The 121,896-nt window shown below is 61.4% G+C and overlaps 2 protein-coding genes across 4 annotated transcripts in view; both read right to left on the bottom strand.

The window, feature by feature from the left end:
- Window positions 1-7,425: 7,425 nt before the first annotated feature.
- On the bottom strand, window positions 7,426-56,217 carry NCS1 (neuronal calcium sensor 1). 3 transcript variants are annotated; one of them, XM_070058088.1, is made up of 8 exons: window positions 56,051-56,217; window positions 33,002-33,026; window positions 21,454-21,592; window positions 20,196-20,274; window positions 19,419-19,507; window positions 19,058-19,135; window positions 15,430-15,547; window positions 7,426-10,317 (listed from the first exon to the last, which is right to left on the bottom strand). In XM_070058088.1, exons 1-7 carry the CDS (start codon window positions 56,112-56,114, stop codon window positions 15,449-15,451), a joined length of 573 nt encoding a protein of 190 aa, XP_069914189.1. In that variant the 5' UTR covers window positions 56,115-56,217; the 3' UTR covers window positions 7,426-10,317; window positions 15,430-15,448. The 3 variants fall into 3 exon arrangements, with proteins under 3 accessions (XP_069914189.1, XP_069914187.1, XP_069914190.1); XM_070058086.1 differs by lacking the exon at window positions 56,051-56,217 and adding an exon at window positions 33,286-34,382; XM_070058089.1 differs by lacking the exon at window positions 56,051-56,217 and adding an exon at window positions 33,131-33,185.
- A 21,078-nt stretch (window positions 56,218-77,295) lies between these two features.
- The window catches only part of GPR107 (G protein-coupled receptor 107), a 65,594-nt gene continuing 20,993 nt past the window's right edge, over window positions 77,296-121,896 (bottom strand). The window contains exons 5-18 of the mRNA XM_070058072.1: window positions 119,449-119,588; window positions 117,045-117,082; window positions 115,967-116,023; window positions 112,498-112,608; window positions 110,821-110,954; window positions 106,479-106,554; window positions 104,759-104,832; window positions 103,465-103,582; window positions 100,401-100,531; window positions 98,527-98,570; window positions 82,392-82,441; window positions 80,957-81,040; window positions 79,872-79,993; window positions 77,296-77,625 (exon numbers count right to left, since the gene is read on the bottom strand). Of these exons, the coding sequence (XP_069914173.1) occupies window positions 77,529-77,625; window positions 79,872-79,993; window positions 80,957-81,040; window positions 82,392-82,441; window positions 98,527-98,570; window positions 100,401-100,531; window positions 103,465-103,582; window positions 104,759-104,832; window positions 106,479-106,554; window positions 110,821-110,954; window positions 112,498-112,608; window positions 115,967-116,023; window positions 117,045-117,082; window positions 119,449-119,588 (1,276 nt within the window). The 3' untranslated portion in view covers window positions 77,296-77,528. The remainder of the gene's footprint in view (window positions 77,626-79,871; window positions 79,994-80,956; window positions 81,041-82,391; window positions 82,442-98,526; window positions 98,571-100,400; window positions 100,532-103,464; window positions 103,583-104,758; window positions 104,833-106,478; window positions 106,555-110,820; window positions 110,955-112,497; window positions 112,609-115,966; window positions 116,024-117,044; window positions 117,083-119,448; window positions 119,589-121,896) is intronic.

Here is a 121,896-nt window from a genome sequence, read left to right as displayed (position 1 = left end):
TCCAGTTCGAGTCCTGGCTGCTGTACTTCTGACCCAGCTCTCTGCTGTGGCCTGGGAAAGCAGTGGAAGATGGCCCAGGCCCTTGGGCCGCTGCACCCACCTAAGAGACCTGGAAGAAGCTCCTGGCTCCTGGCTTCGGATTGGCCCAGCTCCGGCCATTGCAGCCATTTGGGAAGCAAACCAGCGGGTGGAAGACCTCTCTCTCTCTCTCTTTCTCTCTCTCTCTCTCTCTCTCTCTCTCTGCCTCTCCTATCTCTGTGTAACTATGACTTTCAAATAAATAAATAAATCTTTACAAGAAAAAGCAAGCAGTGTAATCAACTGTGAAAACCACAGGACTGGATCAATGGATTCAGAGAAAGCATTTGGCAAAGTTCAGCATCCACTCGCGAGACAGCTCTCAGCAGATAAGAGTGGACGGGAATCGAGAAGCCACGGCTGAGGCTGGGAGCGAGGCCGGGCTGTCCACTCTCACCACTGCTGTCTGATATCACACAGGAACCCCCAGTCTGTACCGCAGGGCAAGGGAAAACAAAAGGCTTGAAGACTGGAACAGAGAAGCAACGGCACTGCTCTTCAGATGGCAGGACTGTCGGCGTAGAAAATTCCAGTGACTACCCAGAAGTAGACTCAGCCAGGTGACAAGATCAAGGTCACCACAGAAAAGTCAATCTTCTTTCTTTCTTTCTTTCCTTTTTTTTTTTTTTTTTTTTTTTTTTTTTTTTTTTTTTTTTTTTTGACAGGCAGAGTGGACAGTGAGAGAGAGAGAGACAGAGAGAAAGGTCTTCCTTTGCCGTTGGTTCACCCTCCAGTGGCCGCCATGGCTGGTGTGCTGCGGTCGGCGCACTGCGCTGATCCGATGGCAGGAGCCAGGTGCTTCTCCTGGTCTCCCATGGGGTGCAGGGCCCAAGCACTTGGGCCATCCTCCACTGCACTCCCGGGCCACAGCAGAGAGCTGGCCTGGAAGAGGGGCAACCGGGACAGAATCCGGCACCCCGACCAGGACTAGAACCCAGTATGCCGGCGCCACAAGGCGGAGGATTAGCCTATTAAGCCAAGTGCCGGCCATCCAATCTTATTTCTATGTGTTACTAACGGGCAACTGCCAGCCAAAATCCCATAGCACTGTCCCATCGACCACAGCTTTGCCGAAACCTGTGTGGGATCCGTGTGCTGAGCACCCCGAAACGCCGAGGAAGGAGCAGAAAAAGAAAGACGGGGCTGGTGCTGTGGCGTAGTGGGTAAAGCCGCCGCCTGCAGCGCCAGCATCTCATATGGACACCAGTTCTAGTCCCGGCTGCTCCACTTCTGATCCAGCTCTCTGCTGTGGCCTGGGAAAGCAGTGGAAGATGACGCTGTCCATCACTGCCCGGAACTGGACATGCCATTCAACTATTGAATGCACACACTGTGGCCCAGCCACACTGCTCAGCAAGACACAGCGAGGAACTGTGGGTGGGGGCAGCCCCCCCCCCCCCGCGGGCTGCGTGACTCCCGGGAGCTCGTGCCCTGTGTTTTCATGGACGTAGCATTCTCCCAAAGACAGAACTACAGGCAGAGGACACGTCTGCGCTGGGCAGAGGCTGGAAGCAAGGCAAGGGTGCTCACTCCCCCAGATGCCTGCCGCAGCCCGTGCTGGGCCTGATGGGAGCCAGGAACCAGAGCTCCATCCGGGTGCCTGCATGGCTGGCAGGAGCCCAAGTACTCGAGCCATCACCTGCTGCCTCCAGGGTGCACACGAGCAGGGGGCTGGGTCGGAAGCAGAGAGCTTGGTGCAGCCGTTAGGACACCGCCAGGGATGCCCACATTCCGTCTGGGAGAGCCTGGATTCGTGTTCCGCCTGCCAATGCCAGCCATCACCTGCTGCGCCCCCTCCCCCCACCAAGAGCTGCATGAGCGGGAAGCTGGAAGCAGGGGTCGGGCGCAGGACCAAACCCAGGCACCCAGGTAGGCGATGTGGGCATCTTCATTGGTGCCTCAAGGCCACCCCTCGGTGAGTTTTCCCGTTGTCTGCACACACCGGAGCGGGGACCAGACGCCTCTGGGGGCCACCCGCTGGCGCCTCCCCTGCTGGGTTTGAGCCTGGGCTGCTGGCCGTGGCCCTGATGGGATTCCTGTGGGGACAGTGGTCTGGAAGGGACTGAGGGCTCCCACTTCCTTGTGCTGCCTGGGTCCGCGTGGCTCCTCAAGGCGGAGTCGGGGTGGAGAGGCCAGGGCAGGGTCAGCTCTGAGGACGGACCGCCCACACTCCCCGCCCCGCACCTGAGCGCGGCTCCGTCGCTGCCCTGGGCCCCGCATGACCTTCTGCACCTGGAGGATTTTAGGCGCTTGGGCTACTCCTGGGTGGGGGCCGGGGGCCGGGAGTCACAGGACAGAGGCCCTGTTGGCCCTGGGGCGCCTCCCTCAGGTCTTGACTGGTCCACAGGGGCTCCCGATTTCTGGTGTCTTCCCTCCCCAGAACTGTGGACTGGAGCCAGGATCTGGGTGGCCCAGGTTACGGAATCAAAGCTGAGCCATCCCTGAGGGGCCAAGTGGGACCTGCAGAGGAGGGGACTGGGTAAGGACAGCGGCACCTGTGGCTTCCCTGGTGCTGGCCTTCAGCCCTCGCGTTTCCCTGAGAGACAGCTGCGACTCCTGTCCCCACTTCACAGAGGGGGACACCGAGGCCCAGGGGTTCCTGTGCAATGCTACTCCCCACCTCACAGCCGGCACGGGGCACTTGGGGAGAGGAGAAACCCCCTGCCTCCCAGTACTGACTCCGCAGCCGACAGCACAGCAAGGTGGTGGCCCAAGAAGGCTGGAGACCAGCCGAGAAGGCGGAGAGAGTGGAGAGAAGGCCCTCCACGCCCCCCGAGACTGCTGGGGTCCTGAATCCACACGGCGGCTGAGGCTGAGGGCACCCACGCCAGCCCCGCTCAGCCTGCAGAAGCTGATGTTGCCTCGTGGGAGGGCTCAGCCCTGGGGCCCAGTGGAAAATTCCAGACTCTTTTTTTTTTTTTTTTTTTTTTTTGACAGGCAGAGTGGACAGTGAGAGAGACAGAGAGAAAGGTCTTCCTTTTGCCGTTGGTTCACCCTCCAATGGCCACCGCGGCTGGCGCGCTGCGGCCGGCGCACCGCGCTGATCTGAAGGCAGGAGCCAGGTGCTTCTCCTGGTCTCCCATGGGGTGCAGGGCCCAAGCACCTGGGCCATCCTCCACTGCACTCCTGGGCCACAGCAGAGAGCTGGCCTGGACGAGGGGCAACCGGGACAGAATCCGGCGCCCCGACCGGGACTAGAACCCGGTGTGCCGGCGCCGCAGGCGGAGGATTAGCCTAGTGAGCCGCGGCGCCAGCCAATTCCAGACTCTTGAAAGCACTGGTTCTTGGCCAGCCCAGGGAGAGGATGTCAGGTGGAAGGCGAGGAACCCCAGGGCCAGTCGGGCGGCCGCATGGGCGAGACCTCGGGGGACCCTGTTCTCAGCTGGAGGTGGGGGTAGTGACAGGAGCTCCCTGACTGGGTGTCGGAGGCCAGCGCGCAGGTGCAGGGCTGCAGAGCCACCACGAGGCGGAGTGAGGAGGCAGCCGTGGGTGCCATAGTCACTGCCGTGGGTGCCATAGTCACCGCCATGGGCGCCCATAGTCACCACCGTGGGTGCCATAGTGACCGCTGTGGGCACCCATAGTCACAGCCGTGGGTGCCATAGTCACCACCGTGGGTGCCCATAGTCACCGCCATGGGCGCCCATAGTCACAGCCGTGGGTGCCCATAGTCACCGCCATGGGCGCCCATAGTCACAGCCGTGGGTGCCCATAGTCACCACCGTGGGTGCCATAGTGACCACTGTGGGCGCCCATAATCACCGCCGTGGGTGCCATAGTCACCGCCGTGGGTGCCATAGTGACTGCTGTGGGCGCCCATAGTCACCACCGTGGCTGTGGGTGCGCCAAGGGCTCAGCCTCATGGGCAGCTCCAGGTGTGCCCAGGAGTGGCCCTGGGACGTTGCCAGACCTGCCACCTGCATCCCTGCGCCCGCATGTCCCCTGGCCCCCTGTGGCCCACACACAACAGCTGCAGAACTGGGAACAGGGCCCAAGGACTCAGATGCAAGCAGGTTGGGAGTGGAGCCTCCTCCCTGGGCACAGGCCCTGTCCCTGCCTCCCCACCCATGGCCCCTGCAGATCTCACCCCCCCCCCCCCAACTGGGAAACCAGGGCCACCGGCTGGGCTGGGCTTAGAAAAAGAAGACTTACAAGAGCTGCCTCCCCCAGCTCCCTGCCTCGGACCCAAGATCGTTCGATCCGCGGGAAGCCCCTTGTCCAGTGCAAACCTGCACCTGCCACTTCGCGGGGCCGCAGCAGCCCCGCTGTGGAAGGTGGGGCGGTGATACCCGCACTGACCTCAAGGGGGCGCCGCTGTACGGCGTGAATGTGAGCGCAGGTGCGCGTAGCTCGGCGCAGGCGTCCGGTCCAGCGCGCGGCTCTTACTATCCGCACGCTCCGCGCTGTCGTTGCTTTGCGAGTGCTTACCCGAAGGGGTCGCGGAGGCGAGCCCACCTTCGGGGCTGTGCGTTCAGCGTGCGGTCTTGTCTGGGTGTGGAGTGGATTCCGCCCTAGGGAGGATCCGGCGGTTCCCTGCCCCAGCGGCACCTGCTGTTAACTCCGTTTGCGTCCCTGCACCTCTGCACCTGCTGTTCCCTGCCGGGATGCAGGAACCTCTCCTGCTCACTCATCTAGGTCCTGCCGTCCATCAAGGGCAACTCAAGGGCAGGAAGACACCTCCCCCCCAGAGCCGCAGGTGTCGGGGGGGGGCGGGCAGAGATCAGCTCCTTTCCCGTTGCACCTTCATCTCCAGCTGCCCCCCGGGGGGGTAGCCAGGGACGCGCAGCACACGGGTCAGCTCTGCAGCCCAGGGAGCCTGGAGGAGAAGCGGTTCTGCCCCCGCACCTGCTGGGCAGGAGTGGACAGCAGCAGGTGGACACCACCGGGAGCTGTCACTGTGTGGTGTACCGAGGGGCGGGGCAGGCTGCAGGGGCCACCCAGGGAGGTGGCAGGCAGGGGTGGCACCACAGGGCAGGGGTCTGCACGGCTCTCCTCACCCCCTCAGCTCCACCGCGTGCCTGGTGGTGCCCTGAGCCGGGGCCTGTGGGATCCCATTTAGTGAGATGTTTTCTCTCTTTTCAGTTGATGTAAAAGACAGAGACAGAGAGAGAGGAGGAGAGGGAGCTTCCATCTCGGATCACCCCCCCCCCCCATGCACACGACAGCCAGGGCTGGGCCAGGACACAGCCAGGAGCCTGGAACCGGCCGGCTCTCCCACTGAGTGACGGGGCGCAGGGACTGGGCCGTCATCCGCTGCCTTCCAGGCTGCCCTCAACAGGAAGCTGGGACGGGGAGAGAGCTGTGGCTCAGGCACAAAGCAAGCTGAGTGGCGGGTGGCGCGGGGAAGACAAAGGGCCGTCTGGAGGGCTTCCTGGGAGCCCCAAGACTGAGCCACAGGGCGGGGCCCCAGCATCCTTGGGCAGGCTCCGCCCCTGCCCCCGGATGGGCCCCGCCCCCCGCCCCTCGGACGGGCAGCTACGGGGTAAGACTGTTCTCCCGTTGGTGGATAGTCAGATGTGTGGCAGAATTTGAATCCAAGACCTGGTGTTGTGGTAGCAGTCGGTGAGGTGGCCAGGTGGCGGGGGAGGAGCAGAGGTGGTGGCTCAGCGAAGGCAGGCCACATGGCCTGCTCAACCTGCACCAGCCTTGGCCAAGAGGAATGCGTTTCTCTTCTTCCTGCACTTTTATTTATAGATTTGAGAGACGGGGCGGGTGAGGGGGCGCCCCCATCCGCTGGTTCACCCCCCCCCCCAGCCTGCAGCGACCAGGGCTGGGCCAGGCCAAGCAAAGCAGAGGCTGGGGACTCCACCTGGTCTCCCACGTGGGTGCCAGGGACCCAAGCACTTGGGCCATGACTGCTGCCTCCCAGGGTGCACACCAGCAGGAAGCTGGCAGCCGGAGCCAGGAATGAAACCCAGGCGGTGACAGTGGCCGTGGGCCCTTACCCACCAGGCTAACCCCCCGCCCCCAGCAGCGGGCTTCTGAGCTGCAGCTAAGCCCTGCATCCAACGCTGCCCTCCCCCGCGCTCTGAATCTGTGTTTGCTCCACGCGCTCTGCGAGCCGCGACCTCCTTCTCTCTCGTCCCCCCTCCTGCGATGTGGCAGGGCCACACTCCCTGGGCCAACGCTTGGTTATTTCAGCAGAGCTGGGGAGGAGGCCCCACGAGACCCCCAGGGTCCAGGCCAAGAGGAACCCCTATGAAGGGCAGCGACTGCCGTATGTCGGGCGCCCCCCTGAGAGCCCCCACGGTGGGTCGCCTCCCCCAGCACCTCCCCTCCCCAGGCCTTCAGCACCAGTGAGTCACAGGTGCGAACAGTCATAGTCACATCCCCACATCCCGCTGGGTGAGTAATGAGCCTGAATCCCAGGGACAGAGCAGGGGCCGCCCCGCCCGCCAGGCTGGCCGGACCCCCGCAGAGCAAGGGTCCCACCAGAGGGTCTCAAAGTGCAGCCCCCAGACCCACGGCATCAGCCAGGCCAGGCACCTGTCAGAAAGGTAGGCACCGCGGCCCCAGCCTCCATCACCCAACCGAGGGCTGGGGCCGGCCTCCTGGGCCGCAGCAGGTCCCCAAGGAATTGGGGTGTGGCCTCGGCTTCGAGAGCCACGCCCAGGCCAATGTTCCCACCCATTTTTAAGCAACGGAAGCCCTTTCCAGACCCCCCACCTGTGAACCCTGCAGGAAAGCAGGTGCCTCACCCCAGGCTGCAGCCCTGATGGACCACCCCCCCCCCGGGCCCCCACAGGCACGGGCACTCTGGCGGGGACCGGCAGACAGTGCCCAAGGCGAGAGGTGGCGTGAGGGGAGCAAGGGTACAACGGCACGGAAGAGAGGAGAGACAGACAAAGCACAGGCCACACGGGGAGCTGAGGACAAGTCCAGGAAGCTGTTTAATTGGCGTGACACGGACGACATACAGCAGGGGACCGGAGGGGCCTGGGCCTGGGCCTGACCCAGCCCACAACGCCAGGGACACAGACAGGACGGCACCCCATAGAGACTGCGGGGGGCACCGCCAGGGTAAGCAGGTGGGGAGACAGACAGCCAGAGCTGGAGCCGGTGCCTTCCACTGCGTGTTTGCAAAGAGCCCGAGTGCCTTCCCGAAGCTGACACCTCCAGGAGCTGGCATCCCCACGAGGGGCTTTGGTTACAACGCCCACACTCTCGGGGAGGGAGGGGGCGTGGACAGCCCGAGGACACTGGCCCCAGAGACTGGGTGGCAGGGGTGGCCTCCCTGGAGAAGAGGCCCAGGCTGCAGGGGGAGTGTGGGCAGGGGGCCTGTGTATCCCCCATCCTGGGCAGCAGACAGAGCCTGAGCCTAGAGGCAAGACAAGATGGGACCAGCTGTTTATTCAACAAAAGCATTTTATTCATTCAAAAATTAACCATCGGGTTTATTCCGCAGATATTTAAAAAAAAAAAAAACGGAGTGGGAGGGGCAAGACGTCCCATCACAGTGCCCTTAGATAATTAACTCCTACCCCCAGGAAAGCCTAGCAGAGGTGGGGGACACTGCCCATAACACGGGGCCCCTCCACACCTCCCCAACTCTAGCTTCCCTCTTAGCTGGGGCCCCGAACACTTCCAAATGCAAACCACTAGAGGGCGCCCCACACTTCCTTGGCTCCCTTAAAAACTTGAAACCACCTTGGGAACAGGGCGGCTTTCCCTTGGCGGGAGCAGGACTTTCTCTAGAGAGGCTGCTGGGTCCAGGAGGGATCCCAGGCCCCCCCCCAGAGAAGAGACAAAGCCCCCCAATGCCCAGTGCACCTGCCTAGACGTCGGCTGGCCGAGGGGAGGCGATGTCAGTGCAGAGGACCCCACATCCTTGCCTAGGTGTCACACGCCGCCACCCTCTCCCAGGTCACCCTCAACAGAGTGGGAGGAAGTGGGCAGGCCATGGCAGACTGGTCCAGGAGAGAGGTTTTGCAGAGGGCGCAGGGCCTGGCCTCGGGCTGGGGCGGTCTCGGAGGAGCCAGGCAGAGGATCTGAGGCTGTGGCCACAGCCGAAGACCTGGTGCGAGGGCACAGAAATGGGTCTCTCCCAGGCAACCTCAAGTGAATGTGGTAGCCAGGGTGTAGCCAGGAACACTGGGCCGCAGGCCCCAAGGGTACACTGCTAAGGCCGGGAGCCACATCCACGGCCCCAAACCGAGCAAAGGGAGGGAGGCTGGGACGAAGGCCTGGGCCACAGGAGAGATCCGTGGGCCTGACCCGGGTCAGTCCTCCACCACCAGTCGCCCCCAACACCTCCAAGACGCAATGCCTAACAGCACCGTCCCCATCTGACCACGAAGCCCAGCAGAGGCCACAGAGAAGTAATTTGACCTGGGAAAGCCCCCCACCCCCACCACCCTCGGTCCCCAGGTCCACGCCCCGCCCTAATGTCCCTGGTTGGAGCTGGCCTAGGAACAGGTGAGGCATCCTGGCTGGGGGGGAGGGGAGGGTTTGCTGCTGCCCTCCCGACAGGGGTCTCGGCAAAGGGTCGGCCCATGCAGGAGGGGGCGTTGCTGGGGCTGGCCGAGCAGCTCAGAGAACAGGGACCAGCCACGCCAGCCCCAGCCGGCACAACTGTCCCGGTGGAGGACCACCTCCGGTGAGGGGCTCATGAGCGGGGGAGACCCAGCCTCCGAGCGGGCAGAGTAGAGACCAAGGCTGTTCCCAGGACCAGCTTTCTCCTCTCGGGGACGGGGGCAGGCGGTGACTTTGCAAAGGGGACGCAAGAACAGGAGACCCAGGCCAGCCCCCGACAGGCAACGGGGCTACTCCAGGGCGCCCCTCCCCATCCCCCGCAGGCTTTCCCTTGGCCGGGATGAGACCCGGGCTCAAAGGGAACTCGGGGGCCGGGGAATCCGCAGGGAGGGATAAGGTGTGGCACTGGACACAGCTGGCACCTGGGACAGACCCCGCACACCAGCAAGCCTCGGCTGCTGTGTCTGGGGACCTGTGCCGAGGAGCGAACCGGGCCGGGCTGCGGACCCAGCCTCAGGCCGCAGCAGCAACCCAGCCGCAGGCAGGAGCCTCAGAACAACGCAGCACCGGCACAGGAGGTCCCGGTCACCCAGGCCTGGCCTCGCGGCTCTGCAGATGGGGGCAGCTCAGACCCCGGCCTCAAGCCTGCAGCAGCTCTGGGGTCGCCTTGTGTCAGCGGCAGGCGGAGCCGGCGGAGCCAGGAGCCTCCTGCGGGGGTGCAGGGGCCAGGGCCCAGAAGGGCAGGGGGCGGCTGGAACCTTCTTCCCTCCTCTTATGCCAGCATTTGAGCTGAGAAGGGAGCAGTGCCGGCTGCCGGATGGGCTCGGTCTCGTGGGAAAAATGCAGACGGGGGCCAGGAGAGCAGAGAGGGAGAGAACGCAGGCGCTGAGTGCAAGCCCACCCTGCCCCCGCCCCTGCTCTGGGGAAGCAAAGGTGATTTTTCGGGTGGGGGGGGGGGTCGCAGGCGGAGGGAGGGGTTCAGACGGAGACCCCCGGGCGGCAGCAAGGAGCGTCTGCCGTTCCCCACTCTAAACATCAAGTGCGGAATCCGGGGGAGAAAGAAAAAGTTTTTTGGCTTCTCAGCCGCTGCAGGCCGCCACGGCCCCCAGCGAGCAGGGCAGGTGGGGAGGGCGGGCACATGTCAGCGGGGGCCCCGTGGCCCTGGGGCCCTGGACACGCGAGGCAGCAGCAACGGTTACCAACCAATAAATAAAAAGTCTGCATTGTATACGTCGATATAAAATCCTCAGGCGGCCCACAACCAGCTGTGGCGGCAGGTTCTCGTCCGCGCGGTGAGCCGTGCTGGCCGCCCACGAGGACGGGAGGACTAATGACATCCCTGGGGCCCCCGGGCCAGGAGGCGGAGGTGGAGTCGGGGTGGGGGCTCCCCAGGCCTCCTCCCCAGCTGTCGGCCGGCGTCTTCTCCCACTGAAGGGGGTGGTATCCCCCTTAAAACGTCTATTTGGAATGAACAAGGAGAGCACGTGCACACAGGAGAGCGGGAGGAGCCGGAGCCGGGGCCGTGGTGGTGAGAGAGAGCTGGGGCGGCTTCGATGCGTGCTGTCGTCTTCCGGACAAGCAGAGGTTGTTGGCGATGGATCCGAGCCGGTGGCTTCAGGCTGCGGGTGGGTGCGGGGTGCGAGGAGGGCAGCCGGGGCCTCCCGCGTCCAGGACAGCTGGCTGTGTGCAGAGGCCGAGGGAGGCGGGGAGGCTCGGGGGTGTGGGGGCAGAGGCGGCCTCAGGGCACAGAGGAGGCTCCCCAGACATCTGCAAGACACAAGGGGGCGCGGGGTCAGAGCTGGCCCACCCCTGGGCACTGTGATTTCTCCTAGAGAAACCCACAAGGGGCCGGAGTCCCCTGTGGGCGCCGGTTCGAGTCCCGGCTGCTTCACTTCCAATGCAGCTTCCTGCTAGTGCACCTGGGAGGGTAGCAGAGGATGGCACAAGTATTGGGGCCACTGCTACCCATGCTGGAGATCAGAACGGCGCTCTCGGCTCCCGGCTTTGGCCTGACCCGGCTGTTCTGGGGGGGATGGAAGAGCTCTCTGCTTTTCAAAGAAATAAAAATAATTAAATAAACATAAAAAAAAAAAAGGACAGAGACAGCCCAAATGTCCCTCGCAGACAAATGGCTAAGCAGAAGGCAGTAGACCAACACATCCGCGAACACCCCGTTACGAAGAGGAAGGAGGCAGGGACGCCTGCTGGCCACCAACGCAGACAGAAAACACGGCACAGGGGCCGGGGGCTCAGGAGCAGCGAGGGGGAAATGGGAGAGTGAAACGCAGTGACAGATCTCCCGTCCCCAGATGGCCGCAACGGCAGGAGCCAGGAGCTCCTTCCAGGTCTCTCAAGTACTTGAGCCATCATCAGCCTCCTCCCAGGTGCATTAGCAGGAGCGGATGGGAAGCCGAGCGGGGGCTCGAACCAGGCACTCGGATACGGGATGAGGGCTTCACCCTGGGCACAACGCCCGCCTGGGTAGGTTTGTTCTAAAGCACTCTGGGTACACGCCGAGCTTCCCCCACGGCCTCCCCACCTGCTCCCTGTCACGGACCCAGAGGGAGACAGACGGGCAGAAGTCGCAGACACAGAGATCCAGGGGCCTGACCCTGGACAGTCCTCCGCCACCAGCTGTCCCCAACACCTCCAAGATGCAATGCCCAACAGCACCGTCCCCATGTGACCACCTGTGCCGGCAGCTGATCCCAGAGCTGCTGAGTTTGTAAGAGACTTGAAGACATCAGCCGGGCAACCAGCTTCCTCTCCCAGGAAGCAAGGGGCCGGAGGGTAGCGCCCCTGGAAGGAGCAGGAAGCAGGAGAACCCTGCAGAACAATGGCTGGGTGGCCACTACGGTCCCGGTGTAAAGGGAGGGAACCGAGAGGCTCATGGGAAAGAGGGAACAGGTGCTGGTGGGGTGGGGGCAGAGTGCCCCCAGGGAGCACCTGAACCCCTCAGCGAGGACAGTCAGGTCCACTCAGGCCCACGCCAGCACCGGGAGCCCTGGCCATCCCTCCACGTGTCCCGCGAACCTTCGTGATGTGCCCTGCTCCTCCTGCGACAGCTAAAGTGCGTCTCGGCCCTTGCCGTGCGGGGAGCTTATCTGAAGCTCACATGAAAGAATGTTCCAGAGCCTTGTGTCTGCCGGGAGCAGGCGGACGGGAGAAGAACTTCCTGGGCACTGCCCACAGTGTGGTGACTGGGGCTACAGCCAGGCACTGACTAGTTCAAACCAGCTCGCAGAGAGGTTTCGGAATGCTTGGTGACAGAGGCCAGCTGCCCTAACCTGATCGCTGAACACCGCTCGCAAGCATCGAGATGGCACACCGCACCCCACGGCTGTGCGGACATGAGGCTCACCAGACACGCTTAAGTCCACAAACTCATGCTATTTGAAAAAAAATAAACCTTGCTGGGGCTGCTGTGTGGCACAGCGCGGTGCCTGCGACCCGTGTCGCAGTGCCTGCCTCGAGCCCTGGCTCTGCTTCTGACCCAGCTTCCTGCTGACGCCCAGCCTGGAGGGCAGCAGGTGGTGGCTCAAGCCCTGGGGTGCTGCTGTCCACGTGGGAGACCCGGATGGAGCTCCAGGCTCCCGGCTTTGTCCCGGCCCAGCCCATCTGGGGAACAGACAACTGGATGAACGTTCTCTCTCTCTGTCATTCTGCCTTTCAAATAAATAAATTAAAAGAAAACCCAGCCTTGGAATAAGCAGTCGACGGGAGTCCCCCCTGCACCAGCTCAGACGCCAGGGAGGGAGAGACGTCATCAGCACAGTGTCACTGCCGCACGCCCTCCCGAGTGACAGGAGCTAAGCGGTGACCACCGACGGCACAAGCCAGGGCCTCCCGGTGGCTGTGCAGAGCAGAACACCCTCGTGAGCTGTCCTCCCCAGCATGGGCCGAACTGAATCCCAAATGCAGATCCAAGGTCACGGCCCGGAAGAGGGGGAGAGGAGGCGCGTGCTGACCACGATGCAGGGAGTCCTCGGCCGGCTTGCCGGCTGCCACGGTGAGCACTGCAGAGCATGCTTCTCAATGAGCAGCCAGAGCAGGCAGGGAAGGGGACACGCACAGGTCAAACCAGGGCCGAGGGGCCGGCCCCCCGCACGCACGTGCACCTGCTGCAGGCTCTGATCCCGGCAGGCAGTCAGGGGAAAACGGTGAGCTCACAGGAAGCCAGGACGGCAGCTTCAGGCTGCAGGGGACGAGGGGTCACCGAATCCTTGGCTCCATAGATTTTTAGAAGAATATCTTTCCAAAAGAAATCGTAGAGGGGCCGGTGCTGTGGCATAGCAGATAAAGCTGCCACCTGCAGTGCTGGCATCCCACATGGGCGCCGGCTGGAGTCCCGGCTGCTCCACTTCTGATCCAGCTCTCTGCTCTGACCTGGAAAAGTAGCGGAAGATGGCCCACGTCCTTGGGCCCCTGCACCCGCATGGGAGACCCAGAGGAAGCTCCTGGCTCCTGGCTTCAAACTGGTGTAGCTCTGGCTGTTGAGGCCATCTGAGGAGTTAACCAGTGGATGGAAGACCTCTCTCTCTCTCTCTCTCTCTCTCTCTCTCTCTCTCCCTCTGCTTCTCTGTAATTCTGACTTTCAAGTAAACAAAGAAATCTTTTTTTTTTTTTTGACAGGCAGAGTGGACAGTGAGAGAGAGAAAGACAGAGAGAAAGGTCTTCCTTCTGTTGGTTCACCCCCCAAATGGCAGCCACGGCCAGTGCTGCACCGATCCGATGGCAGGAGCCAGGTGCTTCTCCTGGTCTCCCATGGGATGCAGGGCCCAAGCACCTGGGCCATCCTCCACTGCACTCCCGGGCCACAGCAGAGAGCTGGCCTGGAAGAGGGGCAACTGGGACAGAATCTGGCGCCCCGACCGGGACTAGAACCCGGTGTGCTGGCGCCGCAGGGGGAGGATTAGCCTATTGAGCCGCGGTACTGGCCAACAAATAAAATCTTAGAAAGAAAGAAAGAAAGAAGTCCTAGAATACTGACGTGTGAGAGGACAGGCTGTCTGGAATTTGCTTCCAGATAACCCGGCGTGAGGGTGTGCGGGAGGGCAGAGATGGCGCAGAGCCACACTCTACCACGGCACACGAATGTGCCCACAGCAGAAACAAGACTCTAGCCCCGCCCCCAGGATGCCCAGCCACAGGATTGGCTAAATTATAATGGAATACTATGTAGCCATCAACAGTGATTGTGTCAGGCAGATGCCAGCCCGGGGCCAGCGGGGGCACGGGGACGCGCTGAGGTGGCCCAACCGCAGGAGCGAGCCAGGAAGCGGATCAGCCCCGGCGGAACCGCCCGGTAAAGCAGGGCCCCAGCCGGCGTCGGCGCTCGCCCCACCTGGTCAGGACTGAGGGGTCTGGCGGGCCGGGGGAGGGTTCCAGGCAGCCTGGGAGGGCGGTCACCCTCCCCACAGCTGGACTCGAGGCAGCCACCCAGCCAAGCCGTGCCCACACCCCTGACGTCTGTTCTACCAGCCGCCGCGTGGGGGTGACACCGTGCACCCGACACGTAAGTATGCAGCAAGGACCAGGGCGACGGATCCCTCGTGGGCTCGGGCTGCGAGGATGGACCGGTGAGCGCTCTGGGAAACAGGCGGAGCCCCTGGCTGGGGCGCGCTCACTGCCTGCGGCCAGCAACCAGAGGAGCACAGCCCGGGCGTGGGCCCTGCCAATCCCCCCAGCCCACCCCGCGGGACACAGAGAGGGGGCAGGAGAGTGAGGACGGAATCCAGGCCTCCACCAGCAACACCGGCAGTGCACACAGCCCGCTGTGACTGCACACGACCCACTGCAACTCTGCACGGGGGCCCGCTGTCACTCAGCCTGGGCCCCAGTGTCACTCAGCCCTGTGCCCACTGTCACTCAGCCCTGTACCCACTGTCACTCAGCCCTGCACCTGCTGTCACTCAGCCCTGCGCCCACTGTCACCCAGCCTGGGCCCCGCTGTCACTCAGCCCTGCGCCCGCTGTCAGCCCTGTACCCACTGTCACTCAGCCCTGCACCTGCTGTCACTCAGCCCTGTGCCCGCTGTCACTCAGCCTGGGCCCCGCTGTCACTCAGCCCTGTACCTACTGTCATTCAGCCTGGGCCCCACGGTCACTCAGCCCTGCGCCTGCTGTCACTCAGCCCTGCGCCCGCTGTCACTCAGCCCTGTACCCGCTGTCACTCAGCCTGGGCCCCGCTGTCACTCAGCCCTGTACCTACTGTCACTCAGCCTGGGCCCCACGGTCACTCAGCCCTGCGCCTGCTGTCACTCAGCCCTGCACCCCACTGTTACTCTGCACTTAGAGTCATGGCAGAGACCAAGCCCCTGGGAGCTGTGGGGCGACACAGCTCTTCCTGTGGCTGCTCAGAGAGCCGGTGGGAGACTCTGGCCCCGGCCGAGGCTGGAATTCCGCGTGTCTCCAGCCCCAGGAGACCGGCAGTCAGGCTGAGTCTGGTCTGCAGAAAGCACAGACACAGCTGCTCTGCACCCACGGGGGAGACCAGGTCCCCAGGCGGAACCCAGGTGCCTCCCTGCCAGTTCTTGGTGACTTGTGACTGGGGTCCCCCACCACCACCCCCCGCCCCGGGGCCCCCATTCACCACCACCCCCACCCCAGGGCCCCCCACTCACCGCCATCCCCGCCCCGGGGCCCCCACTCACCGCCACCCCCGCCCCGGGGCCCCCACTCACCACCACCCCCCACCCACCGCCACCCCCGCCCCGGGGCCCCCACTCACCGCCACCCCCGCCCCGGGGCCCCCACTCACCACCATCCCCGCCCCGGGGCCCCCACTCACCGCCACCCCCGCCCCAGGGCCCCCACTCACCGCCACCCCCGCCCCGGGGCCCCCACTCACCACCACCCCCGCCCCGGGGCCCCCACTCACCGCAGCTCCGGGCCCTGGACTATACCAGCCCATCATAGAGGGACAGTGCCTGCACGATGGAGGGGTCCGCCTTGGACCCTTCCTGGAACTCCTGCAGCGTCAGCTTCCCGTCGGCGTTCTGGGAAGAGAGAGGCAGCTGAAGGCGGAGCCCCCCTAACCCCCCAGGAGAGGGGCCCAGGGCTGCACCCAGGAGAACGCCCCCGAGCCAGGCCATGAGGTTCAGAAGCACTCAGAGCGTGGGTGCGCAGGGCCCGCGTCCCGATCACTGGGTCCAGTCCCTCACCTGAGGCCTGGGAGCCACTGCGCGGCTTCCTCCAGCACCCAGGAGAGCTCCCCCAGCTGGCCGGAGCTGCCCGGGAGTCCAGGCTCAGCTCCACGGCTGCAGCTGAGGTCCCCAAGCAGCAGGGAGTCCCCAGGGCTGACGGCCTCCTGCATGCCTCTGGGGTCACTCGAGAAGGGACTGAAACCACCCCTGGGGGCCGGCGCTGTGGCGCAGCGGATTAGCCCGCTACCTGAGACGCCGGCACCCCCTGTTGTAGCACAGGTTCGCGCCCCGGCTGCTCCACTTCCGATCCGGCTCCCTGCTAACAGCCTGGGAAACAGCAGAGGATGGCCCGAGTGCTTGGGCCCCTGCACCCACGTCGGAGACCCGGATGGAGCTCCTGACTCCTGACCTCAGACCGGCCCCACCACGGCCATTGCAGCCATTTGGGAAGTGAATCAGCAGATGGAAGACCTCTGTCTCCCTCTCTCTACAACTCTGCCATTCAAAACAAATAAATTAATCTTTTTTAAAAAAGATTTTATTTACTTATTTGAGAGGCAGAGTTACAGACAGTGAGAGGGAGAGACGGAGAGAAATCTTCTGTCCGCTGGTTCACTCCCCAGATGGCCACAATGGCCGGAGCTGCACCAATCTGAAGTTAAGAGCCAGGAGCCTCCTCCAGGTCCCTGACACGGGTGCAGGGGCCCAGCACCGGGCGTCTTCCACTGTTCTCCCAGGCCACACAGAGAGCAGAGCAGCCAGGACTAGAACCAGTGCCCACATGAGACGCTGGCGCCACAGGCAATTAAACTACTGTGCCACAGCACCAGCCCCAAGTGGATTAACCTTTAAGAAGAAAAGAAGGAATGGAAGACCCCGCCCCTGGAGCTGCTTGTCCTGGACTCCCGGAGGCAGCGGAGGGGCCGGCGCTGTGGCGTAGCAGGTAAAGCCGCCGCCTGCAGTGCCGGCTCCCCACATGGGCGTCTGTTCGAGTCCCGGCTGCTCCAGTTCCCATCCAGCTCTCTGCTGTGGCCTGGGAAAGCAGAGGAAGATGGCCCAAGTGCTTGGGACCCTGCACCTGCATGGGAGATGGAGCTCCTGGCTCCTGGCTCTGGCCCAGCTCTGGCTGTTGCGGCCATTTGGGGAGTGAACCAGCAGATGGAAGACCTCTCGCTCTCTCTCTCTCTCTGCCTCTCTGTGACTGTTTTTCAAACAAATAAATAAATCTTAAAAAATAAAATAAAGGCACAGGGTGTTGAGTGGGGAGGGGGAACTGCAGCCAGAGGGTGTCTCCCAGGGAGACTGCGGGACCACAAGGAAAAGGCCCGGGACCCCAGCTGCACTCAGGCACCTGGGGAGGGCGCGCAGTGAGGACGGCTCTGACAGGCACAGTCCGGCTGCCCTCAGATGGTGGGGGAGGAGCTTGCCCCAGGCAGTCTCAGTGAGGAAACTGAGGCACGGTCGCCTCGCAGGACGCCAGACGGAGACCGGGGAAGTCAGAGGCCAGGGTTGGGGTCTGCTCTGCTTCCTAAAATTATGGCAGGACACACTGGGGGCTCGAGGGAGGTGTGGCCTCGGGCACAGGGAGGCGCTGCTCCCTGCTCCACACCCAGCTGGTGAATCTCCCGGTCAGGCTCGGCTGAGGCCAGCACGCCTTCTGAGGGTCCTCCCGACACGCCCTGATCTCCGGCGGGCGGGCCTCAGGCCAGCACCTGCAGCTGGCGAGAAGCAAGGACTCGCCCCGGGCCACAGACACTTGTCTGCTTTTAAGGGTTTCCTGCCTTCATGGCCTCAATGTTGCATTTTGTTTCAAAGATCCATCTGTTTATCTATTTGAGAGGCAGAACCGCAGAGAGGGGAGAGAGACAGAGGGACCTTCCACCTGCTGGTCCACTCCCCAAATGGCCGCAACAGCCAGAGCTGGGTCAGGCCAAAGCCAGGAGCCAGGAGCTTCCTCTGGGTCTGCCATGCGGGTGCAGGGGCCCAAGCACCTGGGCCACCCTCTGCTGCTTTCCCAGGCGCCTTAGCAGGGAGCTGGATGGGAAGTGGAGCAGCTGATTCTCGCCCCGGGATGCGGGTGTCACAGGCGATGTGGGTGTCACAGGTGGAGGCCTCACCTGCCATGCCACAGTGCTGGCCCCTCAATTTGCATTTAAAACAAAGGAATTTTTGCTTTTGAAAAAGGTTTGACTTGAAGAAGGGTTCGGGCCAGTGCTCACTAGGCTAATCCTCTGCCTTGTGGTGCTGGCACACCGGGTTCTAGTCCCGGTTGCCCCTCTTCCAGGCCAGCTCTCTGCTGTGGCCAGGGAGTGCAGTGGAGGATGGCCCAAGTGCTTGGGCCCTGCACCCCATGGGAGACCAGGAGAAGCACCTGGCTCCTGCCTTCGGATAGGTGTGGTGCACCGGCCGCGGTGGCCATTGGAGGATGAACCAACGGCAAAGGAAGACCTTTCTCTCTGTCTCTCTCTCTCACTGTCTACTCTGCCTGACCAAAAAAAAAAAAAAAAAAAAAAAAGAGGGTTCGGGCAAGCATTTGATGCCACTTGGGGCGCCCACATCTCCCAGCTCGAGTCCCTGCTCCTTTGCTTTGGGTCCAGCTTCCTATCGACGTGCACCGGGCGGGGGCAGCAGTGATGGACCCCCGCCCCCCACGTGGGAGACCCAGACTCAGTCCTGCGCCCTGGCTGGGGGCCCTGGGCACCTGGGGCGTGAACCAGCAGACGGGAGATCTCTCCCGTGATCTCTCCCGTGCTTAAATAAAACGTGAAGGAAGCAGGGCTCATTAGCCTGGGGCCTGGGGGCCAAGCTGAGCAGTGGGCGAAGCCGGAAGGGAGGAAACTCAGTCCTTTTCGCCAGCCCCTCAGCGACGAGCCAGGGCCAGCCCAGCTAGACCAGCGACACCTGTGACTGTGCACGGCGGGGGCCCCGGCGCCCCCAGCACGGCCAACCACGTGGCTCGGGGATCGGGCTGGTGGAGCCCACCGCCCCCTCCTCGTACTACTGAACGTGTGTCCACAGAAGCCCACGGGGCACTCATCACGGGCCCTTTGTTGGACAGGCTCTGTAGCTACGGCCCAAAAAATGAGCTTTCTTTTTTGGACTCCGTGGACTTTATTTAATGCACTTGAAGCCGTTATTCCCTGAAGTCCAGACTCGCCCAGAATTCCAAAGGGATCCAGGTCGATGAAGGAAAACCCCTGGGACAAACGTGAAACTCCAGCAGTCTCGTGCGGAGAGCTGTCGACGTGCGGCGGTGACTCCAGGCCTGGGCCCGCTGTGAGCCAGTGCCCCCCGCCCAGGGCCAGCAGCAGCCCAGGGCCAGGGTTGCCGCCCCAGTGGAGGGCCAGCCCCGCGCCCGCTCACCTTGTCCATCATGGCGAAGATCCGGTCCACCCTCTTCTCCGGGGTGTTCTCCTCCTCGGGGAGTTCCACGGTGTTCCCCTGCCAGGGACAGACCAGGCGGGGCTGGGCCCTGGCCCGGGGGCTTCAGGTGCTCAGCCAGAAACACGTGCCCTGGAGCAGGGCTGGCTCCAGACGAGGCCGCCTCTCCCTCCCACCCCCCATCTCCGCCATCCTGCTCGTCGACATCCGCCCAGCCCCGCCCGCCTGTCTAGGGCAGCTGGCGATGGCCAGTGGCCCCCACCTGGCCCACCCTTGGCCAAGGCAGGAGAGGGCTGCGCAGGGCCCCCCGACCCCGACCCCCTCCTGGCCCTCTCGGCCTCACCACCATCTGGTAAATGGCGTCCACGATATCCAGCATCTCGTTCCTGGTGATGTAGCCGTCGTTGTCCAGGTCGTACAGCTTGAAGGCCCCTGGAAGTGACGGGTAGAGGCTGGGCCACACCCCCTGCCCTCCGCACCCCCACTGGAAGCCGGGGTCAATGGCCCCGTTACCCCCCAGGCCAGCAGCACAGGCGGGGACACACAGGCCACAGTCACGACGGGCGCTGGCTCTGCCGGGCAGGGGCCTCGGACCCAGTCCAGAGCCAAAGCCTCTGCTCCTCTGGTCCCCTCCCTCCCCTCCCACAAGGGTTCCAGGTCTCCCTAGGGAAATAACACCTCCAGAGGGGGCTGCTACACAAAGTCCTCCTTAATCTCCAAAAGAAAGATCTGCAGGGTCTCTCTCACTGCCCACGGAGGGAGCTCTGCTGTCCCTCCAGGCCCTCAGGCCCCAGGGCCCAGCACCTGCCCCACCTCCAACCCCACCCTGCCCCCAACTCTCCCCGTCTCAGCTCAGCCCCGAACTCCACCAAGGGTGGCTCCGGGACCTGTCTACTCCTTCCCCGCCGTGATCGTGTGTTGAGTGACTTAGCAAATAAGTGAGTGGGTGAAATCAGCCATCCAAACGGTAGCAGGGGAACGGGGTCTTCAGGCCCACCCGCCCAGAGCAGCAGTCCCTGGCCATCTGTGGTCACTGCCACGGTGTCTGGCGCCCCCGCCTGGTGAGCGCAGAGAACTGCACCCCACCGGCCGGGGCTGGGAGGGAGGGCACAGGACTTACAACGCAGCTTCTCATCCAGGGTCCCCCTCGAGGTCACGGACAGCGCCTGGATGAACTCAGAGAATTCAATCCGCCCATCCTGATGGGAGAGAAAGGAGACCGTGCTGGGCACTGGGCCACCTGGTCAGGCTGCACCTTGGAGGCAGGGAACAGGGGACAGCAGCAGGAAAGACACCCATGACTGATGGACAGCGGGGACCAGAGAGAGGGGAGGAGAGGAAGGGGAGGCAGAGGGGGGTGGGGAGCGGGGACGGAGGAAGGGGTGAGGCTGAGCCCCTTGGGTCAGGAGGCGGAGCCAGAAGCCCCACCCTCGCTCATCAGGAGCCAGCCACAAACACTGGGCCTGGGCCCAGACACCTCAGCCCCACCCAGGGGCCCTGGGAGAATCAGCAGGTCCATCCATGAGTGACACAGAGCTGGGAAACCTGTCACAGGGGGATGTGCAGGGCTGCAGCCCCCCGGCAGTGGCCAGGCCAGCAATGAGAAGGCCGTGGCCAGGACAGGACACACGTGGCAGTGAGCAGCGGCTTTGGAAACGCGAGTGGCAGACATTAGAGATCCCACAGGGTCGGAGTCTTGGTGTCAGTTTTCCCATCTGCAGAGTGGGGGCATTAAAGGTCAGACGCCCACAGGCTGCTGTGAGGGCTCCCTGGGGAAGGCCCCGGGGACCGCGCGTCCTGCGTCCATCAGTCACGATGACCAAGCCCACATTACCCCTGGAGGCATCCGCCTTTCGTGCTTGGAAAAGTCGGGGTGCACACGCCTGCACACGTGTGCAGGCGTGTACCGTGAACAAGGGGTTTCAAAACTTCCCGGGAAAACCGAATTGAAAGATAAGCTTGTTTGGATGCAAAACAACTTTGAAACCCACACACAGCTTCCCATAGCACACATGTTCCACGGACGGTTTGCAGAGCCCTTGTGGACCTGCGTGTGGTGTGCCCATACCTGTGTGTGTGTGCAGGGTGTGCAGTGTGTGCGTAAGTGTGTGTGTGCATATACAAGCCTCCGTAGACCTCGTCTCCTGTGCATTGAGCACATATATGTAGGGTTGCACACATCTGTGTGTGCATCTGCACTGCACATGCGCACGCATCTGTGAGCGGCTGGGGTCTGTGTGCACGGGAGTGCGCACACGCGTGTGTGTTCCCTCTCCGGAAGGGAACATTGGCATGGGAGAGTGGGTGTGGCGACCCCGCGGCTGCCCCCAGGGGGGAGGCGGCTCCCCTGGCCACGGCCCCGCCCACCCGCAGCTCACCTTATTTTCATCAAAGACGTTGAAAACAAACGTGGCAAACTTGGTGGGGTCCCCGAAGGGGAAGAACTGCTTGTAGATTTTCTGGAAGCCGGCGGCATCCAGCTGCCCGCTGGGGCAGTCCTTGATGAAGCCCTTGTACCTGCAGGAAGCAGACCAGGTGAGACGGGGAGCAGGTGCCGAGCTCACCCACCTGCCAGCAGCTCCCAGCTCCCCGGGGACCGGGGGCACAGACCAGGCCTGGGGTCACTCCACCTCCACCTCTCACCGTGGACAAGTGACTTCCCTCCCGACCAGACCTGGGCTCTCTCCACCTCCACCTCTGACCTTGGACAAGTGACTTCCCTCCCGACCAGGCCTGGGGTCACTCCCACCTCCACCTCTCACCGTGGACAAGTGACTTCCCCACTGACCAGGCCTGGGCTCTCTCCCACCTCCACCTCTGACTGTGGACAAGTGACCTCCCCACTGACCAGGCCTGGGGTCACTCCCACCTCCACCTCTGACCTTGGACAAGTGACATCCCCTCCCAACCAGGCCTGGGGTCTCTCCCACCTCCACCTCTGACCGTGGACAAGTGACTTCCCCACTGACCAGGCCTGGGGTCACTCCCACCTCCACCTCTCACCGTGGACAAGTGACTTCCCCACTGACCGGGCCTGGGGTCACTCCCACCTCCACCTCTGACCTTGGACAAGTGACTTCCCCTCCCTGAGCCCCTTCTGCATAGGGAGGACGAGAGCCGACATGGGGAACGGCCCTGATTCTGCACACAGAGCACCCAGTCACGCGTGTCTGTGATCCCCACAGGGGGCTGAAACGTGAGCCACGCTCGTGCATGAGACCCACCCCTGCACCCCTCCGGGCCCCAAAGAGGCACCGTGGGGGGCCAGCAGCTGGCTCCTCCCATTTGCACACCCTCCCCCCGGCCCCGCCTGTTCCCAGACAGACAACGGGGCAGCAGAGGGGGCTCAGAGGGGACCCTGGTTTGTTCCAGGAGGCTCGCCCACCCTGGGGTCCTGCTGTCCAGCACAGGGACCCTCCTGAACCCTGGGCGGCAGATGGTGGTGTGGCTTTGCCCAGTTTAAAGCTCTGCCATACAGTGCTGGGCAACCTCAGGCAAATGCCCCCACCTCTCTGAGCCTCACCCTCCTCACTTACATAGAGTGACGGTCCTCACACCCATCTTAGCACAAGCCCACCGCAGTCTGCCCATCAGTACCGCGAACTTCATACAGCTGACCACGCTCCCCCAGGGGGCTGGCACCCGGCGGGAAGCCAGGGGGAGGGCTCTGCTATCCCCAGCCCCAGGGCTGCCTCCCAGATCCCCTCCCGGCCATCTCCCGATTCTCCTCGCGTGCCCCAGGAGCAAGGTACGGAGAGGAAACCCCTCTTACTTCTTACGTATTTATCTGAAAGCAAAAACTCCCATCTGCTGGTCCACTCCCCAAATCACCCAAATAGCCAGGGCTCGGCCAGGCCAAAGCCAGGAGCCTGGAGCTCCATCTGGGTCGCTCACGTGTGCGGCAGGGGCCAAGCACCTGCTGCCTCCCCAGGCCCATTAGCAAGGAGCCGGATGGGCAGCAGAGGCAGGACTCGAACCCAGGCACTGGAGATGGGCCGTGGCATCCCACGTGGCGGCTTAGCCACACCACACATGGGAACGGAATGGCGGAGGTGCACGGGCTGAGAGAGGGTGGGCTGAGGGTGAGGCTGGGGGCACCTGGCTGGGAGCAGGCACCCGACCGCGCCAGCCGTGCCCACAGCCAGCACAAGGCCCTCAACAGGGCCTGTCTGAGTCCGTCCTGCCCCACCCAGGCCCAGCAGCGCCCCGACCACGGGCCACACCAGGCGCGGCGCTGAGCCTCCCGGGCTGGTGCCTCGCTCCCTCGCTCCCTCCATCCGCAGCAGCAGGTCCCAGGGGGGCCACATCTCAGCTGCGGGCCCTGCAGCACCCAGGGCTCAGGGGTGCGGCCACAGCAACGCGTGGGACTCAGGGCCTGCAGGCGAACAGTCAGCTGGCCCTGGGGGTCAGCCAGCGACCCCAGCATCGGCACAGGCACGGCATGCGGCGCCTCCAGGCCCACTGCACTTGTTGCCACCCCCTCCCAATCCGGCAGGACCCCCGGGGTCTACTGGCCTTGGCTCAGCCCCCAGGCAGGGCCTCAGATGGGCCACGCCAGGAGGAAGCCAAGCAGGACAGAGCGGGCTGCAGCTCCTTCTGCCCATACCCCATCCACCTGTCGGCCTCCTCCCCGCCTCCTTCCCTCCAGGCCTTGCGCTGAGCCCCCCAAAATCTACGCCTGCTGAGCGCAGAGCAGCAAGAACCCTACTAGATCAGCTTGGCTCACCCACTGCTGGTGGAGTTCCTCATCACCCCCCCACCCCGTGTAAGTCCTTGTCCCACCTCCAGCAAGTACAGCAAGGCCCCACCCCCATCCCCACCTCCACCTGTAACTCCATCCACAGCCTCTGCTCGCCCTTGGATTCAGCGGAGTTGAGACCCATCCCCCTCCCCTACCGGGACAGTCCTGACACCTGCTATGTTCTTGTCCCCTCTGAAACTCACTGTTCGAGAGGCAGAGACAGAACGCAGAGAGAACCCCATCCACTCGTCCACTCCCAGCTGGGGCTGAATCTGACCAAAGCCAGGGCCAGGTCTCCCAGGTGGGTCTGCGTTCCAGTTTCTGGCGCAAGGTGCCTCCTGGGGTGGCGGGGGGGGGCCCCTGCAGTGACCTCTGCTCCGTCACGGGCTCCCCGCTGAGCCAGCCTCCCCGCAGGCCCCCCACTGCCAGCCCCAGGGCTGCCGCTGGGCCGGTGAGCAGCCAGGGTTCCCTAGAAGCTGCCTCTAGGAGCCTTTAGTTTTCTGTCTTCCGAGTGCCTCCCTAAGCCCTGGCGCTGCCCGTGTTCCCGCTGCCCGCCCAGGGACCCCCGGCTGGCCTGGAGGCTTGTCCTTGAACTTGGCCCTGGGAAGGAGGCAGAACTGGAAAAGGAACCCCGGCCTCAGAGGTGGGGTGCGGGCACCCAGATCACTCAACTCAGTGCCTGCTCGTCCTGTCCAAGCCTAATTCCCTCTGCGGGGCATTAACAGGTGCAAACGGCGCCAGACTTCTGGCGCAGTGGGTTAAGCCGCCACCTGCAACACCAGCAGCCTGTATGGGAGCGCCGGTTCGAGTCCCAGCTGCTCTACTTCCGATCCAGCTCCCTGCTTATGTGCCTGGGAAAGCAGTGGAGGAAGACGGCTCAAGCACTTGGGCCCCTGCCACCCAGGTGGGAGACCAGGCTGGAGTTCCCGGCTCCTGGCTTCGGCCTGGCCCAGCCCCGACTGTAGCAGGCATCGGGGGAGGGAACCAGTGGGTGGCAGACCTGTCTTCTCTCCCTCTCTTGGTCGCTCTGCCTTTCAAATAACTAAATCTTGGGGCGAAAGGAGGCGGGGGTGGGGGTGGGGCTTGATGTGACCATCAAGGTCGTCAGGGAAGTTGAGGGAGCAGACGGGAGGCAGGCTCTGGACCCTGCCAGCCTGGAGGCCACTCCTTGACCTTGGACCAGAGCCAAAACCAACTTCTCTTCCAAGTCGCCCAGGGCGCGTGCAACAGAAACACACCACCTGCGCCATCACCCTGGAGGAGCCCCTCCTGCCCCTTTAACAAGCGTCAGAATCACTTTTCCCTTCACACCAGCTCTCGTTTCCCATGCACGGCCCCAGCTCGCACGGGGCCTCCTCCAGGAAGTAGCCCAGGCCCCGGAGGGTCCCTCCTGCTACAGCACCGGCCACACTGTATCATCTGCCTCCGGGTGTGGCACCCACTGGAACACAAGCTCCCCCACCCTGCAGTGCTGGGGCCCGGGGGGATGTCGAATGAGTCGGAGGAAGCACCCAGGGGTCCTGAGCCCCCGGGAACGGAACCCCTCAGAGACTCTGGCAGGAGCCCGTGAGCCCCGTGGGGCTGGGCGCTGGGAGCCCCAGAAAGGGGGCGAGACTGGCCCAAGGTCACATCCGAAGAACAGCGCTCAGATCCTACCTCCCCGGCGCAGACGCCTGCCTGGGTACAGCGGCTGCTACCTAAATATTACGTAACCGGGTTGTTGGCACTCAGAGGGTGGAGGAAGGCGCCTGCCGCAGAGGGGGCGGGGTCTGAGCGTTCCGAGACACCCCCCCAGGGGGAGCCCCCAGCCCTCTGCGTCACCCTGCAGAACGGCACAGCTCTGAGGGCAGCAGCGCAGGCCCTGGGCTAACCCGCTGGCTGGCTGCGTCAGGACCCCAGCCCGGGTGCACACCCCGCTCCCCGATAGGGCCCCCTGGGGGCGCACCTGCCTCCTGATGAAGTCCAGGGACGGGGCCGTGCCCAGCCGGGGCCCAGGCTCAGGCTGCAACAGGCCCGGCTCCTCCGTCTCTCCCGCAGACCTGCTGCTGACAGAAGACTGGCCAGGCGCCTGGGGACACAGGCCTGGCCGGCACCTGTCACCGTGAGAGGGCCCTGAGCAAACCCCCAGGCAATGAATGCCCTTCCTTTCCCCGCGGGTCTGAGAAGTGGCTCCGACCACGTTAGGGCTCCCCACCCCGGCACTTTTGGCAACAGGGGCCTAGCCCCCGGGTCCTGTCCCGTGCCTGTGGGATGCTCAGCCTCCGCCCAACAGACGCCAGTCGCTCTCCACCCCCTCCAAGTTACAACAAGCAAAACCGTCTGTGGAGACTGCGAGTCAGCGGGACAGCGCCCCTGCCTGGCCGCTGAGGGCCCTGCAAGCACGGGGGCTGCACAGGTCCCTGCCTTCCCAGTGCCCCCGGACCCCTGACCATCAGCTGTATGACTGCGCCAAACTGTCCCACCGAGCCCAGCAGGAATGGACGATCTGCCCACTTTACAGATGGGGAAGTCGAGGCTCCTGAAGGGGGTGTCCCCCCCACCGGCTCTGGGCCGTCTTCTGCTCAGCCCACCTTGCCTGGCTGACTCCCACCAGCCTTCGGCGCCTCTCCCTGGGCCCAGCAGCAGGGGCATCTCCACAGCTGTGTCTGGCCAATGCCTGTGGCACTTGTGCAGTGATGGACCGGGCAGCACATAGGGACCGCAGCCTCTAGCTCACCCCCGGGCCTGCAGGGCCCTCCGCTGTGCCCGGCACACAGTAGGTGGTCAGTGAAAGTCAAACAGAAGCACAAGGCTAGCATACGGGGTGGCTAAACCGGATCCCAGACTCCAGAACGGAGGCAGGACAGGCCGAGGGGGGACGGTCCCCAGCATCTGCCCACCTCCCTGGCACCCCCGAGCCACCAGCAGGTGCCCGAAGCCCGCAGGGAACCTGGCTTCCCCTGCACCTGCCGGCTGACTCTGGACACCAGGTCGGGGGACGGGAGTTCTCACATCACCGCTGGCTGAGGTCAGGCGCCGGGGAGGGGGCAGGGAAGGCCCACGAGTGAGTGTCACTGCAGACTGGCACTCGGGGTCCCCCACTCTCCAAGCAGCACAGATGGCCCCGGGCGCCCCCAGGCAGGCCCCTCCCTTCGGGCCAGGGCTTCAGGCAGGCGGTGGAGAGGAGTGGGGGCAGGGGTCTCTCCGTTATGCATCATCATTACGATCATCCTCCACTGGCTGCATCCAGCCTGCAGGAACTCCCCAAGGTAAAAAGGGAGTTGGAGGGGCGGGCGCTGTGGTGCGCCAGGTGAGGCTGACATGGGGGTGCCACACCCCATAGTGGAGGGCCTGGGGTCAGGTCCCGCCCCCACTTCCCCTCCAGCCCCCTCATCTGCACCCAAGTGCTTGGGCCCCTGCCTCCCACGTGGGAGCCCTGGCAGGCGTTCCCAGCCCAGCCCTGGCCACTGCAGGCATTGGGAAGGGAAACAGAAGAGGAGAGGTTTCTCTGTCTCTCTTAAAAAAATAAGAACAAAGAATGTGCTTCTTTAAAAGATGCACTTATTTTATTTGAAAGTCATGGATACAGAGGGGGAGGCAGAGGCAGAGAGAGAGGGGGCCTCCATCCGCTGCTCAACTCACTCCCCCAACGGCTGCAACGGCCAGGACCAAGCCAGGCCTACGCCAGGAGCCAGGAGCTTCTTCCGGGTCTCCCCCGGGGTGACAGACAGACAGTGCCCCCAGACACTTGGGCCATTGGCAGGGAGCAGGATCGGAGGTGGAGCAGCCGGGACTTGAACAGGCGCTGATGTGCTGGTGTTGCAGGCGGCGCCCTAACCGGCTAGTCCACAACACCGGCCCCGGAATGTACTTTTTTAAAAATTTTCCGTACTAAATGGCTGGAATGTAGTTTTTTGAAAGTTTAAAACAGAAGAGTTCGACTTCCAAATCAGACCTGGCTTGGTCGGCTCCACCCCTGGCCTGTGTGAGACCCTGGGCAGGTGCCATTCCCCCGGGCCTGTCTCCTCACCTGTGAGAGGGGAACCAACCTGGCACCTGCCGTTAAGGCACCTGAGCGAGCCTGGAGAGACAAGAGCTGAGCGCCAGCAGCACAGCACGGGGTCTTGGGCACTGGCCACGTGCCGAGCCTGGGACCAGGTCCCCCACACACGAGGGCCAGGGATGTCATGGACGACCCAGCCTGGCCTGTCCTGCCCTGCCCTACCCTGCCAGCCATCCCTAAGGGAGGCTCCCCCCTGACACTCCCTGACCTGGGCCCCGCCCCTCAACCTGTAACCCATTTACACGGAGGCCACGCCCCCACAACCGTGCTGGGGAACGGGCAGGAACAGGCTTCCACCTTGTCGGAGAAAGGTTGGGAACCGAGCCCCAGGGCCCTGTGCGGTTTGCAGCCGTGTGGGCGTGGGCGATGCGCTCGGCTGCGGGTGGGAACAGCTCTTGGCCCCGGCGGGCAGGCAAGGCTGGAGAAGGCCAGACTGGACGACGGTGCACACACCCCGCCCGGGCTTCCTTCAGAGCGAAGGGGGACAGGAACTGGGCCACTGCAAAGCTCTCCCGACCCCGTCAGCAGCGCCAGCCTGGGAAGGCCCCCGGAGCCTCTCCCTCACCTCTGACACCCCCGGGACCAGCGCTGGCCCAGCACAGCCACTGCTCAGCGCGGAACAAACGCGCGGCGGCCTGGCCTCCAGTCCTCGGAGGGCCCTGCAGCCCCGGCTCTCGGCTCTGACAGAATCCTGCCGTCCAGGGTGCTCCTGGGAGCCCAGGCCATGGCTCCTCCAGGCCACACACGGCAGCTGCCCTGTGCAGTGCCAGGGAGGGCACGAGCAGCGGGACGGGGAACTCAGAGAGCACAGAGCAGCCAGGCACGGCCTCCCGGGGGCCTGCGGCAGGCCCCAGACACCATGAGGAGGACCCCTCCCGTGCTCCCCGGTGGCTTTCAGTCCTGCGGGTTTCCCAGAGCAAGGAGCCGGCAGGTTCAAGCCCAATAGCCTGAGCCATGGAGGCAGAGGGCTGGAGCCAGACTGCACACATGCGCACACACTCCCCGTGTACACATTACACACCAGCTCACGTGTGTGCACACACACTCCCTGTGCTCACACATGCACACTCCCAATGCACACTCCCACATGCACACACTCCCCGTGCACACATGTACACACCAGCTCACGTGTGCTCACACACACTCCCTGTGCACACACATGTACACTCCCAATGCACACTCTCACATGCACACACTCCCCGTGCACACATGTACACACCAGCTCACATGTGCACACACACACTCCCTGTGCACACATGCACACTCCCAATGCACACTCTCACATGCACACACTCCCTGTGCACACCAGCTCATGTGTGTGCACACACACTCCCTGTGCACACACATGCACACTCCCAATGCACACTCACACATGCACACACTTCCTGTGCACACATGCACACTCCCAATGTACACTCACACATGCACACACTTCCCGTGCACATGTGTACACACCAGCTCACGTGTGCTCACACACATGCACACACTCCCCACACATGCACACTCCATTGCACACATGCACACACATGCACGCACACACACACAGCCATGTGTGGCCTGGGAAGCTGTCTCCAGCCCTCTGAGCCTCAGCTTCAACTGGGAAATGCGGCCACTCCCTCTCGCGACACTGCTGCAGGTCGGGGGCAGCGCGGCCCACAGGGGACCTCCCCAGCCCTGCCCGCGGGGCACAGCCCAGGGGAGCAGGGGGTCTTGCTGAGCCGCACCTGCTGGCCACCTGCTGCCACCCACAACGCCCACCCCACCAGCCACTATTTTTATTACAACACTGGGATATTTGTTTATTACAAAAGCAATCAAACCCTTCAGAGAATCTGGAAATAGAAACTTTAGGAGAGGGGCAGGTGTAGACGCTGCTTGGGAGCCCACAGCCTGCATCAGAGCCTGGGCAGCTGCGGTGATGGCCGGTGTGGTTGGGTCCCTGCCAGCCACACGGCTCCTGGCTTTAGCCCAGCCCTGGCCACCATGGGCACTTGGAGAATGAACAAGTGTAGGGGTGCACACTTGCCCTCTCTCGCTCTGTCACTCTGCCCCTGCCTCTCAAACCATCAAAATGCTTTGGGCAAAAGAAAGTATTACAGAAACATCGCACACAGCCCTGCCGCCCAGCGCACACCCCACCGGCCGGCTTCCTCCCTCCTCCTCGGCCTCCTGCGCGTCTCCCAGTCAGTGCCCTGCTGTTTCCGGCCCGGATGGCGTCCCCATCACTTCCCAGGTGGCTGCAATGTCGCAGTCACCCTCAGGGGCCCAGCACCCGCTGCTGTTCCTTCTCAGCCTCCAAGGTGGCTCCTGACCTCCTGGGGTGTGAGCGAGGGCCCTGGGGGACCGACAGCTGCCGCTCACCCCTCGACTCCTGCGCCTCCCCCTGCACCTCCGACAGCCGCACCAGAGAGGAGCTGGGGACTGCACGGGGTGCACGGCGGGTATCCCGACACGGTCCAGCCAGGCGTCACATCCCCTCTCCCAGGGCCTGAATTCTGGCCCAGCCTCCACTTGTGCTCACTGCAACAGGGACGGAACACACTGACACGGGAGTCCTGTTCAGCAGCTGCCAAGACAGCACAGAACGAGAGGGGTGATGCGGGAGTGCACGTCGTGCCTAAGGAGAGGGAGCCAGCCACGCTGGGGTGGGGTGGGGGGGCCAGGGAACAGAAGGGGGAACAGCCAGGGCGGAGGCTCTGAGCAGGGAGTGAGCCTGGGGTGGGGCGGGGGAGGGGACGGCAGGCGTCGAGAGTGCTGGTGTGGACAGGTGAGGAGCCCAGGGCGGGGCGGGGTGGGGGCCAGCAGGGATCAGGGCTCCTGCCAAGGAGGAAGACACAAAGAGGCCACGAGCAGGACAGCAGCCTGCCCGCCTCTGCTCGCAGGCGCTCCGGGGTGCCGCCCGCGGGGCAGGCAGGAGGCAGCAGCTGCGGAGCCCACTGTGGGTCTGGCCCAAGGCGAGGACAAGAGGGGCGCAGGCGAGGGGATCCGAGGGCCCAGGCGGGGAACAGCCAGGCCACACTCAGGAGCTCTGGCCTGGGGGCGGAGCAGGGAAAGATGGCCCAAGTCCCTGGGCCCCTGCACCCAGGTGGGACACCCAGAAGAAGCTCCTGGTGCCTGGCTTCAGCCCAGCCCCGCCCCAGTTGTTACAGTCATTTGGGGAGTGAGCCAGAGGAGGGGAGCTCGCTCTCTCTCTCTTGCTCTCTCGCTCTCGCTCTCTCTCTGGCACAGAAGCGCGGGGCCTTTACCACGAGGATCACCTGGACCTCCCAGGGCCTGGGTTTCCCCTCCACAGTGGGCGGGGCTCATTCTGTCACAGTCAGCCGGGGGGTGGGGGGGAGGGGGGAGAGGAAGGGAGGGGGAAAGGGAGAGAGACCTCGAGGCAAGGCCGGCCGCGGGCAGGGAGTGTGCCCAGGCAGCTCGAGCAGGTCTCGCTGTCCTGGTCCCCGGACACTGCAGCAGGACCCACTCCGCGGGAGCCCAGGGGCAGGAAAGGCCGGAGGGCGCGGCAGTGCCCGGGGGCGTCCGTCTCCCCCAGGGAGAACCTTGCCCTTCTCCCTGGCCCCGAAGGGAACCGTCTACACCTGCTTCCCAGATGCCAAGTCCCCAGGGCAGCTGTCACAGTCCCGGCCAGAGCAGCGGCGGGGACGAGGGCTCTTAACGTCCGGGCAGCGACTCTAACCACTGCCCTCCCCGGCCCTGGGCCTCCTCAGAAGTACACCTCTTCCATCACACGGGAGGCCAGAGCCCACGCTGCACCCCCACCCGAGCTCGGCCTCCTCACGTGCCATGTGGGGCTGTCAGCCGGGCCTGGCCAGGACTGCTGCCAGGAGTCACTGGCTGCGGCATTCAAGACACCGAGGGCAGTGCCGACTGGGTGCTGGGAGCCTGCTGTGGCCGACGGGGGTCCAGCAGCCTCAAGGCAGGGGACTGGCAGAGAGCGAAGGCCATGTCTGCAGCCGCCCGGAGCGTCCCAGGGAAGCACGAGGTCAGAGTGGACCCCAGCAGGCTGAGCCTGCAGAGGGACGGAGCTCGGAGGGACCAGGATGGAAGGGTGGGCATTCCAGGACCGGGCAGCTGCAAGGGTGAAGGCCTAGCAGTGGGGATATTTCTGGGGAAGAAGCGGAGAAGTGGGAAGTGAGGCGGGAGGCAGGTGGGGCCCATACATTGCACCTAGGACGCGGTCAGACCCATCCAGGATCTGGGTGCCAGCAAGGGGTCAGCAGAGCCGTGCAGGCAGCCATGGGAGGTCTCCAAGCTCGCATCCTCGCTCCCCTGCCTGCGGGGGGGTGGGGGGTCTTCCTGGCTGCTCCACAATGCACAATGACAGCAAACAGCCCCTATCCTCCCCTCCCCAGCCAGGGCAGACATCACTAATCCATAACAGACCCCGCCACTCCCTCACTGCTGCACCTCTCATTGCTCCACCACACACAGCTTCAGGATCCTCTTAGCACAGTGCTCCAGGCAGCACACAGACCGATGGGAGCTGGCACCCCCAGGGAAGCCCCAGCCTCATCAATCACGCTACAGACGAGCAGGCAAGCCCTGAGCGAGGGGCTGGGGTGGTTTAACCCCTGCCAGGCTCCTCCCTGGTTCTCATGCAGACCCCCAGGGGAGCAGAGCCTGGTGGTCCTTAAAGAGCCCGTCCAGGCAAGAGACCACCAACAGGGGCTGGCGCTGTAGCACAGCCTGCAGCACCAGCACCCAACACGGGCTTGAGTCCCGGCTGCTCCACTTCCCATCCAGCTCCCTGCTAAGGGGCCTGGGAAAGCAACAGAGGACGGCCCGAGTGCTCGGGGCCCTGCATCCACGTGGGAGACCCGAAAGAAGCTCCTGGTTTCGGCCTGGCCCAGCCCTGGCCGTGTGGTCATTTGAGGAGTGAACCAGTGGATGGAAGACCTCTCTCTCTTTCTCTCTCTCTCTCTCTCTCTCCCTCTCTGTAATTCTGCCTTTCAAATAAATCTTTAAAAAAAAAAAAAAAGTCATCGCCAAGAGCGCCAACTTGGCTCAGTGAAGCTACGTCGGTAGCAGGTGACCCCAGGACACTGACAGTGGCCGAGCCACCCGGACTGCACCCCTGCCCCGTTCCCCATCAGCACGAAGCAAGCACCCCGCTCCCGAAGCTCTGGGCAGAGCCACTTACCACTGCTGCACCTCCTTCTCAGTAACTGTAAGAGAAAACAGAAGAGGGGCCATTAGAGGGGGCATGGGGGGGCACTTCCTGGGGACCTCCTGCTTCCCTCCCCGCCCCACAGCACAGGGTCGGCACTACCTGCTTGGAACAAGGAAATACGCCCTTGGTCAACAGTCATGGTCAGGGCTCTGTGTCCGGCCGCCCAGCAGGGGACAGCACCGGCCCCGGCCCCTCCTGATGCAGCAAAGACCCCCAGACCCGCCTCTCCCTGTGGGACACCACCCCTGGCCTACCCTCTTCCAATTCTCCTCCTGGGCCCCGCAGGCACTCGGCCGTCCTGGGGACACACAGGGGCGCCACCAAGCCCCTCCTCCACCCCACGGACCCACTGCCCTCCCCTCCCTCTCCACCCCCACCCCAGCGCCTGTCACCAGTGAACAGAGCCCGAACCAAAAGCTGGAATGAGCCAGAGAAAGCGGCTGCACCCCCAGCCAAGCCCAAATAGCTGTTCCTTACTGAACCGTGAAACAAACGAAACGGTGTTTCTGGGAAGTATTCAGTCAGTTGGAGTCGGAACCCACGCACTGCTCTCTCCGAAGTCACCGACCTCGGTGGGAAGCCACCGAGGCCACAGTCAGCCCTGCTGGACCACAGGACAGCTCCTGGATGACCCCGCATGGGGCCAGGCACGCGGCTGGGCTGGGTGGACTTGCACAATGAGGAATGGATGAACGAGGCAGTGTTGGGTGGAGGCCGAGTGACCGAGTCTCTCCCCAGGACAAGCCCAGGCAGACCACGGGGGGTCTCTGGATCGCTGGTGCGGACCAGGTGGGAGCAGCATAGCCGGCAAGGGAATCTCGCCACGTAAGCCAAGCGCCGAGGGCCCCCCACGAGCCGGGGGCTGTGCTTCGGCCCAGCATTGAGGGGAGACAGTGTCCCTCTGCTGGGCTCCAAATGGGGAAACTGAGGCACAAAGAGGCCAGGAAGTGGCAGGCAGAGGACCTGACGCAGGTGTAGGGCTCGGAACCCGGGTCAGACACCTGCCCCCTCCTCTCCCACAAGCCCAAATCGGAGACTGAGAAAGAGCCGTGAACTTGAGCAGGCAGGAAGGGAGCGAGGCGAAGGCAGCAGGTGCCAGTTACCTGGACGACCAGCCCTGGTGCAGAAGAACGCAATTTTCCACGAGGCAGCTTTGGCAAAGGGCCCGGGGTGGGCAGGGGTTGAGGCGTGGGGCTGGAGGGACCACCCACGCCAGGCGGTGGAGGGCCCCAGGCTCCGGGGCTGATGTGAGAAGCCCAAACCCGGAGACACAGGTGGCCATCCTGGCACAGGCGGGAACGCAGAGCCCCGGGCCTGGAGCCAGACCACACCACAGCTTCCCAACTGCGTGGCCCGGGGTGGCATCGCATGACACCAGCAGCAGGAGCTGGGCTGAGCTCAGGCAGCCTCCCAGGGCCACAGAGGGGCTTCCCTGGGATCCCCAAGCTTGGGAGTCCCAACTGCCCCTTGACCCCCCCACCCCGAACATCTCCGTCCAGCCTCCCCCAGTGCCTGCTTCAGCCTCCCTCTCCTTCCTCACCCCCTGCCCAGGAGACAGCAGCTTTCAGAGACAGGAGGAGGGGCCCTGGTTGGTCTGCCGCCCGCCCCCATCTGCCACCAAAGCTGTCCCCGAAGCAGGGTGGTCAGCAGTGGCACGAGCCGGCGTCTGGCGGGGAGGCCGACGCCCCACCCCTGCCTCCAGCCGTGGATCCACCTTTGGGAGACAGCGGAGGCCTGCAGGTGTCCCCGGCACCGTGCCAGGGCCAGCATCCTAACGGCTACACTGTCGGAAGCCTTGGAGGGTCTCAGGCCAGGGCGGGGGAGACAGGCAGAGGATGGCGCCTCTCTGAGGGCCTGGCCATGTGTCCCCAGCCCTGCCGCCAGCCCGGGTCAGGCGGGCTTGTGTCCAAACCCCGGCCCTTCTTATCAGCCACCTCCCCAACCTGGAGGTCAGCACTGCTCCGCAGAGAAACCTGAGCCCAGGGGAGGTGACCCAAGCAACAAACCCAAGGTCACGGCCAACACGGAGGCCCGTGTTCTCGAGCGCTCTGTCTGGCTTTCCAGAAGCTGAGCCATTCCCACGCCGCCTTCCGCGGTCCTTACGCTCCCGTCCGACGGGCCATGCTTACTTACTCTTTATATCATCTCACCCTGCTTCTCCTGCTGAACCTGGCCACGCTCTAAGCAACAACACCTGTCCAGCTGCCAGCGCTCGCCTCACGCACGGCACACGTGCACCTGCTGAACCCTCCAGGTGATGCCCCCGTGGCGGGCAACTCGGCGCCCTACGCCCTAAACATGACGCAGCCAGGGGGAGCCTTGTGCACGGACCGCTCCTGCCACGAGTCCCACCGTGAGGACACAATCAGACAAACCCAGAGTGCAGGCAGAGCCGGGCGTTGCCGGGCGTCAGCGCCAAACAAGCCAGAGGAATGTTCTGGAAAGAGACTGAAGAGCAAGGCCACCAAATGTCCCTGCGATGCCTGGATGGGGTCAGGAGGGAAAACCCGGCTACAGGTGGGAGGGGCTCCTGACCACGTGCTCAGCGTGACCACAGCGCTGAGGCCACACACAACGGTGCCACTCCCCTCTCCCCCGGAGATGCGCCCCCAAGGACTCACGGACGAGGGCCAGGACACCGCAGCTTCTGGGAGGCTGAAGAGGCTGCAGATGGGGAGGCCCAGAAACACACACACACAGGCGCGGGCCAGAGGGCGGAGGCACAGGGTACGGGCCAGAGGGAGGAGGCAAAGGATGTGGACAGAGAGAAGAGGCCCAGGGTGTGGACAGAGGGAGGAGGCACAGGGTGTGGACAGAGGGAGGAGGCAAAGGGTGTGGACAGAGAGAGGAGGCCCAGGGTGTGGACAGAGGGAGGAGGCACAGGGTGTGGACAGAGAGAGGAGGCACAGGGTGTGGACAGAGGGAGGAGGCACAGGGTGTGGACAGAGGGAGGAGGCCCAGGGCACCAGCCAGAGAGACAAAGCACAGGGCGGAGGCACAGGGTATGGGCCAGAGGGAGGAGGCAAAGGGTGTGGACAGAGGGAGGAGGCACAGGGCACCAGCCAGAGAGACAAAGCACAGGGCGGAGGCACAGGGTACGGGCCAGAGGGAGGAGGCACAGGGTGTGGACAGAGGGAGGGGGCACACGGAATGGGCCAGAGGGAGGGGGCACAGGGAATGGGTCAGAGGGTGGAGGCACAGGACCCATCCCACACTGATTCCAACGATTGCCTTAAGTTTTTCAAAATAAAGACCTGGGGGTATCTGCGCTCCTCACTGCTGTGCACCCCCCACGACACCAGGGGTTCAGGGGCCCTGCCCTACAGGTGCTGGGAGGATGGACAGAGACTGGGGGGAGGGGGCAGGTATGCGGGACCCTGGGCTCCGGCCACCGCCCCCCCCAGCCTCCACCCAGTGTGAAATTAACAGGGCACGGCCTCCCTCGGTGGGGGTCCAGGGCAGGCAGGAAAGCAGGCCATCCTCACGGGCAGCCCCCCGGGGTCCCCTGCGCACCGCCCAGCTGGTGACCCAACTAAGCCCCTCTGGTGGCCCCAGCCTCGTGCCCGGGTACTGGCCCCTTCATCTCCGCCCACCTAGCTCACCTACGCACCCTGCACCAGCCCGCCGGGCAGTCCCTCTCCAGGAAGCCCTCCTGGCCCCCCATGGCCTTCCCACTTGCTCTCCAGCATGGAGTCAGACAGGAGCCTGACCAGGCTGGGACGCAGTGGCTCAGGGAACAGGCTCCAGGCCGGGCTCCCTGCCCTAACTGGTCCTGGGCGATGCCACATCTCTGGGCCTTGGTTTGCTCATCTGTACGACGGGACAACAGCTGTAATCCTGCAAAGGACGGACTGAACGTGCCAGGGCTCCATAGGAGACTTTTCCTCCTCTTCCCAGCAGGACGCTAAGCCCCCGGCGTCACCCGCGGAGTCGGCCCGCGTGCTGCGTGCAGGAGCCAGAGGATGAACCCCAGGAGGCTGCGGCCGTCATCACCCCACTGGGCCGGGTTTAGAGCATCCCAGGGCTTGCTCCTCACCTGTCTGCCGTCAGGATCACGCCTGGCCTTGGCCAGCGTTCAGAACGAGCTGCCTTTCTCCTGCACTCCTGCCTCGGGGGCCGGCACGCCCAGGCTCCTCAGAGACCCAGCACGTGGGCGGTGGGCGGGCAGCCGAGGGGCGCGTCCCGCGGGGGAGGGCCTGGGTGTGAGGCCCCAGGCCAGCTCTGGACTCCAGCTCCCTAGCTAGGCAGACGCTGGGAGGCAGCAGGTGGTGACTCAAGTGACCGGGTCCCTGCCGCCCACGTGGGAGACCTGCCCCCAGCTCCCAGCGCCCGGCTCCGGCTCAGTCCAGTCCTGGCCGTCGCAGGCACTTGGGAAATGGACCGGCAGATGAAGCACTTCCCCTCTCTCTCTCTCTCTAGGTCTCTCTGCCACCCAATCTAAATGCATACGCCAGGCAGTAGCCGCCTCAGGAGAGGCTCCGGGCCATCGTCCCTTGGTGGCCACTTGTGGGCTGGACCCCGCCCCCGTAGGAGGGGGCAGGAGCTCAGAGCAGGCAGGGCCACTGGCTCTTGAGAAGTGAGTGGAGAATTCGGCAGCTCAGAGCGGCCTGGCAGAGAGCGGGTGAGTTCGGGGCTGCAGCCGGGGAAGCAGCTGGGGGCTCACCTCTCCCCTCTGTCCACAGAGCCGGGCCCCCACCATCTCCAGGTTCCCCACTCCACAAAGGGATCTTCAGGCAGCAGGAAAATGTAGGGGGGCTCAGCACGGTGGTGTAGCAGGTAAAGCCGCTGCCTGAAGCGCCACATCCCATATGGGCACCGGTTCAAGACCCGGCTGCTCCACTTCCAAACCAGCTCTCTGCTGTGGCCTGGGAAAGAAGTGGAAGATGGCCCAAGTGCTTGGGGCCCTGCACACATGTGGAAGACCCGGAGGGAACTCCCGGCCCCTGGCTTCAAATTGGCGCAGCTCCGGCTGTTGCGGCCAATTGGGGAGTGAACCAGCAGATGGAAGACCTCTCTCTCTCTCTCTCTCTCTCTCTCTGCCTATTCTCTCTCTGTGAAACTCTGACTTTCAAATAAATAAATAAATCTTAAAAAAAAAAAAAAAAGAAAAGAAAATGTGGGGGCAAAGCTTTTGCTATGAACCTCCCAGGAAGGGCAGAGCAGGGTAAAGGCTCTGGACAGCCCAGGCTGGGTCCCAGGTCCCCCACCCCCACCCCGAGGGGCAGCCCTGTGGGAAGGGGGCACCCAAGGGTGCTGCTTGGCGCTGAGAGGTCAGTGCGCCGGCTCGGTGGCTGTGGTTGTCACTCAGTGCCTCTGCTGGGGTGAGAAGAGCCTGGGACCCCTGCCACCCCCAGCCCCCACGCCAGGCCTGGCCTCCTGCCCAGAATGCCCAGGGGCACACCCACCAAGGCAGGCACTGCCAGAGCCCCTCATCCCAACCCAGGAAAGGCGGGTTCCCCAAAGCCCCCAGCCCCCACTGCCCGCTCAGCCCTGCCCCGGGGGGCTCTACGGCCCCCTCCTTACCCCCCCCTGCCGAGGTGGCAGCAGCACAGCCTTCCGGGTGCCTGCTGTTTCCGCCCGCTGCCGCCCACACTCCTGCTGGGGCTGGCGCACGGCTCGGGATGTCGGCAGGAGGGACGGGCGGGCCCGCCTGCCCACACAGTGGGGCTGTCAACACTGTACCCGCCGGGCAGGCTGGGACCCGCGGCAGGGGACGGCGGGCCCCGACTCTACGGGCAGCCTCGGGCCAGGCCTGGGCCAGCTCTGACACCTGCTCACCACCCCCTAAAACTCAGGCCCAGTCCCACCTGTCCAAGGTCCCCAGGAGCTGGGGCCCCTCCCAACGTCTACCTGGTCACTGTGTGGCCGCGGCCAACGCGCTGCCCCCTCTGAAACGGAAGCGGTGGAGGAACAGGGGCGGAAGCCTGGTCCCCGTGACTCAAAGGTCCTGGCATGCGCGCCTCTGGGTGGGGGGAGAGTGCCCGGCTCTGCTCGTCAAGGTGCCCCTTCCTTGTGCCTCCCCGGGCGCGAGAGCCAGGCCCTGCCTCCGTCTTCCTCCTGGGTGCACTGACCCTGCTCACTTTCACTTTTCTGTTGTTCTTTATTTTATTTGAGAGACAGCAAGAGTCAGGTGACGGACATTCTCCCATCCACTGGTTCGCTCCCCACACGTCCACACAGCTGGGCTGCGTCAAGCCAAAGCCAGGAGCCCAGAACTCAAGCTGGGGTCTCCCACGTGGGTGGCAGGGGCCCAAAGACGAGAGCCATCCCTTGCTGTATCTCGGGGTCTGCATTAGCAGGAAGCTGGAACCAAGAACAGAGCCGGGGGGGGGTGGCGCTGCGGCATAGCGGGTAAAGCCACCACCTGTGATGCCAACATCCTACACGGGCACTGGTTCGAGTCCCGGCTGCTCCACTTCCAATCCAGCTCCCTGCTACTGCGCCTGGGACGGCTGCGGAAGATGGCCCGAGTGCTTGGGCCCCTGCACCCACGTGGGAGACCCGGATAGAGTTCCAGGGTCCTGACTCAGCTGGCCCAGTGCTGGCCGCTGCAGGTGGAAGATCTCTCTCTCTCTCTCTCTCTCTCTCTGTGTGTGTGTGTGTGTGTGTCCTCTCTCTCTGTAACACTGACTTTCAAATAAATAAGTAAATCTTAAAATTTTTTTTTTTTATTTTTAAAAAGACTGGAGCCGGCCAGCGCTGCAGCTCACTAGGCTAATCCTCCTCCTTGCAGTGCCGGCACACCGGGTTCTAGTCCCAGTCAGGGCGCCGGATTCTGTCCCGGTTGCCCCTCTTCCAGGCCAGCTCTCTGCTGTGGCCCGGGAGTGCAGTGGAGGATGGCCCAAGTGCTTGGGCCCCTGCACCCCATGGGAGACCAGGAGAAGCACTTGGCTCCTGGCTTCAGATCAGCATGGTGCACCAGCCGCGGCAGCCATTGGAGGGTGAACCAACGGCAAAGGAAGACCTTTCTCTCTGTCTCTCTCTCTCACAGTCCACTCTGCCTGTCAAAAAAAAAAAAAAAAAAGACTGGAGCCAGGACTCATCCCAAATACTCTGATGCGGGCGTCCCAGTGGGCGGCTTAACCACGGGCCCCCCGCCTGCCCCGCTCCTCACTTTCAGGGTCACCAGACTTGAATCTCTGCCATCCATTTCCTGGGCCCGAGCCTCAGTTTTCTCATCTGAGAAATGGGGCTGAGAATGCTCCCTGCATCTCGCTCACAAGCAAGTGATGGCCCCCACCTCGGGCGGGATTCACGGCTGGGGAGTCGGTGGGCTGCCCACAGGGGTCCCCCACAGGAGCGCTGAGGGGCGAGGGCCGAATCCAAGCAGCATGAAGAGCGAGGCTTAGCTGCAGCCCATGCCCTGGCCCGGGGCGGGGGGGGGGGGGGCCTGCCTCACCGCTACAGGCGCGTCTTTTACTCTGAAAATAAAGCAGATGCAATGATTTTAATTTCTGTATCCATTAAACAATTTTCCCCCAAGTTTTCCAGGAAAGGCACTTTGTCTAGAGGCTTCTGAGAACAAAGCTGCCGCTTAGTAGGCGCTTACTGTGTGCTGGCCCTGGGCGTAGCCTGTGGCCTATGCGGATCTCGCTCGGCGAGGCAGGGGTGGGGTGGGGGGGCTTTGCTTATCTCCATTTCCCAGATTGGAAAACTGAGGCTCCCAGAGGTGGCGACACCTCCCCACGGCCCAAAACTCATCTGCGGCGCGGCCGGGCCCCGCGCCAGGGTCTGGGGGAGAGGCTTGTGGTGCCATCACACAAACACTCTCTGGGGGTCGCCCAGCTGCTACGCCCCCTTAAAGAGGTGCGAAATGGGGGGCGGGTGGTTGCCCTGGCGCTTGCGACACCCGCATCCCGCACCAGAGCGCTGGGGTTCGAGTCCTGGCTCCACTCCTGATTCCAGCTTCCTGCGAATGTGCACCCTGCGAGGCTGCCGGGTCCCTGCCACCACGTGGGAGACCTGAGGGAGCTCCCGGCTCCGGCTGCAGCCTGGCCGAGCCTCGGCAGGTGCAGGCACTTAGGGAGTGGCCCAGTGGGCAGGCATTCTTTTTTTTCTCAGTCTCTCTGCCTCTCTATTTTTTTTTTTAAAGGTACTGAATCTTTGGCCTCTGTGACTCCCCAGGGAGGCACCGCCTGCTCCGACTACAGGGCCCGGTCACCCCGGCTCCCTCGGTTCCCGGCTGTGCAATGCTGGGCAAGTGGTTCAACCTCTCCGAGCCCGGGTGTCGAGGCAGACACAGGCCACAACTGTGCGCGCAGGAACGAGGTAAAGACGTGAGCGCCAGGGGCCCGGGGGGCGGCCTGGGCCCTGTGGTCGCCTGTGTTTGCCAGCGCCGTCCCGTCTGCCCCAGCGGGACCCGACACAGCAGGTGCTCACGCCGGAAGCAGGTGCAGCTACTTTGAGCCTTTCTGAAGGTCGGCATCGTTTCCTGGCCAGCAGAGCCCCCGACGCCACCCCTGACGCACACCCCCCCACGAGGCGGGGCCCCGAGAACTGCCCTGGGCCCCGGGCACCGCTGCTGCCAGCTTCGGGATCTTCCAAGAGAGGGGACCCCAAGACGGGTGAGCCACACCTGCTGCCTCCGTGGGGCCTGCGAGAGCTCGGGGAAGATTCTGGGGCCCAGCCAGGGGCCTGGTGCACGTGCCAAGGTCAGACCACGGGAGACACGGAAGCCTCCCACCTGCCCGTCGGAAAAGCTCCTCTCTACTGAGTCCTTCTCCCTGAGCCTCAGCTTGCTGATCTGTGAAGTGGGAAGAGCAGAGAGGCCGGCGGAAGGAACAGATTTTTTTCCCCCCTTCACTCATCCAACAACTGATTCTCAAGCACTGTCAAGGGACCAGGCCCTGGGCGGGGCACCGGGGGCAGGGCAGTGCCCCAGACACAGGGCCTTGTCGAGTCCCTGAGAGCCATCCCTGCTGCCCCCCAGTATCTGTGTTAGCAGGAAGCTGGAATCAAGAACGGAGCCGGGAGGCCGGCGCTGTGGCGCAGCGGGTACGGCCCTGGCCTGCAGTCCCGGCTGCTCCACTTCCGATCCAGCTCTCTGCTCTGGCCTGGGAGAGCAGTGGAAGGGGGCCCAAGTGCTTGGGCCCCTGCACCCGCGTGGGAGACCCAGAAGAAGCTCCTGGCTCCTGGCTTTGGATCCATGCAGCTCCTGCCATTGTGGCCAACTGGGGAGTGAAGCATCAGATGGAAGACCTCTCTCTCTCTCTCTCTCTCACTGCATATCCTCTCTCTGTGTAACTCTGACCTTCAAATACATAAATCTTTAAAAATAAAATTAAAAATAAATAAATAAAGGCGGCACAGCAGCAGGTGCGTGGCTGTGCCGGGCCTCCCGGGGCCAGGCTGCCTCCTCCCCCGCCCCACTGTCTTGGAGTCTCCTGGCCAGCATCCCCTCCCCCCACCCAACCCCAACTCCTGCCTCAGTTCCCTCCACGGCGGGGTACGAGGGGCTGGCAGGGGCTGGGCTGGTCTCCGGCACAGCTAACACGGCAGGGAAGCCTAAGACAGGCCCAGGCAGAGCACAGGGGAGAAGTGGGGAGAGACCCCGGGGCGGCCCCCGCAGTGGTCAGCGGGCAGGCTCGGGGCCACCTCCCTTCCCCGCCTCTGCACCTGCGCCCCCTGCACCTCTGCAGCACACAGGGGAACCGCAGCTCGCCCAGGCCTGGCACTCGCCAGGCCCCTCCCTCCGGGAGCTGAGGCTCAGCACGGCCCAGGCTCTGGCTCGGGGCCTCGGGGCCTCCAGGCCTGGGAGGCAGCGTCCCTGGACCTGCAACACTCCCAGCGCCCCACCGACGCGCGCCAGGGCCCCCAGCCTTCTTCACGACCCCTCCCGCGGGGGGCCGGGCAGATTTAGCAAACAAAATGCAGGACAGGGCAGGCAGTCATTGAGGTCCTACTCAGGACACCTGCAGCCCACATCGGAGGCCCTGGGTTCGAGGCCCACTTCCGCTCCCAATGCCAGCCTCTCGCTCGTGCGCACCCTGGGAGGGCAGCAGGGGATGGCCTGAGTCCTTGGGTCCCTGTCGCCCATGTGGAGACCAGGATGGAGCTCCAGACTCCTGGCTTGGTCCTGGCCCAGCCCTGGCTGTTGGGGACATTGTGGGGTGAATCAATGAATGGGCGATCTCTCTCTAAATAAATAAACTTTTTTAAAACCTGCAGGATGAATAACAGTCATTTATGAATTTCAGAGAAACAACAAAGAACTTGGGAGGTCTGGCAACACTCAAGTGAAACAGCCCCTCCTCCAGGAAGCCCTCCCCCATGCACCCCAGACCAGCAGGCTCCCGTCGCATCGTGCACTGACCTCTCTGGACCTGACTGTTGACCTGACAAGTGCTCCCCACCAAACTGGGCTTCTAGGGGGTGGCCTGGGCACCCCCGGGTCCAGAGGTGCCTTGCACAGGACCCCAGGGCTCCCGGAGCCGCCGGGCCTCGGTGGCTGAGCCAGCCCAGAACATTTCTCACGGGGCTGGAGCCAGTGAATCGGGGCTCACAGCCCAAGCCCCTGAGCCTCACGTTCTCGTCACAGCCGCCCGGGCAGGCTGGGGACCCCAAGGCCCACAGAGCGGGAGGCGGGCAGGAGCCCGGGCTCGCAGCTGGGCGTCTCCTGTGCTCCGCACATCACGGCATCGCGGGGAGCAGAAGGAGAGCTTCCGCTTTCCCCCACGGCGCCAAAAATAGCCCCAGCTGCCTCTGAACACGGAGCTTCTGGTTCCTCTGAAAAGCCGGGAGCAGGGGGGGCCGGTTCCCTCACGGGCTAGCGCCTCGGACCCATCGCGGCTTCCCGGCAGGTGACAGAGGCCCAGGGGCCCCAGGCCAGGGGCAGAGGGGGCCCAGGGAGGGACGAGGAGAAGCTTCACCCCGAGAGCAAGGTGCCACAGTTGTCTGTCTTTTCATTCATTCCGGGCTCTGCCCTAGGAGCCGGCGACACAGCGGTGAGCCATCGACGTGGCCCCGTCTTCCCAGCATCCACTGCTGAAGGGGAGTGGCAGGGACAAATAGGCCATCGCCCTCAGGCCTGAGGGTGACACTGGCTAGGCTGGGGACCCTTCCTGGGGACGCACGCCTCCACCGACTGTGCCCAGGGTCACCGGGGAGCTGCCCGGGAGCCGCCCGGGAGCCGTGGACCGGACCTCCCCCACCTGTACCCCCCAACTGAGAGAGGTGCCCACTGCCCATATTACTTTTATTTTTAAAATATTTATTTATTTATTTGAAAGGCAGGGCTACAGAGAGAGAGAGAGAGAGAGAGAATCTTCCATCCTCTGATTCACTTCCCAGACAGCCGCCATCGGCTAGAGCTGCACCCATCCAAGGGCAGGAGCCAGGAGCTTCTTCCAGGTCTCCCATGCAGGTGCAGGGGCCCAAACACTTGGGCCATCTCCCACTGCTTTCCCAGGCCACAGCAGAGAGCTGGATTGGAAGTGGAGCAGCCGGGACTCAAACCGGTACCCATAAGGGATGCAAGCACCCTTTACCCACCACGCGCCAGCACCGGCCCCGCCCACTGCCCATTTCACACACACGAGCCTGGCCTTCACAGGAACCCACCCACTCCTGGGCCAGGCTCACCATCATCTGCCATTGCACACGTGACGGCAGGAGGCTCGGCGGGAAAGGGCTTGGGCAAGGTCCCAGGCCACCGAGCGGAGGAGCCGGGCCCCGGCCACCCAAGCCTGGCAGGTCCCTGAGTAGGAGCCCACAGAGCCGAATTGGGTTCCTTCTGCGGGGGCCTGGGGGTGCAGGGGAGGGACCTGAACTCTCACCCGGAGCTTTCCGGCGCCCGCATCAGCTTGTTGGTTTAAAGGAAAGAAAGAAAAAGAAAAAGAGGCCAGAGCTGAGGGGGGCCGGGGGCCGAGCCCCGAGGCTGGGACAGGAGGTGGCACTCACGGGCCACCTCCCTCCCGGCTGAGAGCCCAGGCTGGGAGCGAAACAGGACAGAGCTATTTCTGCCCTGTGCCCAGCATTCCTCAAAGCCACATTCCTCCCGCCGGGGGCCAGAGCCCGGTGGCCCAGCCGCCCTGCCAGCTTCCTGGGGCCTCTGCCAGCGCCCAGAAGGATCAAAGCCAGCAGCTGCCCGGAGCTCCTGCCCGGGCCAGGAGCGCCTCCCTGCAGGCAGCGTGCTCAGGGCACCCTGGGGCTGATAAGCGATGGCTCCCATCTCACAAAGGCCACAGAGGGGCGGGCCACACCCAGGACCCCCAGGCTCCCCGGCAACTCCACCCCCACCCCATCTCAGAGGTGACACTCACAGGCCAGGCCTGCCCTGTCTGTGGCTCCACGCTGTGCACTGCACAACCCATGGCCCCCACCTGGCACCCCTGAGGACCTGGTCTCTCGCTTTGCTCATGGAACACCCCCTGGGGCAGCCAGGGTGCTGCCACCTCCCCTGGGGCTACACCCTGCTCTGCGGCCCCCCATGCAGGTTCCCAAGAACAGGGGAGGCACCTGTACTGTCAGAGGGGGTACGCTGCTCCTGAGCGCACGGGCACAGTGCCAGCCACAAGGTCAGCCCGGGGCCTCCCCCAGGCTGGCTCAGGCTGAGAGCCTCCAGGGCACGGTGCCGGCGGGGTGGGGGGTGGGGCAGCTGCCCACTGCCCGTGCCGTCAGTGCGCTTCTCCTGCCCTTGCTGGAGGAAGCCCCCAGGCCCCTCTCGGGGGCAAAGCACCTGGAACCAGGGGCCAGCGCGGTGGTGCAGTGGGTAAAGCTGCAGCCTGCAGCACCCGCACCCCAGATGGGCCCAAGTAGAGTCCCGGCTGCTCCGCTTCCGGTCCAGCTCTGCTGTGGCCTGGGAAAGCAGCAAAGATGGCCCACGTGCTTGGGCCCTGCACCCGCGTGGGAGACTGGGCCTGGCCATCTGGGGACTGAACCAGTGGATAAAAGATCTCTCACCCTGTCTCACCCTCTCTCTCTGACTCCGCCTTTCCAAATAGATAAATTTTAAGGAAAACAAAGGACCCTAGCCACCGTGCAACCTCACAGCCAGCCCAGGGAGCCGGCTGCCTGGTCAGTGCACAGCTCCTGTGGGTGCTTGGATGCCTCCAGGGAAAGAGCACTCACCACCTGAAGCAGGTTTCGAGGCTCACAGAGGGTACGAGAGGCACGGCTCTGGCAGCTCCACGACCTGGGCCTTCCTGGGGGGGGGGGGGGCGACCACCGGGGAGGCCTCGGGCACACCCTGAGCCTGTCCAGGCCTCCTCTTCTCGGTCTGTGCAATGGGCAGGACACTCCCTACTCCGGGTGTGCAGTTTCTGTACTCACGGCCACAGACTGGGCAAGTGGCGGTGTTGCCGTCGCTCCTGACACCACCCAAGGGGCTCCAGGGCCGCCCACCACCACCCCCCAGGCCAGGGCAGAGGGCACCACGAAGTGGCAGCAGCGTCGTGTGGCCCCGAGCCAGCAGCTGAGCTCCCACGCGAGTTCCTGGCCTGTCTGTGGCGCATTCACATTTACAACCTGCCCGGCGCCGCCCTCACGCACAGCCCCACGGGGCTCGCCCACACTGCCAGCACAGGCCAGGACCCGCTGCTCTGGCTGGGAGCTGCACGCCATTGGTAGCACCATCGGCAGTGCCTGCTGCACCCACACCAGCGCCCAAGCACCTCCCCTGGGCACCAGGCCCCTCTCCACGGCTCTGAGATTAGGTGTGTGGGCTCCAGGGTCACAGAGGTCAGTGGCTGATCTACGACAGGACCCTGGCCAGCCTAGAGGCCATGAGCCAGCTTCCACTGTGCCTGGGCCCCAGCCTCATCTGCAAAACAGGGACCTCCACTGGCACCTGGGAGCAGGCAGCGGCACCAGCAGGGCCTGGGTCACGGGGAGCTGAGCGCTGGACCCCAGGTGCCGTCCCTTGCAGATCCCCCGCCCCAGCCACTGGAGAGTGGAGCGGGGCGCAGAGCAGAGCCCCGAAGTTCAGTGAGTGTACGACAGAAAGTTCATAGGGAAAAATGGAGACAAAGGATCCGTTGATTTGGGCGCAAAGAATCTTGGAAGCTCCTGCCCGGCTCCTGCACCATCTGGGTTTTCCGTGAACTTTTTGAAAACCTCTCTTCTTATCTCCCCCTAGAAAAGCGAGGCTGCAGGGGCTGGCACTGTGGCTCACTAGGTTAATCCTCCGCCTGCAGCACTGGCCTCTCATATGGGTGCCAGGTTCTAGTCCTGGTTGCTCCTCTTGCAGTCCAGCTCTCTGCTGTGGCCCAGGAGTGCAGTGGAGGATGAACTTGGGCCCCTGTGCCAGCAAGGGAGACCAGGAGGAAGCACCTGGCTCCGGGCTTCAGATCGGCATAGCTCCGGCCGTAGCAGCCATTTGGACAGTGAACCAACGAGGGAGGACCTTCGTCTCTGTCTCTGTCTCTCTCACTGTCTAACTCTATTTGTCAAATAAAAAATATATATATAAATAAAATATATAAAATAATATATATTATATATATATAAAAAGGAAAGTGAGCCCGCAGAAGCTAAGAGCCGTGCCCGCCCCAAGGTCCCTGGGGATCCAGGGTACAGTGGAAGGTGGCACAGAACCAGCCCTCGCCAGCTGGGTTCAACGCACAGACGCCCCCCCTTCGCACTCACTCCCCCCGAGCAGAGGCCTTGGCCCTGGGCCTGCCCCGGGGGAGTGGCCAGGAACCACCGGCCCCCACTGCAGCCAGCCAGGCCGCCTCCTTCCTGGGAAAGCCTGCGCTCAGCACTTACTACGTGCCTGGCCCTGGGTCTGCCCCGGGAAAGGCGTCATTGTCATCCCCATCTCACCCAGGAGGTTCCTGGGCCTCAGAGAGGGGCGTGGCCTCCAGGGTCACTCGGCCAGGACGCAGCAGGCCCCCAAGCCCTCAGCACTCTGCTGCTCTTGGCAGGAGAGGGAGATCTTCCATCCAGGTTCACTCCCCAAATGCCAGCCACAGCCAGGGCTAGACCAAGCCAAAGCCCGAAGCCGGAACTCCATCCAGGTCTCCCTCGTGGGCGGCAGGGCTCAAGCAGTTGAGCCATCATCTGATGCCTCCCAGGGTGCATTAGCAGGACGGTGGGTTGGAAGTGGAACAGCTGGGACTCAAACCAGCACTCTGATACCCGGATGCAGGCATCCCAAGCGGTGGCTTCACCTGCCACACCACAACACGAGCATCCTGGGGCCGGCCCTGTGATTGGAGACGGTTAAGCCGCCACCTGCAATGCCAGCATCTCATATGGGCACTGGCTCGAGTCCCGGCTGCTCCACTTCCTATCCAGCTCCCTCCTGATGGCCTGGGAAAGCAGTGGAGGATGGCCCAAGTCCCTGGGCCCCTGCACCTACGTGGGAGACCTGGAGGAAGCTCCTGGCTCCTGGCTTCAGCCTGGCCCAGCCCTGGCCATTGCAGCCATGTGCAGAGTGAACTAGCAGATGCAAGTCTCTCTCTTTCCGCCCCTCCCAACTCTGCCTTCCAAATCAATACATCTTTTTTTTTTTTTAAAGGTCTTCCTTCCGTTGGTTCACCCTCCAAATGGCCGCCACGGCCGGAGCTATGCCGATCCGAAGCCAGAAGCCAGGTGCCTCCCCCCGGTCTCCCACGCGGGTGCAGGCGCCCAAGCACCTGGGCCATCCTCCACTGCCTTCCCGGGCCACAGCAGAGAGCTGGACTGGAAGAGGAGCAGCCAAGACTAGAACCTGGCGCCCATATGGGATGCAAGCGCCCCAGGCAGAGGATCAGCCAAGTGAGCCACGGTGCCGGCCCCCAAATCAATACATCTTTTTTTTTTAATTTATTTATTTATTAATTTTTTTTGACAGGCAGAGTGGACAGTGAGAGAGAGAGAGAGACAGAGAGAAAGGTCTTCCTTTGCCGTTGGTTCACCCTCCAATGGCCACCGCGGCCGGCGCGCTGCGGCCGGCGCACCGCGCTGATCCGATGGCAGGAGCCAGGAGCCAGGTGCTTTTCCTGGTCTCCCATGGGGTGCAGGGCCCAAGCACCTGGGCCATCCTCCACTGCACTCCCTGGCCACAGCAGAGGGCTGGCCTGGAAGAGGGGCAACCGGGACAGAATCCGGCGCCCCGACCGGGACTAGAACCCGGTGTGCCGGCGCCGCAAGGCGGAGGATTAGCCTATTGAGCCACGGCGCCGGCCCCAAATCAATACATCTTTAAAACACACACACACATACACACACACACACACCAGGAGCACCCATACCCAAGAGGCAGAGATCTCTGGGATAAAGCTGTCCTGTGACCTTGGGGGAGACACTTCCTGTCGCTGGTACTTGGTTTGTCCATCTGTACAATGAGGGCATTGGATCAAATGACCCCAAGAGTCCCCTGCAGCTCAAAGCGTCCAGGATCGCCCAGGGCAGCCACCAAAGACACGGCCGCTGCAGCCGCGAGCCTCCCTCGTCTTCCCCACGACATTGGCATTGGTTGAGAAAAGCAATACTCGCACGGGCAGCACTGCCAGGAAGCAGGCGCACTCTCAGCCATCTCAGCCACGTTCGCTGGCAGTGTCCACTGGAACGCGCTTTCTGGAGAGCGGCTTAGCCACTTTTTTTTTTTTTTGACAGGCAGAGTGGACAGTGAGAGAGAGAGACAGAGAGAGAGAGAAAGGTCTTTCTTTGCCGTTGGTTCACCCTCCAATGGCCGCCGCGGCCGGCGCGCTGCAGCCGGCGCACCGCGCTCATCCGATGGCAGGAGCCAGGTGCTTTTCCTGGTCTCCCATGGGGTGCAGGGCCCAAGCACCTGGGCCATCCTCCACTGCACTCCCGGGCCACAGCAGAGAGCTGGCCTGGAAGAGGGGCAACCGGGACAGAATCTGGAGCCCCGACCGGGACTAAAGCCCTCTAGTGGCCTGGCCGGGAGTACAGCCCCGCAGCAACACACCCCTTGGGGCGCATCCCATCGCGAGTCCAAGGGCTCAAGTCCCGGCTCCACTCCCCATTCCCGCTTCCTGCAAACCCGCACCCTGGGAGGCAGCAGGTGAGGTGAACTGGTAGGCTGCTGCCACCACATGGGAGACCCGGACTGAGTTCTGGGTTCCCAGCTTGGGTCCCCCAGTGATGCAGGCCATTTGGGGAGAGAATCAGTGGATAGGAGATTCTCCCTCTCTCCTTCTCTCTCTCTCTCTCTCTCTTTTTCTCTCTCCCTCTGCCTTTAAAACACACAGTTAGGCCGGCGCCGCGGCTCACTAGGCTAATCCTCCGCCTTGCGGCGCTGGCACACCGGGTTCTAGTCCCGGTCGGGGCGCCGGATTCTGTCCCGGTTGCCCCTCTTCCAGGCCAGCTCTCTGCTGTGGCCCGGGAGTGCAGTGGAGGATGGCCCAGGTGCTTGGGCCCTGCACCCCATGGGAGACCAGGAGAAGCACCTGGCTCCTGGCTCCTGCCATCGGATCAGCGCGGTGCGCCGGCCGCAGTGCGCCGGCCTCGGTGGCCATTGGAGGGTGAACCAACGGCAAAGGAAGACCTTTCTCTCTCTGTCTCTCTCTCTCTCTCACTGTCCACTCTGCCTGTCAAAAAATTAAAAAAAAAAAACACAATTAAAAATATACATACATGTTTAAAGCCTTTCAGAATTTCCCTAGCCCATAGCCCCTTTTTGGTTACCATCATCAAGGAGAAACATGTTCAAACATTCGGAACAGAGGTGTTTCTACAAAGGACGCCGCACAGCAGGGGCCAGCGCTGTCCCGTGGTGAGTTAAGCCACTGCCTGCGATGCCTGCACCCTATGAAACGCAGGTTCAGGTCCCAGCTGCTCTACTTCTGACCCAGCTCCCTTGCCAATGCACGTGGGAAAACAGTGGAAAATGGCCCAAGCGCTTGGGCTCCTGCCACCTATGCGGGAGACCCAGATGCAGTTCCAGGCTCCTGGCTTCAGCCTGGCCCGGCCCCAGTGGTTGTGGTCATTTGGGGAGTGAATCAGTGGATGGAAGATGTGTGTGTGTGTGTGTGTTCCTCTCTCTTTGCCTTTCAAATAAAATATAAAATAAATCCTTTTTTAAAAAAAAAAAAAAGATGAAATACAAGGGCAGGTGTTGACACAGCTTCTCCAACCACCTCCGCTTCCAATCCAGCTCCCTGCTCCTGGGAGGCAGCAGGTGGCTCCCTGCCACCCAAGGGGGACACCAGGTTGGAGTTCCAGGAGCTGGCCTGGGCCTGGTCCAGCCCTAGCTGTTGCAGAGGATGGAGGACCCCGCCCCACCACTCTGCCTTTCAGGTAAATAACCAACCTTGTACATAAAACAATGGAACCAAGGTGTTCCCCACAGGGCTACTTCTGGGAGGAGAGCAGATGATGACACTATGTTGCACTTGTAGGCTGCACCACACTATGCATCTGAGTGCCCCAAATGCTTAAAAGCTGGGAAACCCAGAGCAGACAACGGCAAATTCACCAGGTCCTGCTGAGCCCCCTTCCTCCGGGGGGGCCCCAGGCTCTATCCCTGGCCCCCAATCCACGCCTCGGAGTGCAGCCAAGGAGGCTCTTCCCAAGCCAGGCCTGGGTCTCTAACCCCTGCCTGTGGCCCTCAGGGCATGACGGGAGCCTGGACTGCAAGCCATTGGCATCGCCCACTGCCCCACGCCTGGGGGGCCAACCCTGAGGCCTAGGCCAGGAGAAAGATGTCTCCTGACAGAGCACGGAGCCAGCACCTCTGGGCTGGGGGTGGTCCCGGGAGGAGAGGGTGGGCCTCAGCCCCCTCCTCTCTGCACAAGGGGGCAGGCTCCCCCTGCCCCACGGCTCCACGGTAAACCCTTCAGTGCGCCACCGGAGCCTCCCAGGACACCTGCTCGCCAGAGAAGGAAAGAGGTGCTCCATGAGCTGGGGCCAAGAGAGGCCTGAACCCCAGACCGGCTGGCCCCGAGCCAGCTTCCCTCCGTGTGGGAGCCCTCTCGGGCCCATCAGTCTGGTGTGGTCAGCGATCAGCGAGGGGCCCACCGGTACTCAGAGAGGGTAAGCAGCGTGCCCAAGGTCACACAGCCGCTCTCCAGGATCTGAGCGCCTGCTTCGTAAGACAGGTGATGTCTCTTGCCAGGCCTACCCGCTGCGAAGTCCGACCTCAGCTTCTCTGTGACTGCGCGGTTGGGGGGGATATGGGAGGGGCTCCCTGGGCAGCCCCCAGCCCCCAGGCTGCATGGGCACTGCAGAAGCCGCCTGCTGCCTTCCCCCTGCCCAGCCCAGGCGCCCTCATGCAGCCCAGCCCCCACTCCAGGTTGAGCAGAGTCGGCAGGGGGGAGTGTGATCAGGGAGACCCCACAGACCCCACAGACCCCGCACAGCCACACGCGGCGACATCTGCTCTTCCCAACTTGGAACCCAACCCAGGGCCAGGGACCCATTCCCTGCTCTGGGTCACAGAGGCCACGCAGCTGCCTGCCCAGACGGCTCACTGGCTCCTCCCCCACACACTGCTCCTCCCCACCCAGCTACTCCTCCCCAGCCAGATGCTCCTTCCTCTAAGCTGCTCCCCCTACAAGCTGCTCCCTCTCTCACAAGCTGCTCCCTCCCCCACAGGCTGCTCCTCCCGCCCCGCTACTCCCTCTCCCACAAGTGCTCCCTCCCCCACAAGCTGCTCCTCCCTCCACAAACTCCTCCCCCACAAGCTACAACGGGCGCCAGGCACCATCGCGGGCATCAGGACTCAAGGTTAGCAGGCAAGGTCAATGCAGAGCCAGCGCTGCCGAAGAACAGGAGACGACCACCCGCTTGCCCTGGACGGAGGGTCCCTGGGCGCCTGCTAGCACTCCGGGGTGAGGTCTGCACAGGGAGGCAGGCCGGGCTGCGGGCGCTGGCGCAGCTCTGACCGCCGCGGAGGACTCAGTTTTTTGGGCTCCCTGGCAGGTCTCCGCTGGGGGCAGGAGGGATGTCCCTCGTTCCCTTCTCTGTCTCCTGAGCAGGTCAGGGTGGCCTAAAACGCGACGCATGGGGGCTGGAGGAGGCCACTTCACAAAGCAGGCCCCTGCCCACCCGGGCACACCAAAGCCCCCACAAAGGCCAGGGCGTGGGGAGACAGGAGAGGCCCCCCCATCCAAGCCACACTTAAGACCAGGTGGAGTCGAAGCCGCGCTGTCAGGTCACAGCAACGGCAGGACCCGTCACCCCCGGGGCGGGCACTGGCGCCGAAGGAGACACCGCTTAGGGCACCTCCCATGTTGGAGGGCCGGGTTCACTCCCGGCTCCACTTCCAACCCAGCTCCCTGCCAACGCGCACCCTGCCAGGCACTGGGGGGTGCACACGTGCTTGGGCCCCCGCCGCCCACATGGGACACCCAGTTGGAGCTCCTAGCTCCTGGCTTCAGCCTGGCCCAGCTGTGGCGGGCATTTGGAGAGTCAACCAATGTACGGAAGATCTCTGTGTCTCTATTTCTCTCTCCCTTTCAAGCACAATAAATAAAATTTAGGAAATAAATAATAATGCCCCTAACATTTAATGACCATTCATCACACACTATGGACCAACAGTTATCGTTGTTGGCGCCAGGGGCCGTGAACATACCCATTTCACAGATGAGAGACGAATGGCCTGTCCTGCAGCCTGGACACCCAGGGACACCCAGGGACACTCCTGAGCTGCAGGACAGCGGCTCAGACCTCCAGGAAACTGGGCAATGCTGACCACTGCTCTCCAGGTCTTGGCGGGGCACGAACCATACCATGCCAGGGACCGGTCTAGGGGGCCCTGATAATGTAATAATCTCATCTGCAAAGGAGAAGGAAGGTCTGCGAGACCGAGGGTTCCAGCCGCTGGGAGCCAAATGCCCACGTGCGGGGCAACGGCCACACCGCTGCAGCCTCATCCCTTCTCCTACTTCGCCACCTGCCACCGGGAGTCACCGGGCGCTGACAGCTCCCATGAGGACACCAGGGGCTCCCCACGCCCTCCTCCCCGCTGAGCACAAGGTGGCCTGGAACCCCCGCAGCTCGTGCCAGCACCAAGCTCTGCACGACAAACACCTGTCAAGGCTGCAAATGCCTGGGCACCAGCCCAGACCTAAGGAAGCAGAGATGTGGGCGAGCAGCCCAGGCACCCTGCGATTTAACAAGCTCTCTGGAGAGTCCACCCTCTGCAAGCACTTCCTGGGCGCTTTGTTCTCGCTCCCCCCAACACACTCACAGGCGCCCCGGGAACAACAGCAGGTGACTCCGCCCCCCATCCCCAGGAAGTCTACGCAGGTGGCCCTCTCTGCTATACCTGGGGTGGACTACGTGTGACCCCGGGGAACGCGACGGCCGGCCACGGGGCCCGGCACTGCACCCAAGTCCTTGATGACACCGGCCCGGAAGACAGTGCCCAGGCCTTCTCCCTTCCTGCCCAGGACGGCTCCATGTCTCCCAAGGCCTTTATGCGCAGCCCAGCCAGCAGTGGACGCCACTCCTAGCAAAGCCCAGTTGGCTTTCTTCCTTCCAAGCAGCCGGATCTGCGCAGGGCCAGGGGGCTGGACACAAGGAGCAGCCGGGCCCCCTGCCCTCCCCTCTAGGCCCCACCACCACAGCTTGAAGGAAACCCACAGAAGGGCTCCCGGCCTGAGCTCCGCCGTCTCTCTCTGGCACGGCCTTGGAGCGGGATGTATCCGAGTGAGAGTCCTGGCACCGCCTGGGGACCACGCGTGCCGCTCGGCTTCTCCGAGTCTCGGCGTCCTCATCTGTAAGCGGAGATGGGGAGGGCGCCCACCACGCACGCAGGCAAAGAGTTCCAGGAGCCCTGGCTCCATGCCTCCCCAGGCCCAGGCCCCCGCGAGCCCCATCTGCAGCCTGCCCGCCCGCAGGCTGGGGGCCACACCTGGACTCAGCTCAAGGAGAGCCCCGCATCTCACCAAACGGCAGCAGCCGAGAGCAGCTGAGGCCGGACAGCTTCAGCCCCTCGGGGAGCACCGCCCGGGTGTGGGGTCTCCGTGCCACACTCCCAGCCGGGAGCACCAGTCCCAGCGCCCACTCAGGAAATCCCCTTTGTTCAAACACGCAGGGCTGAGGGGCAGGGAGCCAACGCGTGGGCTCGGACAGACCTGCAAACGAGCCCGGAAGACGGATGGAGTTGGGGGGTGGGGGAGCAGAGGTTGTGCAATGCACCAGGAGAGGCTGCCTCCGGGCCTCCAGCAGCACAGGGGGTGGGCGGTCAAGGGTGGTGCAGAGGGGCTGGGTCCTCACGGCATCGGCTTCCGAGCCCCAAGCCCCTTCCAAGTCAAACCCCCAGACAGAGGCCCCTCCATCCCAGACAGCCACCCCTCCCTCCCTGTCCCCAGAGAAGCACGGGGCAGTCGGGACCCAGTGCCCAGGACTTCCTGGCACGTGGGGGTGCCTGGTGCAGACAGCGGACAGGCAGGGGCTTTGGGAAGCGGGGCGGGTAGACAACAGCCCCAGGATGCACCCAGAGATGGGGGAAGGAGCAGACCCTCCCCCTGCCCACGCGCCCAGGGAATCAAACAGACGGCTGCACCCAGTGTAAACCCATTTCCCGGTGTGGTGGTGACGGAAGACAGAGAGGATGGTGGTCAGACGGGGCCGGAGGAGGGCTCAGCCTACAAACGCTGCAACCCACAAGGTCCCTTTGCCTCCCGCCACCAGCTCTCTGCAAGGTCTGCACCCCACCCCGCACCCAACACACGCGGTGGGGCCAGGGAGGGGGCGACGGGCCGAGCTCGCAGCGTGATCCATGAATCACCCACCCGCCGCGCTCTGCCAGGCGGCTCCGCGCAGCCCCAGCCACGCTGCGCCCCGGCGCCCCCTCCCGGGACCACCGCCCACGCCCTCGCACGCCCCCTGCCCTTGCCGATGGCACCGAGCGGAGGGGGTCGCGGGTGGGCTGGGGAGCCCTCCCGGCCCGGGGGCGGCCCCCCTGCGCGTGCTGACAGGCGGCACCCGCCCAGGGCCCGGCCGGGGTGCGGGTGCAGAACAATAGGGCCAGGTGTGGGGCGGGGGCGCGGCTGCGGGTCAGGGACGCAGGCGGGGCAGGCAGTGCCGGAGGGAAGGTGGCGGCGTGCAGGCGGCGGCGGGGCGAGGCCCCCGAGCGACGGCGGGGGAGGGGTGCGGGGCAGGGGTCGCGGCGCGCGCACTCACAGTAGGTTTTCCTGGTCAGCTCCTCCACAACTTCAGGCTTCAACTTGCTGTTGGATTTCCCCATCCTCGGCGGCCGCGGCCCCCGCCCCCCGGGCCGAACCCGGCCGGGGCGCCCAGCGGGAGCGGCCGGACCCGCGCGGGCCGGGGCGGGGCGCGCGGAGGCCGGCGGGCCGGGCCGGGCCGAGCCGAGCCGAGCCGGGCCGGGCCGGGCCGGAGCCGCGCCTTTGTCTGCGCCGCGCCCGCGCGGCCCGGGGCCCGGGGCGCGGGGCTCGGGCGGCTGCGCGGCTGCCTGGCGGCGCCGGGGCTCCCGGAGCGCGGGCCCGGGCGGTCCGGGCGCCGCGGCGCGGAGCTGCGCTGGGCCGGGCGCCGCCGCCGCTGTGGCCGCGGTCGTCCCTGGTTACTGGGCTCCGCGGCACATGCTCGCTGCCGCGCTCGCCCGCGCCGCCGCCCCTGCGCTCCCCGCCTCCCGCCTCCCGCCCGCACCGGCGCGCCAGGGGTGGGCCCGGAGCCGCCACTCAGCGCCCGGCGCCACCTCCCGCCCCGCACCCGCCCGCCCCGGGCCTCCGCGCGCCCCGAGCCAGGCCGCGCGGGGGTGGCCGCGCCCCGGCCGGGAGAGGATGCGGCGTGAAGGAGGCCGGGTGCCTCCCTGCCCGGCGCCGTTCATTCATTCGACACGGATTTGTGGGGCTCGGAGGGCGGGCGGGCACTGCCCTGCCGGGTGTCGCCTGGGGCCTGGGGGAAGGTGACCTCCAAGCCCAGGGTGGGAAGGGACTCGGAGGGAGGGCCTTCGCGGGCCCAGGCTCCAGCGCCGGTACTGGCGAGCTCCCGGGCCTGGGAGGAGGGCAGGGCCGAGGGCAGGCCCGGGGACCTTTACCCCGGGAGCCGGGCCTGGCCCGCAGGGGCTGGCCGGCCGGCTGGCTTTCTCTGCCTCCTTGGGGGCAGGCAGGAGTGACAACGAGGTGCCTGGCCAGTGCTCCACCTGCGCGGGCAGAGTCAAGGGGTCTGGGCCGCGGGTGGAGGAGGTCTGGGAAGCCCTCCCGGCTCCCAACGTGGTTAGGACCCCTGTGGGATGCCGGCATCCCCCATCCGGGCTCTCCAGTGCGGCTTCCTGCTAATGCACACTCTGGGAGGCACAGGTGACAGCTCAGGTACTTGGGTCCGTGCCACCCACGGAGGAGACCCGGATGTGGCGTTCCCAGCCGTTCTGGGCACTTGGAGAGTGAACCAGACAATCTCTGCCTCTGCCTTTCAAATTAACAGGAACACATTTCTTTAAAATGTTTGATATTTCGGGGCCCAGCGTTGTGGCAGAGCAGATAAAGCCGCCGCCTGCAGCACCGGCATCCCATTTGGGCATTGGCCTGGGTCCCAGCTGCTCCACTTCCCATCCAGCGCCCTGCTCATGGCCTGGGAAAGCGGCGGAAGACTTGGGCCCCTGCAGCCGTGTGGAGACCCAGAGGAAGCTCCTGGCTCATGGCTTTGGCTTGACCCAGCTCTGGCCGTTGCAGCCATCTGGGGAGCGAGCCAGTGGATAGATTTCTCTCTCTGTTTCTCTCTCTCTAACTCTTATTTATTTATAAATAAATCTTTAAAATTTTCAAATAAGGCTGGCGCTGCAGCTCACTAGGCTAATCCTCCGCCTGCGGCACTGGCACCCCAGGTTCTAGTCCCGGTCGGGGTGCTGGTCCTGTCCTGGTTGCTCCTCTTCCAGTCCAGCTTTCTGCTCTGGCCCGGGAAGGCAGTGGAGGATGGCCCAGGTCCTTGGGCCCTGCACCCGCATGGGAGACCAGGAGGAAGCACCTGGCTCCTGGCTTTGGATCGGCGCAGCGTGTTGGCCGTGGCGGCCATTTGGGGAGTGAACCAACGGAAGGAAGACCTTTCTCTCTGTCTCTCTCACTAACTCTCCCTGTCCAAATAAAAAAATCAAATAAGTAAAATGCCAACACATGATGCAGCCTCCCTGCTCTCCTTCCCAGCTTCTGTGGTTTTTTGTTTGTTTGTTTTTTTGTTTTTCCTCTCTCTCCTTAACATCAGTCACAAAGGGAACCCGGGTTTTGCTGACCGTGGTTTTGCCTCATCCTCCGGCAGAGACAAGGCCACCCTCAGACTCCCGTGAATGGGCAGGCAGGAAGGGCAGCCATCCTGGGCCCCTGGTGGCGCAAGAGCACCCGGGACAACCAGACAGCGCTCTCTGGGGCAGCGGGGATGACGGGTGGCTGGGGTCTCCTTTCCTGCCTGCTTCTGCAATGTTCAGATCTTGGGGGGGGGGCCCTGACAGCTCTGAGCAACCCCAACCAGGGTTGAGTGCCTGTCAGTCCCCCAGACATGCCCCCAGCGTCTCCCTCGAGGCCCCAGCCCAAGCCTCAGAAGCCGTCTCATGGGGACCCTGGACTGTTGGCCCCAGGAAGCTCATCCGCAAGAGGCGGTGGGCAGGGCGTGGACCGCAAAGGCTGCGACTGGACCCAGAGCTGGAGGGACCTGGTTTGGACGTGGGGGCAGGACGTCCCAGCCACGGGGACCAATTCAGAGTGGGCACCAGTGAGGGGTCCAGGGAGAGGGCTCAGAGTTAGCCCCGGGCCTGGCCGTGCAGCCTGTGGGGACAGAGCCAGCCGCAGCTGGCTCACTGCCTGTGTGCCAGGGGCTGCGGTGGGCACTGGGGGCACCACTGGGACCGAGGCGGGAGCTCGCGGATCTGCCCCAACCTGATGACAACACCGTGGGAGAAACCCCGGCACAGAGCGGAGAGGCCGGGGGTGGGCACACGGGAAAACATTTGCCTGGGAGCGTGGAGGCTCCCAGCTGCTTCCTTTGGGAAAATTTGCTGAGCACCTACTATGTGCCAGGCCCCTGGCAAGGCAGGCAAGGCCCTGCCGTCCCGGAGTGTGTAATCTATTGCCGGGAGACGGGTATAAACGAGGAACAACACGCATCAGTAAAAATATCTCAGAAGAGGCCGGCACTGTGGCATAGCGGGTAGAGCCACTCACTGCCTGCAGTGCCGGTTTCCCATACGGGCGCCGGTTCAAGTCCCGGCTGCTCCACTTTCAGTCCAGCTGCTTGCTGATGACCTGGGAAAGCAGTGGAAGATGGCCCAAGTGCTTGGATCTCTGCACCCAGGTGGGAGACCTGGATAAAGCTCCAGGCTCCTGGCTTGGGCCTGACCCAGCCCCGGCTGTTGTGGCCATCTAGGGAGTGTGTCACCCCGCCCTTGAAATAATAACTAAATAAATCTTGAAAAAAGATTGTTCATGGAGAACGTGGGGGGTGGGGGGCGGGGGCGCCCAATTAGGCCAGGGGCGGGGGGCGAGGCGGGGGAGGGGGTGAGGTCAAATTGTGCAGCTGGGCCCTCGTGGAGCGGTGGTGGCCGGAGCAGAACCGGCTGACCAGAAAGGACTGCGCTGTCAGCCAGGAGGTGGCGGCGGCCAGGCCGAGGGGTGTGGCAGGCACGGCTGTACCTGGAAGGCGCTGCAGGAGTGTGGGACACAGGGGCCCGGGGTCCATGGCCAACCCCAAGCCTCTGGCTGAGTGCCTGGAAGACCCCGCCTTCTACTTGCTAGAAAGGAGAGTGGGCGGGTTTGGAGGCTGGGTCGCCTGGCGGAGTGGAAGCCACCGCCTGAGACCCGCGAGAGCACAGGGGAGCTGCTCAGCCAGGGGTGAGCAGAGGCAGGAAGACCCCCGGTGTGTGTGTGTGTGCACGCGTGCATGTGTGTGTGCGTGTGTGCGCATGTGTGTGCATGTATGTGTGTGCACATGTGTGTGTGTGCGTGCATGTGTGTGTGTGTGTGTGTGCGTCCGTCCTGGAAGTCCCAGGAAGAACGCGACCCAGGAGGGAGGGTAATTTACAGGAGCTGGTCGGGCACGAGTGTCGTGGGCCCTCTTCGTGTGGGGACAGGGGCCGGCCTCGGCCACAGCCTCCATCCTGACCTCTGGCTGGGCGCTCGCTCATTCACTCTCCAAGGCCTGGTCATTCTCGGAGCCCGGAGGTTCCGCTTCTTTCTGCCATAGGATTTGAATAGGATTCGATGTTCCCAGAAGAAAAGCGCAGCCCACCTCCGAGCTGGGGTGCCAGGCCCGAGCGTCCTCTGGCTGCTAGAGGTGGGAGGACCTGAATGAGCCCAGGAATGTGAGTGGCGATGGATCGGATGAGGGCGGGGCAATGAGAGAGGGAAAGGCTTGGGGGTGGTTCCATGGGGGGAAGGGGTCAAAGGTTAGGGGGTTGGGGCAGCTCTCTGGGGGCTGCCCGGGGCACCCAAGGAGATGGGGCCAGGTTGACCGAGGAGGGAGCTGTCTGACAGCTGCCTGTGTGTGGCTGCCAAGTTCTGTGCGTGAAGGAGGGAACAAACCAGCGTGTGCAGAGGGGCCCACGGGCACGCGTGGTGGGGCAGGCGTTGCACACAGGGCTCACGCCCACCTGGAGGCCAGGGTTGTGGGGTGCAGCCGCTGCTTGCAGCGCCGGCATCCCATGCGGAAGTGCTGGCGGACTCCTGGCTGCTCTGCTCCCGACCCAGCTCCCGGCTAATGCACTGGGAGGCAGCAGAGGTGGCCCGAGCACTCGGGTTCCTGCCACCCACCGGGGAGACCCGGACGCAGCCCCTGGCTCTGGGCTTTGGCCCGGCCCATCCTCGAACGCTACAGCCATTTGAGGCTGAAGGCCACTCTGTCTCTCTCTCTCTCTCTCTCTCTCTCTCTCTGCCTTTTGAATGGATAAATCTTATTTAAAAAAAACTTAAAAGATACCACTTGTTGGGATACCCGTATCCCACATGAGAGTCTCTGGGTTCAAATCCCGGTTCCATATCCAACCCAGCCTTTTTGTTTTGTTTTGTTTTACTTTTAAGAGTTTGTTTATTATTTGAAAGAGTTACAAAGAGAGAGAGCAGAGAGACAGAGAGAGATCTCCCATCCACTGATTCACTCCTCAAATGGCCACAATGGCCAGGCCAAAGCCAGGAGCCAGGAGCTTCTTCTGGGTCTCCCATGTGGGTGCAGGGGCCCAAGGACCTGGGCCATCTTCTACTGCTTTTCCAGGCCACAGCAGAGAGCTGGATCAGAAGAGGAGCAGCTGGGACTAGAACCGGTGCCCATATGGGATGCCGGCCGGCATCACAGGAGGAGCTTTACCCGCTGCGGCACGGCGCTGGTCCCCAACCCCACTTCTTCCTAATGGGCACCCTGGGAGACAGCAGTGACGGCTCAGGTGCTTGGGCCCCTGCCACCCACGTGGGAGACCCGGACGGAGTTCCAGGCTCCTGGTTCCGCCTGGCCCAGCCCTGGCTGCCGTGGACAGTAGGGGAGGAAACCAGTGGATGGAAGCTCTGTCTCTCTGCTCATCAAATACATTTTTTTTGACAGGTAGAGTTAGACAGTGAGAGAGAGAGAGAGGCAGAGAGAAAGGTCTTCCTTCCGTTGGTTCACCCCCCAAATGGCCGCTACGGCCGGCGCTGCGCCGATCCGAAGCCAGGAGCCAGGTGCTTCCTCCTGGTCTCCCACGCAGGTGCAGGGCCCAAGGACCTGGGCCATCCTCCACTGCATTCCCAGGCCAGAGCAGAGAGCCGGACTGGAAGAGGAGCAACTGGGACAGAACCGGTGCCCCGACGGGGACCAGAACCCGGGGTGCTGGCGCTGCAGGTGGATTAGCCTAGTGAGCCGCGACGCTGGCCATTCAATACATTTTTAAAAATTTCAAGCTCTACTTAGGATTGTAATAATCACGTACACTGATATGAGCTATGTGGGATGTGGTCTGTGGCTGCAAGATGCCACACTGGACAGGGGCCAGTGCAAGGCCAGTTTATTTCCTTCTCTTGGTTGCATTTATTATTTTTTAAATTTTATTTGTTTGAGAGGCAGAGTTACACATAGAGGGAGAAACAGAGAGAAAATCTTCTATCCACTGGTTCACTCCCCAGATGGCCACAATGGCCGCAGCTGGACCGGTCTGAAGCCAGGAGCCAGGAGTTTCTTCCAGGTCTCCCACACAGGTGCGCGAGCCCAAGCACTCGGGCCATCTTCCGCTGCTTTCCCAGGCACATTAGCAGGGAGCTGGATGGGAGGAGGAGCAGCCGGGACTGGAACTGGCGCCCCTTCGGGGCACGGGCGACGCAGGCGCAGGCTTTGCCCACCACCACAGCGCGGGCCCCGCGTCTGTCTGCGTCTTTATCGTGACAACGCACATAGCACGGCCTTCATCCTGTGCAAGCTGTATCTAATCAGATGAGCTTTGTTCGGGGGGACGCGGATGAACACGTGGCCGTGTGTGTGCGGCGCAGTCCTTGGAGCCCCGGATCCGGCGGGGGGCGGGGGGACTGCGTGCTGCGCTGCCGCCCCGCACCGGAGTCCAGAGCTCCTCCGCGAGGCACGCAGTCTGCCTTCCACAATTAGCTGCGCTGCTTCCGAAGCAGAAACATGTTGTCGTCTGCAGAGAGCTGCGGGGAGCGGCTGCCAAGACTCCCCGGCCCCGCGTTCCCAGCCCCCACTCCCGGCGTGGGGAATCTGAGTGCGGCGGGTGCGGCCTGGGGGTCGTGTCCGCCCCCTCTCGTTGCAGGAGCGCGATCCAGGAGCTTGCTCAGCGTCCCCCACCCCGCCCCCAGAAAGCTCGAGGGTGACGGGCTGTGAGCGGGTGGTGGGGGTCAGCAAGCCCAGGTTCAGTGACCCCCAAGCTAGCTGCACCCTGGGCTCTGGCCACCTCCCCGCCCTCTGTCTATGCATCAGCGCCCTACAGGGGCCGGGGGCGGTGAGGGGCTATGGGACAACCCCTCAACTCCTTGGTCCCCACACGTGTCCCCTCACAGCCCCCAACCCAACCCCCTAAGGAACCATTCTTCCCACAGCAAACCCGAGGGCTGCAGCCAGAAGTCCTGGGACCCCCTGGGCCACACCTGTTCCCTAACGGATCCTCGAGGCTGACCCCTTGTCTCTCAAACTGGTCTAATCCAGCCGCCCCAGAATCTTTGCTGCCCCTTCCCACACCACCACAGCCCAGCCCCTCACAGCGAGGGGGGGGCTCTGCACGGTTCCCCCGCAGCCACCTGCTGTCCCCTTGTCTCCTGGTGGCTCTGACAAGCCACCATCTCAGCCCCTAGGCCTTTGCAGATGCCCCTCCCACGCTGTGGCAAACACGTGGGCCTGGCCTCTGGTGGCCAGAAATGTGGGGCTCCAGCTGACACCGTGGGGGGTCCTCACACACACACACACACACACACACACATATGCCAGGTTCCGAAGGCTTGAATGAAAGGGAAAGAATGGAAAAAAGCCACACCATGCATATACTTTTAAATTTTAATTCCACAGGATAAGTGGACGTGTTTTGGGTAAGGGGAGTTAAGTAATTAAATAGACGGTTTAGACGAATTTCGGGTGTGGGAATTTGGCATAACATCCAGGTTGCTGCTGGGATGCCTGCGTCCCAGTACAGAGGGCCTGGGTTCAAATCCTGGCTCTGCTTCCGACTCCAGCCTCCTGCTAATTCGTGCCCTGGGAGGCAGCAGACGGCGGCTCGGGGACTCGGGTCCCTGCCTCCCACATGGGAGACCCAGGTGGCCCTCCTGGCTCCCGGCTTCATCCTGGCGCAGCAGCTGTGCCATTTCGGGGGAGCCCCTGGATGGAAGAGCTCCCTTGCTCTCTCCCTCCACGCCCCCTGTGCCACTCTGCTGTTCAAATAAATAAATTGATCCAGCTCCCTGCTAATGCACCCAGAAAGCAGCTGAGGACGGCCCAAGTCCTTGAGCCCCTGCACCCACGTGGGAGACCCAGAAGAAGCTCCTGGTTCCTGGCTTCAGCCTGGCCCAGCCCTGGCTATTGTGGCCATTTGGGGAATGAACCAGAGGATGGAAGATCTCTCTCTGTCTCTCCTTCTCTCTCAGTAACTGTGTCTTTTAAATAAATAAAACAAGTCCTTTAAAAAAATAAAAATGAGGGGCTGGCACTGTGGCGTAGTATGCTAAGCCTCTGCCTGTGGCAACAGCATCCCACATGGGCGCCGATTCCAGTCCCGGCTGCTCCTCTTCTGATCCAGCTCTTTGCTGTGGCCTGGGAAAGCAGTGGAAGGTGGTCCAAGTCCTTGGGCCCCTGCACTCACGTGGGAGGCCCAGAAGAAGCTCCTGGCTCCTGGCTTCAGATTGGCCCAGCTCCAACTATTGCAGCCATCTGGGGAGTGAACCAGCAGATGGAAGACCTCTCTCTCTCTCTCTCTCTCTCTCTCTCTCTCTCTCTCTGCCTTTCAAATCAATCAATCAATATTTTAAAAAATGCACAATGTCAAAAACCTCCAGGGACCGGCGCTGTGGCACAGTGGGCTAAGCCACTGCCTGCAGCACCAACATCCCATATGGGCGCCGGTTCGTGTCTCGGCGGCTCCACTTCTGATCCATTTCGGCACAGGGCAGCCACTGACCACTGATGACACACAGCTGTCAGTCTGAACTGTGCTATCACTCTAATTATCCCTGGCTAAGGAAAAATGACTCATTTTGATTGCACTTCCCCAGGAAGGACGGCACACCTGCAGTCTGAGTGTGGGCCCGGCGCCAGGCACACAGCCCCCGAGTCTCGGGACAACGGCCCCGGGGGCACCTGCCACCTGGCAGGGCTGTTGGCTAGGCTTCCGGTGCCTTCCGCATCTGAGCCGCGCGGATCTGTGAATGAGAAACAGGTGCGCAGCCCATCTGGTCTGTGGACAAACAGCTCCCGCGCGTGTTCTCCCAGGCATCTGCAAGTGAGAGGGGACCCCACAGCACCCTCTCTCCCAGAGCCTCTGACATAGGTACAGCACAGCCGTCGGCAGCTGGAACGTTCCACCTGAGTCTGCCCGCCTGTGGAGCCCGGGGAAGGCATGCCCCCTGAACTTGACCTTCCAACAAGTGTGGAGCCCCAAGTGAGGGGCACAGCTGGCTGGGGTCCCAGCGTGGGCCGGCAGCCAGTGGAGGTGGAGGTTGGAGGAGGGCGCACATCCCACTCTCTGGGGTTTGAGGGCCCTGGGGGAGGTCAGCGGGCCCTGGCTTGCAGGGTGATCCGGCTTGAACAGGATTTGCCCCCACCCAAGCCGACGATGCCGCCCCTGGCCAGTGGTTCGGGGTGGGGACTCAGGGTGCCTGGGAGGTAGGCCTGCCCCGGTCTCCCTCTCTGCTTCCCGCTCGCCGGGCGTTCCTCCCTCTGCACGCCTCTCAGACACCAAAGCAGCCTTGGACTGTGAACCTCCCGACCCGTGAGCCCTGGAGCACCCCGCTTCCGGCCTCCACGGCTGCCCCCAGGTCTCTAAGTAACACCAAGCTGAGAGAGCAGGGGCAAGCAGCCTCTGTGCCAGGGAGGGGAAAGGGGCTTTGCAGGAAGGGCAGGAGGGGCGGCAGGAGCATCCGAGGGTGAGGACAGCAGCTGCGGGCAGCTGGGTCCCCTCCCCCGATGGCTGCAGAACAGGGGCTGGGAGACAGCTGAAGCCTGGGCAAGGAGGGGGCAGGACCCAGGGATCCCGGGACTGGGAGTGAGGGGCGGGGCCCCGGGTTCCGGCCACGCCTCCCTCTCTGCAGCTTGGCTCCTGGTTCAGTCACCGGGGAGACTAACAGGCCGTGCCAGTTCACAAGGCCACCGTGGATGGGTGGGCGGCTGCCTGGGTGGTGGTGGGCGTGTCCCACAGAGAAAGCTGGGTGCGTTTTCTGGAAGAACGGGGAATAGAGACTGGTCCGTGGGAGAGCTGGCGGCAACATCCAGGGCCCCCCTCTGTCTCAGGGGCAGTTTCTGGCTGCAGGAGCTTCCCCGGGGCCTCGTGTCCCTGCCTGGCCCACCTGCCCACCTGCACGCCAGGTGAGTCCCAAAGCCCCAGGCCAGGAGAGATCTGATTGGCCCATGTGAGCCGGGAAACGGGGTGCTTGGAAAACACCCTGGATCCCTGGACCACGGAACCCAGGAGCCCTCAAAGCTGGGAGCCACGTGGGGGAGACACCGTGCTCCAATGTGCTCATCCCCAGGGAAAGGAGACCCAAGGATGGCTTCTCCATGTTCCGTGGCTCCAGAGCTGCCGAGTGCAGGAGCCCAGGCGTGGAGCCCGCAGCGCCTGGCCTGCCCCAGCTCGTCGGCCCGATGCCTGCTGATAACACCCGCTGCCTCCCAGGCCAGGCCCAGCCCTGCGCAGATCCGAGGCAGAGGGCCTGGGAGAGCCCCCAGGCAGGCTCCAGGTCCCCCCTCCCCCAGCATGAGGCAGCTCTGAGCCCAGCAGGGGCCCCCTGGCGGCAGCTGGACAGCACTGCTCAGTGGGTGCAGCTGACTCTTCATGCCCCTCTGCCTTGGCCTTGACATTGTGTCTGTCTCCTTGAGGCCACACATGGAACCCCATGATGCCCAGGCCATGTGTCCCCAAATGGCTATAGTGGCCGGGGCTGGGCCAGGCCACTCCATCCGGGTCTCCCATGTGGGTGCAGGGACCCGAGCACTCGGGCCCCCTTCCACTGCTTTCCCAGGTGCATTAGCGGGGAGCTGGCTCAGAAGCAGAGCAGCCGGGACTCGAACCAGAGCTCATCTGGGAGGCAGGCAGTGCAGGTGGCAGCTTCGCCCGCCGGGCCGCAGCACTGGCCCCTGACATGGCTCTCGGGCAACAGCTCTGGCCCCAAACAGCCCCACAGCTCACGTGCTAGAACCAATCCCCCGCACGGCAAGCTGAGAGCGGGCCCTCACCAGAGGTCTGTGCTCACGGACGGAGCCCTTTCAGGAGCAGGCTGGCTTCTGTTGGGGGGGGGGGGCTCGTGCTGTGGCGCAGCCACAAGGGACCCTCTGCATCCCACTTCAGAGTCCCTGGGTCCGAGGCCGGGCTCCGCTTCCCATCCTGGGAGGCAGCCGGTGATGGCTCAAGTACCTGGGTCCCTGCCTTCCACGGGGAAGACCCGGATGGAGCCCCTGCCTTCCAGCTGGCCCAGCCCCGGCTGTTGCGGGCATTTGGGGAGTGAACGCACTGACATTTCTCGCCTTTCAAACCAAAGCCTCTTGGCCGGCCCACACTCGCGCTGCTCTGGGGCCACAGGGAGGCCCTCAGCCGATGCCTTCTCTGCACCTTGGCTGCGGCCTGCACTCCCTGGCTTAGGAAACCCGGCACTGCTTACAAACCTCCCGGCCTGTGTGTCCTGTGAGGACAGCCGGAGCGGCCCCACCCTCCTCCGAGCTGCGGCGTGGACGGGGCTCCTGGCACGCCCGGCTGCAGGAGTAAACACGGCCTTGTTAGTAACTGTCCACACCCGCCCGGCGCTGCAGCCTCTGGACGCCTGGCAGGGCCCAGGGAGACTCAGCACGCGGGGCTGGACCAGGACCGCCAATCACCGGACGAGGAGGCCGGAGCTGAGCCACACCAGCAGGCAGCAGGCAGGGCCCAGGAGCCAAGCGGGAGCTCCGCAGGGGGTCCCAGGCGCAGTCCCGGAAGGTTTGCTGCTTCCGGCGTGGCCCCGAAACTCAGCTGGCACCGCTGGGCTGCTGGTGCAGGGCTCCGTGCTGGCTGCGGTTGGCTCTGCTGCCCTCTCTGAACTTGACTTAGAGTAGGCAGGAGGCCGAGCTACCGCAGGGCCAATCCAGCCCGTCACGCTGGCTCCAGGCTCCCACAGCCCTGTGGGGCACACCGGCCACCCGTGACGACCCAGAGGGCACCTGGTAAGCGTCCCCCTGCCCCTTCCTTTGCTTGCTATGTCCCCATCGCGGCCGCCTTCAGGCAAGGCTTGACCCAGGACTCAGGCTGACTCGGTGCTGCGGCAGCGGCTGGGACTTCCGGCTCAGGGTTCCCATCTTGCTGAAAGTGACCCACTTCTCCCCCAGCTCCTGCCCGCCCCCGCTGCCGAGACTCCGGGGCTGGCTCTCACTGGCCCAGATTGGCACGGATGAGGCCACTTGTCTATTCTTGAACCAGTCAGTGCAAGGGGTGGGGGGACAAGGGACACATCAGTCGCCTTCAACCAGCTGGGGGTCAGGGCCCACCCAGACCCCCAGAGCCCCAAGGCCCCATCTTCAACAGGGAAAGGGGCTGAAGGCCAGAGGCACAGACAACAGATGTCCCGATGTCACTCCCACCACCGGCCGCTCACCTGCTGTTCCCTGGCCTGAATACCTGCCCCATCAAGCTCGCACCCCACCCCACACTCTGTGTGGGGCCGCCTCCATGAAGCCCTCCTGGACCACGCCCAGCCAGCTCTCAGCTCCGGCCCCTGTGTGTCTCGTCCTTTGTGAGGGCTTCATTGAGAGCCACCTCGCAGGGCGCACGGTTCACCCACTGACCGTGTGCAGCCCAGAGGTCCACCTCACAGCACTTCAGAACACTGTCCTCACTCCCTTAGCATTCGGCCCTCACTAGCCCGCTCCTCCAGCCCTGGTGACCCCCGACCTACTTCCTGTCTCTAGGGACCTGCCTGTGCGGGACATGGAGCTCGGACGTGGTGTGAGCCGCTTCCCTCCCGAGCACGCGGCCGCGAGCGTGCAGGGTGCTGACCCTGCTCCCGGGGAAGCCGGCCCTCATTTGCTTTACCCATTTCTCAGCTGCAGGGCGGCTGGGCGGCTCCCGCTGCGGGGCGATCATGAATGGTGCTGCAGACGGATTCGTGTGGACCCACGTTTGTGTCCCCAGCTCTCTGGGCTGCTCACCTAGGAGGGGGCTCCGCGCACCACCCGGGGCCCCACACTGCCTCTCTTCCCCCCACCAGCAGGGTAGGGAAGGTTCCGATTCCTTGCCGGCCTCCTCACATCTCTTCGAGATTCCAGCCGAAAGGGACCCGAGCAGGTGTGGGCGCGCTACTGCGCACATGGGTCACAGGGGGCAGAGGTGCAGATGACCGATGTCCACCGGCCGGAGAACGGGTGCAGGAAACGAGCAGACACATGGTGGCACAGGGGCAGGAGCTGCCTGGGGTGCCTGGATGCCGTCACGGGGCACCCGGGGTCGGGTCCTGGCGGCTTCCTGTTAATGCACCTTCCTGGGAGGCAGCAGGTGGCAGCCCTGGTACTTGGGTCCCTGCCACCCACGTGGGAGTCCTGGATTGAGTTTCCGCCTCTTCTGGCTTCAGCTATGCCCAGCCCCAGCCGCTGCGGCCATTTAGGGCGTGAACCAGCACATGGGTGGTACTGACTGCCTTTCAAATAAGGTTTTAAAAGATTTTTGAGGCCAGCGCCGCAGCTCACTAGGCTAATCCTCCGCCTTGCGGCGCCGGCACACCGGGTTCTAGTCCCGGTCGGGGCGCTGGATTCTGTCCCGGTTGCCCCTCTTCCAGGCCAGCTCTCTGCTGTGGCCCAGGAGTGCAGTGGAAGATGGCCCAAGTGCTTGGGCCCTGCACCCACATGGGAGACCAGGAGAAGTACCTGGCTCCTGGCTTTGGGTCAGCGCGGTGCGCCGGCCGCAGTGGCCATTGGAGGGTGAACCAACGGCAAAGGAAGACCTTTCTCTCTGTCTCTCTCTCTCACTGTCCACTCTGCCTGTCCAAAAAAAAAAAAAAAAAAAGATTTTTGAAAGGAATGAAATTCTGACACATTACAACATAGATGAACTCTGAAACCATGCTAACTGAAATACCCAGTTAGAACTGTTACATGGTTTTTATTTTAAGAGGTATTTGAGAGGGAGGGCGGGCGAGAGACTGTGTCCTTATCTACTGGTTCACCCCCCAAATGCCTACAGCAGCCAGAGTGGAGCTGGGCCCAGCGCCACTGCCAGCTGTTGGGAATGAATCTCCGTGCCTCCCAGGAAGTGGCAGCCGTGGGCTGGAGCCGGGAACCAACCCCGGGTGCTCGGCTGTGGGATGTGGGCGTCGCAGCAGGCGCCGTCTGCACACCGGCCCCAAGTCTGCCCGAGCAGCTGGGGTTTCCACAGGTCCTGCGCCGCCACTTTGGGGAACACTGTAACAATGCTGTGCCCCATGAACAGTGTGTCTGCCCATCTGTTTATTTTTAATGTTTTACAGTTTTCAGGGTGTTGAGTTTTGTACTTCGGTTAAGATTATTCCTATTTAAATGTATTTATTTGAAAGGCAGAGTTACAGAGAGAAAGGGAGAGAGAGAGACAGACGTCTTTTATCTGCTGGTTCCTTCCTGAACTGGATGGGAAGTGGAGCAGCTTACCCACTGCGCCACAGCACTGGCCCCAACGGCGGCCTCTGTGTGCTGATGTCACTCCTCCGTCTGTCTGCCGGCGCCTCTGAAATGTCACTCGGCTAACACACGGCGAACAGGGTGGGAGGAGGAGGACTTGAACAACAGGACAACGGCGGGGTGGGGACAGGGGATCATCAAGGACAAGGCCAGGTTTTTCGCCTGGGTGCTGTGCATCAGGACTGTGGTGGGGTGGGGCACTTCCTGTCCAGGAGTGTGGTTCTGGTGTGCCCAGGACAGGCGGGCAGTGTGGTGCAGTGGCGTCTGGTACCAGTGCCCGGGATGGAGTCCCACCTCCGCCTCCCATCCAGCGCCCTGTTAACGCACCTGGGAGGAGCAGGTGACGGCCCGAGTGCTCAGATCCCTGCCACCCATGTGGGAGACGCAGATGAGTTCCTGGCTCTGGCCTGGCACAGCCCCAGCTGTTGTGGGCATTTGGGGAGTGAACCAGCAGATAAAGATCCCTGTGTCTGGGGCTGCCCCTGTGGCACAGCGGATAAAGCTGCCTACGGCATCCTATGTGGGCCCCAGTTGCTCCACTTCCCATCCAGCTCCCTGCTAATGTGCCTGGGAAAGATGGTCCAAGACCTTGGGCCCTTGTACCCACACGGGAGACGCGGATGAAGCTTCTGGCTCCTGGTTTCCGTCTGGCCCAGGCCTAGGCCACAGCCCTGGACCCTTGGGGCCACCTGGGGAGTGAACGAGTAGCTGAAGATCTCTAACTTCTGCCTTTCAAATAAGTAAAACTACTTCTGCCACTCCACCTTTGAAATGAGTAAGCACGCAGGAACTACAGCAGTGCTGGGCGTCCGGGCAGGGCATGGAGGGGACACCCAGGACCAGGCAGTGCCACAGCATGGCATGCGGGACAGGGACAACCCCAGGGGGCGGCACCCGGTCGTCAGAGCGAGGAGGGTGGTGGGGACCGCGTCCTGCTGTGTCTCAGCTGGGGGCCATCCCAGCGGGGTCCAGGGTTCCTTTCACAACCAGAAAAACTTGACTGACGCTCCCTGCCGATGAGGAGCCGAGTGAGGTGGGAAAGGGGCGCCCAGTGCGGGCTCTGGGACAGGGGCTCCGGCAATGCTGGGGGGGAGGAGGGGACGCCGCAGCCTGGCTGCCACCTCCAGTGTGGCCCCTGTCCTCATCTCTGGGTGACCGGTGGCAGGTGGACTGGAGCCACCTCCAGGGCTGTGAAGCGGCTGCCAAGGCCACAGGTGCAGTTCCTCACGTGCATGAAGTCAGCACTCCTTGCAAACCGGGCCGGAGCGGTTAGGACCCAGCTGCTAAGTGGGTCACAGTGGCCCCAGACATCCGGTCCCCAAACTGCTGAGCAAGCTGCCCTTCCTGCAGTGGGGGTGCACCAGCCATGGTCGAGGGGCTGGGTCCAGAGGTGGGGGGAGTCAGCACTCACTCTCCTTACCGTGGCCCACTGGGCGGTCCGAGGGAGTGAGGTCTCAATCTGCTGAGGTGACAGGAGGAGTGGGCCCCCGGGCAGCGGTGACAGTTAAGGAGCCCCCCCCCCAGGGGGGTCTAGAAGGGCTCATCAGGGTCCTGGGCTTCCAGCAGGCCCCGTGAGGTGCTGGGACCCAAGGACTTGGGCATCCTCCACTGCTTTCCCAGGCCATGGCAGAGAGCTGGATTGAAGTGGAGCAGCCAGGAGTCGAACCGGCACCCATACAGAATGCTGGCACTGCAGGCAGAGGCTCTACCCGCTAGGCCACAGTGCTGGACCCTCTCCCTCTCTTTTTCTCTCATTTTATTTTCAAAGGCAGAGAGAACCTTCCATCTGCTAGCTTACTCCCTAAACGTCTGCAACAGTAGGGGCCGGAGTCGGGAGCAGGCAGCTCCATCTGGGTCTCCCTTGTGGGTGGCAGAACTCGAGCCCGTGACCCATCACTGCTGCCTCCCAGGGCACGTGACGGCGGAGGCCGGGATGGCGGGCACAGAGGGACTCGACACCTGGCGCTCGGAGATGGGATGCAGGTGTCCTAAGTGGCTTTTTTTTTTTTTTTAATATTTATTTGGAAGGAGACAGAGATGGATGTTCCATCTTCACTCATCAAATGGCTACAACAGCCAGGCCTGGGCCAGGCCAGAAACCAGGAGATATTCCAGCTTGGTCTTTTTTTAAGAATCACTTTATTTTTTGAAAGAGTTACAGAGAGAGGTAGAGCCAGAGAGAGAGGTCTTCCATCCGCTGGTTCACTCCCCAAATGACCACAACGGCCAGAGCTGAGCTGATATGAAGCCAGGAGCCAGGAGCTTCTTCTGGGTCTTCCACGCAGGTAGGTACAGGGGCCCAAGGACTTGGGCCATCTTCTACTGCTTTCCCAGGCCACAGCAGAGAGCTGGATCGGAAGAGGAGCAGCCAGGACTCAGACCGGTGCCACACGGGATGCTGGCGTTGCAGGCTAGGGCTTTAACCCACTGCGCCACAGCACCAGCCCCTGGCCTGGTCTTTCACATGGGTGCAGGAACCCAAGTACTTGGCCAGCATCTGCTGCTTCCAAGGCACATTAGCAGGGAGCTGGATCAAAAGCGGAGCAGCTGGGACTCCAATACAGGATGCTGGCATCAAGAGGCAGCTTAACCCGCTCGCCCAAACGGCCCCATGAAGGCCACCTCCAGTCTGTGCCACGCGCCTGCTCCAGGCCTGGGCTTTCCTGCATCGAGCCCTCGGCAGAGCCCACAGCTGCATTTCCCACCAGGGGAGCTCAGCTGGCTGCCGTGAGGAAGGAAGCAGAGCCCAGGACAGCGGCGGTCCTGTTCGGGCCCTGCAGCTCTGGGCAAGGTGGGCGCCTGCCCCAGCACTCAGGTAGGGACAGCGAGGTCTGGGGCGGCCCCGGCAGCATCACGGGCAGCGGCGGCGATGCAGACGTGGGCCCCACAGGAGCCCTCTGAGGTCTCGCACTAGGCCTCCAGGGGACTGGGGCCGGCACAGGCGGAGCGCCATCGGCTCGGCCGCCTACCCCCCAGCTGCACCTTCCTGCCCCGACTCAGGTCCTGAGGCCCCAGGGGTGTCACAGCACACACGGTCAGAGGCGGGCTCACCCTGACCCTCGCGGAGGCCGGAGGCTGCTGCTGACATCACAGACAACCACGGGGTACTTCCCGGCGTCCACTGCGCGGGGCTGGGCCAAGGCCTGGACTTAACCCCTGCCCCGCACAGGTGGGAGGAGCCGGCCTGGGCTGTCAGTGCAGCTTGACGCTGCTTAGCGGGTGGGGGCCGCGGCAGGGCCTTCTGGGCCCCGCAGTTCTGAAGGCAGAGTTCCGGCGGGAGACCCATGGAAGCCAGGGGCCGCTCAGCTCAGTGGAGTCCAGGGGGAAGTCCCAGCTGTGCTTGGGGCGGTTCTGAGGGAATGGGCAGGAGGGGACTGCAGGGCGGTGGGAACTTCCCACCCCTGCAGTGGAGGCCCCGGGGCACTCAGCCCCACTGTATGTAAAACAGGCTAACCCCTCCAGGGAAAACGAGGGGCTGAATGGCCTCGAGGGGGCACAGCCATCTGGTAATCCCGCCAGGAGCAGCGTGTGAGCCCGTCCCAGCCCCCACGCCTCTGCCAGGGGCAGCAGCAGCGCCCGGGCCGCCTGACTGGGAAAGCCCACGCGAGCCCCAGCGTGGACACCTGTGACTCGCAGCTGACGCGAAGCCGTCGGCTTCTAATAGCCTCTGCCACGGATCTGCTAAGACACCTGGAGCTCCCTAGTTGGTGTCGCCATTGTCAGGGAGAGAAGTGGGAGGCAGTTAACTAATTTAATGAACGAGACCCACAAAGAAACAGAGGAGAGGGAGGTGCGGAGGGCGCTGCACACACACGCTTCCGTCACAGAGCCTTTATTGTACACATGAGCAGTACCTGACCCGACCCCGCCGTCACGTTTACATAAATACTCTGCCGCGATCGTTACTGTTAGAAGGTTACCGAAGCCCCCTGCACCCCAGTTTAACCTGAAAAGCAAATGCCACTTGTAGTCCTGCAAGCCCCCGCTCAAACCCAACTTCTGGATTCCAGGCGTCTGCGTGCCCCTGGGGTCACGTGCACAGGCAGACGCATCGGGTGGCGCCCAGAGGCTGCGGAGGCCAGCGCTCCCCGGTCTTGCAACCTCACAGCACCTTCCGCACTACGGAGGCTGACCTCTGGCCCCACTGCCAGCTCTGGCTGCGCCACATCGCATCGCTGAGAGCTGACGGCCACAGGGGCCACCGGGTACTTCCGCTCCACTCTGACCTCCACTGACTTCATTCTAACTCCCCCTTCCGATGGCCAGCTGCAAACCGCCCGCCAAGAATCCCCTGATCCGGCTGACCACGGCCCACCGCGCCCCTCAGTGTTTTGGGGTACGCGTCCATGCCCCAGCGGAAAGGCAGCGTTCTTCCAGCACAGCCCCCGTGGACAGGCACAGCGGCTTCCCCAGGAGAGCGGGCCCGCGTGCAGGTCGAGCAGCACCGGCGTGGCCCAAGGTGCGCGTCTCACAGACCGCCTGCCCGCAACACCCAGGGAAGCGCGTGAGCGGCCCTTCCGCGACAACTGGGTGTTCCCACATCGATGCCTTCTTGATCAACCAGGAGGCACGGGTGTAGCAGACATCAACGCACTGAGTCCTGCAAGGAAAAATGAGCGGCAGCCCGGGCTCCAGTACACAGCGCGCTGGGAGGGCGGGGGCTGGGCCAGCAACCTCAGGCCTCGCCCTAGGGGCCTCCTGGACAAAGGCCGGGGCGGGGCGTGAGGCCGGTGGGCTCCTGCACTCCCCTCTGGCAGCGGACTTGCCTGAAGACCCAACAAGCCACGCTCTGAGTAAGGTGACCCCCCTGTGAGCCTCCCCACATGGCTGTGGCCCCACAGCAAGCCTGGCGGGAGGGAGGGGAGGGGAGGTGTGGGGCCAGGGACAGTGGAGACTCCACCCCAAGTGGCACGTCCGGGGGGCAGCCTGGCTGTATGTGACGTGGTCTCTTAAAGGAACCTGGACTGAGACCAGGGCCTCTCACAGGGGAGCAAGGCCCCAGCCCGCCCCGCCTCAGGAGCCAGAGGCGCCAGCCCACCAGTTCCAGCCGGCACCCTGTGCGCATCACTGCTAACCTTGGAAGCACGGAGGGACCGCGAGACAGACAGCCCCAGTCCTTGCCGCCGTCAGGAGCCGGGATCAGGGGATCAGTGATGGCTCCTATTGTCCAGAAAACGGTTTTCTAGCAAAATGCATGCAACTTGTTAACCTCGCGGCTGGTGGCACCTGCAGTCCACGCAGCTCTCCACGGAGCGCGGACACTCTGGGGCAGCTCTCCACGGAGCGCGGACGCTCTGGGGCAGCTCCCTCCACGGAGCGCGGACGCTCTGGGGCAGCTCCCTCCACGGAGCGCGGACGCTCTGGGCAGGCAGGCAGGCAGGCAGGCAGGGAGCACAAAGCACAGCGGTTCTGCCACGTGCAGCCCAGCTCTCCTGCCCCGAAACACCGCAAGGGCTCCAGCATCCAAACACGGGGTGACGCCAAGCCCCAGAGGACTCTGGGCATCAGGCAGCAGGGAGGCCGCTTGTGAGCTGAGGGAGCGACCGGCAGCGGCCCCAGCAGAGCCGAAGGCTGGGTCACAGCTTAGGCCACGGACGAGCGCCACATTCAGACGGGGCGGGAAGCTGACAACGCTGCTTGGAAGCCTGGAGCTGCGGCCGGCTTTGCCACCTTGGGCTGAGGTTCTGAGTTCCGGTATCACCACGCTGGCTTGGACCCTTCCTCTAGCCCCGGCACAGGATGGGCAGCCAGGCTCCGTGCCGGACGCTGTGGCCAGTGCGCCCTCTCTCACCCGTGCAGCCCTGTGCTGAGCCCTGCGGGCTGCCACCTGCAGCCACCGGCCACTGGGAGCGAGCAGGGCGCCAGTATGGGAGGTGCGCCCGGCGCTCAGGCTGGGCTCCGTGCTCTTCTCTCACTCACTCCCCTGCCTGCACCCCAGTCTGGGAAATGGGGACCCCTCCTGGCAGGGAGGGGTCATCACACCTCTTGCTCTTGCCAAGGACCTGGGAGCCCAGGAGGGCCTGGGGGGTCACAACCTGAGACCCCACTCTTGCAGCACTGGTGTCGCTGATGCACAGGAATGGAGTGCGGCCCCACCTGTCACACAGCTCCGAGACTGTACAACATGAAAGCGAACACTTGGGGTACACCTGCCTTCTCCCCAAGACGGGACAATCCACACCCCCAGAGGCCCAGGGAGGTGCCTGTTCTTTGGGAGTCAGCAGGGGTGGGCGGGGCAGAGCTTGGAGGGGGAGCGAAGTGTGCACAGTGACCCCACTTCCTCGGGACACTTAGGGAGTGACCCCAGCACAGAGGTGGCTGAGAAATGACCTGGGGCACTGTCACCCTCAGCCCCCATGGCTTCTCACAGACCCCAACTGGAGATGAGAAAGCAACCCCAGGACGCTGCTGTCACCCGGAGGCGCAGCTCCCCGGTGAGCCCGGCAGGGGTGCCCTGGACTTGCTGGAAGCCCCCAGCCCTGAGCACCAGCGCTCCTGCCGGCACCATGTTCTGGTCACAGGGCCTCTGAGTGTGTCCCATCTGCGACTCAAAATACTGCCCACCCCACCCCAAGTGTGGTGAGAGCTGCAGTTCCCTCACCACTCAGACGCCCGCACGCACTCACCTCCCCCTGCGCCTTCCCTGCAGCACGGGCCCCAGCCCGGCAGCACCTCTCTGGGGAACGCTCACTGTACTTAAGCCCCGGCAGAAACACCACCTCCCTGGCCCCTCGTTGACCCGTAAGGAAAGTCCTTCCCTTCTTAAAGAACAGACAGCTCTGAGAGGGAGGGGGCGGGGCGGGTGCCGCGTGGCAGCCAGGACCCAGGCTCTGGGAGCTTCCATATCCTTCCGTGCACCTGGCAACACAGACCCCACAGTGCCGTCAGACGCCCGGCCTCCGGAGCTGTCAGAATCCGGAACAAGGGTCTGGGGTCGCAGGGCCAGGAGCCGCGGGCAGGGCTGCACTCACTGAGCCGACTCTGCTTTTCCACGGTACCTGTCGGCCCCTCCGTGCGCTGTGCCGTGGAGACAGCCCGCCCGTGCCTCCTGCCCAGCCACCACCGCGCCCTGGGTGCAACACACACGGGGCACAGCCGCGCCCCTCAGTGCTCCCAGTTAAAAAGAAAAAAAAAAAGAAATCTAAAAACAGACTCTCTTCCTTTTATCCTCCTCTGTCCCTCCCCCCACCGAACGCTCCCACCTGAGGAGTCCTAGCTGCCTGCCACCAGCCGCAGACCCAGCTGAAAGCGAGAGGCCGGAGGCGGCGCAGCCCGCGCTGGGGCTGTCGGGAAGCTCCTGCTGGCCAGCAGGACCGTCAGTGTGTGAACAGTCTGCCGGGCGCCGTCCCCGGCGGGCGCCGGCCCCGGTGGGAGGTCACGCCGTGCCCGCCCAGCCGCCCGGGGGCTCCACGGAGCCGTTGGTTGCCTTCTTGACCTTCTTCACGTTCTCCGTCACCCCAGACGCCGTCACTCTGAGGAGGGAAACACAGCAGTCAGGGAACCGCCTCGTCTCAGACGCCCTGCAGGCTGGGGGCCCTGGCCAGCTCACTCGACCTCTCTGTGCTAAGCATAAACACATCCCGCTTTCCAGAACGGTCGCAGGAAACCGGTCTCCAGAGCACCCACGACAGCCGACCTCACCGACCGCCATTCACCTCCTGCCTGCCCCCAGGACTTTAATTTATTCTTTAATTACTGATTTATTTGAGAAGCAGTTAGAGAAGGAGAGGACTTCCATCCACTGGTTCATTCCCCACATGGCCACAATGGCTCAAGCTGGCCGATCCAAAGCCAGGAGCCAGGGGCTTCTTCTGGGTCTCCCATGTGGGTGCAGGGCGCTGCAGGCGGGGTGTAAGCCGTCAGCCCCTGCAGGGTGTTAATGCGCATCATGCCGGGCAAGCCATCTGCGCGGGTCTAGCAGCCGGCCACCATGGGTCATTTCAGAGTCGTGGGATGGAACCAGGGCCCGTTGAGGAAGAGCCAGGCTGCTTTCCGCCAGCCCAGGTCCCAGTGTCGGTCAGATGCAGCCGCAGCACCAGGCTGTGGGCTTCCAGGGCAGGGCCTTCTGTCTGGGGCAGGCACAGTGTTCACAGCAGGCCTGTGGCTCTGCCCGTGGCACTGCCCGGTGGCGTGAGGCCTCTCCCTCTGAACGCGAGGCCCTGGGAGGACCTCTGGCCTCACGGAAGGGCAGCCGGCAGCCTTCCAGGCGCTCTGGATCCACGAAGGAACAAAGTGGCTCCACGAGCAGCAGAGGGAACCAAGTGGCAAAGGCCCCGGGGCCATCGTCCCACACTTGGCACCACCAGGAATCCCTGGTCAGTAACAGCGATCACACCTGTCGGCCCCAGGACCCAGCCGCCACCCAACAACGGCAACACGGGACCCCTGAGACGCCTCCGGAGTGCAGAGCTTTAGGGGGAAGATGGCTTCCCCCCCTTCCTTCCTGTTGCAACCAAACCCCCGAGCCGCCCAGAGGTGCAGCTGTTCCCAGAATCGAGGCATGGCCGAGCCGTGGCCTCTGGGAAACGTGGCTCTCGGTGGTGAGAGCGGCAGCGGTCCTCAGACCAAGGGCGTGGCTCCCTGACTCTGGCCGGCAGGCTCCTCTCACATCTCAGGCCTGAGGGAGACCGTGCGGCTCCCAACTCGACCTCCCAAGGGCAGCACGGCAGCCCCACGCTGCTCCAATTGCAGCAGATCAGAAAGGAACAGAAGCCTGAGCCTTCTAGAAACCGCCCCAGAGCAAGGCAAGTGTCCAGGGTTACAGCACCACGTGCAAAGGGCAGAGGGGGTGGGCTCACGCTGGCACGGCCACCGTGGCCCTGACAGGAGGCTGGGGCGCGTGTCTACATTTCCTTCCGGATGGCCGGCCAACTGGGAAACTCCGGGTACCATCCACGGACCGTGCGCAAGGTCCCTGGTGGAACGGAGGAGCAGACCCCGCCCTGGGTTAGTCCTGACCTGCGTCTGTGGCTTTTCACCCAACGGGACATGCTCAGACGCTGCCGCCTCCCCTCCGCCGCCCACAGAGGCCATCAGCAGGACCTGCCTTGGGCTCACCGTCCCAGTGACAGGGCTGAGCACAAAGAGCTGTCCCCGGCTGCCTAACCTGCCTGCCAGCCCCAAGACCCAGCGAGGCTGCAGCCGAACTGCAAGGTCAAGGCTGAGGCCCTGGGGGCAGCAGAGGGGAGGGCGAGCAGCCTGAGGCCGACAGCGCAGAGGCGCTCTGTCGCCATTCTTTTCTGGAAAAGGAGGGCCCTTTCCCAGCGCAGTGACTCAGAAAAGCCCACCCGGATGACGCAGGGGTCAGGGGTCAGGGGTCGCCGGCAGGCCCACAGGCAGCTCTGAGGACCACGCCCCGGCCCAAGCCCACCCGGATGACGCAGGGGTCAGGGGTCAGGGGTCGCCGGCAGGCCCACAGGCAGCTCTGAGGACCACGCCCCGGCCCGGGGTCAGGTGGGGCTGCTGGAAGCAGGGCTCGATGATGGTCAGCAGGACGGCAGGTCCCATCTTCCTGGCTAGACCCAGCAGCGGCCAGCAGACCAGACCGGGAGTCAAACCAATCGCGAGAGCCTGAGGCTGGAGCGCCCGCACCCGCACCCGCGTCATCTGTTACAAATAGAGCAGCCACCTCTGGAGCAACTGGTCCACCGCTCACCGCGTCGCTTTCAGTTAGAAAAGGGACGGGGCCGAGGAGAGGGAGGGAAAGAAGGCTTCTTACACAGACTCCATCTCCAGGTCGTCTTCCTCCTGAGACAGCTGCAGGTAGGGGTTGTCTGAAGCCGGGCGGAATTTGTACCCCGTAAGTACAAAGAACACCAGCGTGGCCATTTCATCCAGGAGCTGCAGATTTTAAAACCCACCACACATAAAGGGGTTAGCAACACTCTTCTTCAGAAAGCAGTGGAACTAACCAAACTGACACAGCCCCTCCACGGCCCGCCACAGCTGCAGGTGGTCTGCAGGTTTACTGCGGCCCCCACCAAAGCACCCTTGCCTGGGACACCAGTGGCGAGCTGGTGCTCGGAGGAGCCCCTCACACCCATGGCGCCCACAGCCGGGACCCTTGGAGGAGCCCCTCACACCTACGGTGCCCACAGCCGGGACCCTTGGAGGAGCCCCTCTCACCCACAGTGTCCACAGCCGGGACCCTTGGAGGAGCCCCTCACCCACGGCGCCCACAGCCGGGACCCTTGGAGGAGCCCCTCTCACCCACGGCGCCCACAGCCGGGACCCTTGGAAGAGCCCCTCGCCCACGGCGCCCACAGCCGGGACCCTCGGAGGAGCCCCTCACCCACGGTGCCCACAGCCGGGACCCTTGGAGGAGCCCCTCACCCACGGTGCCCACAGCGGGGACCCTCAGAAGAGCCCCTCACCCACGGCGCCCACAGCCGGGACCCTTGGAAGAGCCCCTCTCACCCATGGCACGCACAGCCACATGTGAGCTCAAGGAAGTCTCCAAAGCATGTGGCACAGACCGTGGCGTCTAACGAGCTCTGCACCTCCTGAAATATCTCATTACTGAAACAATGCTAAGGGGCGAGCGAGGGAAGGTGCGTCCTGAACGCCTCTGGCCCGTGGCTGCAGGAGAGCACCTCGGGCACACAGGGCCAACCTGACTGCCTGAGGCTCTTCTCTTCAAAGACTTTCAAGTGAAAACTAAATCAATAATGCAGTTTCTTCCAGATTTCTCAAGTGGTCCAGCAGCTGTCCTGGACAGACCAGGCCACCCCCAGAGACGTCCGTAAGCACCTGAAGTTACCCCCAAGCCCTGATGCCCTGGCTCTGGGCCTGGCAGCGGCCTACCTGGTAGAGCCACTTCCACTGGAAGGGAACAGCAAGTTTAAGGAGAAACGCGATGATCCTGGTGAAGTATATGTAACACACGATCTAAATGAGCAGGAAAGAAATGAGGAAAAAAAAATCAGAGAAATTAAGGCATCACTTTCTTCCCACAACTTGCTTTCACAAGTTAATCCACTCACAGTCCTAACTAAGGAATGCCGCGGGGAGAGCCGCTCGTCTGCTGCCCACACTGCAGGGGTCTCGTCCCTCGCTCCAGGCGACCACGACCCTGCTCGGCCACGCTGGGCAGAGGACAGGACAAGGCAGGGCCACCCTGAACTCCTCCCCAGCTGTCCGCAAACAACCCCGGGACCTCAGTAACACTTCCCAGCAGCAGACTGCAGCAACAGCAAAACAAAGCCACGCAGGCAAACAACGACTTCTGGTCTCTCCACGTGGATGCTGGAACACGGGAGACGGACGCTCAGAAGAGGCCCGGCGCTACTCTGACAAGCAAGGACGTCTGTGCCCGTCCTCCTCGTGACGGGCCTGCCGGGCCGGCTCCCCGAGCACGGCCTGATCGTGGGCTCCAGCCCAGGGCAGCCGGGCTCGCAGGTCAGGCCATGTCCGCTGGGGACTGCTCACCACCCTCTCCACATGCAGCGAGAGGTGTGTGCCGACAACTGTGCCTGCTCCAGTGGGTGACACAATCCACGGGAAAGGCAGTACGTCCAACCCCAGCAGGGCCTCTGCCTTGCTCTGTCCCACCGCAGTCTCTCGGGTTTGCCCAAGCAAAGGAACCATCTCAAGTGACAGTCAACACGGAAACCGCAGGTGGGAGACCTGGGACTGTTCTCTCAGGACCCAGGAAGCAAACTCAAGACCCACACCTTCCATATGCCAAGAATCTACAACCCTGAGAGTCTCAAGCAAGTCCCATGCGCGGTGCTATCTTAGAGCCTGCTCAGGCCCCCAGAGTCCTGGGTTCAGGCTTTATACAGACTGTCTCAATTGCCTGTTCTGAAGTAGGACCATCAGCAGGAACCTAGTTTCCTGCAGAGAACCCAGACAGATGCAGACACGCTGGTAAATGTGAGTGCTGGGGTGCAGCAAGCAGGCCGCGTGGCGGGCAGTCCCACTCCCCTCCGCAGTGGGCAGCTGCAGCGCCTGCGTGCCCTGGGCAGGGGTGGGAGAGCAGCTCACAGGGGGCCTGTGCCGGGTTTCCATAATCGCTGCATTTGTATTTAACCTCAAGCCTGTGGTATTTCCTAAGTATTTAAAGCCAACATTTTACATAAAGTGACTCGGACATCTCCCCACTCTGCGATCCCGCTTGAGTCTACAAGCAGAAACCACAGAGCTCCAGGCCAGGCTCCCGCGCCTCCCCCACCCTCGGACACCCGCGGCCCCACTGCTTGAGTGGCGCGCGTCCAGATTCAGGACTGGTTTCGCTCACCAAGACGTAGTAGTGCCTGAAAAGCTTCAGCTTTGCTAGGTTGATAGCAGCTGGGGAGAAGAGAGAGAAAGCGAGAGGTTAACATCCTTCCTCACTCTAAAGGCCACTCCCACTCAGTGCTGCCCTGAGGCGCAGCCACGGGGACAGGGGACAGGAAGCTGCTGGGGGCTCTCCCCAGCCTGAGGGAGAGTGGAGGGCCAGCGCAGCGGGCCCAGCGGTGCACTGAGCTGGTGCAAAGGGTTCCGAGGTACTCCCCATGCTGGGGCCAGCAGCTTTAGCCTGCCACGTTGCAATTACGTTGACCCCAGAGGAATCAGGACTTTTCTTCCCCGGGCGCCAGCTGAGCCCTTGAGCCCCACCCTGCGCTGTGACAGTCCGGGAGCTGCCCCCTGGCTGGGATGCAGACGCTGTCAGCCCCCAGGTCCATTCTGCGAAGTCCACTTTCCTTCAAGCGCCTTACAAGAAACCCTTTGCACACCACCTCCCTAGCTCTGACCTCCCTTCCCGAAGTGCAAGGCAGCCAAGCAGGACCACTCCCGACACTGCCTGCAGCTGTGAAACACTGATGACCACAGAGGGCAGCGGGAGCCCTCGCCATCGGCAGTCCTCTCATTCATCATAAACCTTCCCGCAGGAGGCAAATTAATTTTGCTTAAGAGCACTCAATTACTGATGCAGTGTAAGAACGGGCTGTGGTGGCGAAGGCTTTCGCCTTCTTCCTCTCTCCTCTGGCTCATGGGTGGGGGCAATCAAGCTGGGAAATTCCTGGAACCCTGAATCACCTACAAGGTGAGCATCAAGGAGGAGCAGCTGCAAGACCCCTCCCCCGGCCAGGAACCAAATGCATGGACGAGGGGAGGACACCGCGTGTGCCTGGGAGCCCCCTCGGGACGGGAGTGCGGTGCAGGGACTCAGCCCCTCCGCAGTCTCCTGTAACTTACTAAGTCTCTCTCGTCTTCACCTGTACGAGTGAGGCAGGGCCTGGGGCAACCCCGGCTCCTGGCATCCGTGGGGAGAGGGGTGCAGGAGGCCAGCCCCACGCTCACAGAGGAGCTGCAGGACCAGGAGAGGCTGCACTGTGCACATGAACAGGGTCCCCGTGGACGGAGAACCCGTGTGTGCCCGAGCCCCTCGCCGCACGTGGGCTCGCTCCTGCTCCCGGTCCCTTGACCACTGCCGCCTCCTACTGCCCTCTGCTCTTCCTTGTGAGTGACTGAGGACAACAGCCCTGGTGAGAACTGTGCCCTGACAAACGGAAGCTCCACGGCGCCGCGTCAGGACAGAGGAGGGGTGAGCGTGGCTGCCAGGGAGGGATCCCGACCCTGGCCAGGAGGCCAGGGCTGAGAGTGAGGATTTCCCAGAGCCCCGAGCCAGAGCCAAGTGAGAGAATGTTCGGGAAACAGCAAACTCCGAGACTCAGAGGTGAGACGGCTCCACAAGTCCAGGAAGACAGGCGGAGAGCAGCTGGGCAGCGGAGAGGCCAGCAGACGGGGCATGGCCAGGAGCAGAGCCCCACGCTGGTGAGCACCCGCCCTCTGTGCAGGCTCCTGGCCCAGGAGCCTCCCGGGGGCTTTAAGCAGAAGCCCAATCACTGCCACGGTCAGGTGTACGTTTAGGCCCCTCTGTGGGAGAAACGAGAGGCAGTGGAGGTGTGGCCTGGGAGGGAAGGTGCTGACCCTCCTCAGTGTCCAGCTGGGGAGGAGGGCACAGGCAATGGCACAAGGAGACCAGAAAGGACGCCTCAGGTGGAGGCTGGCAAGTGGACCCCCGCCTTGCCTGCCGAGGACACGTGGGCGGTGGGAGGGTGAAGGCGCGCGGGTCTGAGCTGGGTAAGGAGCCCATGGGGGGAGCACGGGCAGGAGGCACCACGCACCACCATGGACCAGCCCCTGGGGGAGCCTGCTCGTCCCACACCAGGGCACCAGGAAGAAGCCAGAGCATGGCGCTGCCCATCCAGGATGGGCTAAGGGCTAACAGACGGAGCTGGGGACCCCCGGGGTGGGCTCTGAGAGATGCAGCCGTGGCAGGCAGAGTTCGGGCTGGCTTCCCGAACTCCCCAGACACGACGGCGTCACCACTCAGACACTCCCTTCCAAGACGCAAGCCAGGGGGAGCAGGCTCCCGACGCCCAGGCTACTGTGCAGGTCACAGGCAGGGCAGTGAGGGCAGGGGCTAAGCTGTCTTCGTGGCGCAGCAAACAGGAGAGCACAGAGGTTAAGACCACAGGCCCTGCACATCTGAGCTTCCTGGCTGTGTGACCTCAGAGAAGTCACCTAACCTCTCAGAGCCTTGGTTTCTCCAACTGTCAGGGAAAGAAAGGCAAGACCTAACCCGGGCTGTTGGGAGAATTCACAAGGCAGGCCGGCGCCCTGGGTTCTAGGACCAGTTGGGGCACCGGATTCTGTCCCGGTTGCCCCTCTTCCAGGCCAGCTCTCTGCTGTGGCCCGGGAAGGCAGTGGAGGATGGCCCAGTTCCTCGGGCCCTGCACCCGCATGGGAGACCAGGAGGAAGCACCTGGCTCCTGGCTTCGGATCAGTGCAGTGCACTGGCCGTAGCGGCCATTTAGGTGGGTGAACCAACGGAAGGAAGACCTTTGTCTCTGTCTCTCTCTCTATCTCTGGCTGTCAAAAAAAAAAAAAAAAAAAAAATTTTTTTCACAAGGCAGCTCCCTACAGGGTCGGGACCGTGTGAGGGGCGCACTGGGCTGGCAATGCTCTCACAAGCGTCCAGACTCGAGTAAACCACGCTGGAACCAGCCTGGGGCTGGTGAGGAGTGAGGGCGCAGAGCAGGGCAGGGCCAGTCCTGGAGGGCACCGGGCGGATGCAGTTCCCCGCCGTTAGGCAAGGGGGGGCAGGCTGCGGCTGCGCTGGATCCCAGCCCCACTCTGCTCTTCCTCCAGAGCCCCTGGGTTAAGAAGCTGAGCAGCCGGCGCTCGCTGGACCACGGGGGAGCAGGCTCCCAGGAGAGAGGGCGCACCAAGGCCAGGCTGGCTATTTCTGACCCCACCGCGAGGAGCAGCAAATATGGTCAAAGAATGAGCACGGGGAGAGGAAACGTGCCCCGGATGGGAGCCAGGAGCCCTGAATTCCGGCCGCTGCACCATCGTAACTCAGTGCCTGCCCCGGCCTGCGCTGCCGTCTCAGGCACCAGGCGCCTCATCTGGAGAGCTTGATTTACGTCCCGATGCCAGGCCGCCCAGTTCCTACGTGGTCAGGCCTGGCCATACAGGCTTCCACACCACTGCGGGGGGCGGGGGATCACGGCCCTACCCTGGGGCTCCCACACAGCTGACCTGCACACGCCGCTCGCTCTCAGCGACCATCAGTCTCCAGTCTGACAACTACTTCTTTAAAAAAAATTAAATTTATTTTCAATTTATCTGAGAGGCAGAAAGAGAGAAATCTTCCATCTGCTGGTCACATCCCAAATGTGTGCAACAGCCAGGTCTGAGCAGGCTGACCAGGCCTCCGGACTCCACCTGGACCTCCCACACAGGTGGCCGGGACCCAAACACTTGAGCCGGCACTGCTGCTCCCCTGGGTGCTCATCAGTAGGAGCAGAACAGCTGGGGTCAAAGCCGGCGCGCCAACAGGAGGTGCGGGGTCCCGGCAGATGTCCGCCCAGCAAACACCTCCTACTGCGGAGAACGCAACAGGAGCCCACCGAGAAGGAAAGGCCGCAAGCGTGCGGCAAGCCGGCGCTGTCGCTGGCCTGGGGAGGAAGGGCCGGTGCGCACGCCTACCGGGCCCTGTGCCTCCAGACACTCTCCTCGCCGCAGCAACGGGCAGCAGCGCGGCCGTACAAGGCCATCCCCTCCCCACCAACGACCTCCCTGGCCGGGCTCGAACAGTGACAGTGAGGACAGCACCGCATGATCCCGTGCCAGCGCGGGGTGAACCTCTCGCTTCAGCCCAGGTGGCGCCCTCGCTGCTGCGTGGCAGGGGAAGGGCTCAGGCTGGAGCAGCGAGTGTGCCACCACGGCACACGGCTCCTAAGTGGCGGTGCCAGGCCTCGTGCCCGTCTGGCTTCCCACAAGGACGGAGGTGTTGACACCCATGCTGGGCACGAAGGGAAAGGCAGTCCGCGCTAAGCAGTAAACAACGGATGATTGAAGGGACACACAGAAGCTACTACGAGGGTGAAAACTTCCAACACAATCGGCCGTGCTTGCAAGGACAGCCTCGGGCTGGAGGGAGGGCGGCCCCGACCATGCCTGCTCCTCCTGCAGCGCCTCCCGCCTCCGAGGGGGTTTTCAGGCGCTCAAAGATCAGCGAAACGCGGACCTGAAGCTGGGACAGCCTGAGAGCTGCCGGGACTCACTCTGGTCTCAGCGACTCCACGTCTGCCAAGCCCCTCACTCCCCAGAGACACGGAGGTCCAGGCCACAGGGGGCCTGACGGCTCCACCCCCACCCAGGAAGCCGGTGCAGAAGGCCACCTCTGATCTGCCTCCCAACACACATTCAGCAATGGCCCAGAAGATGCCACCCACCACCGAACTGAACAGTGAGGGGCCGAGCACTCTGCGTAAGTAAAGTTCCATCTCAAATGATAAATAAAGGCAGCAAGGCAAGCAGTGGCAGCGGCCGGCCAGCCTGGCTCCGAGAGACCACCGCAGCACAGCCCTCGGCTTCCAGCTCACTCCCTACACCGGCGGCCCTGCAACAGCAAGTGTGCAGAGGGCCCTCCCGTCTCTGCCCGCCATGCGTGCAGCCGCAATGCTGTGGGTGCCATCAGTCACATGGCGCTCCCTCCTCCCTCCCCACACCCTGGCTGCCCGCTGCGCTGTCACAGTTGGCAGTGGGCCAGCTGAGGACCAAGGTCAGAATCCCCATTGCCGGTGACCAGCAGGCAGCACCTCAGAGAGAGCACAACCTTCCCTGTATACAGCAGCCACCCAGCGCAAAGCGCCGGCCTCACCACGGCTCACAACCCACAGCAACCTCAGCTGCGGCCAGCCAGGGCCACACCAGGCAGACGCCAGGCCCCATGCTAAGCGGGCACCCAGCACCTGAGAGGCCCGGGAAAGCCCTGGCGATTTGTTCCCTGACACAGCTGCTCCCGTCTGGCTACAGAAGCGGCCTCTCTGCCTTCGCCTGTGGCTCACAGGAACCCGGGGGTGTCCCTGCTAACTGCCCACCTCATAATGTCTGCCAGAAGCTGTGACTGGGCTGATCTGTTGAGGGAAAGTAACAGGTATTTTAGGAGATTAAAAGAAATAAAAAATCCCTGCATTAAACCAGCCTAACAAATATGAGCCCTCAGAAAGTCTGTGGAAAGAAGAATCAGGAGAGGAATTGGGTGTACAAAGTGAGGCCCGTGCACGGCATTTTCCTAACTCACGATCCTGCACGACCTTCTCCAGACCCCACAGCTCTCTAGCACTCCTTCTCTTCAAAACAGTCTCGTTAGCGACGGTTTTAAACCTTTCTAGGTTCACAAGCCCACTGCCCATTTGCAAAAAGCCACAGGTCAACGCACGTACAAAGTCTCACCTGCAGTTTCCGGCCCCCACGGGGCCCCTGGGTAGCAACTCACGGATGCCGTGTGGACACCTGAGTTAGAGGGTCAGCGAGGCTCACGGGATGCGGCCCTGAGCTCAGGGCAGGGCTAACAGAAGCCACATCAGCTCAGGCCCCCAGAGAGCAGGGAGCACCCAGAGTGCTCCCAACACAGCACCCGACAAGCCGGCCGCAAGCAGGACCCTCCCGGCTCAGGGCAGACTGACAGTCACCCTCGACAAAGAGGCGAGAGGAGGGAGGCTACGCTTCGGAATACCCAGGCGGAGGGACCCTCGTTGCTTCTGCCTCTCCTCCCCCGAGTCAGGGAACAGCGCTCCAGGGGCCGGGCTTGCAGCAGGCACCCCCGGCCACACGGGACTAGAGAGGCTGCCCTCTGCCTCAGGCTGATCTTCCCGAAGGTTTCCAGGCTGCGGTCTCCACCACCTCCGGCAGTGCAGGGGCTACCTCACTTTCGGAGTCAGAGGTGAAAGCTGGATCGAGGCACTGAGCCAGGGCCAGGGAGAGGGAAAGAGGGCCTACAAACGCGCAGGCGGAACTGCGGAACCACGAGGGGAGCCCATGTGGAAGGCAGCTCAGTAAAGAGAGGCAGACCTGCCCATCGCAGGAGTCACAGGTCCGCAGACCTCGCGAGCAGACCAGGTGGGAAGAACTCGGCTCAGGACAGCCGGGCCTGGGGAAGACTCAGAAGCACTCAGCCGTCCGCAAGGGGCAGTCACAGCCACTCAGCGTTCAGCGTGGTTTGAGAATGGCAGCTCCTCAACGTCTGAGCACAGAGGGTGGCAAAGGTTTCCGGTAACGGGAGAGCCGTGGCCGGCCGGTGTCTCACAACCGCTGCACTCCGTGACTGGAGCCCGGCAGCCACGGCGATGAGCTGGCTAAGGGGCACGGCTGCAGTCAAACGAAACCCAGGCAGGTGGGTGGGACGTGGCCCAGCTGCGGCCCCCGCATCGTGCTGCGAAATGATAGGGCGGAATCTGCTTCCTCCTTTCCCTCCAAATCGGCATTTTTGCGTAGGAAAAAGGCAGATGGCAGTGTCATAGAGCAGCCAGAAGCAGCCCACGGAACCCAACAGGCAGCTAGGGCAGACCTCTCGGTGCCCCGGGCGCTCTCCAGAGGGCGAGCCGCCATGCGGTCACGCAGGGGAGCAGGCTCCGTGGCCTCTAGAAGCAGTGAGTATCTCACAAGCAAGAAAAACCCCGTGCAACCAGAAACCATGTGTCTGGTCTGTTCTGTGTCATTAAACAGAGCACCTAAGATGGGGCCGTTATGAAGGAGAGCAGCTGACTCCTCTCCCAGTGCAGCAGGTTCAGGAGCGGGGAGCCAGCACCTGCCGGCTCTGACGCGGGCTCACAGAGGTGACAGCACGTGTGACAGACGTGAAGGTGGACAAGAGCCAGGTGCAGGGCACAAGCTCCTGAGTGGGAAGGCACGCCTTGGGGGACAGAGAGAGCAATCCCTCCCCGACCTAACCACCCCCCCCACATCCACACCAGGGACTGCGCTCCTAACCACCCCCCACATCCACACCAGGGACTGCACTCCTAACCACCCCCACCCCCCCTACATCATCACACCAGGGACTGCACTCCTAACCACCCCCCACATCCACACCAGGGACTGCACTCCTAACCACCCCCAACCCCCCCACATCCACACCAGGGACTGCGCTCCTAACCACCCCCACCCCCCCACATCCACACCAGGGACTGAGCTCCTAACCACCCCTCACATTCACACCAGGGACTGCGCTCCTAACCACCCCCCACCCCACATCCACACCAGGGACTGCACTCCTAACCACCCCCACCCCACATCCACACCAGGGACTGCGCTCCTAACCACCCCCCCCACATCCACACCAGGGACTGCACTCCTAACCACCCCCACCCCACATCCACACCAGGGACTGCGCTCCTAACCACCCCCCACCCCCTACATCATCACACCAGGGACTGAGCTCCTAACCACGCCCACCACATCCACACCAGGGACTGCGCTCCTAACCACCCCCCCACATCCACACCAGGGACTGCACTCCTAACCACCCCCCCACATCCACACCAGGGACTGCGCTCCTAACCACCCCCCACCCCCTACATCATCACACCAGGGACTGAGCTCCTAACTGCCTCCCACCACCCCACATCGCCACACCAGGGACTAAGCTTCTAGTACACAAATCCTTGAGGGACAAACTCTATCCAAATCACAGCACAAACCAATTGGAAACTGGGCAGGAGTCGGCATTGCGGATTAGCAGGTAAAGCCACGGCCTGCGAGACGGGCATCCCGTAAGGGAGGCTGTTCGTGTCCTGCTGCTCCACTTCCAATCCAGCCCCCTGCTAACGCACCTGGGAAAAAGCAGCAGAGGACGGCCCTAGTGCTTGGGCCCCTGCACCCGCGTGGGAGACCTGTTAGAAGCTCCAGACTCCTGGCTTCAGCCTGGCCCAGGGCTGACCACTGCAGCTGTCTGGGAGGTGAAGCAGTGGGTGGAAGCCCCGCCCCCCCCCCCCCCATTCTCTCAGTAGCTCTTTCAAATAAATAATTTTTTTTTTTTTAAAGTCTGGGGGCCAGCATTGTGGTGTGCCTCGCCTTGGCACCAGCATCCCACGTGGGCACTGTAGCAGGATGCCTGGGCTTCAAGTCCTGGCTCCACTTCCAGCTCCAGTTCCGGCTCCCTGCTGTGCACCCTGGGAGGCGGCAGTGCTGGAGTCTCTCACAGAGTGCAGGCACCGGGCCCTGTCCGTCCTAGCCCTGCCTGCCACAGTCATTTGGGGGAGTGAACCAGTGAATGTTCCTGTCTCTGCACCTCTCTCTCTCTTTCAAATTATGCAAATAAATAAACAAATATTCTTCAAACCAAACCAAACCACACCACACGTAGCGAACAGTTAGGTGCTGGAGAGTCTGGAGCTCGGCATGCACCTGCACTGCTGCCGGGAATGTCAAGTGGAGTAACCGGGTGGGGCCGGGTGGCAGCTCCTCAAACACTAGACGCAGAATTAGCACACGACCCACTTCTGGGAGAAACCCAAAGGAACCGAAGGGGAGGACCTGAACAGATACTCGTGCACTCAAGGTAACAGCAACATTATTATTGTTTTTTTTTTTTTTTTAAAGATTTTATTTATTTGAAAGGCAGAGTTACAGAGAGAAAGAGGGGAAACAGACAGAGGTCTTTCTTGGGCCATTTCCACTGCTTTCCTAGGTGCATTAGCAGGGAGCTGACTTGGAAGTGGAGCAGTGAGGAATCGAACCAGCGCCCACAGGGGATGCCGGCACTGCAGGCAGCGGCTGAATCTGCTGCACCACAACGCCAGCCCCAGTATATTATTATTACTGTTATTTTAGAGATTTATTTATTTATTCGAGAGGTAGAGTTAAAGTCAGAGAGAGGGAGAGACAGAGAGAGGTCTTCCATCTGCTGGTTCACTCCCAAATGGCTGCAACAACTGGAGCTGCGCCAATCCAAAGCCAGGAGCCAGGATCTTCCTCCGGGTCTCCCACATGGGTGCAGGGGCCCAAGCACTAGGGCCGTCCTCCGCTGCCTTCCCAGGTGCATTAGCAGGGAGCTAGATCAGAATTGGAGCAGCTTGGACTCAAACTGGTACCCATATGGGATGCCAATGCCTCAGGCAGAGACTTAATCTACTATGGCACAGGGCCAGCTCCCAGCATTACCATTTTTAAAGTATAGTTGATCTGAAAGAGTGACAGGGAAAAAGACAGTGAGAGAGAGACAGAGAGAGACAGAGAGAGAGAGAGAGAGAGCTCTTCCATCTGCAGGTTCACTCTCCAAATGGCCACAACAGCCCCGCCTGGGCCAGACTCAAGTCAGGAGCCAGAAACTCCATCCACATCTCCCACACGCAGGCCATCTTCTGCTGCCTTCCCAGGCACATTAGCAGGGAACTGGATCAGAAGTGGAGCTGCTAAGACTCAAACTGGTGCTCTGATACAGGATGCAAACAAACCAAGTGGCAGCTTAACCGCTGTGCCATAATGCTGGCCCCTATGCTGGCATACCGCCATCCAAATCCTTGTCCAAGAGTAATAATGTGCATTAAATTAATCCAAAGAAGGGGCTATTAAATCTGGGGTACATGAATCCCATGAAATTTTATGAAAAACTTTAAGTAAACACTGAGATAAATTTTCTCTCTCTTTTTTTTTTTTTTGGACAGGCAGTTAGACTGAGAGAGAAAGAGAGACAGAGAGAAAGGTCTTTCTTCCGTTGGTTCACCCCCCAAATGGCTGCTACAGTCAGCATACCGCGCTGATCCAAAGCCAGCAACCAGGTGCTTCCTCCTGGTGTCCCATGCGGGTGCAGGGCCTGAGGACCTGGGCCATCCTCCACCGCCTTCCTGGGTCACAGCAGAGAGCTGGACGGGAAGAGGGGCAACCGGGACAGAACCAGCACCCTAACCGGGACTAGAACCCGGGGTGCCGGCGCCGCAGGCGGAGGATTAGCCTAGTGAGCCGTGGCGCCAGCCAAGAGATAAATTCTCAAACAGAGCTATCATCCCAATAGGGCTAAGAACCACTAGTGGGGCCGGCACTATGGCGTAGCGAGTAAAGCTGCCACCTGCAGTGCCGGCATCCCATATGGATACCAGTTCCAGTCCCGGCTGCTCCGCTTCCGATCCAGCTCCCTGCTGTGGCCTGGGAAAGCAGGAGAAGATGGCCCACGTCCTTGGGCCCCAGAACCCACATGGGAGACCCAAAGGAACTCCTGGCTCCTGGCTCCAGATCGGCACAGCTCTGCCATTTGCAGCAGATGGAAGACTTTCTCTCTCTCTCTCTGCCTCTAACTCTGCCTTTCAAATAAACAAAATAAATCTTAAAGAAAAGAACCACTCGTGTGAAGAAAGTGAGACTGACAGGATTTACCACACAGCCACAAGCTGCAACCACCACGTGCACGACTTCTCCACCTCAGGGCGTGTGCAGGACACAGCCCAGACGACTTCTCCACCTCAGGGCGTGTGCAGACACAGCCCAGACGACTTCTCCACCTCAGGGCGTGTGCAGGACACAGCCCAGACGACTTCTCCACCTCAGGGCGTGTGCAGGACACAGCCCAGACAAGGCCCTGCTCTCGGGCACGCCGCCCTGAGGTGACGGACGTCCCCAGCAAGGCAGTGGGTGAAAGCCCGTCCCGCAGCGCTGGCGGCCCACACGCGCGCCAGCTCCTGGGCCCCTGACCCACGTAGGAGACAAGAAGCTCCTGGCTCCTGGCCTTGGATCAGCTCAGCTCTGGCCAGGGGAAGTGAAGCGGTGGATGGGAGACCTCTCTCTCTCTCTCTGGTGGATGGAAGACCTCTCCCTCTCTCTCTCTCTCTCTGGTGGATGGAAGACCTCTCTCTCCCTCCCTCTCTCTCTGTAACTCTTTCAAATAAATAAAAAAGGAAAAAAAAAAAAAAAAAAAAAAAAAAAAACAGCCAGGCAGGCAGGCTTGCACTCACGGCCACACCCCCAGACCCGAGGCTCCGGAGCCACCCAGGCAGCAGGACGGCGCTGTCTTGGTCTCGGGACCCGGTCCACTCGCTGTGCCCGAGAGGTTCTGTTTGCACGGGTGCATCTACCCACAGCCAGCACACTGTGAGGTGGACAGACGGCCGGAGGATTTCCCAGCTCACTGGAAAGTAACAGGAACACTTTCGCTGGGGTTTGGCCTCGGCTGGCCCTGTGCGGCAGCCGGCTGGGGGCCTGGTGCGGCGCTGGCGTGAGGAGGTGGAGCTGAGCCTTCAGGAAGGCAGCTGCGCTCGGGGCAGCACCCTCAGAACCTGTCACTGCCAGTCTCAGGCTGAGTCAGCTCCTGTGAGAGCGCGGTGGCACAGGAGGACCAAGCCCGCCTCCCGAGCGTCACACGCCGCGGCGCTCCTGCCCTGACACCAGCTGCACGCTGTGAGGCAGGCCCGAGGCCCGCACCGGAGGCCGAGCAAACAGCGCCGCCCCACGCCGGCCGCGGGACTGCCCCAGCGCGACCTCGATGCACCGCTCTTCTCCACCCAGGACTCAGCCGTGGGCATTTTGTTACAGCAACAGAGAACAATCTACTGCAGCTTTCTCATCAAGATCCACTCTAAAAAGGGAGGACAAACGGTTTTCCATGCCTGCCCATCTCTGGCTTAATGAAACGCAGCTAGATTTTCATACCCCCTCCTGTGTTCAACCCGGTCTGAGGAAGGGTTTTAGTGGAAGCAGACAGGAGCAGACAGCGTGAATGGCCTTTCTGGATTCCACGCTCTGAAGACGAGGGGCGGGGAGCCTGGACTGCTACCAGCGCTTGCGCACACCTGTCACACTAAACCCCACTGCTCACCCCGCACCTCACAGGGATTTTTTTCCCGTGCGTGACTGTGAACCACCAGGTTGCCTGGAAGACCTCATTTCTCCAAGCTACACAGATCTCAAAAGCACTGGAAAATCTGATTATATGATTAACAAGAATACCACTCCTGCTTGGAATTCTGTTCAGAACTGAAACCCTCGCTCCAGGCCCTGCAGCACAGCGAGGGAGGCCATGGCGTGCAATGCAGGCATCCCAGACCGGGGCACCAGCGTGAATCCTGGCCGCTCCCTCCTGACCCAGCTCCCTGCTGGTGCGCCTGGGGAAGCAGCAGAGGGTGGCCCAAGTATCCGGGACCCTGCACCCACGTGAGACCAGGAGGAAGTTCCTGGCTCCTGGCTTCCTTCAGCCTGGCCCAGCCCTGGCTGTTGTGGCCATCTGCAGAGTGAACCAGCAGACTAGCATCTGTCTCTCCCTTTGTTTCTGTGGCTTCTTTCAAACAAATAAATATTTTAAATTGAACGGTTAAGCTTATAGTAGTGGATGTAAGTTTTCCTAAATTCTAATTTTCCCTTAAAAGCACAAATTTTATCACTAGCAAAACAGTCAAGTTGTTTTCCTCAGAATGACATGTTCATCTGGTTCATTTTCCAAAAAAAGTCTGCCAAGTCCCAAGCCTAAGTAAGCACAGGGGTCATTTTATTTGTTTATTTTTTTCAATAAAACGGCGCTTATGCAGTGGGTGAGCTGTCTACGGGACATCGACATCGCGTATCGGAGCAGCTGCTCTGGGTCCCTCTGCTCTGCTTCCAGTCCAGCTCCCTGCTAACGCACCTGGGAAGGCAGCAGCAGATGACCCCAGTGTTTGGGTCCCTGCACCCAGGTGGGAGATGAGGACGTAGGTTCCTGGCTCCTGGCTCCAGCATGGCCCAGTCCTGGCTGTGGCAGTATCTGGGGAGTGAACCAGAGGATGGAAGAGCTCCTAGTCTCTCATTTCTGTCACTCCCAGCTCCCTGCTAATGGCCTGGGAAAGTGGCAGGAGACGGTCCAAGAGCTTGGGCCCCTGCCACTCACGCAGGAGAGCTGGATGGAGCTCCTGGCCCCTGGCTTCAGCCTCTCTCTGTCCCCTCCCTCTCTGTCTCTCCCTGTCATTTTGCCTTTCAAATAAACAAAATACATCAAAATCAAAAAAGGCGCTTGGTGAGAAAAGCAGCGAGTGCATCCTCAACCCAGACAACTGCACACACACTTCCTCAGACCACGCGGCGCCTCGGTACACCTTGCGCTCTGCCACACGGAGCGCCAGGCTCCCGCACCAGGAGGCGAGACTTCGCAGCTGTGGTGTCTCACCAGGGCCACACGTAGGTGACCTGAGCCTGTTCGCACCCCTGCGAGTGGAGAGCAGTGAGGGACGCGTGCCCGGCTGTGCAAAAGCTGCCAGGGGAAAGGCCAGCGATGCTCTCTCATCGACACAGTGCCCTCCGAGCCCTCGGCAGGGCCCCTCCCGGCCGCGGCGCCTCTGGTGCACGGGAGGCAGGCGCTCAGCGGGCAGCTTCGCTACTCCGAAGCTCACATCAAAGGGGAGATTCCGCAGAACCCGTCCCCGACTTTCCTTCCGATACACAAGGCCGAAAAAAGGACGTCAGAGGTAGAGACTGTTAATTAAATTTATAGTGTATTTCTCCGTGCCAGTCCTACAAGGTGAGGACATTGGAGAAGGAGGAGGGGCTGGGAGGCAGGCGAAGCAGAGCGGGGCATGTGTGCGCGACTCGGGAGCTTCCACCTGGGGCGGCAGCACGGCGGGAACGCGGGTGACCGCAGGTGACCGTGGGTGACGGGGACCTGGGCGAAACCCCAGAGGGTGGGCAGCCGCGCCCTTAACGCTTCCCTCATGCTCCCTCAGGTGCTGTCTCGGGAACCCGGAGGCTACGAGGACATAATCCAAGCAAACTCTCCCTGAGAGCCATCTTCAACCCAAGGCAGGAAGACCACCTGTGAACAGCATTTCTCCCCCTGCAATTGCTCAGCCTGGACTGCGCCCGCACCAAGGCAGATCCGTGAGCCCAAGTCGCTGTCCAGGTCTCGCTGTGCAGTCCGCCGAACAACGAGCTCATGCTGGGCACCGCGATGCCAGCCCCTGTCCAGCAACAGCTTCCAAAGGCTGCCGTGGCCCCCGCTCAGCTGCTCCAGGCTGGGCTGGGTCCCGGGGGTCCAACCACACTGATTCCAGAACCACAGGTCGGCGTGTGCACTGCAGCTCTCCTGCGCTGCCTCACTGGCCGGCACGCGGCAGCCACACCTGCAGGGGGCCAGCTGGCCAGCATGCCTTTCTTGGCACGTCCCTGCCACGGAGCACGGCTGCCTTCACGCTGGGAGCGTCACAGGCATCTTTCAAAGCACACACTGGAAAACGTATCTGCAGATTAGTTCAAAATCCCCAACGCCTGAGTCAATCCGACGAAAGAACCCGAGTCAGGCAGACCACCAGGCTGCTCTCCCGCGAGCCCCTCAGGGTCTGTGGCAGCTGCCGAGAAACAGGCCTATGCTGAGAATGGGGGCCGTGTGCCCTGGTCTGCCTGTGCCACTCCCTGCTGCACAGGGCCCATGCTGTCACCTGCTGGACAGAGTGAGCAACTGCCCGTGTGCTGCAGGCTGCGACAAAGGCAGTCTCTTCACAGGGAAGCTGGGGACACGGTGGCTCCACCTGCTGTGCCATCCACCCCTGGCTGAGCTCGGTTCCTCACCAACCACGCCCAAGCCCTCTAGAGCGAGATGGAGGAGGTGCAGGGGCAGGCAGAGGGTCAGGATGATGGGGGAGGGGAGGGGGGCGCAGGACAAGGTCGAGAAGAAAACAGACAAAACTTCCCAACTGTAAGACACAGCACTTGGAGCTCACATCCAAAAACGAAAAGCCTATCTGAGGTCGGCGTTGTGGTACAGCCGGAGACGCTGCACCCCACATGGGTGCCACTTCAGGTCCCTGCTGCTCCACTTCCTATCTCCTTCCCATCCAAGCCCCTGCTGATGCCCCTGGGAAAAGCCGAGCTTGGGCCCTGCACCCACACGGGAGTCCCAGATGAAGCTCCTGGGTCCCAGCTTCGGCCTAGCCCAGTCCTGGCTGTTGCAGCCCTCGGGGCAATGAACCAATGGATGGAAGAACTCTGTCTGCCTCTCCTTCTCCCTCTGTAACTCTTTCAAATAATAAATCTTTAAAAAAGAAAATAAAAACTTATCCGCTGAGTTACACAAATAAGCAAATCATCTTTTTACACAACGCACACAGAAGGAGAGGCAGGTTTTCTGCCTGCAGCAGGTGCTATTCTGAATTTCGCTTGTGTTTCCTGTAGCCTGTGCCAGGAAATGCCTTGGAAGGAAAAGAAGAGAGAACAAGAGACAGGGCACATCCCAGGGCTGGAGGGAAAACAAACACTGGCACAGGCTCCCCCTGGGGCCCAGGGCCCTGGGAGACTCACAGCACGGCCGCTGGTGCCAGGCCAGGTTCTCACCGCAAGGCTGCCCAGCAGCGACAGAGGCCTGTGAGACTGGCCGGCAGGAGCCATGGCAGCAAGGACTCGGGGCCAGGGGGGAGGGGCAGTCTCCCAAGAGCCCTAAGTAAGACCCCACTGAGCCTGCCCGGCCCTGGTGTGCACGTCAAATCCAGCTTAGTTCAAAGCAACAGTGGACTACTGATTGGATACCAAGTCTGTAAAGTAAGACTTGTGGTCACCTTAGCACCCCATTTGTCTAAAACGAATCGACAGAACGTCTACCGTCAGAAAGGCTGAACAACACAAACAGGTGTCTGTGTCGGGCAGGAGTGAGGTGCTGGGGCAAGGGGCAGCACAGACCCCGGCGAGCACTGCTCTCAAACTCCTGTCTCTGTCCCGGCAGCCCGCCCAGAAACACGCACGACACCTCCCCTGCGCTTCTCCTGCGATCCAGGAGGCGCGACCGGACGGTCGGGGAGGCGCAGCGGGGCTCTCGTGCAGTCGGGAACGTGCCGTGGGCGCAGTCTCACTGTAAGTGAGCACCGACCCGTCCCCTGGGCAGTGTCCGCGCGGGAGGAAGCCGCCCCGGCACAGGACCTCCCGTTCTCACAGCCGAGGGGCACCTGGCCCTGCCCAGACAAGGCTTTCTTTGACTCCGTTTGGGGAAGTGACAAACACCATCACCAGCGACCACGCAAGGATTCATCTCAACAAGTAGCACCCCGCCCCACCCTCGGCCTCCTGACGGCTCACCCAACCAGCCCCGCTGCTCCTAGGCCAGCAGTGCCCCGACGCGTGAGCCCCAGGAGCGCCAAGCAGCACGGGGAACTTGCCTTTGCCATCTGTTGCTGATGCCTCCTGTAAGTGCCTGATTGACCTACAAATAAACACGGGGGAACAAGAGGTCAGCTGAGGCGCGGACTCTCCTCCACTTGCGGCCTCCGTCACTGGAGGCTCTGGCTTCCTTGATGATACACTGACGACAGCCTCCCCCTAAAGAGTGATCTTTGGTCACCAACTCTTCTCAAGCATGGCGCCCAGCCAGAGAGGCGAAGACCCCCTCCAGTGGCGGCTCCGCGGCCATGAGTCTGACAGGGGCCGCAACCGGAGGCGGAAACAACACAAAGGCATCTGGCCTCCGTCGGTGCTCTCATTCCCACGGCCACCCCCCACCCAACACTCCGGAAACAGCAGATGGTGGGGAGCTCACCAACAGGGGAGCAAATCGGCCCCAGGACAAAGCCCCCGCCTGGAGCCTAGGGCTAGGAGCCGTGAACACACGGCGTCACACACATCCATTCCGTCGAGCGCAGATTTGTAACCGGGAAAACGCCGGCCTCCTGGGAGTCTCTTTTTGGCTCTGCTGTGCCGGTAACTAATTACCTCATTACAGCTCGGGCGGGGGAAGCTAACGTGATTAAGGAAGCCCTCGATCAGAGAACGAGACAGCGTTCAAGGCTAGCGAGGCAGATAGGGCTGCGTGGGGAGTGGGCCGGGCCCCTGGCCCAACGCTGGGGCTCACTCTCATCACCCATGTGTCCTAAAGCCTCGGCAGTGGCCCTCCCCCCGTGGGGGCCGCCTGCTGGAGGACACCGGCACCACACCAGCTGAATGCGCTTCTGAAAGACTCGGGGATCCTGTTTCTGCAGTAACGTGTCTGGTACCTTGGCACCTTCTAGCCACTTTCAGGTATTTGCCACTTAGCAGCTGTTCCCTGGGGCTTTAAGGAACAAGTGGCAGGAAGTGGCCCCTTGCACTCCACAGCTGCACAGGGGACCTGTCCCCTGGTCTGCAGACAGCGCCCACTGTCCTGCGCTACGGACACTGGCTACTCGCTCACGCGGGGCGGCTGTGCTGACGAGTCTCAGCCGCCGGTGCCGAGAGACACACGGCAATGGAACTGGGTGAGTGTGGCTCTCATTGCTGGGAAAGGCTCATGATCCCCCGCAATGTGCCCTGAACACTCAGGGTAACCAAACGGCCCGCCGAGCCCAGGATCCTAACACTCCCTCCCTCGTAACCAAACGGCCCGCCGAGCCCAGGATCCTAACACTCCCTCCCTCGCAGCCTCTCACGTCTCCAGGGCACGGGAGGCAGGCAACAGCATCACAGGCCTGCATGCGGATCTCCAGGGGGCGGAGGGCTTCCCCCGCCCGGGTTCCCGCTGGCCCAGGCCCTCCGGCCCTAGCCAGGTGACTGACAAGCACAGTCCTTCTCCTCCACCACTAACCAGCACTAACACCTCTCGACACTGTGCCAGGCCGCCCTTCTCGGGAACAGAGCGACCCACTCTCCAGGGCGACGTCTGAGCCGCCGGCTCCCAGCGGTGTCAGGCTGACGTCCTTCCTCACTTTCCGTCCAACGTGCCGGGACGGCAGTGAATGGGATTCTTCAGCTCCCTTCCCGCACATTCAGGCTGCTCTTTCGTGTTGCTACCAAGTCCTCCCTTGCGGCTGGACTCCACTGTCCTAGACTGTGCTGAGCGTCACTCCACAGAGCCAGACTGCTTCTGACAGAATCCCCCGGGCACATAACAAAGACACAGGGCCCCGCCCCTGGAGGCCAGCCTGGGTCAGTCTGGAGCCCGGAGAGCCGTGTTTTTCACAGGCGCCCTGTGTGATCCGGACCCCTCGGAAGCAGCCAGTTTGGCTGGCGGGGTTCACAGCCAAGCAGGGCGGTGCCCACACAGAGGGGCAGCGGCACTTACCACACCACTGGGAAGAGGATGGCTCCGCAGCACAGCAGGTCCACCAGAAACAGGGAGTCCTTCCACAGGCCGTACTCCGTGGTGCCCTCCTCAGTGGACTCGATGATGATGTAGGCCACATTGGCCAGGACCTGCGGGGCACGAGGCACGGGCGGCCTGTTAACAAGAGCACCTGCACAGCAGGGGTACACCCGGGCCTGCAGGACCCCAGCCCAGGGCCAGGGGTACACCCGGGCCTGCAGGACCCCAGCCCAGGGCCAGGGGTACACCCGGGCCTGCAGGACCCCAGCCCAGGGCCAGGGCAACACTGCTGGGCCCCTGGATTCTCCCAGGGCTCTGCCATCCTGCCTCTGAGGAGCTGACTCTCTGTGGCAGCCTTGGTTGTGGGCAGGCATGTGATGGCTGTGACCAACAGGTAAGGTAGACGAGGTACCGTGTGATCTCCAGGGTGGACAGCCGGCTCGGCCTGGTGCTCCCGGGGCCTTGGTAAGCAGTGTGGCCATCCCAAATGCAGGAGCAGAAGAACACACACACGAGGCGCACCAGCTGCTCAGGTCGTGTCTTCCCAGCCGGGGAGACAAGAGCCTAATCGACTTCAAGATGCCACAGACCCGGGCACTGCCCATTGACACCCGCGCAGGACCCCACGCCAGTCCTACCCAGGCAAGCCACTCTCAAACTCTTGACCTCAAGAAGCAGAGAGAATTACTGGTTACTGTTCCTTTAAGTCACTAAGTCACTTTAAGTTCCTTTAAGTCACTGTGGGGTGATAAGGAGTTAGGCAAGGCCGGCGCCGGGGCTCACTAGGCTAATCCTCCGCCTTGCGGTGCTGGCACACCGGGTTCTAATCCCAGTCGGGGCGCCGGATTCTGTCCCGGTCACCCCCCTTCCAGGCCAGCTCTCTGCTGTGGCCAGGGAGTACAGTGGAGGATGGCCCAGGTGCTTGGGCCCTGCACCCCACGAGAGACCAGGAAAAGTACCTGGCTCCTGCCATCGGATCAGTGCAGTGCGCCAGCTGCAGTGGCCATTGGAGGGTGAACCAACGGCAAAGGAAGACCTTTCTCTCTGTCTCTCTCTCACTGTCCACTCTGCCTGTCAAAAAAAAAAAAAAAAAAAAAAAAGAGGTAGGCAAGACGCTCGGCACTGCTCTGGAGGCACCTCGAGCCTCAGTGGACTCACTCAGGCCGTCCACGCCACCAGGCCACGAGGCCACGTGCTCCCTGGGTGTGGCTGGTGCTCCGAGCCCACAGCTGAGCACCCACACGGCTCCTCCCAGGAGCCAGCCCAGCAGGCTTCCAAAGTCAGGGTGCGGCCGATGTGCTTACTCCCGGGACCAGGCTCTCGGCACGTGACACGGAGTTTCCGCTGGCTACACCAAAGTCACAATGCAGGGATTCTTCGCAGACTAGCATCCGGCACGCACGGTGAACGCGTCTGTGCACCAGGGAAACCCCGTCCCAAATTCTCTGCTTGACTTGCTGTAAGAACGTGCAGTTCACTGTGTCACCGGGAAGTCTCTCCTTACACAGAAGTTACAGAGTGAATTCCCACAAAGGCAAACCTAACACACACGCAGCGGTCACCTGTCAGTCAGCTCCTTCCCGAAGCCCAGCCTGTCTGAAATGTTTGCTCCCGGGCGCCGTCCAGAACTCCCGCCCTTTGCTGAGACAGATGCTGGGGAGGTGTCTGGGGGACATTCCTCCGACACTGTCCCGCCTGTGCCCCTGCACTCCCTGGCAGTCTCTCCCCGGGCCAGTGGTAGACAGTCAAGACCTCCCAGGCAGCACCGTGCAGATGCTCACGACCTGCTGCTGGCCCTGCTTCCAGGGTCCTTGCTCCGCACGGGGTCCCCTGCACCCGTGTGCTCATCTTGGAGCACACAGTGGGAAAGCTGGACAGAAGCCCTGGGGCCCACGGTTCTGGCCAGGGGACAGGGGCTCTAACCCACTGGGTGAGGGGCCCGGCAGCAGCAGGGCAAGGGGAGGAGAGGAGCCAGGCCCATGGAGCACGCGCTCTGAGACGCTGGCAGGCCGAAGCCCAGTGTGGCCGGGGACAGGGCCTGGTGGCGCGGCAGCCAGTGACCTCACAGCTCCGCAGTGGCATGCTCGGCGGCTGCCCCCTGCCTCCGTCCCATTCCTCTCCTGGGACACCCAGCTTAGTGGAAACCCTGAGGGACCAGTCAGTGGTGGTGCCAACGTGGGCTCTCCACGACTGAACGGGGCGGGCCTTTGCTGGGAACTGCGCCATCCGCCAATCAGCAGAGGCGCACGGGCTGGCCGACAGCACGCCAGACCCTGAGACCAGCTAATGAGAACGCCTTCTCAGACACAACCAGGAGCACTCCAAAAGTTCATGGAGACGGAATAAAAAGTTTATTCTGGTGTTAAAAAAAAAAAAAAAAAAGAGTCAAACGCATTTGAGAGGTCTCCAAAAAGTTCCTGGAAAATGTGCATGAGAAAACTGTGGGTGGATTTCAGAATTTCTGAACTAAAATAACTTCTTTCAATCCCATTTTCCACGTACCCCGGTCAGGAGAGCACTCGTGCAAGCCCGCAATGACGTCTCGGCTCACCATCAGCTCTTTCTGCCCAAGTTCTGTCTCCAGCGTGACTGCCAAGTGCGAGACCAGGCTCTCCCGACGGGCGCTTGGCCTTGGAAGGCGGGCCTCAGTCTAAGGCCCCTAACACAGCCGGGCGGAATGAGGCCTCGGCCCGGCAGTCTGCGGCTGCCTTCTGCCCCGTGGGGCTCCCTGGCGTCAGGCTGTTAGAGGGCTCTCGTACTCACTGGAGCGCCCTCGCTCCCAGGACAGAAAGATGCCGGCGAGGAGGCAGGGCGCCCCAGCTTCTCAGCAGCCCCACGGCCGGTGTAGGCGCCCACAGGCCAGGTTACAGGTAGCTGAGGGCCAAACTCCCTCGCCGGGGCAAAGGCCTACAGACAGTCCATCAGAAGTCCCAGAGAGCCCCGACCTCCAGGAGCCGAATCCTTCCTCCCACCCACACAGACCTGCGCTGAGCTCTGCCAAGTGCCAAGACAGGAGGTGACGAGGGCCGAGAGGGGCAGTTACCTGCAGTGGGATGACGATCATGAAGATCTTTTTGTCCTTATCCGAGAGGATGTGCTTAATGAAAGCCCAGCCAGTGCCGATGAGTGCGATGGTGATGAACAGCAGCGCCCCCTTCAGACTGGGGGAGAAAACAGTTTAGAGTCACCACAGTCCGCCTACACAGCCAATTCTGTGACTTCACGGGCTTCTCGCAGACTGGCCGACCTCTGCGAGTGCGTCCCATGTGAGCAGCCCAGGGCAGACAGGCAGGAGCCGCCACTCGCCCGGTCCTCAAGTCTGGACAAGGATGCACACCGGTGCACGCTCCCCAGCCGCGCCCAGCTGTCCGTCCAAGCACACGGTACTTACAGGTGGGTTATGTAGTACACACACACACACACACACACACAAGCACACGGTACTTACAGGTGGGTTATGTAGTACACACACACACACACACAAGCACACGGTACTTACAGGTGGGTTATGTAGTACACACATACACATACACGTAAGCACACGGTACTTACAGGTGGGTTATGTAGTACACACACGCACACACAAGCACACAGTACTTACAGGTGGGTTATGTAGTACACACACACACACACAAGCACACGGTACTTACAGGTGGGTTATGTAGTACACACACACACATACACGTAAGCACACGGTACTTACAGGTGAATTATGTAGTACACACACACACACACATAAGCACACGGTACTTACAGGTGAATTATGTAGTACACATACACATATACACACACACAAGCACACGGTACTTACAGGTGGGTTATGTAGTACACACACACACACACATAAGCACACGGTACTTACAGGTGGGTTATGTAGTACACACACACACACACATAAGCACACAGTACTTACAGGTGGGTTATGTAGTACACACACACACACTCATAAGCACACAGTACTTACAGGTGGGTTATGTAGTACACACACACACACTCATAAGCACACGGTACTTACAGGTGGGTTATGTAGTACACACACACACACACAAGCACACATAAGCACACGGTACTTACAGGTGGGTTATGTAGTACACACACACACACACATAAGCACACAGTACTTACAGGTGGGTTATGTAGTACACACACACACACTCATAAGCACACGGTACTTACAGGTGGGTTATGTAGTACACACACACACACATAAGCACACGGTACTTACAGGTGGGTTATGTAGTACACACACACACACACAAGCACACATAAGCACACGGTACTTACAGGTGGGTTATGTAGTACACACACACACACACACACAAGCACACGGTACTTACAGGTGGGTTATGTAGTACACCACGGCCCAGCCCTCGATGGGGAAGCCCTGGGAGGAGATGTAGTGGTAGTCGATCTGCAAGCAGACAGCGCCCGTCAGCGAGGCTGGCCCGCCACCTGACCCCAAGACCCCAGAGCGGCGCTGGCCCTCCCCCAGCACTGCCCCAGAGCACACTTGGTAATTCAGTTCAGCAAGTGAGTGTCCTAACAGAGGCAGGCAGCCTGAGAAACAACACAAGATTTCAATGTCACGGACTCCCAGCCCAGGTCTCTCTCTTGAGGCAAGCGATACACCCTGGCAGACGATTCCTGTGTTCTAAAACCTCCACGGTCCAAATGCCGAACTCGGCATCTCAGCCAAGAACCGTGTCTCTCATTCCCCTCTGCTCCCGTCAGTCAGTCAATAAAAAAAATCCGTATGGTGGGGCAGGCGCTGTGGCCTGGGGGGTGGGCCGCTGCCTGCGACACAGGCATCTCATGTGGGAGCTGGTTTGATTCCCTGCTGCTCGACTTCCAATCCTGCTAACGGCCTGGGAGAGCAGCGGGGGGTGGCCCAAGTGCTCGGGCCCCTGCACCCGCGTAGGAGACCTGGGGGGGGGGGGCTCCAGCCGGGCCCAGCTGTGGCTGTTAAAGCCATCTGGGGAGCGAACCAGCAAATGGAAACCCTTTCTCTCTCTCTCTGTTAAATAAATAAATAAATAAATCTATATATTTAAAAAGTTTTTAAGGTCTTCCTTTTGCCGTTGGTTCACCCTCCAATGGCCACCGCGGCCGGCGCGCTGCGGCCGGCGCACCGCGCTGATCCGATGGCAGGAGCCAGGAGCCAGGTGCTTTTCCTGGTCTCCCATGGGGTGCAGGGCCCAAGCACCTGGGCTATCCTCCACTGCACTCCCTGGCCACAGCAGAGAGCTGGCCTGGAAGAGGGGCAACCGGGACAGAATCCGGCGCCCCGACCGGGACTAGAACCCGGTGTGCCGGCGCCGCAAGGTGGAGGATTAGCCTAGTGAGCCGCGGCGCCGGCCATGCAGTGGCAATTTCTAGTGACACACCCACAACTCCTGCCGGCAGAACCTACAAGGTGACACTGCTGTCACTGCAGGACTCAAGGAGCCTTCCCTCGTTCTCTCTGAGGCTCCACAAAGAATCACTTAACCCACATCAAACGGGAAGTCAGCCAAATGACTGTCTTTTCCTGCCACTGTGAGTGGATGCGCTGCGCCGTTTCCTATGACAGCACTGTCGAGTGCAGCAGAGGCCTGTCTGGAGACTGTCACTGTCACCGCCACGGGCGAGGCCCGCAGCCCGGGAAAAGCTTGTTTTAATCTGTAGCAGCTCACAGCCAAAGCTCGCATCGTTGTCTCTCAAAGAAGCCTGCTGACGCTGAACTCTCAAATGAGCAGCAACACGGGGGTCTAGAGAAATAAAGGAAGCCAGGAAGCAGCGCAGCAGGTGGCACTGCCATCTCAGGAATGAGATCGCCACCAGAAGCAGGTGCTCGTGACGCCAGGTTCCTAGGGGGATCGGGCGACTGGAGCCTGCCTGGCAGGGAGGCTGTGGTCACTGCAGATGGCCCGGCCCTGGCCCCACCCCGTCAAAAGGAGACTTTCTAAGAGGCCTGGTCCCCCCGCTTCCCACAGTCTACTGCCTTCTCCTAATTCCTTTGCCTGCTCTTGTTGGCATGTGCATCACCCCACAAATGATCCCCAAAACGCGAATACATACTGCATGAAACACCAGGGAGAGAGACTTGGTGAAGGGAAGGGCCGCCATCAACCAGTGGATTTTAAACACATCGTTCCTGTGAAGAGAGGCAGGCGTTAACAGAGACTCCAGTCTGCAGACAGACGGACAGGGCTCCGGGCATCGATTTACAAGGAGGGAGTACACAGAACCCCAGCAACCACAAGCAGGAAGCCTCTGTACAAAAAGTCGTCTCGTCCCAGCCGTCTCTGATCTATGATTTAATGTTGGGAAGGGAACCGTCACACACGGCAGGCTGACCTGACGGATTCCAGGCCCTGCCAAGACGGAAACCTAGCACAGGCTGCCGGCCTCCCTCGGAAACCACCCGCGCAGGTCCCGGAGGCAAGAATGAGGCGACGGACCCAGGAACACAACACAAAATCCGGGAAAGGGGCCGCCGCCTGCAGCCCATACGGGTGCCAGTTTGAGTCCTGGCTGCTCCACCTTCAATCCAGCTCCCTGCTAATGTGCCTGAGAAAGCAACACAAGATGGCCCAAGTGCTTGGGCCCCTGTACCCACGTGGGAGAGCTGGAAGAAGCTCCTGGCTCCTGGCTTCAGCCTGGCCCAGTCCTGGCTGCTGCAGCCATTGGGGAGTGAACCAGCGGATGGAAGATCTCTTTCTGCCCTCCCCCTCCTCTGTCCCCCATAACTCTGCCTTTCAAATAAATAAATCTTTGGAAAAAAAAAAAATCCCTGGGAAAGCAGAGTGACTGGGTACAGCTACCAGGAAGCCTACAGCCCAGGGGCCTACAAGAACAGGTGAAGGATCGTGTCCCTTTCTGCTCCGTCATGGCTGGTACCTGCCAATCACAGCAGGCCATGAGCGAGGCACCCCATCCCCGTCCCACCCCCACCCCCCACAGGTCTGCCAGGTCACCCTACGGCTACCAGGCACTGAATTCCTGTACCACTTCCACCTCCTCCTGGGAACCAATCCACTACGACATACAAGCCCACTGCTGAGAGAAAGAGAGCTCCATGAACAGCCACACAGGACATGAGTTAACCAGCGGATGCAAGAGCTCTGTCTGCCTTCCAAATAAAACGAAAACTGAAAACGTTAAGAAGGAACTGGAACAGAGAAGAGGAATCAGCTCATACCTCCACAGAGAGAAAAATCAGTGCTGACCTGTGCTTCACACTGACACACAGGAGGGTGCAAGATGGATCTCAAATACGCATCCTGTGGCCTTGGGACTTGAGAGGAGAAAGTTTCTTTTTAAAAAAGAAAAAATCTGTCACTTTTTTAAAAAAAGATTTATTTATTTGAAAGGCAGAGTTACAGAGGCAGAGGCAGAGACAGAGAAAAGTCTTTCATCCGCTGGTTCACTCCCCAAATGGTCACAATGGCGGGAGCTGCGCTGACCCAAAGCCAAGGGCCAGGAGCTTCTCCTGGGTCTCCCTGTGAGTGCAGGGCCCATACAAAAGGGCTTCGTAAGATCCAAGGGACCCAACCAGAAGACTATAGTTAAACAGCTTTGACTGTTAAAATGGAAGATTTTCATTTAACCATGAGTATCACAGAGAGGTTTAACTGGAAGAAACTGCAATGGATAAGATACCCATGGGCTTGACCAATATGCAAAAAAGCTAGAAGAAAACCCAGTACACACAGCACACACTCCCAGGGGTGAACAAGTCCTGAAACAATAGCCCACATCACTCCCATCAGAGACGTACACTGCTGCTGAGTACATGGCCGTCGGAGCCCTCACGCATTGCTGGCAGCACCATAAACCAGCAGTCCGGCAGTATGCCACAAAACCAAACCAGAAGGCCAGCGCCGCGGCTCACTAGGCTAATCTGCCTTGCGGTGCCGGCACACCGGGTTCTAGTCCCGGTCGGGGCACTGGATTCTGTCCCGGTTGCCCCTCTTCCAGTCCAGCTCTCTGCTGTGGCCAGGGAGTGCAGTGGAGGATGGCCCAAGTGCTTGGGCCCTGCACCCCATGGGAGACCAGGAGAAGTACCTGGCTCTTGCCATCGGATCAGTGCGGTGCGCCGGCCGCAGCGCGCAGGCCACTGGAGGGTGAACCAACGGCAAAAGGAAGACCTTTCTCTGTCTCTCCCTCTCTCACTGTCCACTCTGCCTGTCAAAAAAAAAAAAAAAAAAAAAAAAAAAAAAAAAAAAAACCAGAGCCCTTCGCAAGCCAGCGCACCTCCTTCAGGGACTGGCCCTCAGAGGCTGCAGAGATGCCCAGGGCAGGCGGGAGGCGGGAGGCGGGAGGCGGGAGGGAGGCTCTGACAGCACCGTCTAGGGGCCAGGGAGACAGAGGCAGGCGAGGACGCAGCCCACGGAAGGCTAAAGCCACAAATCTATGAGCTAGAGGTACACAGGGATGTGGGTCCATCAAAAGAGGACGTTACTGAGAGGAACATGTGCAAGAACAGTACGCAGGGGCGGGCCTCTGGCACAGCCCAGCATCAGAGCACTGGTTCAAGTCCCAGCTGCTCCTCTTCCACTCCAGCTTTCTGCGAATGCGTCTGAGAGGCAGCAGGTGACGGCCAAGTGCTTGCACCCCTGCCGCCCAGGTGTGAGACCCGGATGGAGCTCCTGGCTTCTGGCTTCAGCCTGGCCCAGCCCGGGCTCTTGTGGGCATTTGGGGAACGAATCAACAGAGGGAAGATCTCTTTCTCCCTCCCTTCTTTCTCTGTCATTCTGCCTTTGAAATAAAATTACTTTTAAAGAAAGAACAGTCGCTATAGACGTTACCCTTTATACCTAAATTTCCAACCCATGCTTTAAGACTCCCAGAAAAACACAGGATGGCTGAAATGACACCTTTCTGTGAGTACGACACCACCACCAAAAGCTAACAACATGACTTGTACAGAGTACAAGCCTTATCCAACCACCGACTGAAACTGTTCCTACAATTCTATGTGAGTGACCTTGCCAACACCAAGGGAAACTACAAACCACCGAACGTGGCCAGTCCACATCCCAGAGCACCTGCTGGACGAGGCCCTCTCACACACCCTGCCGTGGGGGACCACACAGCAAACCTAAGGACCTCACAGGGGAAGGCAGCGATGAGTCCTGCCCCAGGTCTGAACCTGAGGAAGGAGAAACTGAAGAAAGAAGCGAGGCACACGGCCGTCACGGTCACAGCCGACACTTCTGACCCCTCGCTGTTTTCTAACAAACAGCCGTCTGAATTCACAGGCTTCCTTCTTTCTTGGTGATGGCTTCCTGATAACCTATTCCAAACAGGATTACACAGACCACACCAAGGAAACCAGAAACTCTTCCACGTGGCGCATATAAGATACTGCAGGAGCCAGCATCAGGGCACAACGGGTTAAGCCACTGCCTGCAGCTCCAGCATCCCACATGGGCGTCGGTTCAAGCCCCAGCTGCTCCACTTCTGATCCAGCTCTCTACAAATGAGCCTGAAAGCAGCAGAAGATGGCTCAAGTGCCTGGACCCTTGCACCCACTTGGGAGGCCAGATGAAGCTCCTGGCTCACGGATTTGACCTGGCCCAGTCCTAGCCGGTTCAGCCTTTTGGGAAGTGAACCTGCAATGGAAGTTCTCTCCCTCTCTCTGTAACTCTACCTTTAAAATAAATATACATATTTAAAAGAATAAAAAAAGATGCTGCAACAAACAGGTGCCAGCAATGCACCCAGCCGGTCTGGTCCACCAGGCCCCGCGCACGCCCACTGGAAGGCAATCCAGCTTCTGGACTATGACAAGCACTTTGCGGTACTCCCTAAATGGGCCTTCGGGGTTCTGGTCTCAGCTCTGTGAGGTGAACAGAGAATCCCCACACTCACTGTCCTCAGCACCCAGTACAGGAAGGTGGAGCCCCCAGGCTCTCAGATGAAGGCCCGGGCCAGGCAGGTGGGCTTTGCAGAGGTTTTCCCCGGCGACAGGCACAGGGTCAAGACACAAAACCCATCCCCGCCAGGCTCCAGGTCGCCTCCGGGACTACACGGAACGCCTCTGCTCCCAGGCAGGCCGTGGTGGGCCCTGCTCATCTCCTCTCCAGAACCAAGCCCGAGGGCACCCATGCACCCCTCCAGCACCCCGGACGGGAGGGCTCCACCAGGGAAGCACTCTGCTTTACTCTGCTTGCACATTATTGAATGTCTGGATTTGCTTTCTAAACGCAGTGGGAAGTGCCCCACAGCAAGGCAGACAAAGGCCTTCTGGGCTGGCAAGGCTCCTGCAAGGCCCCGAGGGATCAGGGAAGGCGCCCAGAAGAACAACTGCTCCAGGCCAAATCCCCCCGGGGCCGCAGGCAGCTAAGGCACAGAGGACACGCAGCGCCCTGAAGCGCCCCTGCCCCAGGCCCAAGGAGCCGAGGAAGGCGCTCACCTTCTCTTCCGAAGGATGTGGATCCAGACGGTCCCCGAGAGGAAGAAGAAAAACGCCGCAGAGATGTAGAGCGCGGGCAGCGGGATTTCTCCCGCGGAGAGGTAGCTGTCAGGGTTCTTCTCTGTGATCCTAACCTGGAACAAGCGGGGATGAGTTTGTGCTTTTCAGAGACAGATCAGCCCTGCCTCTGCAAGCTGCCCTCCGGCTGCGCCCTCGGCGTCAGAGGGCAGTGCCCACCTAACAAGCACTTGCCTAGGGCACGGGCTGTTCGTGCACTTCCTACACGGCTCGGCGTTCCTGCCCGCTGGCGAGCACGTTCGTCCGGCCGCATCTCTCTCTTGCTTTAAGTGTCCTAAAAATCTGTTCCTGGGGCTGGCACTGTACTGTCGCCGGTTAAGCCATCCCATATGGATGCCGGCTCACGTTCCAACTGCTCTCCTTCCACTCCAGCTCCCTGATAATGCATCTGGGAAAGCAGCCGAAGATGGCCAAAGTCCTTGGGCTCCTGCACCCACGTGGGAGACCCGGGAGAAGCTCCTGACTCCTGGCTTCAGCCTGGTCCAGCTCCTGCCGTTGTGGCCATTTGGAGAGTAAACCAGCAGATGAAGACCTCCCTGTCTCTCCCTCTTTTTCTCTGTAACTCTGTCTTTCAAATAAATAAATCGTTAAAGTAAATAAGTAGGATTCCAAGATGGCTGAATAGGAAAAAAAAAAAATGCCCTGATATTAAAAAGAAAAATTGGGGCTGGCGCTGTGGCACAGTGGGTTAAAGCCCTGGCCTGAAGTGAAGTGCCCGCACCCCATATGGGCGCCGGTTCGAGACTTGGCTACTCCACTTCTGATCCAGCTCTCTGCTATGGCCTGGGAAAGCAGTAGAAGATAGCCCAGGTCTTTGGGCCCCTGCATCCGTGTGGGAGACCTGGAAGAAGCTCCTGGCTCCTGGCTTCAGATAGGTGCAGCTCCAGCTGTTGCAGCCATCTGGGGAGTGAACCAGTGGATGGAAGACCCCTTTCTCTCTGACTCTCTGTATAACTCTGACTTTCAAATAAATAAATAAATCTTAAAAAAAAAAAAAAAAGGAATAGATTTTTCTTTTTCTTTTTCTTTGTAAGATTTATTTGTGGAGATTGGGAAGCAGCTGGCTCCTGGCTTCAGATCGGCGCAGCACCGGCCGTAGCGGCCATTTGCAGAGTGAACCAATGGAACCTTTCTCTCTGTCTATCTCTCTCTCACTGTCTATACTATAATTCTGTAAAAATAAAAGAAAAAAATTAAAAAAATATTTGTTTATTTGAAAGTCAGAGTTACAGAGAGAGAGAGAGAGAGAGAGAGAGAGAGAGGTCTTCCACCCGCTGGTTCACTCCCCAGATGGCCGCAACTGCGCCAATCGGCAGCCAGGAGCCAGGAGCTTCTTCCAGGTCTCCCACGCGGGTGCAGGGGCCCAAGGACCTGGGCCATCTTCTACTGCTTTCCCAGGCATAGCAGAGAGCTGGATTGGAAGAGGAACAGCCAGGACTAGAACCAGCGCCCATATGGGATGCTGGCGCTTCAGGCCAGGGCTTTAACCCGCTGTGCCACAGCGCCGGCCCCAAGAAAAAGCTATTCTTATGGAGCACTAAGTATCTGGCGTTTCCTGCTGATGAAACCCACGTGGAATGTTCTTCATAGGGTACTCACGTCCAGGCTGAAGGAAAACTTGTCCACAGGCTGCGAGTGCTTCCCAGGGCACTTGTGAAAATACAGGCTGTAAAGGCCCGCTTGGTCATCGGTGCTGATGTTAAAGAAAAACTGCAAGTGAAGAAGAAAAAAAGGTAAGCGCACCCAAATTTTCGGCTGAAGTTTTAACTCGCAGGAAAAAATTACGTGTTTAATGGGCTTAAATTCTCCTAAAGCAGAGTTTAAATGGGGGCTTTCTCATCCTACGATCCCCTCCCAACACTCTGCTGTGTAACAACCACTTTTCAAGCATACAGAGGAGCTGTCGGAATCGCACAGTGAGTGCCTGTAAGCCCACGACCGGGGTCAACAACCGCCACGTTCCATGCTTGCTCTCTCACGTACGTCCAGCTCTGGTGGCTGGCACAGAAGCCTGTAGAGGTCATCTAAGACACAGTTCCCTAGGTTTAAGGTCAACACGTCATTTTGCAGTTTGGGCAAAACAAAGAAATACTATTTAATAAAAGAAAAAAAAGGAGGTTCAACATCTACTTGCAAAGAGTTAATATTCCATCATCAAAACTTACCCTGTAAAAGAAAGAAAGAAAGAAAAAACTTAAACCTGCGATTTTAGACAACCATATCCAGGCCCACATTTTTTTTCTGCTTTTCATATATTTCATAGATTGAAATGAAGTTTCATGTAACTGAGAGACTACACACACACACATACAGAATGTGAGTCCTTCATCAATATTTTTCTTAAAGATTTAGTTATTTATTTGAGAAAGAGTTATGGAGACAGAGAGGAGAGACACAGAGAGACTGATCTTCCATCTGCTGGGTCACTCCTCAGATGGCTGCAATGGTCAGGGCTGGGCCAGGCCAAAGCCAGGAGCTTTTTCCATGTCTCCCACCGGGCGCCTCCTTGGTCAATTCTACAAACATTTTACTATTAGCAAAAATTCTAGCCACAAAAAAGAATCTGCTGGGGCTAGCGTTGTGGCACAGCAAGTTAAGCCTCTGCCTTCAATGCCAACATCCCATATGGGCACCGGTTTGAGTCCCGGCTGCTCCACTTCAGATCCAGCTCTCTGCCAATGCACCTGGAAAGCAGTGGAAGATGGCCCAAGTCCTTGGGCCCCTGCACCCATGTGGGAGACCTGGAAGAAGCTCCGGGCTCCTGGTTTTGGCTTGGCCCAGCCCTAGCTATTGCAGCCATTTGGGGAGTGAACCAGCGGATAGAAGATCTCTCTCTGTGGACTCTGCCTTTCAAATAAATAAAAAATAAATCTTTAAAAAACAAAGGAATCTGTTTTAATATATTGTTTAGAGCCTAACATATATGCACACTTGGGGGACGACGAGGACTGTGACAGTGTGGCTCCCATCGGTTATCCCAGAGTCGGGAAGGGGCTCGAGGGGCACACAGGACCCTGGGGTACCAGCACCACTCTTCGTGCCTGTCCTGGGTGATGGAATAAAGCTGATTATTTACAGTTGCTTGTTAAACACAGTGGAAGTACCGCAGGCACGTATACCACAGCATGGGACAGAAACACCCGAGGAGACAGAAACAAAAGACCAAGAATACGCAGCTGAAATTGTTCCTCTGCTAAATCATCCCAAATTCCTATGTAAATGTGACAGCGTGAATTTTAATCCATTCAGGTAGCCAGAAAGGGAAAAGTTTATCAAACATATTTTGTTCTAAAAATAAGACTGAAAGAAGAAGTCTAAAAATGGTATAAAAGTTTGAGATTTTAAAAAAATCAACAGAACCACCAAGGCTGATGACAGTAGACACCCGAACCTTAAAGAAACAGTGAAACAGAACAGTGAAGTCCAGGGCTGGCTGCAGGCGGACAGGCAGTGCTTTTCCAGCAGGAGGCACAAAGGCTGAGGGCCCAAGCTGCAGTCCCAGCACGTGGCCAGGGGGCGGCAAAGACAGAGAGGGCGCGAGGGAGCCGGCCAAGCCCTGCAGGCTCCGGCAGCGCGGGCGCCCATCTCCACCAGGCTGCTCCCTCCCCACAAACCCAGCACCGAGCACCAGGCCCCGATGAGGACATCCTGTGGCCCCCGAAACACCTGCAAACACGACCTTTGTGAACAAGCATTCTGCAGTGAGAGGTGAAGAGACAGAGGGGGCAGACAGACCGACCGGCTGGTCCTGCCCGCTGGTGCACCTCCCGTGGTGGGTGCGCTGGCAGGAAGCCAGGTCGGGACACAAACCAGCGCTCCAGAACAGGACGCGGCGTGCAGGCGGCAGCGGCATCTGTCCATCGCCATGCTGCTACCTCCCCTCCCGTTTCTCATTTCTATTTTAAGACTTTTTATTGGAAAGGCAGAAGTGACAGAGAGAGAGAGAGATCTTTCACCCACTGGTTCACTCCCCTGTTGGCGGCAACAGCTTGGCCTGGGCCAGGTTGAAACCAGGAGCCAGGAACACTACCCAGGTCTCCCATGTGGCTGGCAGGGGCCCAAGTACTTGAGCCTCATCCCCTGCCTTCCCAGGCACTTTAGCAGGAAGCTGGCTCGGAAGCAGAGCAGCCAGGACTCGTGGGAAGCCGGCATCACAGGCAGTGACTAACCCACTGCCCCACATACTGGCCCCACTTTCCGTTTCTAGATGATTCACAGTGAGGCACAGACACAAAGTGAGCTGTCCAGGGTCACTCGGTAGCGGGCTGTGAGGCCCGGGCAATGCACCATTCACGTACATACACTGTGATACTGTCATCCAACCTCACTGCGCTGTGACCACGGGGCTGGCCACACACGGCCACTGGGCCTCGGTGAGCTCATCTGAGATGACAGCCTCACTCTACACCGTTGCCAAGGGTCCTTTCCGATACAGAATTTTATTTTATTTTATTTTTTAATTTATTTGACAGGTAGAGTTACAGACAGTGAGAGAGAGAGAGACAGAAAGGTCTTCCTTCCGTTGGTTCACTCCCCAAATGGCTGCCACAGCCGGAGCCACACCAATCCGAAGCCAGGAGCCAGGTGCTTCCTCCTGGTCTCCCATGGGGTACAGGGCCCAAGCACTTGGGCCATCCTCCACTGCCTTCCCAGGCCACAGCAGAGAGCTGGACTGGAAGAGGAGCAACCGGCACTAGAACCCGGCGCCCATATGGGATGCTGGTGCCGCAGGTGGAGGATTAACCTAGTGCACCACTGCACCGGCCCCCTCCGGTACAGAATTCTACACTTGACACATGCTCAACAGGGTCAGAGCGGCCGAGGGGTCATTGGAGCAGGCAGGCAAAACTGGACTGCAAGCTGGTCCTTGTGGCTCACGGCCACAGAGGTGTTCATTCCAGCACAGGGGACTCCCAGGGTGTGCTAACAGCACCTGCCTCCTGGGTCCCTACAAAGCTTTAACTGTGTTCGGTGACTGCAAGCCCGCCCAGGTGACTCCCCCTAAACACAAAATTCCTTCGGGAACCCCATCTTCCCTGACAGAAAAGCCTGCAAATTTAACACCTACCTGAAATGAAACGGCACCGCCACTAGTATGGACAGAAAAGGATTTCTCGCCTGTCACCTAAAAAGACACAATAACCCGTTTAAGGATGATACCAGCAGGGAAGGTATGCTAACTGAAACTAAAATTAACTGAGAAAAACCATTCTTATTTGTGGGCTTTCTGAGGATGGCATGTCCCATCACTTCGGGATCCGTGTGAAATCCCGTTCACGGAGCACGGCAGTCACCCTCCACCCACTTCCTCTCTCAGCTCTCCCCTGCCTCTCCACTGACACCCAACTGCAGCCCACTGACCGAGCCACCTGCCACAGTGCCCTGTACCGTAACACGCCAGAGAGCCCCAGACAGAGACCCAGGCTGCAGCCGGACCCCACCTGGACTCCGCTCCTGACCCCAAACGCTAAGTGAGGAAAAGAAACGAACTACTGATACACAGCACACACGGTTAACTCTAAGTAAGTGTGCAAAACAAAACAGAGGTTACACACCACCCAACTCTACACTACAACGACGAACCCGCGGGTGCAGGAGAGGGAGATCACAAAGGGCAGGAGGAACTTTGGGTGATACACATGTGCACTACCTTCACTGATGATAAGTAAGATTATCAAACGGTTGCTTTAAAGAAGTGCAATTTATTGAATGTCAATTACACCTTGACAAAGCTATCAAAATAAAATGTATTTGGATGCCCCTTACTGAAAAAAGTCCAGAGATCCCAAATCTAAACTTCCCCAACTTCTCCACTTCTATTTCTACCATCCATTCTCCCCACTCCTCCTCCCACCCACTAACCAGCCCCAGCAGGACCTCTTCTTTCACACCCCAAGGCTTTCCCCCGGGCCAGAGCCTGGGCACCCTGTGTCTGGGGTGTCCCTGCTTCCTCCAAGGCTGCCCTGCCCAGCACTTTGGGCAGGGTGAGCTTCAGCAAGCGTTACTGTATCACGGCCTTTCCTGACCAGGAGCCCAGGCAACGTCCCATTGCCTGCACATCAATGCCCTCCACTGTGCAGCCGGTACCCAGGTGACTGCACTCACACACGTCCAGGGAAGCCGGGCAGTGGGCGGGTGGTGCTTACCTTGGAATCCACTGCGCTTCTTTTAGAATTCCCACTTTCTAGAAGCAGAAACATTTAAAAGACGTTATTCATGACTCTGCTCATACGCAGCCGTTTACGAGGCTCTGGCCTAACGTCAGCACGCAACAAAATGCAGAGCCACCATCTCCTCCTGTGGCAAGTCGTGATCTTAGCTGCAGAAGCAGCACGCAGAACTAGTGACATCACAGTGCCATCCAACAAGCGATAATACCAAAAGGGAACTCACTTCCGAATAATCTGCTCTGTGTTGCCGCCAGAGATGGCACACAGACCACTTTGCTTATTCCTAAGTAATCATATTTGACAACAGATCATGCCATAAAACACACCTGTGAGGCTGACGTACGCAGGGAAAAACTGACTGCAAATGCTATCGGCACAATGCAGCCTTCTGTCCTCTGCGAGGGAGCCCCGGTGCTGGGGCTCTGCCGCACACACGCCGAGCGCCGGGCCTCGCTTTTACTCAGAGCTCCTGAAGGCGGAGCCAGGGTTTCAGGCTCCCTGCAGGACGGGGAGGAGTTTCAGAACAGACTTCCTGCCCAGGCCGTGGTCACTGAACACAAGGAACCCAGACAGGAAGGAGACGGTGCCCAGACGTTAAACTACACTGGCACACAACTGGATGGCTCTGTGTGATCTTCACCTGGATCGCCTGACAAACTGAGGAAAACTATGAATAGCACAGTAAACCACCTTCACAGGACTCATGGTGGGGGGCGCTGCAGCCCAGCTCAGCAGGTTAGGCTGTGCGTGGGATGCCTGCCCCCCGATCCCAGTGCCTGGGTTAAGTCCAGCTCCTCCGTGCACCCAGCCCAGCCTCCTGCCAGCGCACACCCTGAGAGGCAGCAGATTGTGGCTCAAGTCCTTGGATCCCTGCTCTTGTGGGAGTGGACCAGTGGGTGGGAAAACCTGTGTCTTTTTTCGCCTTTTAAATAAGTAAATTAATAAGCATTTATTAAAAAGAACTGAAGGGTCTGTGTTGTGGCACAACGGCTTAAGCTGCCACTTGCAACAACGGCATCCTCGGCTGCAGCGCTGGTTCGAGCCCCGGCTGCTCCGATGCCGACCCAGCTCCCTGCTAGTGCGTCTGGGAAGGCACTGGAAGATGGCCACCTACGCGGGAAGATGACGACAGCACTCCTGGCTCCTGGCTTCAGCCTGGCCCAGATTTAATTGCTGTGGATGGACACTTGGAGAGTAGATCAGTGGATGAAAGATTTCTCTCTCTCTCTCTGCCTCTCAAATAAATAAATACATCTCAAAAATTTTTTCAAAAAGAACTCACATATATCAACAGAAAAAACTGACAGCTAACAAAAGAGGTCGTAACTGAAAAGTGGTCACTCAACACGTGGAGAGAAAGTTCAGCTCAGCAACGAGCAGGACGAGAACACTCGCTGCCTTTCATTTTAGGATCATTTTTTAAGAAGAAAGCACCTGGTAGGCCGGCGCCGCGGCTCACTAGGCTAATCCTCCGCCTTGTGGCGCCGGCACCCCGGGTTCTAGTCCCGGTCGGGGCGCCGGATTCTGTCCCGGTTGCCCCTCTTCCAGGCCAGCTCTCTGCTGTGGCCCGGGAGTGCAGTGGAGGATGGCCCAAGTGCTTGGGCCCTGCACCCCATGGGAGACCAGGAGAAGCACCTGCTCCTGCCATCGGATCAGCGCAGTGCGCCAGCTGCAGTGGCCATTGGAGGGTGAACCAATGGCAAAGGAAAACCTTTCTCTCTGTCTCTCTCTCTCACTGTCCACTCTGCCTGTCCAAAAAAAAAAAAAAAAAAAAAAAAAAAAAAAAAAGATAGAAAGAAAGAAAGCAAGCAAGCAAGCACCTGGTGTTTGGGAGAACATGGCACACATGATGACGTGTGCATCACCCCGATGCATTTCTGACAGGAGTGTAAATTCACCCAACTCAGGCTCAAAGGAACTTGAAAATACGTAACAATCTTACCAAAAGCATTCATAACCTTTGAACCAGAAACTCCTCTTCTGGGAACCCCCTCAAGGCAGTTCTACCTACGCAACAAAGGTCTATGCCCAGAGTCCCACACGGCAGTATTACAAGAGAACAGACATGTCTCCAGAGTTACAGCATCCACTTAATCAACTATTCGATCACTAACAAAGACATTAAATAAGTTAAAAACATCACTATAGATTTTGAGAATCGAACGTCCCAGACTTAGGAAACAAGCTCCTAAGGAAACTTAAATGACTAAAATTCTAGCACCAGGAATAAGGAGAAAGGACTGCTCTTTCTATTTTCCTACATTTTTCTTTAGTTTTACACCTGTCTGCCTCAAAATAAAACAATGCTAAGAGGACAACGCGTCACGCTCGCACCCACGGGGCAGGGTGCGGAGGAAACGCCAGCTCCCGCCGGGTTTACCTTGGGCTTCCTGGGTGTGGTTGCCTGCGGAGCCAGGGTCAGCGTCGGGCTTCTGGCTCTGACCAAGGACTTTGTCATCCCTGCTGACGACCACCACCGGGAAGGGAGCACCAGCTTCCGACGGAGACTTGACCTTCACCCTGCATCCAGACGAGACAGAAGGAAGACGCTCACAGCGGTGCTCCTGTCCGTCTGTGGACGCCAGTGCCAGGTGCGGAGCCACGCCCCACACACACGGGCCCCTGCTAAACGCAGGTTCTTTGCCCGCATCTCCCAGAACATGACGCCGAGCTTCAGGAAGGTGAACACTGCCCGAGGGCACCAGGCTCAGGTAGCCGGGCAAGGACCAGCCACTCACTTCCCAAAGCCTGGATCCTGAGCAACCACACGATGCTGCGCCCACATCTCCCTGGCGCTCTCAACGCTCAGCAAATGAGCGCACCAGGGAGACACAGGAAGCGCAGGTGACGTCTGGGGGAGCCCGAAGGGGCAGTGAGCCCTCCGAGCTGCCTGCCTCACACCCACTTCCACCCTTCCCTCTTCACACACCCAATCTGTGCAGCCCGTCCTCCCAGCACCAGTGTGCACACGTGCCCCAGCCCGGCACGTCTGCTGACCCGCCCGGGGAAGGCGCATTCTCTTCTGACCGCTGAGGCAGGGCCATGTGGTGTGGTGTGGGCTGGGAGCCCTGCTGAGCTTGAAGCAGCTGACCTCGAGGCAGCAGAGCAGACATGAACCTGAGTGCTGAGCGCTGACTGAGCCCCGAGCCCCGAGCCCTGAGCCCCTCGTGACAGCAGATCCTGTTGTTCCGTCTCTCACCTGAACCCGCTCGCCCCACCCTGGACTTTCAAACAAGTGAGGTTATTGATGTCTCCACTGTTTAAACCAAAAGCACCCTGACTAATACGAAACTCAAATTCATTTCCTTAAATGAAAACAGCAGGTGGGACGCAGGGGGCGTGGCCCAGCGGGTTAAGCCACCAGTTAGGAAGCAGCCCGTATCGGAGGGCAGCTCTAAGTCCCAGCAGCTCCACTTCCAATCCAGCTTCCTGCTGCTGCATGCTGGGAGGCACAGGTAATGGCCCAAGTGCTTAGGTCCCTGCCACCCAGGTGGGAAACCCAGATGGAGTTCCAGGCTCATGGCTTTGGCTGGCCCAGCCCTTGTTGGGGCATTGAGCCAACAGATGGAAAATATCTCTCCCTCTCTATAATTCTGCCTTTCAAGTAGATGAAAATAAACAAACATTTTAGGAAAAAAAAAAAAAAAAGAACAAGGGGCAGGCACTTGGCACAGCAGCTAGGTGACTTGACGTGCCTGTGTCCTGCATCAACCTGGCTGGAGCCCCAACTCCACTTCCAGTCTAGCTTCTGTCAGGTCCCTGCCACCCCTGTGGGAGACTCAGACGGAATTTTGGCTCCTTGCTTTGGCCTGGCTCAACCGTGGCTATTGCGGGCATTTGGGTAGTGAATCAGCAGGGGGAAGATCTCTGTCTCTCTGCCTTTCAAAATGAGAAATAATTTTTTTTTTAAAAAGGAAAACAAAGGGGCCGGCGCCGCAGCTCACTAGGCTAATCCTCTGCCTGCAGCGCCAGCACCCTGGGTTCTAGTCCTGGTCGGGGCGCCAGATTCTGTCTCGGTTGCTCCTCTTCCAGTCCAGCTCTCTGCTGTGGCCCGGGAAGGCAGTGGAGGATGGCCCAAGTGCTTAGGCCCTGCACCCGCATGGGAGACCAGGAGGAAGCATCTGGCTCCTGGCTTCAGATCGGCGCAGCGGGCCTGCCGTAGCAGCCATTTGGGGGTGAACCAATGGAAGGAAGACCTTTCTCTGGCTCTTTCTCTCTCTCTCTCACTAACTCTGGCTGTAAAAAAAAAAAAAAAAAAAAAAGAGAGAGAGAGAGAGAGAGAGAGAGAAAGAGAAAGAAAAAGAAAAAGAAAACAAGGGGCCAGGGCTGGAGCTCACTGGGTTAAAACCATGGCCTGCAGTGCCAGCATGCCATGTGGACATGGGTTTGAATCCCAGCTGCTCTACTTTCCACCCAATTCCCTGCTAATGCACCTGGGAAAGCAGGGGAGGGTGGCCCAAGTGCTGGGGCCCCTGCACCCCTGTGGGAGACCCAGAAGAAGCTCCTGGTTCATGGTTTTGGCCATTTGGGGAGTGAACCATCGAATGGAAGATCTCTCTCTCTCCTTCTCTCTTTCAAATAAAAAAAATAAATCAAGAAAGAAGAAAGAAACAAAGAGAAAGAGAGGGAAGGAGGGGGGGAGGGAGAGAGGGAAAGGAAGGAAGGAAGGAAGGAAGGAAGGAAGGAAGGAAGGAAGGAAGGAAGGAAGGAAGGAAGGAAACAGGCTAGTGTGTGGCATAGCAATTAAGTTTCTGCCTGTGACTTGGCATCCCATATGGGCGCCGGTTTGAGACCCGGCTGCTCCAGTTCTAATCCAGCTCCCTGCTGA

Source organism: Oryctolagus cuniculus, chromosome 1 (genome assembly GCF_964237555.1).
Source record: "Oryctolagus cuniculus chromosome 1, mOryCun1.1, whole genome shotgun sequence".
Lineage (NCBI taxonomy): Eukaryota > Metazoa > Chordata > Mammalia > Lagomorpha > Leporidae > Oryctolagus > Oryctolagus cuniculus.
Note: the sequence above shows the minus strand (reverse complement) of the source record. Positions and strands in the feature narration are given on the sequence as shown.

Excerpts from the sequence above, each read along its gene's own strand:
- NCS1 (XM_070058086.1), bottom strand. The coding sequence starts at position 33,670 with ATGCGGGGTCATCCAGGAGCTGTCCTGTGGTCCAGCAGGGCTGACTGT. Across the intron at positions 19,136-19,418 it reads ACGCCATTTACCAGATGGTG|GGGAACACCGTGGAACTCCC; the intron begins GTGAGGCCGAGA and ends TGTCCCTGGCAG. Across the intron at positions 15,548-19,057 it reads TCTTCGCCATGATGGACAAG|AACGCCGACGGGAAGCTGAC; the intron begins GTGAGCGGGCGC and ends CTCTCTTCCCAG.